The 115,735-nt window shown below is 28.9% G+C and overlaps 13 protein-coding genes across 22 annotated transcripts; 6 read left to right on the top strand and 7 right to left on the bottom strand.

Annotated features, from left to right (window-relative positions):
* Positions 1 to 8,418: 8,418 nt before the first annotated feature.
* Positions 8,419 to 9,497, top strand: LOC132941454 (mitochondrial import receptor subunit TOM22 homolog). The gene is made up of 4 exons (XM_061009515.1): positions 8,419 to 8,683; positions 8,764 to 8,869; positions 8,927 to 9,054; positions 9,133 to 9,497. The coding sequence occupies exons 1-4, from the start codon at positions 8,546 to 8,548 to the stop codon at positions 9,193 to 9,195; spliced, it is 435 nt and encodes a 144-aa protein (XP_060865498.1). The 5' UTR covers positions 8,419 to 8,545; the 3' UTR covers positions 9,196 to 9,497.
* A 1,980-nt stretch (positions 9,498 to 11,477) lies between these two features.
* LOC132941453 (zinc finger protein 511) lies at positions 11,478 to 13,862 on the bottom strand. 4 transcript variants are annotated; one of them, XR_009664166.1, is made up of 5 exons: positions 13,550 to 13,861; positions 13,283 to 13,487; positions 13,104 to 13,219; positions 11,825 to 13,021; positions 11,478 to 11,740 (listed from the first exon to the last, which is right to left on the bottom strand). XR_009664166.1 is itself a non-coding variant. In XM_061009514.1 (4 exons), exons 1-4 carry the CDS (start codon positions 13,699 to 13,701, stop codon positions 12,934 to 12,936), a joined length of 561 nt encoding a protein of 186 aa, XP_060865497.1. In that variant the 5' UTR covers positions 13,702 to 13,861; the 3' UTR covers positions 11,478 to 12,933. The 4 variants fall into 4 exon arrangements, 1 of the variants encoding a protein (XP_060865497.1); XR_009664165.1 differs by having other exon boundaries at positions 11,800 to 13,021; XR_009664167.1 differs by having other exon boundaries at positions 11,483 to 12,024; positions 12,867 to 13,021; positions 13,550 to 13,862.
* Positions 13,863 to 15,700: 1,838 nt separating this feature from the next.
* Positions 15,701 to 17,647, bottom strand: LOC132941494 (uncharacterized). The gene is made up of 3 exons (XM_061009580.1): positions 17,489 to 17,647; positions 16,323 to 16,410; positions 15,701 to 16,153 (listed from the first exon to the last, which is right to left on the bottom strand). The coding sequence occupies exons 1-3, from the start codon at positions 17,507 to 17,509 to the stop codon at positions 15,804 to 15,806; spliced, it is 459 nt and encodes a 152-aa protein (XP_060865563.1). The 5' UTR covers positions 17,510 to 17,647; the 3' UTR covers positions 15,701 to 15,803.
* Positions 17,648 to 19,360: 1,713 nt separating this feature from the next.
* Positions 19,361 to 26,000, top strand: LOC132941493 (acetyl-coenzyme A transporter 1-like). The gene is made up of 9 exons (XM_061009579.1): positions 19,361 to 19,659; positions 19,784 to 19,910; positions 22,274 to 22,433; positions 22,504 to 22,658; positions 23,018 to 23,208; positions 23,598 to 23,782; positions 24,184 to 24,310; positions 24,789 to 25,004; positions 25,503 to 26,000. The coding sequence occupies exons 1-9, from the start codon at positions 19,453 to 19,455 to the stop codon at positions 25,686 to 25,688; spliced, it is 1,554 nt and encodes a 517-aa protein (XP_060865562.1). The 5' UTR covers positions 19,361 to 19,452; the 3' UTR covers positions 25,689 to 26,000.
* Positions 26,001 to 29,937: 3,937 nt separating this feature from the next.
* On the top strand, positions 29,938 to 38,237 carry LOC132941370 (acetyl-coenzyme A transporter 1-like). 2 transcript variants are annotated; one of them, XM_061009403.1, is made up of 10 exons: positions 29,938 to 30,174; positions 30,231 to 30,465; positions 30,580 to 30,706; positions 34,485 to 34,644; positions 34,811 to 34,965; positions 35,789 to 35,973; positions 36,804 to 36,988; positions 37,205 to 37,325; positions 37,539 to 37,754; positions 37,934 to 38,237. In XM_061009403.1, exons 2-10 carry the CDS (start codon positions 30,238 to 30,240, stop codon positions 38,132 to 38,134), a joined length of 1,578 nt encoding a protein of 525 aa, XP_060865386.1. In that variant the 5' UTR covers positions 29,938 to 30,174; positions 30,231 to 30,237; the 3' UTR covers positions 38,135 to 38,237. The 2 variants fall into 2 exon arrangements, with proteins under 2 accessions (XP_060865386.1, XP_060865387.1); XM_061009404.1 differs by having other exon boundaries at positions 29,938 to 30,147.
* A 522-nt stretch (positions 38,238 to 38,759) lies between these two features.
* Positions 38,760 to 41,916, bottom strand: LOC132941371 (phenoloxidase-activating factor 2-like). Its single transcript, XM_061009405.1, has 6 exons — positions 41,782 to 41,916; positions 41,460 to 41,563; positions 41,272 to 41,397; positions 40,686 to 40,813; positions 39,964 to 40,411; positions 38,760 to 39,148 (listed from the first exon to the last, which is right to left on the bottom strand). The coding sequence occupies exons 1-6, from the start codon at positions 41,903 to 41,905 to the stop codon at positions 38,996 to 38,998; spliced, it is 1,083 nt and encodes a 360-aa protein (XP_060865388.1). The 5' UTR covers positions 41,906 to 41,916; the 3' UTR covers positions 38,760 to 38,995.
* A 257-nt stretch (positions 41,917 to 42,173) lies between these two features.
* Positions 42,174 to 48,880, bottom strand: LOC132941373 (cathepsin O-like). The gene is given in 10 exon segments (XM_061009406.1): positions 42,174 to 42,313; positions 44,496 to 44,755; positions 44,823 to 44,879; positions 44,944 to 45,008; positions 45,010 to 45,081; positions 45,654 to 45,698; positions 45,700 to 45,790; positions 47,529 to 47,605; positions 47,607 to 47,735; positions 48,611 to 48,880. Coding segments are annotated over 10 exon segments (1,020 nt in total). The 5' UTR covers positions 48,794 to 48,880; the 3' UTR covers positions 42,174 to 42,272.
* A 2,488-nt stretch (positions 48,881 to 51,368) lies between these two features.
* LOC132941674 (calpain-D) lies at positions 51,369 to 56,681 on the top strand. The gene is made up of 12 exons (XM_061009817.1): positions 51,369 to 51,508; positions 51,582 to 51,819; positions 51,876 to 52,159; positions 52,237 to 52,805; positions 53,515 to 53,698; positions 53,863 to 54,065; positions 54,125 to 54,624; positions 54,691 to 54,858; positions 54,929 to 55,134; positions 55,899 to 56,044; positions 56,109 to 56,287; positions 56,349 to 56,681. The coding sequence occupies exons 2-12, from the start codon at positions 51,590 to 51,592 to the stop codon at positions 56,527 to 56,529; spliced, it is 2,850 nt and encodes a 949-aa protein (XP_060865800.1). The 5' UTR covers positions 51,369 to 51,508; positions 51,582 to 51,589; the 3' UTR covers positions 56,530 to 56,681.
* An 8,243-nt stretch (positions 56,682 to 64,924) lies between these two features.
* Positions 64,925 to 69,786, top strand: LOC132941774 (hyaluronan mediated motility receptor-like). Its single transcript, XM_061009932.1, has 6 exons — positions 64,925 to 65,358; positions 66,373 to 66,482; positions 67,656 to 67,711; positions 67,866 to 68,507; positions 68,575 to 68,656; positions 68,770 to 69,786. Exons 1-6 carry the CDS (start codon positions 65,313 to 65,315, stop codon positions 68,980 to 68,982), a joined length of 1,149 nt encoding a protein of 382 aa, XP_060865915.1. The 5' UTR covers positions 64,925 to 65,312; the 3' UTR covers positions 68,983 to 69,786.
* A 1,264-nt stretch (positions 69,787 to 71,050) lies between these two features.
* LOC132940834 (histone-lysine N-methyltransferase SETD1-like) lies at positions 71,051 to 82,366 on the bottom strand. Of its 3 annotated transcripts, none has more exons than XM_061008620.1 (15): positions 82,221 to 82,366; positions 81,331 to 81,833; positions 79,861 to 79,953; positions 78,781 to 78,958; positions 78,375 to 78,711; positions 77,756 to 78,279; positions 77,320 to 77,686; positions 77,125 to 77,254; positions 76,909 to 77,064; positions 75,589 to 75,690; positions 75,297 to 75,532; positions 74,588 to 75,216; positions 72,979 to 73,103; positions 72,424 to 72,858; positions 71,051 to 71,611 (listed from the first exon to the last, which is right to left on the bottom strand). In XM_061008620.1, the coding sequence occupies exons 2-15, from the start codon at positions 81,817 to 81,819 to the stop codon at positions 71,438 to 71,440; spliced, it is 3,975 nt and encodes a 1,324-aa protein (XP_060864603.1). In that variant the 5' UTR covers positions 81,820 to 81,833; positions 82,221 to 82,366; the 3' UTR covers positions 71,051 to 71,437. The 3 variants fall into 3 exon arrangements, with proteins under 3 accessions (XP_060864603.1, XP_060864604.1, XP_060864602.1); XM_061008621.1 differs by having other exon boundaries at positions 77,756 to 78,267; positions 81,908 to 82,363; XM_061008619.1 differs by having other exon boundaries at positions 81,908 to 82,363.
* A 1,179-nt stretch (positions 82,367 to 83,545) lies between these two features.
* On the bottom strand, positions 83,546 to 87,007 carry LOC132941808 (lipoyl synthase, mitochondrial). The gene is made up of 7 exons (XM_061009989.1): positions 86,717 to 87,007; positions 86,333 to 86,653; positions 86,114 to 86,270; positions 85,986 to 86,043; positions 85,760 to 85,918; positions 84,039 to 84,154; positions 83,546 to 83,964 (listed from the first exon to the last, which is right to left on the bottom strand). The coding sequence occupies exons 1-7, from the start codon at positions 86,774 to 86,776 to the stop codon at positions 83,708 to 83,710; spliced, it is 1,128 nt and encodes a 375-aa protein (XP_060865972.1). The 5' UTR covers positions 86,777 to 87,007; the 3' UTR covers positions 83,546 to 83,707.
* Positions 87,008 to 93,817: 6,810 nt separating this feature from the next.
* On the top strand, positions 93,818 to 102,234 carry LOC132940302 (clathrin heavy chain). Its single transcript, XM_061007814.1, has 22 exons — positions 93,818 to 94,464; positions 95,496 to 95,733; positions 95,799 to 95,948; positions 96,010 to 96,128; positions 96,186 to 96,347; positions 96,421 to 97,011; positions 97,089 to 97,277; positions 97,338 to 97,526; positions 97,607 to 98,014; positions 98,085 to 98,231; positions 98,463 to 98,947; positions 99,007 to 99,387; positions 99,466 to 99,649; positions 99,713 to 99,905; positions 99,993 to 100,150; positions 100,216 to 100,488; positions 100,562 to 100,879; positions 100,953 to 101,084; positions 101,147 to 101,257; positions 101,315 to 101,485; positions 101,551 to 101,848; positions 101,917 to 102,234. Exons 1-22 carry the CDS (start codon positions 94,423 to 94,425, stop codon positions 102,078 to 102,080), a joined length of 5,103 nt encoding a protein of 1,700 aa, XP_060863797.1. The 5' UTR covers positions 93,818 to 94,422; the 3' UTR covers positions 102,081 to 102,234.
* Positions 102,235 to 102,546: 312 nt separating this feature from the next.
* On the bottom strand, positions 102,547 to 111,873 carry LOC132940303 (trichohyalin-like). Of its 4 annotated transcripts, none has more exons than XM_061007816.1 (10): positions 111,744 to 111,873; positions 111,086 to 111,164; positions 107,760 to 108,223; positions 106,104 to 106,426; positions 105,866 to 106,017; positions 105,261 to 105,580; positions 104,113 to 104,345; positions 103,715 to 104,020; positions 103,323 to 103,460; positions 102,547 to 103,255 (listed from the first exon to the last, which is right to left on the bottom strand). In XM_061007816.1, exons 1-10 carry the CDS (start codon positions 111,748 to 111,750, stop codon positions 103,088 to 103,090), a joined length of 2,190 nt encoding a protein of 729 aa, XP_060863799.1. In that variant the 5' UTR covers positions 111,751 to 111,873; the 3' UTR covers positions 102,547 to 103,087. The 4 variants fall into 4 exon arrangements, with proteins under 4 accessions (XP_060863799.1, XP_060863800.1, XP_060863798.1 ...); XM_061007817.1 differs by having other exon boundaries at positions 111,676 to 111,866; XM_061007815.1 differs by lacking the exons at positions 111,086 to 111,164; positions 111,744 to 111,873 and having other exon boundaries at positions 107,760 to 108,586.
* Positions 111,874 to 115,735: the final 3,862 nt, after the last annotated feature.

The following is a 115,735-nucleotide window of genomic DNA, read 5'->3' on the forward strand; positions in this document are numbered from 1 at the left end:
AAGATTTTTTTCACTGGACCTCATTGATTTATTATTTTAATCTTTAGGACTCCAATAGAAATTACTTGCCGACCCCTGACCTAGACAGTTAATTTTCCGATAGAGATAAATAATTTGGTGATTCAATTTCTTACCTGTCTTGAACCCTGAAACTCTTTTCTTGCTCTGCCACACACCGAAGATGAATATTCTCAGGGTTCAGGAAATGCAGAGGAAATAGAAATCGTATACTCGTAATAAAATAACACTTATTTTTATTTGATAAAAGCTTAAAAAACACACGCGTAGAAACGATTTTAGTGTGCCCACGAGTGGACACTGGAACACTCTGGGCGTGATGATATGTTTGGAGGGGCGTTTTATGCTATTTTTCAAAGGTCAAATTGTTCCTAGCGTGTTATTTTTTTATTATCTTATAATTTTACAATCGTTGTTATAATTGAAGATTATTTTAATGTAAATAGTACATCTGTGGGAAACAGTACTGTGTATTTTGTACAAAATGTTAGTGAGTATTTCTAATAATATAATTTAATGTTTAATACGATTATTTGCTTGACATTTCAAATATGTAAATATGTATAATGTACTGATAGTTCATATTATGATCAAAGATTATTTTAATGTATATAGTACATCCGTGGGAAATAGTCCTTTGTACTTGATACATAATGTTAGTGAGCATTTCTAATAATATAATTTAATGTTTAATAAGATTATTTGCTTGACATTTCAAATATATAATAATGTAAATATGTATAATGTACTGATAATTCATATTATGATAAAAGATTATTTTAATGTAAATAGTACATCCGTGGGAAATAGTACTTTGTACTTTGTACATAATGTTAGTGAGCATTTCTAATAATATAATTATTTAATTTAGGGTTGCCATACGTCCCGGTTTGGCCGGGACAGTACCGGTTTTGAGTATGACGTCCCGGTGTCCCGATAATGTGTTTCGGCCAGTTTCGGGACAGAATATTGTCCCGGAATGAGACTTTAATTAATTATAAGTGTCTTTTATTAGACATTTGATAAAAAAAAGTAACAAGTAAGATCTGAGATAATTATGAACAAATATAAAAGGTATAGTTATAAAATAACAAGTTGAATAATTGACAAAATCTATTTTTAAATTATTTTCCCAACTCTGTGACGTACGTTCGTCGTATTTCAGTTGCGTCGACCGTCACGATAAAATGTTTAGTTATCGCTAAACGGATCAACAATTTATTATTTAATATTATGTCAATTGCAGTGAATGAGTGAACTAATCAGTATCAGTTGACCATAGTCTGTGTTTGCCGTACGGTATTTCGTGAAAACAGTGCGATATGGCCCCAAAACGTCTATGTAAATTTAACGAAACACTTCAAAGTGAATTTTATTTTATTAAAAAAGTTTAAGCAGATAACGACTATGACGTTTATTGTACAATTTGTTCAAGTTCGTTTTCGGTTAGCCACGGTGGGCGATCTAACATAAATGATCATCTCAAAACAAAAAAACATAGAACATGCAAACATGTTACCAATAGCTCGGTACGTACATTTTTTACTCCATTAAAAGCAGACGAAAATGCGTTAAAACTTGCGTCTAAAGAAGTTACATTTGTTTACCATACAATTGTCCATAGTCAAAGTTTCAACTCTATGACTTGTACTTCTGAATTAATCAGAAAAATGTTTGATGAAAAAAAATTTACTGCTACCCGTACAAAAACTAGAGATATTGCAGTAAACGTTATTGCACCGTATGCTGTAAAGTTAATGAAAACCGAATTAGAAAAAGCTAAATTTGTTTCAATTCTTGTAGACGCATCAAATCATAAAGCTATTAAGTTAGTTCCTGTAATTGTTCGTTATTTTTCGACCACTGCAGGCGTAAAAAACAAAATTCTTGAATTTTCCAATTTACCTGGAGAAACTGCAGAATTAATACATAATCATATTATAAAAGTTATTAATAATTTTGATCTTAAAAACAAAATCATCAGTTTTTCTGCTGACAATACAAATACAAATTTTGGAGGAATTCTTAGACAGGGTAAAAATAACGTTTTTATCAAGTTGAAAAAATCATTAGATCGTAATATACTTGGTATGGGATGTTTTGCACACATAATTCATAACGCTATACAGATATACGCTATAGCTGCAGATTCACTCCCAATTGATGTCGAAAGCGTTGTTTGCAAAATATATGGATACTTTCATATCTATACTGTTCGTGTAGAAAGTCTAAAACGAGTTCTGTGATTTTGCAGATGTACAATATAATGCTTTGTTATCGCATTCCAAAACTAGGTGGCTTTCATTATATCCAGCTATAGACAGAATTATATCTATTTATAGTGGGTTAAAATCGTATTTTTTGTCCTAAAATACATGTCCAACTATTCTAAAATGTTTTTTTGAAAATGAAACTTCTTTTTTGTGGACTTGTGGTTCAAATTTGTATCATACCAACTTAAGACTATTACTACTTACATTAAGAAAATTGAGAGCCAACATGCGTATCAGCTATTGAAATTATGATGCTTGTTGAAAATTTATTAAATATAATTAAGAATAAAAGGGAAGAAAAATTTTTGACAACTGAAGTTGAAAACTTATTGGTAGCGATTGAAGAAGAAGGACACATAACTAAACGAGATTTTGACAGTAAATGTGATCGTTTTTATGAAATAAAATTCTGCTATAATTACATTTACAATTGGTCTGAATCGAACAATCATAATTCCGGATTAAAATACTTGTTATGGGTGACTCTCTTCAAAAACAATTGTCACATGGAGTATTGCAAAGAATTCAATACGATTTTTAACTACAACTTGTAATACGATTTGTATTGACGAAAATAATTTTTTTGATCAATTTAAAATGTTCGAAAAATATTTCAAAGAACAAAGTGAAGAATGGAATAACATATCACTCGAAGAACGTTGGTTATCAGCATTTAAACATTTTATAGAACTTAATATAGAATTTGATTTTCTATTAATAGTTGTTGAATTTTTTTTCTCATTACCTGGTCCAAATGCAGCAATGGAACGTGTATTTTCATTAATGAAAAGCACATGGGCAAAATCGCGAAATAAATTGGATACAACCACCGTTGAGGCTTCGTTAATAATTAAAACAAGTTTTGATAACATGTCTTGTTGTCAATTTTATGAGTCAATATTTGCCAACAAAACATTGCTTCAAAAAGTACATAGTTCAGCCAAGTATCAAACAACACAAACTTTTATACCGACGGAGAACACATCGGACACAGATTAAAAATTGTGTATTTTATTATGTATTCTTTAATTTTTAAAGCGGCAAATATTATTATCTATATAATGTGTATTAAAAATTATATTGTATAATCAGAAATCAATAAAAAAAAAAAAAATTGAAAAAAAGTTTGTCCCGGTTTTTGCTAAATAAAATATGGTAACCCTTATAATTTAATGTTTAATAAGATTATTTGCTTGACATTTCAAATATATAATAATGTAAATATGTATAATGTACTGATAATTCATATTATGATAAAAGATTATTTTAATGTAAATAGTACATCCGTGGGAAATAGTACTTTGTACTTTGTACATAATGTTAGTGGGTATTTCTAATAAAATAAATAATATAAGTAAATAATAAAACTGAATATCAAATAGAATAATTATTATAGTGTTGATATATTATTATCATATAATATATTGGTATCGTGACATAGCAAAATACGAATAAAAATACTAAATAATTGGATGTAGAAATCGTTGCATTCTTAATGTTTCTATAAACAGTATAATAAAATTAGCACAAAACATTAGTCAGTTGGGTGTGGGTTCAAACACCCCAAAACTACCCTGGCTATGCTACTTCATACAACAAACTAAATATAATATATTATAATATTATATTCTCTGGGTCTGCGACGACTCAACGTAAAATAATTTCATATTATCATATATTTTATTTATTTATATTTTGTATTATGATTTTGTTGTAATTTATATATTAATATATTATGATAAACTAATAACGATTAACATTTAACGGGTTAAACAAATTACAAATATATTTTACTAGATTTTTTTTTTGTTGTTATTTCAAACTGTGTTATTAGTAATAAATAAACTACTAATTGTAAATTTTCTAAGAAATATATTCTTCTCTATACTCTGTCCAGTAAGAGATGTGCAGAAGAACTGATTTTTATCGGGCTACAGCGTATTTTATTAATATTAGGACTGTATTAATATTAGGATTTTACTAACATTAGGATTTTACTAATATTAAGATTTTATTAATATAAAGATTAATTATATTAATTTTATTTTATTAATAATATTAGTATACATATTAAGTTAATTACTGACTAACAATATTTATATTAATATTAATTAAAAATGGGGGAAATGTCCATTTACCATATATGATACGTATATTATGATCCGTTTGTAAATATAATATGTACTATGTAATTTGTGATTTGTATTAGTTTTTAATTATTTTATACCTAACTATTTTGTTTAATAATTACTATTGCAATCAGCTTTAGTTTTTTGTCAAATCAATGTTCAAAAAACGTTTTAAAAAAAAAAAATCTATTAAATAGGAATGAAATAATGATAAATAAAATGGGGAGCGAATATTTTTAATTTTGCCCTAGGCGCCAAAGCTTAACGGCACGGCTCTGCCTGTATAAGCGGTATGTGTGCGTATATATATTATATAATATACATTTATGAATTATTATAATATTATGTAGACCAGAGCATAGACTTTGACCAACGCATTTCACGTACGGACTGGGGTTGTGCGATATTTTCGGCTCTACGTCCGAAAAAAATGTAGTTTTAATTTTTAAATTATATTTTACACCTGTAGTAGGTACCTATATACACTTCGTATAATTATATACGAGTATATAGACACTGTATGTTTGATGTACAGAGTAATTCTTATTAGTATATAGTTAACTATTATATTTATATACAATATTAATATATTTATAAGCCATCATTAAAATATGAAATGGAAATTTAATTTAAAATAACTGAAAAGATTTCATAAGAAAATAGATATTCCTAACGCAAATTTAATATAATATGCTTAAAATAACTAGTACTTAGCTATTTAAATTAACTATTAAAATATTTGAATTTGAAACAGTTTAGTAGTATATGTACAACAAAATATAAAAAAAAAAGTGGGTAAGTGGATGTTGCTCTGCTGTACAGTAAGTTACAAGTGGGCACTGTAATGGATGATGTTAAATTTGAATTCAATGATATAGTATCATTGTATATGAAAAACGATTCTGAGCGAAGACGGTCAGTCAGCCTATGATATTAGGTACACCAAAAACCAAAATAGATTTTGCGTAAAAATTCCTGTTGTTCCTTAATTTTTCTTTTGTTTTTCAAGGTGTTATTGAAAACTACTGTTAAGTTTTTACTTAAGTTTTTACTTTTGAGCCCTAAAGTACCAACTAGATTCACTTTCCTATCAGAAAAGATACTGTTGAAGAAAATCTAATCATTTTTACTGTCCTAAAAGGTGATGACTGACACAAAAATAAAAAAACACACATCATTGTAAAATCAATACATTCATCATTCCACTCAGAATCTAAAAGGGTAATCAATTAAAAAAAAGTGGAAGTCGCTCTGCTGTACAGTATGTTAGAACTTAGAAGTGAGTGACTGTAATGGATGGTTTTAAATTTAAATTCAATCATATAATATCATTATATTGTATATTTGTATACAAAAAACGATTTTGAGCGGATACGGTTTGTCAGATATTCCTTATTGGCAAGTGTTGTTGTCTATAACTGAAGTTATACCTAGGATCATACGTAATAAAAATAGTAATATTAGTAAAAAAAAATTACTTATATTTAATTGTATTTAATTTTTTTTTTTAATCTATTCTAGCTTATCTGTAATATATTTTCATTATACATAACATAATAAGTCATTGCATGAATCAAAAATCAATCAAGCTATGTTTTTTCTAGACTACCCAACACTCGTATTAACCCGGAATATTAATTGTATCGGATATATTTTAGATTTTAGTTTCTGAGCGGATCGATGACTGTAAGTATTTTACAATAATGTGTGTTTTTTAATTTTTTTAATTATGTTTTTGTGTGTGTAAACGATAAGTATTCGTAATAAAGATTTGCTATTCATATAATATTATATACTATAGTCTATAGGCACTCAGCATGTAATAATTTGTTTATTTTTAGTTTCATTGTATAGGTATTTAGTATATAGTAATATACGAAATTGTGTTTTCCAATAATAATTTATTGTTCGTATTAGTAGGTACCTACACCATAATAGGGAACTAAAAATTTGTAGATGTAATGCATAAATGTTGTACAAATGTATTTTTGGTTTTTTTAGGCTGCTGTAAGATAAATTTATGAGAATCCTTACATTAAATAAATTGTGAAGATTTTTTTTCATGAATAATCATTTTATATAAGTTACCTACATATAGGCTATAGGTACATCAATCAGAAACTATATATACTGAATGTAGTTAAAAGTTATTAAAATATCCAGCATTTGTATCTATTTGTTAATATTAATATTAGCATTACCTAATCTTGTTCCTTTCACAAAATGTTTTTTAATGATTCTTAATTTCATTTACATATTTTATACTTTTGGTATTTATCCCCAAACGACCTCTGAATAATTATTCAATGATGAGTTTAATAGTTATTGGCATAGAGAAGCGAAGACGGGTTTAGACTGTTCGAGCACCCGTATTTTATAGGTAGGTACATTGCGATTTTGGGTGTAAACGTATAAATGCTTCTACGTCACCCAGTTAACAGATTGTCCGTGGCAATAAATATTTAATTTAAGTCTAAAAAGTAAATGTAAATTTAAAATTATTAATAATATGAAAATAAACTTACGCGTAAACATCGATTCTTGCGGTGAAACAGCCGAAGAAACAGCTATCTTCGCATACATATTCATCTCACTCCGAAATGAAAGTTGAAAATATCAAAATATTTTATGAAAATAACGTGAATATAACGAAATGTTCGAGTTCGTGTTATAACTTACATTATAATATATACAGCTCAACGAACTGTCCGTCTATATTGATAGCTTATTATTTTTTTTGGTTCACTGAAATTATTAGAATTGTTAATCGTTGACGACGAATGTCGACAATTTTATTGGCAATTGCCATAGATGATATAAAATATATTAACTTATCATATTGTGATAAATCCATAGAACTTATATAATATACTCAGTACCTATACGGTCTACTGATGAATCGTATGTTCTACTGAAATCTTTGTGATCTGCATTGTACCTATTCTGGCTTTCTATTTCAGTTGTTGTTCGCATGCCAAATTTAACCATACAAACTAGTCCACATGTTTATATACAATATATATTCTAATTTATTCTCCCGCCGACACAGTGTTGGGGAAGTTATAATTCTTTGGTGATTAAATTACAATACGAATTATAAGTTATGTAGATACTTGACCATAACTCGAATACAGGGATCTAAATAAAAGAATGTAATATAGGTAATTAGGAAAATTGTACCTAATTGATATAAAAGAATAATTTAATAAAAATAGTTTTATTGATCCCAAACCTGATCATTTTGGTGGGCTTAAAGTTTTTTAAAAATATTTTTCGAATAAGCAAAGCCGCTTTAAAATATTAGGTAGCCTGGTAGACATATAATATGTACTCTACAGTTATACGAACATTTGTCTGCGAAAGATCTTAAGCGTGTCTGTGTGTAATTACTACCACAGTACCACTCAACGATTTTCAGCAACTATAAACTATCGGTGATTGAATAACCTAAAGTAGTGACGTATAAATTTCACTCTGAATTTCAAGTTAAATGTCTAATAGTACAAAAATGTTTAGGTGAGCCACACCGAAACTCTCATTTAATTTTCCGTAAAAAGTGAAAACTTTAACAACTATAATTGTGGACGCTGCAAACTCAGCCCAAATTACATGACATTTTCACTAAACATTTATCTTAGCATTTGCTATACACCATAAAATATTCAAAATATTTTGATTTGTTTTGAGCTGTTATGTAATACTTTTTAATTTTTAATTTTATACAACTATTACATATCAATATTACATTACATGATTAAAATATATTTAACGTCATACAGTGTGTATTCTCACAAATTATACAAGAATAATTATTATTTAAATTGTTATACTGTTTGTTGATTTGTTTAAATCACAAAATACAATGTAATAACCCGCGCGAATTCATCTCGGTCGTGTTCTCAAGGAGAATAGAGAAAGCTACACTAGTCAGGAACAGCTGATAAGAGCCTAAATTGAGTGTTTATTTGATAAGGTTATCACGCCGCGGTGCCTGAATACTGAATAGTGAATGGCCGTAGTGTGCCACAATTACTGTGCAATACATCATAATCCTTTTCCATTTCCACACATTTTCACTTCGCTCCTCCTACACTAATTGACACTGCTACCGGTCGTGTTAATCTAATGACCACTGCGGAGGACTTAGAATTGTCGGATTCGGACAAGGTTCAACCTTGGAGCACAGACAGCGGCATGGAATCGATGACCGACAGCAATAAGGATCTAACGCCAACGAGTGAAAACTTTGATGACGATGAAGAAGTTCGTTGATACATTTATATTATATAATCAACATTGTTTTATACCAGCACTCTTTAATACATATTTTTTACCATGTGCAGGATGAAACTTTGGGTGAACGTCTATGGGCGCTGACTGAGATGTTTCCAGATTCTCTAAGGAACAGCACCAAAAAGATAGTTAATACCACTGGTAAAGTCATCTTAGGTAAGATATTAGTCCTCACTCACCACAAACCGCCGACTAATTCAAAACAATTTACAGAAACTTACTTTTTTGCGTGCACTTCCACATGGTACGTCTCAACAACAGCGGCTCTGTTACTTATGCCTGTATTATTTGAAACTGAACGCATACAAATGGAAGAAGCGCAGAAAAATCATTCAAAACAAGTAAGTGTTTTAATTACATATTTATTACTAAAGAAGTATATTTTTAAGTTCAATAATACAATTTTTGTTTCGTTTTAGCTTCTTCTTGGTCCTGGTAGTGCTGGCAACTTGGGTGGTGGAACTACTATGTTGCCCAATTAATATATTTTCGTCGTATATTATATTTTTAACCTATCTACCTTAGTTTATTATTTGGCTGAAATAAATTTTTGTATTAAATTCACGTAGACTTGGAATTTTATTTTTATTACTTTTTTTTTTACTAGGGATAAGTGAATTTAATTTAAAAATATAATAAAGACACTTAAAAATAATATTTATTATGAAACTTGTTTACAAATCTGAATATCAGATAATTATGTTATTTAAACGTGTTTGAGTAGTCCTATATGTATGTCACAACTAATTTAACAAGTTTGTATTAATAAAAATGTATATTATTATTTGAAGATTTAATTCCTTTCAACTTACAGAAATAATTAATTTTATCGCGTTTTTACATACAATAATGATTTTTTTTTCTCATTGCTATTGTTTACAGGCAGCTCTATTATATAATTCTATAAGATTTTGTGTAAGTTAATTAAACAGTTTTGTAAAAGTACATTTTTCAATTATCACAAGCTTACTTATCATTTTTACATATGTGTACAATTTTAAAACGTTGGAATACTTTATAAACGCAATCATTTTTACAAGAAGCAGGTATGAGTTTAACAACACGTTGAATTACTTACCATTTACCATTGAGCCATTTCACCATTCATTTTCTCATGTACTCATGGAAAAGGAATTGTATAAGTGAAACAGCATCGGACTAGCCGTGGCCTTAAGTCATGTTTGTGTAAGAGGCTTTGAAATTTATAAAATAATTGTCGTCTAAGGTCTACTGTCTTTGGTACAGGCAATGACGTAAATTGGGTGGTGCAAATGTAGGTAGTACTTGCATCACCAGAAAATCATAAAAATTTGTTTAGGTACCTATAGTTTCTATTTTCAAAAGTTCATTAAACAAGTATCTATAAATATTTTCTTGGCGTCTGAAGTATTAGAATAAAATCATAAACATTTTAAAAGTATTTTGAGTTAGAAATTCATACACAATTTTCTATTTATATCCAAGATTTGTAAATTGTACACAAGATTCCTCATACCTTTGCCTACCTTGAACAAAAAAAAAAGTTCAACAAATTTTTTATGAGCATTTGAAGTTAAAATTTGTTGACATTGGATTTGTAGCTATATATTAAAGAATTATCATTGAACGATTATTTTATTTTGTTGCAATTCAAAAACGAATAACAGTAGATACTTGACATTTTCACCCTGTTTATTTTTTAATTTTCTAAAATTTATAATTTTTTACGGTTGACTACATTTTTGATGCAGATGATTTAATAAAGAAGAATCTTCAATAAAACGTAATAAAAATAACTCGGGTTAAAAATGTAATGATGCATATGTATCCACATTACTGTAAATTGTAATTAATTTAAATGTGAATATTTTTCAATTATAGGTGCTATTTGAAATAGTATTGATTTAATCCTTATAACAAATAGGTTGGATCCCATTTTCCCAAAAGTTTCATTGTTTTTGAGGTCAATAAAACATAACGGTGTATAATTGGCTGGATTTATTATTTATTAACAATATCAATGAGGGACTAAGATGATAATTAAATAACTAAAGGGAATAAATTGTGATAAATGTCATACATGTATTCAATGTGCAATGTGCTTTATTGATTATACAAAAACTATAAAACCACTTGTAATCAAGTATTTTTTGAACTTGAAAATGTAGAACAAAATTTTGTTTAACATTAAATGGCTACTCTATCCTATTGTCAGTCTACACAAATATTATATACTCATCATAGACATAACTAGACCTTAATATTTGAGGGGACTCCAGCCTAGCGTTTTTATAATAAGTAAATTAAGTGGGGGGGGGTTGCCTTTGCACATTACATTTATTATTATTTATTAATAAATTATCAATTAATATTTTTTTGTACTATTGTGTGCATAATATGAATCATAAAAAAGTGGAATGAGGAACATTAATGTTTTGGTTACATATTCAAGTTTTTTATTTCCTTAATATATAAGTGGAAGTTAAAAAAAATTGTATTTGTAATATAATAATAATAATACACTAGTCATTACAGTTTAAGCCCCTGCTCAATATAAACATTTTTTTTAAATAATGTCTTCTTTATTTAGAGACATTTGATAAATCTCTTTCAATATCTATAAAACACAACTTAGAGAATCGATTTGGTAACATAGTTGACCTTATAATATCAACGCATTGCTGAAAATGTTTTTTCACTATTCAGATGTGGAACTTGTTGGAACAGAAAATTATATATATACGCCCTAGTTACGTCTGATTCTCGTAAGAAGTAGATTATGTAAAAGCAATTTTAATGACGAGATAAATAATACTAAAAGTTATTATAAATAAGTAGGTAATATAATATATTAGCAACAGTGCTATTGTCGTTGTCTTGTTATATATCATGTACAAGTTACAAATATACACTATAAAATGTTGTTCTTTTAAAATATATTTAATAATTTAAAACAAAAAATTAAAATATTAATGCCATGTTCCCTATAATAAGGCATAACATGAGTCCTTTTTATTGATTCCTTTTCATCTTGTTTCAATAAGATACCTGTAATAATTAATTATATTTATAAATGTATAAAATTCTATTAGTATATGATATTATACTTTGGAAGCAAATATAGAGTTGTACCACACATATTTTTTTTTATGATTTTTAGCCTTCATAGTCCTCCACAAACCTTCTATCTTTTGAGGCATTGAGTATGTACATTAAATACAATCATTGTAATCACATGGTAGAGTGCATACAACTAGAGTCCCGTAACCATTAGTAGATCGTAATCTACGGTAGAGCATACAGGCAAGGTAGCTCATTAAACGGCATGTCACCTAAAATCATTAATGTTTGTAGAAAAATATGTGATAACTGAGAGTCAAAAATTGGTTGAAACAAAAACAAATATGAGGATAATTAATTGTTTTATTCTTCATGATACCAATATTATACACTTAATCTTATTTTATTTAACACCTATAATAAATGAGTTTTTGTAAGAAAAAGTTTTTATTATACTTTCCTACTATTTTATTTTATATCTATATATATAAAAATTAATTTTTGTCTGCCCGTTTGTCCTTAATGCATTCCTAAACAGATGAACGGATTATTATGAAATGTTTTGTGTGTTTGAGTGTTTCTCGGGATGATTTAAATTCACAATTGGACCCTGTTGGTCCAGGGAGAAGCTCAAACGGGTATTTTGAGATTTACAGTAGAAATTGTTGTTTATAATTGGTTGCCATTGGTTAATCGGGCAATCAGGTGTAAGCATGCATCAAATCTAATGTTGAGTTACACTTACTGCAGCAAGTTAACCCCAAAAGGAGTTGAACAATCACAATTTATTAAATTATTTCATTTTTTACGGGCAACAAAGCACAATAATAAAATAAAAAATGTTTACAAAATTGATTGATTTATGTTTAAAATAAAATAAATAGATTATATTTTGATTAGTTTTTTCAAGGCTATTATACTTTTTTAAGTATGGAGCCTCTTAAAAAATGTTCTAGGGGCTATTGGTGTGCCAGGTTAACACTGGAGTAAAATATAATAACAATTTGTTCAAATCATTTACTTAATTTATTGATTAGTAATTAGTAGGTATAATGTAATAACCCATAAAACAATATTTTAAGTGATTTAGTTGATTTCAGACAGTAATTCATACTTAGTTTTCCAAAAGATTTAAATAGACTGTTGTCTATACATTGTTAGTAAATTAACTTTTTTTTAAATTAATTTATAACCATGCTTGATTCTACCATTGATTCTAAATTTGGTGGTGCAGTATATTTAATTTTCTTGTTATTTTTCTGATTTTTTCTAAAGTACAAAAATAAAAATATATTTTAGTTTGACAGTAATTATATAAAATAAATAAATAAATAATTATTTGTATTATTACTTATTTCCATAATGCTGCAAGAAACCCTTTGACATATTATGAATTTCTCTACAGTGAATATTTCGTTCTTCGGAATTCCAAAACTGTGTTTGACATGTTTCAATGAAACATTTGAACTAGAATTTAATATAAAAAAAATCAAAATATTTTAATTAAATATTAATACTTTTAAGTAATACCATTGGTTTTTTAACAGAGGAGACTTTAAAAAAGTTATCATGTGTTTCGCTCAAATGTAAATCCAAGAGATGTGCAGATTGTAATAGTTTACGACAGTAAATGCAAGTGTAACGATGATTTGAATTATAATGTGAATCGTAATCAGCCATTGATGTGAAACTTGAAGTACAACCATCTACATTGCATTGAAAATTATCAGTGCATCTGAAAGTTATTTTAGTTATTCCCAAATTTAAAATTCTATGCAATAGAATAAAATTGTTTACCTTTGTTCATCGGATTGATCAATAATTTCAAAAACTCCTACTCGTCTATAAACTTTTAACGAATCGTCAACTGTTTTGAAAAGGTCATCGACTAAATTCTTATGCCCTGTGCCACGAGCAAGTAATAGTTGAAGTTTCTCCATGCTCGTCATAATTTATATGATTAGAAGTACAGCGATATTAGTTATTTCTTATATTATTAATTATTAGAAAATACAAATTACAATAATATTAAAAACCGGTGTTTTTTTTTTCATAGCATAAACAATAATTTAACAAAATTGAAAATATACAATATTATCACGGTTATCGGGTTATCTACAACCACGGTCTTAGAAGATAAGGTTGGACAACTATACATTATCAGCATTCCGCTTAGTGAGGCAAATCCATTTCAAAATTTGGCCGCTGTACAATTAATAATTGAGCATTGCACTGAGACTTTTTTTAAGGTTATGGCATTATAGTATTATACAAGTTTAAAATAACCTTCGAAAATAATATAATAATATAGTCCATAAAAATAACCCCGAATTCCATATAAATATTGTTTTTAACCTCAAAATAAGTCTAGCCGGCAGCAATTATGCAGCATTCTATGCTAGCAGCCAGTGGTTGTGCACCACAGAACTAGTACCACAGAATAACCAGAAGGAAGCTGAGCGCTGAGCTCTCAAAAATCTGTTTAGTTTGTTGGAATATCAGTGAATCCATGTATATAACAAAAATGTAAAATTTTTTCTGTCTGGTCATACTGATTTGCTAATGTTTACATGCATTTGCAAGTTGCAACTTTACTTTACAACTTACAAGCACGATTTAACTGATTTAAGATAGACTATTACATTTAAGACAGTCTCGTAACAAACAAAGAATAATGGAAATATCTTTCTAGACTTCTAGTACCACCACAAAACAATATTATCATGGACCATGATTGAAATAATGAAACCATAGACCTATAACAGCGCATTGCCGCATTCCACTCCGCCCTGCCATCAATGTACGGGAATCGTATAAGTGAAAGAAAGAAGAAAGAAGAAAGAACATAAAGTGGGGTAATCATAGACCTATGAAACTAATACTGTATTTCCCCTCCTCTTTTACTCTATATCGTACCCCTGACCTCTCTCTAAGCGCTGTCCATTAGTTAATAGGTCTAAGGTTGAAATCGTAGAGTAAATAATACTACTAATGGTTGAAATATAAATATAATTTAATAACTTCTCTAACTTCAACCACTAGGAAAACAATTAAGATACCTCTGGTATAATTCAGTTGGAAAATCGACGGCATATACGGTTTATTTTTTCTTATATTCCATATTTTTGGAAGATATTTTGCGTTTTATGTAGGTACTTTAACATATTAAACGCGTGTATAATAAACAACCATCCCCCGACCGGGCATAGCAGAAACTTACGGGAGCCCAATCGAAATTCTGCCAAACAAACACACACGTGTTAAAAACCTACCGTTCCAACCCCTACTACATAACCTTACAAACAAGCTAATGACCTTAGTCGCCGGGCTTAAAAAGCTCAATAAACAAAATAAATTCAAAACAAACAACCAGTTGGTATTAGAATATTTGTATAATATTATGTTGAATGTTGTATTAAAATTTTTGAAAATTATTTTTAAAAAAATGTAATTATTGATTGAGGCATATTGAATTATTTTAAATCATAAAGTTTTAACTTGAAATAATTTTACATTGTTTATAAATTATGCTTTATGACAATGCTTAAGAGGACGCCACACGGGCACTCTGACTTACAAACATCATTTACGTTCACAATAACACATTTAACATTTTTAGTGCGTAGTTTTATATTTAATTTGTTAATTTTATATATTATGTAATGTGTGCAAGCTAAGTATGTTATTGATGATACAAATTCTACAGTGAAAACACGATAAACGTTTTTTTAACGATTGGCCTGGTGGTGGGAAAAATTGGCCTCTTTGATTGTTTAAAAAACTGAAACGGCGCCCCTGTGCCTAGTGCATACAAACCACAGATATACACTATAATATTAGTATACAAACATAAACCGTAAATTGGTGTAATAATATCACATATTTATATTGTAAATAATCTGTATATGTCACAACCAGGATAGGAAGATAAATAACAACAAAATCAACTGATGGCAAAATTAATATCACGTTTTTATTGTTAAAAGTCAAATCAAAAAACTACGAGTCTGTTAAAGGAAGGTTGAGAACCATTGTGCAGGTATAGGAGCGTTCAGTAGTGGTAGGCGACCGGATATCCGGCCTTGTAGGCTGGGATGTAAGACTTTTCGTATTTGCCGGGCCAGTATTTGCCGTCATCCTCCGGGTAGCTTGGGTATCCGGCCTTGTAGGCTGGGATGTAAGACTTTTCGTATTTGCCGGGCCAGTATTTGCCGTCATCTTCGTGCAGGTAGCTCGGGTATGCGGCGGCGGCATAAGCTGTTACCGGGTGTGCTGCTGCTGGGTATGCAGCGGGTACGTGGTATGCAGCTGCTGCTACTGGGTAGTTATACGGGTAGCTGGTGTAATCAGAGTATGCGTATGAAAACGATCCTGGGGCTGAGGCTGAGTATCCCAAAACCGCTGTGGACAAAAAAAATTTTTAACGTCACTGTTATATACCTATAGGTCGAAATCGGATTTTCAATTAATTTTGATTTGGACGGGATTTCATATATTATCTATATGGATAATAATAGGCTATAAGTGCGTTATCGTGTGAAATTTATTTATATCATTTATTGGAACTCACGAGCTGGGGCAGCAGCGATGTAGGCGTGTTTCTTTGCTCTTACTCCTTCTTCGGCGGCAACGGAGTACACGGCCAAGGCGATGAATATCTGTAGGGCGGAAAACCATTATAATAATATTGCATTTGCAATTTGCATATAATTCTGATTTGATGTCATAAATAAAATATACTGTGTGCTGTGTAGAATTCTAACCACGAATCGGAATAATTTTTATTTTATTTTTCAGTACCTATTAATAATATTAAATTTTAAATTCACAATCTGCACAATACAATAAAAATGTAAAATATATTATTCATTGTGCACGGCTTGAAAGTCGTTGCTACCTTTTGTGTGTGTGTAGGTAATAGGTATATGCCTCAGTGGCTTAACGCTTAACATTTAAAACTAATACAAACTCAATAAAAAATTATAAATTTATCGTTTTTATTATGATATAAGCGGTACAGTGTAGCCGTGTACCTAAGAATTCATAAAAAACAAAAAAATACGAAAAATATATCGCAGCACGCGTATAATAATATATTGATGTTTTCCTTTACACGCGATATCAGAAGCTGGTTGATTCAAATCAGATATGTACCACGTTTTGAAAAATTGTCGACGGTTATTCGGCAACTACCTATAAATTGTATCGTATTTTTAACGATATCATATTATCGTATACTCTTATGGCTTATGGCCTCATCATTAAAATAATAGCAATCATGAAATATAGGAATTTATTATTTAATACAGATTAATTACAGAGTAATTAATAATTATTATCGTAAACAGGAAACACCCCAGAAAGCTTATTAAAATGAAATTTTGCGTATAGATAATGACTAATGGTTAAACATGTTCGGAAAACATTGAATAACGGTTATAAATATTATTAAAATATATTTCATAGGTATATAATTTTTAATTGTATTTGAAGGCCTCCACTCGTTTATACGCTGCTTGATTGAAAACGTTCGCCATTCGTTAAGGCGAAATTATATTATTCATTTATATCGATAGTCTTAAAAAAGTCAAGAATTTTTTCAAAAATATTACATCAGTATAACTTATTTGGGCATTTGCACTTTTAAAGATCGATCGAAAACCATTAAGTCGTACATTGTAACTATAGAAAAATAACATCTAATAGCCGCGATATTATGTAGTTAAAGTCACTCACCAGATACTTGAAAGAAGCCATTTCGTTTTTGTTGGTTTCTTAATGCGTTGTCTACAACGGATCTGCAAACTTCAACCTGTGGTCAATGTATGTACTTGAGATTTGAGTGGATGTAGTGTGATGCCAATTGTGGGTACCACAGTCCTTATATATAAACAGCTGGTACCTACCTAACCACTGTAATCTGAGGGGTGGGTATTCCGGCCCCTACCAAACATACAGGGCGTTGCCCGGTCGTAAGGACAAAATCCAGATCGAGTAAATTGTACATTATTATATAGGAACCTAAACTGATTACTTATTTGTTATTTATACATACCGATCAGTGGAGAGTGCACTACTAAACGGCGATTCGAGGTGACAGTGGCCTTGGACCTTGATTGTGTGGAAGGAAGACTAGAGGAGGGCTAACCAACCGCACTTAAAATAAAATCAACAATTTTTAAGCAATGAAATAAAATAATGATAATAATAAAACGCACAGACACAAAATTAGGCGTTGCCGGACATGATGACTTATACTTATTATTTCACACCCACTGCACATGTGGACACTGCACACTGCCGCATAACATTATATTATAGGTACAAATTAATATATTATCATAATGTAGAAATAATTAAATATTATCCAAAAAGTGACGTTGCTATTAGCTGTCACCGTAGAACGTGTTGATCACTTGTTTAACTATTCGATGGCTTAAAAGGCTTAAAAATCAATATTAGTAGGTAAGTTTATATGGCTATAGGTTATTGCAGCAGGATTTTAACTATCAAAAATTTAGTATGCTTGCAAATTACGTATTTGTATGCTTCTTACAAATTACAATATTATAATATACGGTTACAATTTGCGTACAACAGAATGTTGAAACTTTTTTTAAATTTTTCTGACATTTTGGGGAGGGATGCAATCCCTCTAGCCACCCATAAATACGCCACTACCTTCATCACTAATTTTTCTCAAAATTATTTAATGTTTATTGCTTAATAAAGGAGGGGATTGTAACCAACCTTAAAAAAGTTTAAGATATCTTACTTGTATGCCACTAAAAGCTCCTCTTATTGTTTTTAGTAGAGTTTAGTCTTTAAAATTAATATGACCTGTATTAATATTTAATACTGTGTAATAGCCATTAGCCAATAGGTATATTAGAACCAAAATAATATTGATAATACCTATTGGCCAAATAGGAATTTATTAAAAATTACAATTTACATTTTTTAATCAAAAATAATTTTAAAAGTTATTTATTTATTTGATAATTATATTTATTTAAAAGTTATACATGTTTCAAATCATTAGGTTACAATTCAAATGTTTTCTTTACAAAAATTATATTGCTTCAATAATAATCTAAAAACATAATAATGTGAATTAAAATATTTAACTTAAATACTCACGAATATATTTATATATTTATGACTTAGGGAGTATATTATAATATACAAGCCGGTACGTTTTTATCACAGGATAGATTATTCGCTTGTTATTGCATTTAATATTACATAATATATTAATATCCAATTTGCATAATGTTTTTTATATCTGTAGAAATGGATTAAAGATACTCTCTTAAATAAAAAATAAAACATTATCCTGCTACTGAGAATCTGCATGCAGTCTCATAATATTATTAAATTCAGTGTTTATTAATTGAATTAAAATTTTAATTTAGAAATGATGTATTTCGTATCTCTAAAATATACTTCCAATTTTGTATTTAGCGCATTAATACACAAGCACATTTAGATTAGTTTTAATAATATACATTAATTATGCGACATTATTTGTATGCGAATCAATTACTGCAATTAAGATTATACTATAGGTCATCAAATTATGATATAATAGCAATCAAAAGACTTCAATTCATTCCGTCTTTAGTATGTAAACTGTAGCGATTAGTGCAACTATGTTTTACACTGTTTAGAAAGAAACTCGCGTTTAATGGTGTTTAAAAATGCCATCGTCAAATATAGACGGAAATGAAAAGGAAAAGTCTGCAGTTGTGTACGATTCAAATTCTTCCAAGCCAAATCTTAAAGGAGATTGGTTGAATTTTTCCCTGCTGTTATTATTGTACACTATGCAAGGTTTTCCTTTGGGTCTTACTTCAGCTATACCGATACTTTTGCAAAGCCAGAATGATGTATCCTACCAGGATCAGGTAAATAATCAATACAATAAAATCCAAATCATCGATGGTATATTAGATTTGCTATTGGTTCCAAGAAATCGTACGTCAATATTATACTATATAATATCATGAGAATATTGTATTTTTTTTTCAGGCTCTATTTAGTTTAGCCGCATGGCCATTTAGCTTAAAACTGTTATGGGCGCCTTTAGTGGACGCACTCTACATACAAAGAATTGGAAGGCGAAAATCTTGGCTCATTCCAGTACAATACTTAATGGGTAACACATTTAATTTTCTTCATAACGCTTTTACGATAAACGAACATAGTTCAATTGACAGAAGTAGGTATATTAATAAAACATAAAACAATTAAATATTTAAATTTTTAGAGTAATAGTTTTTCGTCCGTTCTTATTTGGTGCTTATATAGGTAATAATATATTCGTACTAAGCTGGGTCGAAAGACATTAATCATTAATGTCATTTGATTTATATAATACAAGCAGGGCTGTGAATCTAATGCACTAAAAAAACATCAGTATGCACATGCATTTGTATGCACTAAACATCAAAAATTAACTTAATAAAATCAACTTACAGATACGTTATGTAAAGCATAGGCGGAACTACAGGGTGTGCCTTGGCACACCCTAATGTAAAAAAAAATTAATAATATTTAATAACATACATACACATTAATTGAATTTCAGTTTTTTATTAGTAAAACTTCAAGTGTTCAGAATAATTCTCTAAAATAATAATTGCATGTATTTTTACCAATTGTTATTTTACATTGTTAATGAAGCCTGGATGTTTAGACTTCAAATCACTTCAACGTATTTGTTTATCGACTATCATTATTTCTTAAATTATATTCAATGTTTTGACACGAAAACTTCGATATAATTATAGTAGTGGGCGCCAGGCGGTGATAACTATTTTATTTTCAGCGAAAAAATATTGCCTTTTCTCAGAAACCGACACCGCGCTGATATCGATGGTTAAGAAATAATACTTTGGTAGTTTCAAGTTTGGTATTTCATTTAACGTGATGTCGTGATTCGAACAACTCACAGACACCATAATTTATAGTATCGTTAACTTTGTGTAAAACAAGTAACAACCTCTATGTCGAACAGGAATTAACGGTCAATGTTGAAGCTGCTGAAGGTTATAGAAGAATTTAAAAGTTTTGTGCCATTTCAAAGGCGATTGTTATTATAAAATATAAGTTAATAAAATAAATTTGTATCATAAATACATTATTCTAGTGTTGTTTCAGTTTATTTAGTAATAAATATAAAATAATAATTTATAAATTAATATATTATAAGATTAAACAATAAATTATCATAAGTATTGCCTACTTACATATTATTACCCATAGTAATATTGTATATTATTGTATCAGCCAATAGCCATATAGATACATATTATGTTATACAATAGGTTATACATAGTATAATTGGTTAGAGTACAATGGTCGGATACTTAAAATATATTATTAACTTTAGTTTATTTTATATACCGTCCTATGGAGGACATTTATGAGCTAAAAAAAATTCATATTGGGGTTAATTTGTCTATAGTTTCAGTTCTGTATTATAAAGAAACAAGTAGAAAAAAAGGCCGGGCACACTCAAATGTAAAACTCTGGGTCCGCCTATGATGTAAAGTATATTATATGATACCAATAAATAATAAAACAATATTAGATCTCTATTCAATCAAATCTAAAAAGTATAATAAAAAAAATAGATACCTAGGTACCTATAATCATTTTTCCCAAATCATAAATATATAATATTGTGTTTTTTATAATATAAAAAAAAGTTTTATACATTTATGGACTAACATCTAATATATTCGAAAAATGCAGTATTGAGAATGGTTCTATCTTGAATTTAAATGTGTGTCTCACTTAATTTTAATTCAGGATGAAATTCAGCGATATGCAAAATAATTAAACTCACAGCCAGCATATTTAACATATATCAGTTGGAAACGTATGTATGTGTAATGTATATATATATATATTATCTCAAAATTCAAACCACCTTTCAGAATCGCAACATTTATTAAACGTTAACTTCTAAATATATTTACGAAAACAACCAATAAAATAAACCTTATGAGTTAAAATATATTTCATTTGATTTGCATTTGATGTTTGAAAAAAATATTTCAGTAACAACTGAAAAAAACTGATTTAATTTTAATTTTATAATAATTCACCAATAATTAGTAATTACTGTCAAATTAAATTCGATAACACGTAATGACGTACGCTGTAGTACACTTGACTGAAAACATGGACTTGTATAATATATATTATTCATATAATTATACAAGCAATACATACATTGTTTCACGATTATCAAAGGGTATAAACAAGGCCAACTGGATATTATACAATACATTTATGAGCAAAATGTATTCAAAGTTTACTTGTCCTACTGTCTTGATTTTAGAACTAATTTTTATTTTGTAATGGGGACCAAAAATCCTAGTTGTGGCACTATAGTATGTTATATTAGTCATTAATATAATATATTTCAATATTTGTATTGTATAATGAATATATAATAACTGCCACAATTAAGTACATTTAATTGTATTTATAATAATTTGTGTTGAATAGGAACATGCTTCCTTTATATGGCTAATGACATTGATGATTTATTACCTAACACGGGAACCCCAAATATCATGGTATTGATGTGTATGTTCTTCATCTCTAACTTTCTAGCCGCCACGCAAGATATCGTTGTAGACAGTTGGGCCCTGACAATGTTAAAAAAGTGAGTTATATTTTTCATATAGGTACTTTTGAACTATTAATTTAATTTAATACACTTTTGTCTTTTACAGGAATAATGTGGGTCATGCATCCACGTGCAATACTACTGGACAAGCAATTGGCGTGATGTTAGGTTCCGTGTTCCCGATATTGTTTGCGTCTGAAGACTTCTGTAATAAATATTTACGGGATACGCCCATTACAGGAGGATTAATGACTATGAAAAGTAATAATAGGATACATTTTAGAAATTAGATACAACATTTACTTACTAATTAATTTACTAATTTTAAAATAAAATGATTATGCAGACTCCAGAAGGATTTAGGAATTAAGTAACATATATTTTATGTCTAAAATTGCATTATTATTTTAATTACTAAAAATTAGTCTCAATATTTTTTTTTCAAATCCTTGAAATATAGATGATATAAAATAGATTTTTTGATGAATATGTATACAAGTGCTTTTAATTTTAAACTCGTAATGTGTATATTATTTGAAATTGTTGTCATATTTTTAAAATATATTTTAAATAGGTACCTACTTGATTTCCACTATAAACTAATTTAATTTATTATCTAGGTATACTATACGTTTGGGGCCTGATATTCATCTGTGTTACAACGTTAATTGCCATATTCAAAAAAGAAAAAGATTGTAGATTAGAGGTTGATTATGTGAAACTCAACGTCGTTCAAAACTATACGCTACTATGCGATATTATAAAGCTACCTAGTATCCGGATATTGGCAATAGCATTACTAACAGCAAAGGTAAATATTATTATGTTTAAGGATTTACTACATTTTCTATTTCTATGGCACTCTCGTTTGTGGACCATTTTTCTATTGTAAAAATTTATAGGAATAAATTTACATTGTAAATGTTATACGAGTTTAATTTTGGAGAAGATAACCTATAATATATTTCCTAATCGTTGAACATCCGAAAATTTAAACTGTAGTTTTATAATATTTAAATGTGTGTATATATAAATATTTTCTATTAAATACTCATTTCAATATTATGTATGGATATGATTATAAATGTATAGGAAATTGGAATAATCAAGTTGTAATTTTTTAAGTAGTTGTAATAAAATACGTATACTTACACACGGACAGCTATCGCGATTGTATTAATTTGAATTATATACATCAAGGTTGGATTTTCTGTGACGGATACTGTGACGTACTTGGAACTCGTTGATGCTGGTGTATCAATAGCCGACATTACTGTTATTAACACAGCTATATTCGTGGTGAGAATACTTATACCACTAGTAACAGCAAAGTACACTTCCGGACCAAAACCAATGAGCATATATTTAAAATCTACAGCCATAAAGTAAATAAATTCAAAATATTAAAATTATTAAACTAATAAAACTAGTGACAATTTTCATAAAAAAAATAACGTACCAACTGTACGATTTATTGTTTCGCAAAATACTGGATTGGTACATATATACTATATAGATATATACCGCTTATTGTAGGTACGGTTCATATTCAAATAAGCTGTATTTATATTTAATCATCGCATGCCACCTGGCTGCAATTCTAATTATTTCAATTGATTTGAATATTGTGCCCTTTGGTTCAATTTCAATTTATTGACATTGTTATGAATTTAACTTTAACATTTGATACCTTTTAACACTAAAATTTGCTTACACAAATCTTTAGCATTCACGTTTCTTAATCTTTAAGTGTATAGTAACACTGTAATATTTGAATGCATTTCAGATTAATCTGGAGCTCAACATTTATCTTGTTGGTTTATTTTACTCCAAAGTTGATAATGCAAGATGGGGTCATAAATATTCCGATGTATTACTATGCTACTTTAATATTAATATTATTTGTAGACGAGGTAAGTAAACAACATGCTTATAAATAATTTATACACTCACTTAAATGACTTGGTCATAATAATTAATATCACGATACCAGTTATTAAAATTGAAATAAATAACGTGATTTTTTAAACCTTATCTTATATTTAAATTTAATTGTTTTGATATTCCTGTTGTTTCTAAGTGTTATGGACTCTTAAAAAATACAGCTTAATAATTTTTTTTCACTCTCAGGGAGTTCTGATTTACATTCTACCGATCTACCAAAAATATATAGTGAATTCAGTTTAGAAATGAAAATTATTTTCCCAGTTTTGTACGTACTTCATGAAATAATTTCTTAGAAAATCCAAAAAGGATGAATCTTTTTTTAACCAATTACACAACTTAATTTTACTTGTGCTCGTGATTTAATAAAACTGTACAATTATATTATAATATTATTAAGTTTAAATTTAGCAGCAAAATATTTTTTATTTATCTTTTGTTTTGTAGATCCTATCTTACATCATGTTTGTTGCTGTGTTATCTTTTTTCTCTCGGATAAGTGACCCTCGTTTCGGCGGTACTTACATAACATTTTTAAACACAGTGACAAATTTGGGAGCTACATGGACGTCCACAGTGGCACTTGGAGTAATTGATTTATTGACATTTAAAAAATGTTCATTCGATTCTGATAATTACTGTTCTACATTAGATTATAAAAACGTAAGACAATATTATACGACTATTAAATTTACACACATAATATATTATAATTTAATTTATTAATTTGTATTGACTTGAATGGTTATATATTGGAACTGTGAAAAGTATAACTTTGAGTTTGTTTAAATTATTAGAGTAGGTAGCTAGTAGCTACTATATTATAACTTTACCTTTTATTTGGTTTGGTTTTCAAATATTGAACTAAAAACATAAGTTCATAATTTAAGTTGTTTTGTTAATCTTATAGAAAAAAAACTTTAAGTACCTATATCAATACGTAGTTTTGATATATATTATATAGTATCTATATCCTTCAAAAAGTGATAATAATGAACATATTTTTAGATTAATTTCAATATTTAATTCACATATTATAAATAAATATCAAATAATAATATTAAACACAGTATATAATATAATAATATATGTTATATATTACTGCTCATAGTAGATAATTTATAACTAATTAAAATGTTTATTGTGTTTTAAATTTTTTAGGAATGTGAAACTATCGGAGGTGATTGTGTTACAACAGTAGATGGCTTCTACTTAGGAACACTTCTAAGTGTTACATTTGGATTTGCTTGGTATGGTTTTTTTAAGAATATTATTAGGAAACTTCAAACGAAAGGATCTTCTCATTGGATGGTGAATATTAAACCACCGATTGCAGAGAATATCTAAATGTAATATACTACATTACTACCTATGACTGTATATTGTATAATCATGATAATTAATTTAATTGCCTACTATATAGATAAATGCGACTAAAATAATTATACTTTGTTATGTTTTTTATTAAGTATAATTATTTAATTAAATTAAATTTAGTAAAAATGAAATCTACTATTGTTAACTGTTAATGTTAGGTTAACTTGATAATATTATTATTTAATTAATAACTTTTTCGAGGAAAAAACCGAATAAATTGTATTCATATAAAATCAATAAGTTAGCTTTAGTATATTAAATAATAAATATTGATCTCATGTTTTTTTTTAATTAATAATTTATTTATTTTACTCTGTTAAATAAAATATTTCTAATTGCAAAATATATTGTCTTATAACTTTGTTTGGAACAAAACAAAAATGTTAGGCTTCACATCTGTAGCTTCACTTGACTAGGTATTTTGTCTTTTAAAGGATCAACATACGAATGTTTATAGGTACATTCAATCATTACAGATGTAAGTTTAGCGCTATTAATATGTATACCTAATTACATCACGTGATTTGTATGTATGTTTCTGTTTCGATAAAATCGAGAGAAGCCATTTGATATAGTGAAGCAAATCTAGTCGATTATTTCAATTAAATGTAATTCTGCATAACGCAACGAAGCATCGCGTTTACATAATATATTCTAATATTCATATTGTGTAATAGACATAATAATATAGTGTCATTATTGAGACATTACTACATAAGTGTCTCAGTGGTGTTTTTACTGGAGTGAGAATGTGGGATAGGGGGATAGATCTCCCTGTAATTTTTTTTTTCATTTTGCCACCTAAAGAAATATATTTTTATAATACAGAAAAAATACGTTGTAGTACTTGGCATACAAATGTTTTGACGATGAGTAACCTGCATATTATGCCCAAAGTTGATTTTGAACATAACAAAAATAATTGGATAAATATAAACAATATATTATGTATTATAGGGTTTATAGGTTTTATGCTATTAGCTACAATAGCTGGTACTATAAATGTATTGTAAAACCTATATTAGCTCTAGCCCAACTAACCGATCGGTTGAACATCAATATGTACAATATGAATAAAAACAATTTGACCGTTTAATCAGCAATAATAATAAAAATAATAATAATACCGAATAAACTAATAAGCCATTCAGACCTTCAGGAATTGGAACAAAGGTATTGTTTCCAACCACGGGACCTTGTAGCGACCTTCAACTCATAAAGAATTTGTACTTTAAAAAAAACAAGCTGGTGCCACACGTATAACGACCAGGCGTCCAAAAATATTGGTTATTACTTATTACGGATCATGAAGGATCCACAGGAAATAAACCCACATAAATAACATATTCGTAAACAATGCGTTAAATCGGGTGAAAAATGACGTCGAAATAACCTTTTTATCTATAAGAAATTGACTTGATGCCGGTAGTCGGGATAACGGAATTGAGACTCGTGGTTTTCAGGAAAACGTAAGAATACCAAATTACTAATTAGGTATCATTAATTTAAGTTAATTACAGATGTCCAATGTTATAATAAGAACAATAATCGCTGTATACTAATTGAGTCCCAATACATGGGCGAGCAGACTTAGGACATATAATAGACCTATGTATGTGAAAATGGGAAAAACATTTTCTGGTAAATGAAATGTATAGTAATTATTTCAATGAAAACTATAAATTAATTTACTAGACATTAGAGGACAGTATAGTAAATAAACTAGTGAACTAAATTTCATACTTAGATCATCAACATTTTAGTAAAAAAGTTCTACTAGAATCCATTAAGTAATATAGTTGTTACTATTGTTTATTATTGTTATAGTTGTAACAATTTAAGTTGATTTAGGTTCTTGGTATACAAATGCGTGCTGAAACATTTTGATGTTGCGAAAAAAAAATTGCCAGGTCAAAATAAAGAAATGCGTCTATTTACGTATTTTGAAATTCTATATTATCGATTCATAATAATCATTTAAAAAAAAATCTTGTACAACGACATAAGATACACTCTGTATATACGTATTTATTCCAGTGAAGATTACGTATCTCGTTTATTAAATAATTTATTAAAATACAATATATATTCTCTTATTATATATAATAAGTAATAACTATAGGCTTATCTATTGAATACAAAGACGCCAACAGTGCAATAATTGGACAGTGATCAAAATTAATATTCGACGTGCCTTTATATTAAATCCAGAAAAAGTATAAGTGAAAGTTTTTGTGTCAATGGTTCCTGATGACGAGAGGCTTAAAAGATTAGGTGAGCATTTATGTGATGATTATATTGACCAAACATTTAAATTTAATCCGAAAATATGGGTAGTGTCTTCAATATCAACAAACCAATCAACTAATAATAGTTGTGAATAAGTTAGTTAGATAATTGCGTTTCATTCTAAACTTAACACGCGTCACGGGATTCACTAAAGTAGGTACAACGTAATATATTTTTGTAGGGAATTGAACACAGATAAAACCAGTAAAATTAATTATTATGAATTAAAAAAAGTACCTAACGATCATTTTTGACGATTATTTAAATAAAAAAATTGATAGATTCACTTATAATATTAAACTGGCATCAAATCACTACCTAGTTTAAAATATGACAATTTAATTTAAACAAAAAATTGGCAACGTAACTTGGAAGAAAAATTAAACGACGATGGCACCGTGAAACAAACAAACTCGACGAGTAATGTGCCTCATATAGTAGCTGAAGAACAAGTGCCCGTCGGTCCTTTTTAACGAAATGGACACAGGTTACAACTCACAAAATAAATATAACATGCAAAAAAGAAAAACTTTTATTGCAATCTTGAATTTTCCTTCTACACTCGAAATTATGGAATTTTTATTAGTACGAGAGCATACTTTACATATCGAAAACTCAAAACATTGAACTCACAACCATATAGGAGGAGAATTTAAACTTGTTAAGACGTAAATGGAAGGTATAAAGGGTGAGGAATGGACAGGCTGGGATGCTATACCATCCATTGCCCTAAAATATATTTGTCTAATATTATTTATTATTTATTTAAAGACTCTATAGACACCTAACGAACTGCAATCGTTACCAACTTACGATTATTAGTAATCTATAATATTGTACAATTTTGATTGAAAGTTTGTTGTAACTCGGAACTTGTTTACGTTTATAAGGTATATTCAATATTTAATATTTTTTAAAACAAAGTAAAAGATATTAATATTTTATAAATAATCTACATGTTTTAAATTTGCACCAAAAATGTTTGTTAATTGGCCTTTAAATTGTGTAGCATCCCGTGCTCTTTTTTTACCAGTCCGCCCCTGGGAATGAGGGAGGGTATAGGTCGAGACACGGAATTTTTCATGAAACGCTCACCGCGGTCGTATTACTCGTATTCAAAATCAAGGAGTAATGACTATACTATATTATGCGATATTCCGGGTATGAAGTTTCAAACATTCCCACGCTCAACGCTAGCAACTTATGTTTAGCAGAACCAGCCCAGTGTTGTTACTTTTAATATTAGAGTGAATTAATATATTATCAAACTTTGAGTCAAGATCATTACCTATATCCCTACGTTAAATTATTTACAATATTTTAATTTACATAAAATTTATAAACATTTTTAAATTGTAATAATTTACACGCTCATAACAATTCAAATATCATAAAATAGCCAACGCAGGGACACAGCTGGCGATGTTCTCAGCTTAAAGTTTGATAATACAAGTGAATTCGCTCTAATATTAAAAGTAAAAACACAAGGTTGATTCTGTTAAACGTAAATTTGTTATGTTGGGCTCAGGTCAGAGAGAAAACAAGTAGTGCGCTGAAATCCTTTGAATAGTCTGAATATATTTATTTTTAGTTTATCCATGATAATTTTTAATCGTACAAATACCCACATAATTTCAAACCCACTCCCAAAAAAAATTACCAAACATGGCCTTAGCGTAGAAATCTTGTTTTTATAAAAAAACAGCACAAAGACAGTACCTATTCGCAGATCGCAATTACACATTTAACGGTGATGCGTCAGTGCGTCACTATGGGTCGTTAAAATCATTATTTCGCCACCGATTAAAACCCTTATCACCAATAATAATTATAATTTATAAATGTCCTAATATAATACACTGCTGATGGGTTTATAAATACATATTGTACTGCGACTGTTGTTTGCTTTAATAACACACGATTTCCTGCATCAGAATGTGATATCCTAAACTGCCAATTAACTAGTATGTCAATCAGTGTACATTTTATAAAGATAATGGTATAAAATATTATTTAATAGTTCAAAACATGGTTTGTCCGCCTCGGATCGTATCAATTGATATTTTACGAGTAGGAAAAGTTTTAACAGACCAACAGTTCCACAAAATACTTCTATTCGATATAATTTCAAAAATCGGTGGTACGGGTACCTTTTAGTTATTTAACGGTAATAATAAAATATTGTAATGTTATAATTGATATTCATAGTATTTAATTTCTTAGGTCATTAATGCAAGTTATGATGGATGATAATAATATTATGCTAAGCACTATAAGCCTTGTTCCAGTACAAAATTCGGACAACTGCGAAAAAATCACCAAGGTTCATAACTTAAACGGTGACCGATGGAATTTAGTAAAACTCTTGTTTTTATACATACTGCAAGGCGTGCCATTGGGATTCAGTGATGCATTTCCAATTTTACTAAAATCCAAAAAGTTTTCGTACTATGACCAGGTAAAGTATACAAAACGTTGATAATAGCAAACGAAAGAGTTTTAGTAATTAGTAATAATATAATATTGATGGATGGATTGATTACCTATAATGTAATGTTATTTCTTTATTTAGGCGATATTTAGTGTGAGCACGTGGCCGTTTACTTTCAAAATTTTATGGGCTCCGTTAGTCGACTCTATTTATTGCCCATCAGTGGGAAGGCGGAAAATGTGGCTCGTTCCTGTATACATACTGCTTGGTAACTTATAATAGACTGAACAGTAAACTGAATAACGAATATATAGTACACTTTAAAATATTGATCAAATATTATAATATCTATCAAATTTTCATTTTTCAATAATGACATGATTATTGCTCGTTGACAAAAATAATAATGTTTACCGAACATCACACACGAAATTATGATATGATTTTTAATTAACATTTAATTTTTATTTTAAAATCAATCAACTGCTGTCAATTTTTCGTCATAATTGATTTCGATGAAATATAATATTATATTACTCTCAACTGATTACAGAATTAGCCCATTTTAGTGTTCTATACTCCATGTATGTAGGTACCTACTATGACACTATGTAGTGTATTAGTATATGTACAACAAAACGTTTTCCCGGTCACATTAAAAGTCTTAATCATTAAACAAATAACGAGAATCGATATGTTATTACAAAATTACAATATAATTGATTAATTTAAATTTATATAATAAACACTAAACAACAACAACACTAACAACAAGGCTAGGTAATAAACTAGAGTAAGATCATACAAATGAGATACGATCGCACAATTAAATGCTATCTCATATTTTTTATTGTTTAAAAAATAGAAAGATTTACAACTTGTAACCTTATAAAATTAAATTAAACACGAATAGTGAATATATATGAGGAACGATGCATAACACAAATATGAACAATCGTAGTTTTTATTTTTTTTTTTAATTTTAAAATTGTTGTATCTGTCATAACCGTTTGGAGTAGGTATAGTAAAACTGATTCGGTTTTCTTTAACACTATCTTGATTGATGGGAAAGTGAATCTAGTTGGTACAATTGGAAGGTCAAAAAAAAAATGCAATAGTTTTTAAAAGTGCAGGGAAAAACAAAATAAAAATTTAAGAAAATCGGGAATTTTTACGCAAAATTGATTTTAGTTTTGGATGAAACAACACGATACAATTTTTAAAATATTTTGACTTATTTTGAGCTGTTTACGGACATTTTCAGTTCCCAATTTTTTTGGTTTTTTATCTATAAATATCAATACAATTTCATTCGTTAGGTCAAAAAGCTTGAAAATGTAATACAAGGCTCCTAATATGTTGTTACAATCACGGTTGAATAATATTAAAAATACAGTCTCAATTTTTTTTATCATCAATTAAAGTTCAAATTTTGACAAAATGCGTAAAAATCACGAAAATGTACAAATTATTTTGATTTAGAAATTCATAAAAAATTTTGTTTTTAAATTTAAGATTTTAAAATGCATTACAAGTAAGTGTGTCTACTTTTATTAAAAAAAAAAAAATATTTATAAGAAAGTCAAATTAAATTTTTATGATCGCTTGAAGTTCAAATTTTTACAACAATGGATATTCACTCGATTTATAATAGTGATTTTCTTATTTTGTTGTAGTTCAAAAACTAATGACCGTAGACACTTGAAATTTATCTCATATGTTTATTTTATCAATTCCAATACTTGAGAAAATATGAAAATATTTCGACTGTTTTCGACTGTTTTCGAGCTGTTTACAGACATTTTCAAATTTCAATTTTAGATTTTGAGCGGAGCGATGAATGTATTGATTTTACAACGATGTGTTTTTTTTTTATTTTAGATTTTAAGCGGAGCGATAAATGTGTTGATTTTAGAATAATGTGTGTTTTTTTTTGTTTCTGTCATTACCGTTTGAGTCTGTAAAACTGCTTCAGTTTTCTTCAACAGTATATTGTTCGATGGGAAAGTGATGGTTGGTGCATTCAGGAGGTCAAAATTTGAAATTCCCAGTAGTTTTCAAAAGCACCCGGAAAAACAAAATAAAAATTAAGAAAAAACGGTAATTTTTACACAAAATTGGTTTTTGACAAAATCGTTTTTAGTTTTTGGTTTAACACTATATAATATTATTATAATATTAAAATTAACTAGTCTCATTTTTTTTTTTTATAATCAATTAAAGTTCGAATTTTGACAAAAGGCGTAAAAATCACTAAAATGTGCAAATTATTTTGAGTTAGAAATTCCTAAAAATTTTTGTTTTTAAATCTAAGATTTTAAAATGTAATGCAAGATTCCTTATAAGGTTATCTACCTTTATCAACAAAAAAAAAAATGTGTATAAGAAGGTCAAATTAAATTTTTATGAGCGTTTGAAGTTCAATTTTTAACAATATTTATCAAATTTAAAAATTAAAAATTTTTAATAAAATGTTTAACTTTTATAGTTAAGGATTGAATTTAAAATAAGGTTCCACGTATGTAGGTTTTATTATATACAACCAAAAAATCTCAAAAATATTAAAACACAGTACCTATTTTTATAGTTATTCACTTATTTTATATTCAAATTTGGACAAAATTACATATTAAATAACCAAGAATAACGATTTCAGTTATTTTGTTCTAATTTTATAATGTAATCCAACTTACCGGCTATACCGTATTAATAATAAGTAATAACAATATAAATATAATATAAAATATCTACACTGACATACCGTCTCCGCTCAGAATCGTTTTTAATATACCTACTTTACAGTAGAGCAATATCCACTTACCCGCTTTTTATAGTTATGAATTGAACATTAAAAAAATGTTTTCTCATAAATAATTTTTTTTTTAAATATATCCTAAGTTCAAATTTGGAAAAAATGTGATAATTAAACAAAGAATAACAATTTCAGTGATTTTGTTGAATTTAAAAAAATATTATTATATTTTATACACAGAATAACATTTTCAAATGCAATGTTCTTAGAGAAAAATTAATTCAACCTACTATATTTCTAATAGTAAAATAAATTACTTTAATAGCAATAATATCATAAAATATACTTATAGTTATAGTAATGTTAAGGCTGTCTTCGCTTAGAATCGTTTTTCGTCTAGAATGATTTTAGGTAATATTTTCATTATTATTTCATATGTTTATTCATATTACGTAAATTAATAATATAGTAATATGATTTTTTTTTATTATTCAATGTTTATTAAATTTATTAGTTTAAATTTGTATACATTAAATAATGTATTTTAGTATTTATAAACCTTACAATAGAAATTAATCGTATTAAAAAACCTTTAATAATATATTTTTTTCAACATTTCATTTTTAAATGAATAATAAAAGATATAAAATATTACCTATTCTGTAGGTTGCGGAATATGTCTATAGCACTAGGTATCGTATATAGCGTCAATCCATAATGGCTACTACCATTACTGACTGTAATTTATATTATATTTGCTTCATAATTAAATGTATATCAGAATTTAAGTGTACCTATTGGATTTGATAAATATGAGTAGTGACTGCTGACTAGGAAACACTGCACTTTCTACAGTTTAAAGGGATTCGATTCCGACTGTGCTCCTGCAAAAATTGATCCATTTTAACCAGATTGTACCAACTATTTTAATGATCAGATATAATTTCCGAAAACATGTTTGAGTTTGAGTTTGCCATACATTTATGAAATTTCACTCTTAAACCATTAAAAAAAAAAAATTAATTTCGGATATTTCAAAACGTAACTAACACTTTTAACATCAATGTGAACTTTTGGGTCTTTGATCCAATACAACTAAACAAACTGTCTGCTTTCGAGAGGGCTTCCCATTTCCGCCTATTCCGTAATGATCTCTAGGTTATAACTAGGTAGGTACACACTCATTTACATGACACGCACATAGAAAAATGAATTTATTGAACTACTTAAAAACGGTCGGTTAAAATCTCTTTATAGTATTTATTATAATAAAAGTTTTAATTTTACATTTTAGGCACATGCTTACTGGTGTGTAGTTTGTATATCAATGGCTGGTTGTCGAATACCGGGGATCTAAACGTGATTCCGCTCACTGTCGTTTGGTTAATCATAAATTGCTTGGCTGCTACTCAGGATATTGTAGTTGACGGATGGGCATGCTCTATGCTACAAAAGTTTGATATATAATATTTTATACCTATTATAGAATATATTTATAAAAGTACAACAGTTTTATAAAGTTAAAGTTCTTAACAATTCTAAAATGCAATGACACAAAAAACAATTACATAAAACTGAGAATACCTGCTAATTACAGTGTAAACAACATAATATGTTTAGGCATAACATACACTACTCGTCAATGTGCAACGCGACCGGTCAATCGCTGGGATCGTTCTTAGGATATGCAGTTGTATTGTTACTCAGATCTGAAACGTTTTGCAACAAATGGCTGCGTTTTTATCCTAAATCCGGTGGTATTATCACGTTAAAAGGTAAACCTACCGGCAACCATTATGGGTATAGAGTATACGTGGTATCTAATGTTGCATGTAATTTGTGGTTAATGGTCATTTCCGACTGTTTTCAGTCTAGTAGAATATTTTCCCCTCGAACTATTGAAATATTGAATTTAATAACGTAATATTATTTATTATAATTTTTTTTTTTTAAATAAATATAAAATATATAAAATAGTTTTTACTGTCATAAATTTAATAGATTATATAAATGTATATGTTTGATCAACTGATCTACTTTCTTGAAACAATAAAAATAAAAAAAAAAATAAGTAGGTATAAAGTAAAATATAATTAATAATTAATAAAAATGGTTAAAAATTCCGACATAAAAATAATTACATTTTGTAAAAAACATTTGATTTCTGATTCTTTTGTTATTTCTTAACTTGTATTTTTAAGCCTATGTTCATATTTATTTTTTTATTTTTTGTTAAAACTGTATTAGTTTGAATATTTAACAATTTAATAATTGCTTGTGAATTTGATTCACTTAGTTCAGTTGATCAAAAATATACATCAATAATTTATTATATTTATGAAAATATTTGAAAATATTAGACAATACTACAATAGGCATAAATATATTCATATCAAATAATAATATTATATTATTAAATAGTAAACTTAAAAAAAAATGGGGGGGAATGTCCACATCAAAAATATACCGCGGGGGAAATGTCCTACTACACCGAAAACAGTCAGGGGGGAAATGTCCGCGATTCTTATTTGTATATAGGTATATAGTGTGTATATATAATAATATAAAAAAAATGTAATAGTTGGATATTTCACACAGGGTATCTATATTTTTGGGGAATCGTGTACTTTGTAGCAGCGGCATGTGTGTCCAAGTTCAAAAGCGAAATCCAACCGTCAGCCGGACAAAAAGGTCTGGGCGTATTAAATACGTACAAGCTACTTTGGGACATAATAAAATTGCCAAATGTTAAGATACTAGGCGCGATATTTCTGACTGGAAAAGTAAGCGAAGAACATTTGTTAATATATTACCCAATACTTATTTACAATAATAATAGACTCAAGTACCATTTCTAACTGGCCCTTGCTACATTTTAAATTACTTTATAAAAATATAAAATGTTAGGATTTTTCTGTATTTTATTTTATTATATTTATAAAATTATTAAAATCGATATAATGTTTATCGTAAAACGTAAATATGAATTATTAATAATATTTAACTATTTAATGTCTTAATATTATATTATTTATAAGGGACATAATTAACATAGTTTTTTTTTTCTATGTTCTCTAGCCCGCTAGATTTTTTAACTCAACAAATTGGCCCTTTAGTAGCATTGAGTTGCCCATCCCTGACCTATATAATTTAACCATATATTATTATATTATTTGAAATTTTAGATTTTTGACTCAATATTTCTATATGTGGCATCAACCTTCGTATTGTATAGGTATTCAATTACCTACACATAAGTGAATTAATTTGTTTATCAGTTGGTAGTTTTGGCATACCTGGGTAACTTTTTTGAAAAATATTGGTTCCTACCAAAATGTTATCATTTATAAAAATTACTCGAAATTCTATATTTGGGTTCTTCTTCTTACACTTAAACTTAAATCTATTAACTACTCGTATAAACTTCTACTAAACCTCCCTATCGCTATAACATACTAAATACGTTTATAAATATCTAAGCAATCATTAAGTGTAAACTGTATATAGACGTGTAGCTCACAATTTACATTTTTATTTACTGATTGGTTGTTCTATAGGTACTCAGGGTACTCTATACAAAATATAGACTACTAACGACTTATGTTATTCATAGATAGGATTCGCCACTGTCGACACAGTGACTAATATGGAATTCATGGAAGCTGGAGTATCTGAAAACAATATTGTCATAATTGGCATAATGGTGTTTTTAGTAAAATTGGTAGTTCCTATAGCTATGACTAAAACAACAAATTCAATGAAATCGATGGATGTTTACATGCAGTGTATACCATACAGGTATATTAAACATATATTTTATAAAATATACGCTTCTAGATTTATCATGATAAATCATAATGAACGTTTCAAATTTTTAATACGTTGTTACTTGTACAGGATAAATAACAATATTATAAATATCGAATCTGATATTTAATTACAATTTGAATACTACAATTTATGTAAAAAATAATTTTGAAAACGAAAAAATTTAAAAGTTTTCTAATATTACAGATTGCTGCATGGTTTAGCATTCACGTTGTTGTTGTATTACACTCCAACACTTTTGAGAACCGGCGGTATTGTCCAAACATGTTTTTACACAATGTTGGGATTCACCTATATAACACATCAAGTAAATCACGTTCATATTTATTTCGTTGCATTTTTTGTTTCATTGTATCTATGTACCTATACCAATGTTATATTTTGGTCGACATTCGCGGACTAATTCATAAACTATATAAGATACCTGAAATAAAATATGTTTTGATGTTAATAATGCGTTTTTGAACAGAAAATTATGAAAATTCCTTAGTTAATACTATATTTTATTTAATTCTTATAGATCTTTTCATTCATTATGTACGTAATTTACCTGTCATTTGTATCTAAAGTAAGTGATCCGAATTTTGGTGGAATTTACATGACATTGCTATGCACTTTTGCAAACGTTAGCTTAGCTATAACAAAGACGGGTTCACTTTGGTTGGTTGATGTTCTTACCTTCAAACAGTGTACTACCAACTCTCAAAACTATTGTGCGGCTCCTACATTGATAAAAGTAATTAATTGAAAAAAATTAATAATTTTAAACTGTTTCTGTACACTATTTAATTTTCTTTAAAACAATATTGTAATACTTTAAAAATATATCGTTTTAATATTGTATAAATGCGTGTTGTAAATCATTATTAACAACTTAATAATATAAAATAAATATACAATATTATATTATTCTAGTCTTGTCGAGCAGCAGGTGGCAAATGCAGTACCATAATCGATGGATTCTACGCCGAGATAGTTATCTCGTCTGTTTTGGGTGTATTATGGTTCTACTTAATAAAAAAACCATTAATTAACTTACACCTCAGTGATCGAAAAAATTGGCTTGTTTACAATGAAGAAAATGTAGTAAAAGTAAATGTTAATGACACTATTTAAATAATAATTTTAAGAAAAATGTGTTTAAATGAAAGTATGTATATTTGAGACTGTACAATTATAATTAAAGACAATATTTTAATTTTTTTTCAAAAACCTTTTATTCTTTGTTTTTTTTAATACCTTGTTAATATTGTAATAATAACTGATTACCTTTTTTTTTTCATGATACCGAGGACCAGGTTAGGTACTGCTGGTTGCATTACTTCTCCTCAATAAATAATTATATACCCATAATTATTTATAATAAACAAATACAATAATATTTGTAATATTATTGCAATTTTTTTTTTTTTTTTTAGCTGATGCCCGGCAACTATGGCCATTAGCTATTTTTTGTTGTTTTGTAGGGGGGGGAGGAACGGTTGGAACGGTTGTTTGAAAAACGGGTGTTTTTAGGTTTGGCAGAATTTCAAATTGGGCACCCGTAGGTTTCTGTCATGCTTGGTCGGGGGATGGCGGCCTCATTCTCTAGAGTCTAGACAGTTGCCGATGAATGTTTTTTAATTATCTACAATCAATTGTAATTACTAATTATAGTTTTTTTATGAGCAATAGGTAGTATAAGATACTTGATTTTATAGTTTATTTTTTTATTTAGATTTTATGAACTGTTATACAATTAGTTTCAACACTTCGTTAAGGTGGAAATTAAATTAACCAAGTCAATACAGGTACCGAATAAAGATATTATAAACGATTAAATTACTATATTTTTTATTTTTAAAAATATAAAGATGAAATGGCATAAACAACTTCACATCGGTCCTTGGTTAGGTTATAGGATCTAGAATTCTAGATCTTGCCTTACCGGATCAAATAAAATAAATTTATTAAAAAAAAAATTCAAATGTCTTCATTTTATAATTGTTTTTCAATCCAAGTAATATAAAGGCTGACATCAATGTAAACACCGGGTATTGAAGGAGTTCCGCATCCAATTCCCCAAGATACGAGACCAATGAGATGTGAAACAGAATCATGTTCACACACTAAAGGCGAACCTCCATCACCCTACATACAACAAATAAGAAAATAATATTTTTTTAAATAATTTTAAATATATATAATGTTATACCTATAAATTATAATATACAGTACAAAGTAGAAATTTGGTTTCCCAGAGAGCCGGAAAAAATTGGATATAAATAGAACTTATAAATTTACAATCGTCTTGAAAGTGTACTAAATAAACGTCTTGAAAACCAAGAAGTTCCATTAGCGAGGATACAGTTTTTAGTTGTTGAGGAAGCAAGAAAAATCAAACAAAATAAATGGAGAAAAAAATTAAAAAAGTCATGAATAAAGAATTTATTACCAACCCAAAGATTTATAAGTTATAATATATTATACAAATTGTCTAGTACAACTTATAATTTCTGTAATATTCAAACGTTCGTTTCCAATTTACAAAAATTTACTAACACCACGAAATGAATACCTACCGAAATTCCAAAAATATATCAAACAGTCAATTATATTTCCTAGGAAAGTAATACCTAGAATTCCTAATATGTTATTATATTTACTATTTAGAGACTAAATTTAATTTGACGAATATAATTTATATTATATATATAAATATATACAATGTAATGTTGAATCGTTGAATGTTGTATATATGTATAATGTATGTACATGAATATTGCAGATCGGTGGCGATATATATGTATATAAATGCGTAGATACATAGTTAATAATATATTAATTTCTAAAATCTGTCTAGTTTTGTATAACCTTTTTGGGAAATCATTATAATAGTGTTCTCAAAAATTCAGGTCCACCCGTATATTGTAATAATCATATTCTAATACACTGTTTTCACTCACCTTGCAGGCATCTTCATTCTCCTCACCGCCCGCGCACAAGAACCCCGCGTGCAGCTTGAACGTGGCGCCGAGTCTCGTGGTCCTCAGACTCTCGACGCACCGTTGAAGGTCCCACAGCGGTACTGGTACCTTCTTGAGCACGCCCGGGTACCGCGGCCGGTCGAAGCTCTCCGCACCCCACCCGGACACCCGGCAACCGGTCCACTGGCGACGGGGTGACACGGCATCTGGCGGCGATCTCGGCGGCAAACACACAGGGCCCACGTGATCGGTTACCGGCACCGGAGCGCCAGACAGTGTGATCACCGCGATGTCGTTGTGCATGTTGGACGGCGAATACTCGGGGTGGATCACGATGCTGGCCACGGGCCTTTCAACGTGCGGCCGGGGCTCCACGTCTCTGTAGATGTCCCAGTCGCCCAACCGTACTTTCAGCGCACTGAAGTTCCTGCAATACACACGACCGAGACGAAACGTTTTTATTTTTTTTTTCAACCGTTGAAATTGTTTTTGTGTTTTATATTTATACGCAGAAGGATCTCTCACCAAAGGGATCCAAAGGGAGGGACAAGGTACCAAGCTCCAAGGATTGAAATATGTTATAACTAATATTTTATATACAAAATTATCAAATAGTAGATACTGAAAACAGTGAAAACTAACATAATTATATTAGTAGTTGTAGGTGCTAAATAGATATAGAATATTTTGCATTAAATTACTTTGAGAAACTAGTCAAAAAGTGAGCAGTAGATAGTATATGTTTATTGTCTATCAACGCTCCATTTGACACGAATGAATTTCCATTTGTTAAAATTAAAGCTTGCCAGGGAAATTCTCCAAATTTAGCCTGTAGTTAAAATAAATCAAATTGATTACATTTTATACCTATAGTATAATACTAAAAATAATAGTGTTATCAAAATCATCATGATATTATATCAAACACATTTATTAATCTGTCAACACAAAATACAGAAAATACAACAAAAAACATACATCTAGGTACAAAAATTAATCTATGTTATCAACTATCATAAAATATTAAAATGTATTTAAAAGAAAATTTAAGTGTCAAAACGTAAAAGCTATTTTTTTAATTTTGTACTTTTGCCAAACAATAGGAAAAGTATAAGCATTTTATTTTATAGAATTTATTAGTGTGAAATGTTTGTAGTAAATTGAATGATCTGTAAAATGTACCATCGTCCGTGATATATTAATTTATGAAACATTAATTTAAATAAACTAATGAATGAATCGTAAATTATAATAAATATATTTTTCTTTAATAACCTTGTACCCTACCTGATCGGGATTGATTTTGATCCCATCAATGTTCTGCGATGTTACCTTACCACACATTATTAATGGGTTTTCCAACGATGGGTCAGAACAACAATACACTTTTCCAGTTGGGCATTTATCTGGTTTCTAAAAATGTTATCAAGAACGAAATGAATGAAATGTACTTGAACAGTATTAATGGTACTTACTGTGATTATTCTAATGTCTATGGATGCATCATTTTCATCAGATAAACATTCAGATATCATAACACATTTACATTCTTCTATCCATTCAGTTTCGTGCAATAGTTCTAAAATATTCAAATATTCACAAAAAAATATTTTAGGATTAATAAATTACAATATAAAATTTGTCATAGTATATAAAATAGACAATACGTACTTATACTATACTAGGTAGGTACTACCTATTTATGCTATTTATGTAACCTATTTTATATATTTATAAATACTAATGTTTAAGATTATGTACTTCTACTGTAAAATATAACAATAATAATATACTTACTATCTTTTTTTGTTTGCAATTCTAATCTCTCAAATGATACTGCACTAGTAGCATTATTCGGTTTAGAGAAATGTATTTTAGAAACAGTTAAAAACATTATGAAACATAGTGTTTTTAAAAACATATTTTTAGTGACTTCTCCTAATACCGATACTTAGTATAGAATGGAAAAAAATTAAATCATACACTCTATAAATATGTTTCCCTTACAACTGCACATCTTTAATTATATACGTATTGTATAATTGTATAAATAATAATAGTTGTTACCTACAATTATAGTACACCAAATTATAGTACAATAAATGAATAAAATTTATAATTTATTAAAAAATAATAATAAAGTGCAATACATTATCCAGTATAATAGTATTTAGGTTATGATGTCAATTATTAAATAGGTACTTATTTTAACTAGATAAATTATTTTAAATGAAAATAATAAAATAAATTGCATGCAAGAGTAATTATTATAACAACTGATATTATGGCTACACGACATTTGTGACCACATCAACTTCCCATCCAATTCCTGAAAATGTTTTTAATATATCAATACATTACAATATTAAATAGCTAGGTACATTAACTATTATTTATATACAATAGGTATACTTTTCAACAATTTAATATTTTTTTTAATACATATAGAAATTAATTAGGTATGACAATAGATATAACAAGTATAATAGCTTTATTTTTTTTCAATTTTATATCACTGAAATTAGAAAAACCTACGTCTTTATGTGTCAAACATGCAATGTTTTTATAGCTTTAAATTATTTTTGAAATATTAATGGAGAATGGTATAGAATATAGATATGCATAATTTGGGTGTTTCAACATTAAATGCAGATGTAATAAATGTTTAACAATTAGTATTCGAATAACAATATACTATATAGGTCTTTGTTTTGGTTTTTTTAATATAAAAATTAAAAAATGTACCTATATTATTAATGTTATCACTGGAAAATACTTTAAACGATACCATTTAAGCTACTTAGAGCAGTTATCGCTGATGTTTTATTTTATTTGTATTCCTTATTTTTATTTGTCTAAATTTAATATGTATTCTCTTACAAATAAATGTGTATATACATTGTACTTAATAGTATAAACTGTATAATGGGCAACTCACGTAGTAAGTTGTCCGCTTTATAATATTTTATTCAATAAAGTTGTTTATATATTTATTTAAAATACCTTTATCCATATATATATAATATATATGTATACAAGACTCTATTGAGTGACTGATTCATAACAACGCGGAGCTGAGCCTATTAGAGCTATCGATTTGAAATTTCAAAGGTAGATTAATATTATAATTTCACCGTGCTAAGAAAGGATTTTGCAAAATTATGATTTTAAAGGGTTAAAATCGGAAAAACCGAATGAAATAAAACCCAAAATGAGTGGAACAGTCATAATTTTAAGAGTTGCCATTTTTTTACGGGCAAGAAAGTGCACGGGATTAGCTAGTATATTTATATATAATTCTTGAGTGTATTCTATTAATGTTCGGGCTGATGGGCTCATTTTCTTTAGAAATATGTTTGTAACATTTCTAATAAGGGTTTTACAGAAAGAAAATTTGGAAGTTTCCCGGAAGAGGTGCTCAAACAAAGATTTGTAGATTTATGATGAAAATCTAAAAATTTTATTTGTTTATAAATGGTTGCCATTGATTACATCTTACAGATTATAATATTAATAATTTAATACCTAGTAGAAATTAGTACTTTTTGTATATGAATGGTTTCCATTGGTTACTCTGGGAAATTAGGTAAAAGCATGAATCAAATTGTAGCGTTTATAGCCTCAATAAATAAATAAATTATATCTTAAAACAAAAATATAAGAGTGGAATGTATGTTTGTAGCTTATATCCTACCACTTTACCGATTTTGTGAAAATTTCAAATTGTTCAGGAAAGCTTACGAGAGTAATTTAAACCATGTTCAATTTATACCATCGGTGAATTGTCCATTTCAGTCGAATTAGTTCACAAGAGATGCACAGACACAAATTTTCCCGTGAAATGAGATACGCTCATATCAAGATAGGTATTGATAATTTATTCACTGCCGAAGTCGAGTTATACAGCTAACGATAGATGTCCAAAGTTAAAAACTATTGGACCGTTTTCAATAAAAGTTACGTATATCAATAGTTTCCTAGAGATTTGATGGGTGTTTATACTTTATAGCTTATTTTTTCAATCCCTATAGGTAATCCATATAATTATAAATGGTAGCTCACACATGACATTTTTTTAAGCTCACGAAAAAAGAATATTTTTGTTGTTTATTTATATGGATATCACTGGTTAGTGGCTACATATTATCATTGATTATAAATACTAGTATTTATAATCAATAATATTATATTACTATTAAAAATTAGTAGAAATATGATGTTAAAAAAAACATATCTTTGACATGGGTAACGCTGGGCGGGAAAGATAGGTATAGCTATAACTAACCTATAGTATAATATTTAAATTCCCATATGTCAGAAATTTGGATGTTTAAACTTTTAAAGCACTATAGTTTGTATTTAATAAAGTATCACATATTATAATATATTGTATGGACTATCACAACAATGTACATATCTATATTGAACTATTTTATAACGTACTAAAATGTAAAATATTATTATAGAATTATTATTGAACTACATATTATTTAATATTTAATATGACTCACCGCATTCATTATTTCCAATTGCTACGTGGATGTATCCATCATTGCCAAAATTAGTTCCCCAAGAATTTTTCAAAATATAATATGGATTTTCACCAAGTTTGTACCCAACTATTTCTGCTGCATGATTTAACGAGGCCATACTATTATCACATTGGCTGAGTACACCACCAACATAAAACTGCCACGGCAATGCATTAAGGGCTACAGAAACTGGGCTTTTTGATAAATAGGATAACAATAAATCTTCACGATCCATCAAACTAAATCATTATACAACATGTACTTAACTGAGTCAGATTAATTGTATATATAATTATAATGGCTTACTTCAGTGTTAAAAATGATTTAATAACCATAAATAAATTGATCTTATTATATATTTTATTTACTTTTTATTATTACAAATTCTGAGTTGATAAAATACTTAATATAATATTTATATAATATTCACATTTGATCTTTATATATAGTTGGATAATTTTCTTCTTTGTACACGGTAATGTTATTTTCAACCCAACCATAAGAGCAAATATACAACACTTCCGCCAGTACATCCTTGGTTTATTCCTCCCGAACAATCTAACATCTTACATGATAAAATAGGTTTAGTTAAAATTTTTACGCGATTGAGACACAATAGTCAATAACATAGACTTATAGTTATATGTATAGCTATATAGTTGTATATTTATAAATTTATATGTTGTATCGTTTCGGTATGGAAATAAAATTAATAATTATGAGCTTATAGATTTTTTAAAACGAAAGTATTACTTAATAGACGTAATGCACTAAAAATGTTCGAAAGATGTAGGTATGTATAAATATGCAATTAAAATTACTAAATAATGTTCAGGTATATTATAGCTAAGATTATAGTAAAATTCTTAAATTTGTCGAATGTACCAAAATGTACAAAAATATGCAAAGTTAAGGCTTAATTAATAACTATACCTAATAATAATTGCATTCTTGTGTAACATAATTATTTAAAACTGCATGCTTATGTATTTACTATGTACCTCTTTATCTATATTATAATTTATAAGTTATAACAAATCTATTATACATTTTCATCGTAGCGAAATTATTTCTTTTGACCAAAACCAAAATCAATAACTGGACCGATACGGAAAACAGACATTATAAATTACCCACTTCTTGTACACTAAATGTTTGTAACAATCCTGTTTTGATGGCATAAAACAGATTCAATCAATTCTACCACACTAATTGCCCAACAAGCTCCACAATTTTTTTGATTTCGAACAGAAGTCACTACTCCTTTATCCCTCCTTTATAAAAAAAATAAAGTTACATCAATATTACTAATTTTTCAAAACAAATATTGCTTAACCGATACTAAATATTAGGTACCTAAGAAGTAAGTACTAGTGTACTGACCATAGGTACTACTATTTTTTTTGTTAACATTTTTAAGACTAGATCTAAATACAATAATATGATATTATTATAATTATATAATTACCATTATAATTTCATGACAAATTGTAATTAGATATAATTAATCAATGGCGTAGCTGATGGTGGGCGGGGGGGGGGGGGGGGGGAGAGGATCCAAGGTTTAGGACGGGTCTATTTTTATTTGTGTATATTATGTAAACGATAGTAGTAGTCAAAAAAATTATTCAATTTTTAAATTCAATAACTTTTCTGGTGGGAAATTGAATCTAATTGGTGCACACGAGACCAGAGATCAAAATTAAGGAGATTGAAATTCCTACTTGTACTCAAAAGCGTCGGGAGAAGCAAAGAAAAATTAAAGAAAAACGGAAATTTTTACACAAAATCAGTTTTTGACAAAATTGATTTTGTGTTTTGGTGTAACTCAAAAACGAATAACTCTAAAAGAAATGACAGTAGATACTCCAAATTTTAACCGAATATTTATCTTTATTAGTATTTTCTATACACCAGACAATTAAAATATTTCTCCTCTTTTTGAGCTATTTATAGCCTATAGGCATAAGACATTTTCGATTTTTATTAGTTTTTTTAATTATTTGCATTTAAAAATGTTTTACTTGGTCAAAAAAAATTGAAAATGTATAAAGACAAGTTACTTATTCTAAAACTTAACTAACCTAAAGATTTGGTGAAGGGGAGGTACCGACTAATAATAGTTTTTGAATTACAACAAAATAAGAAAATTGTTCTATGAGAATATGTTAATTTATGGGTGATTATCCAATGACCAACTTCAAACGCTTATACAAAATTAATTTGACTTTCCAGTTAACTTTTTAATACATTTTCAAATGTTAGATATAAATGGAAACATGTTTATGAATTAGGTCATAATTCTAACTTTACACGTTCATAAAAAGTTACTGTGGGCTTACGCTCAGCTTTTTCTTTAATTTCTACTAACACCAACGTATGAGGAGCTTTGTACTAAATTGTCAAGTTTTTTGACAAAGCGAAAAATATTTTATTGACAATAATTTTGAAAACACGAACAAAAATCAAAATGTTCTAATATAATTTTGAAAATGTTATGGTGTAGGTACTATACCGTATAGAAAATGCAATAACATGCAATAACATTTGGTAAAAGTTTCATGTATCTACATTTTTTATTTTTAGAATTTCATCAAAAACAAAGTGGTTTTGCGTAATAGATAATCTCTGTTTTTCCTTGATTTTTTCCTGATGCTTTTGAAGTTTTTAAACTACTGGAAATACTTCTCAAATGCACCATCTAGATTCACTTTACCAGAAAAGTTACTGAAGTTGAAAATCGGAGCATTTATTTATCATTACTTATCGTGTACACAGACACAAAAAACACACGCACACACATTATTGTGAAATACATACATTATTTGTTCCGCTCAGAATCTAAAATAATATGTTAACAATTTAAGTAATTATCGTTGTACGTGCTAAATTAAAACTGGTATTAAAAAAAAAAAAATAAATATCATGTATTTAATACATTGGACATTTTAATAGAATTTATTGTTATATTTATAACTTATAAAAATATCATATTTCTATTATAATAGGTACCAATCAATGCTTGATAAGGTTGCTGTTGTAATAGATCGCTTAGATCTCGTCATACTAAAAGTCCCTGTACGTGGTGTTCCTTAAAGTGACTGAATTAAGGTATATTTTAGTAAATTCTTCTGTTGACAAATCTGAGAATTCTGTGATTCCATAATTGGTACATCCATTACATTTCTGACTCAAAAGTTGAATAGTTTTTAACGATTTCTAAAATAATGATTGAAAATGAATAGGTTATTCAGTTATTGTATAAGTATGTTATATACAAGTATAAGACAGTTAATGAAAAATGTAGTTGTTTTAAAATACTATCTTGTAATTTGTAAATACAGACATACAGTCTCTTCTCTCTCATCCAAAATAATATATCATTAAGAGGACTACGCCACACTCGCATATGTTGTCTCCGTCTTACAAACGCGTAACATACCAAAATTTTACGCTCAGAAATTCACGTTTTATGCCGTAAGCTTAAAAATTAGAGTGAATTGACTTATTATATAACTCGGTGGTAGTAACATTATCTGTGTTTTGCTGGAAGTTTTTTTACGATAATTCAGTTTTTAAGTGAGTTATGAGCATTTTTTAGTTTACATTTATTATACTCGCATAACTCACTAAAAAACTGAATTATCGTAAAAAAACTTCCATCAAAACACAGATAATGTTCTTATCATCGAGTTTTATAATAAGTCAATTCACTCTAATTTTTTAGCTAATGGCATAAAACGTGAATTTCTGATCGTAAATTTGGTATGTTACGCGTTTGTAAGACTGAAACAACACATGCGGGTGTGTGGCGTCCTCTTAAACATAATATAGCCTTATAGGTATTTCAGTAGTTGTATTTCAGTAGTTGTATAATAATAAATCCTATAATATTTATAATATATAGACAAAGTTAAGGTCAACTAATACAGCTGTGATACTTACTACATGTACCTGCTTTTTTAAATAAAATTATTTTATTAATGTTAGTTTAAAGTGGTAGTTTTAGGTAGATATTAAAGTCGTATATGTTCCATTGTTTGTAAACTATAAGTAATACTTGTATGATGTATACATTACATATACTGTCTCACCTTAAAGTGTTCAAACCTTATATTATGTTCCGTCCCGTTCGTGTAACTCTTATTGTACATTTTAATGAATTTATTGAATTTATCTTGGTCTCGGTTTAACTGTGTGATTGACATAATAAAAAACAAAATTAATACTACACAACTGACTACAAGCGATGCTTTTAATATGTTTGCAACGACCATTATTTTAATTTATTTTTTCTGCATAATAATAGAGTAAAAAATAAATTTGAACACTTGTGAGTTATGAAATTGAAATCAATATGAATAACGAAATAGAAACGGGAAATATGTAGGACGTAGGTATATAGTAGATATATGGCTTCGTTAGGTGAATACAATTATATAAGACACCCGATAGGTATATGTAACTTTTGTATATTTGAACGCCATCATGTCGCCATCTATACAATTAATTAAATGTTAACTTAAAGAATAAAGTAGTATGTTAAATTATGATTGTATATTTATATAAGCCGATTTTCTTTTTAGTTTTTACTAGAAACGCTATTATCGCTTTTCAACAATTAATATATTATACTATTATTGTGGGTATAGGTATACAACTTATAATATTCTAATAATCTAATATATAAAAAAAGCGGGTAAGTGGATGTCGCTCTGCCGTACAGTAGATTACAAGTGGGTCAATGTTTAATGGATTGTATTAAGCTTGAATTCAATGATATAATATACTTGTATAAGAAAAACGATTCTGAACGGAGACGGTTTGTCAGTATGGATATTTTATATTGTTGTTATTTATTATAGCCTGTAAGTTGAATTAATATTTAATATTATAATATTATTTTTTTTTATTCATTTCTATGATGATAACTGATAAACAAAGCGTTAGAAATTAAAATCCCTTTTTTAGCGGTTTTTTGTGATTCGTCGGTGGTTTTTACTTTTTACCGTGGCATTAAATAACTATTGAGAACATCGAAAAATGACCTCTCTAAAATACCATCTTGATCCAATTTGCTAAAAGTTAAAGTACATTGTGTTGAAATCAAACTTCTGCTTCTGGTAGATATTAATTTTTATACAGGATAAAAAAAAAATTAATATTTAACACCATTCGTGGGTCTGGTTTGAAAGGTTCTAAATCGCATTTTTTTCAAAAGTCACTTTTTAACTAAAATGGTTTTAGAATGCAAAGGCACATGTTTTAAGCTAACGTTTATGATTATACGATCATTAATGACGATTTTTTTTAAAGTAAAAGGTTCTAAATCTCTAAAAATTAAATTATAAACACAATTTAATCAAATTGAAAACGCTCGGTTTATGGAACTTAACAATACGTTATAGTATGAAAAGGATCTAATTAAATTAATCACTACTAATAGTACCTAATAATATTACTACATTTATCCAAATTCAACATAATTTGACGATCGAGATACAGATTTCGATGTTTCATAATTATTACCTACATTATTTTGTGTTAGAAGATTGATAGCAATGAGAAAGCATTATTCTGAAAAGGATTCAGCCAACAATAATAAAAATAATATATCAGCCCCCCCCCCCCCCCCCCCCAAAGTTTCGCCAATGCAGTAGTTTCCTTGTATTGGACTCCTCTATGGACTCGAAAACTACCGGACCCCGCGGTTTTCTAAAAAAGTTTTATCAATAAATTCCATAAGACTCGGGGAGGGGTTTTAGCTTTGTTTTTCAACCCATTTATGATGATCCACACGTCATGAATTTTAATTCCGTTGACGAAAATCGAATTTTTGTTGTTTATATTTACTATTTAGTGTTGCCATTAGTTACAGATAATAGAATAATGATTACATTTCCACGGTAAAAATGTCTGAAATTAAGAATGTCCGCGGTGAAAACCAAGAATTTTCACGATAAAATTGTCCAAAATCAAAAAAATTAGAGTTTTGAAATAGAATAAAATAAGAAGACCCTGTAACATTATTTATCCTTGTCAAACACTGTAAAACCCCTTGTATCTATATTGTCTACTGTGAGTCGGCGAATACCTGTATTCTACATGTAGATAGTTATATCTAATTAGTAATTTGTCTAATATTGATATCCTGATACAGTTATTGCGATAAGATTATCGAGACTGTTTTATTACATTACAACCTACATAATTAACTTTTTCAGTTGAAACATTTAAATGTGCGTGTTACCTGTATTATTTTATTTCATTAAATAGATTGAAATTGCATACATTATTAAATTGAATACAAATAATAATAAATTTTGGTCAAATATATATATTGTATATGCATATACACCTATGCTAAGAACTTAAATTCGTTGTCATTATGACACTAATTTTCTAAATTAATCAATTGTAAAAAGGTCCGGAAAAAAATATCAGAAACCAAAATTTTAGGTTTGACAATAGTATTCAATAAAAGTGAAGTATTTGTTAATAATGATTGACGAAAATCGGAAACCTAATATTGAACTGATACATGTTTTGAGTAATATTGGTACAATGGTACGTATTCAGTGGCTTACTGTGGTGGTATACTGGACTGGCAATAATCTATTCTGTAAAAATAAATGAATGAGTGGTTAAATTTTTCCATTTAGAAATTTCTTATAACATAAAAGTCGTAAAACACGCAAAGCGCGGGAGAAAATAGTTTGCAAAACTTATCAGTCACTGTTTACACAATAATTTTCATTCAAAATTTGGTTGCACTGCAGAAATCGCGCGCATATTTGATAATATCAAATATCAATAAATAAAGACCATACACAGCTGTTTTGATAATGGCTACGAGTTTTAAAAATGTAATGATTTATTTTGTACTAACTACTGTTCATCTAATTTAAAAAATGGAACATCACAATTTTACTCAAAACTTTGACTCATAGAACGGAATTGTTCTACCAATGTATTTAAGTGTGATGTTTATAGTGAGTTAAAATACGATGTCTAATTTATTATTTGAATGCCTGTGTTAAAATTTGTTTTGTTATTATTTTATAGTTGCTGACATGGGATCGATTGCTTCGGTCCTCCAATGGCATTGCAGTTCTTGTTCGCTGATAAATCCCACAGATCGATTAACTTGTATTCGATGTAATGTACATAGAAGTTATGAGTGTAACAAAAAGTTTGAACAACTCAAAACACGGACCATTCATGGATGCCCGACCCCTTATGTCACCGATATTCTGTGCGCTGAGGCAGAAATTGCTGCAGGAGCTTTAAGACTTGATGATGCGTAAGAGAATTACCATGTTGTATAATTTAAAATTTATATTCTATTCAATTTTGCAGAGACCCAACTAATATTGACCATAGACCAAGTGTAGTTAAGCTTCAATTTAAGTCTGTTATTTTACAACGGCGTAAATCGTGGAATGGATTTGAGGATCATTTACAAGCGTCCATCAGGCCATCCAAAAGTTCAACACTACTTGCCACGGAAAATGATTCTTGGTTATGTAATACCTGTAGAATTAGAAACTCTTCAACTCAGCAATGTCAAAACTGTGATTCATTTAGAAGATCTAAAGGACGACAAAATGAAACTATCCCTATTACCATTAATATGCCAAACGGTAAGTGTGTAATAAACAATATCGTCAAATTTTGTTCCAATCAATAATAGTGTGTAATATAATATCATTTGTACTAGACTTTGAGAAAAAATCTACAAGCAATTGGACTTGTGAAAAATGTTCTTTTACTTTAAATCCATTTTGGTCAGACTCCTGTGAATCATGTGGCTGGAATGCTATAACAATGATGCGTGACTGTGTACGCTACACGCCTCCCAAGAAAAAATGGGCATGTAAACGTTGTACCCTACTTAATGATCCTAATACAACAGTTTGCAATGCTTGTGGTGGATCAAAAGCTAAAAGTCTTTGCCCTGATGACGGAACATTACGGGAATTTTGGACATGTGATAAGTGTACATTGAAAAATAGAATATCAGCACTAGTATGTAAAGCCTGTAAAACAGACAAACGTGCAAATAAAAAAAGACGGTCAGATAGTCAATGTCCAACTTGTACTTTTGATAATGAACCAAATGCTAAACGGTGTGCTATGTGTCACAAACACCTTGAACCAGAATATTATTCTTCTATATTAATATCGAATCATCCTAAAAAACAAAGTGAATTAATGGAAAATTTAAGACGAATTGAAGAGCAAGAAGCACGAGAAAAATGGAATGAAATAGTGCTGTTTTGTATCCAAGTAAGTAGTTATTTTTTTTTTGCTATATTCTAATCAAATATATTGTATACTAAATGATATTGCTTTTTAAAATTTTAAAATCAATTTTAAGCTGTAAAAAAAGTAATATTTTTTTTAAAACATTTAAAGTTAACATTTTGATAAAAGTTCATCAAATTCATAGAAATTTGCAAATTATTTAATTTTTAATTTTTACAGGTAAGAGTCGAAAATTTAAAACAAGGTTTCTCATAAGTAGTTCATACAGTAACCAAAAAAAAAAAAGACATACTGTATTAGTTAAAGTAAAATAGATTATTTTAATTGCAATAGCTTAATATCATAAAATATACTTAGTAATATAGGTTGACAGATGGTCTTCCCTCAGAATCGTTTTACGTATAGAATGATGTTATATCTTTGATTTAAAATTTAACACATCCATTATAGTGACCCATCTGACATCTAATCTAAAGTCTGTACCTAAAGTACCCACTTTCCCCCATTTTTATTATTAAATAACACAAATATTTTTAGTCTCTGTTAAGGTTAGTTAATGTTTTATAGTAGTTAGCAAATTAAACAGTTTAACAGCAGTTTATCCATATAGAATATAGATGTATTAAAAAATTATATTATATGCCTACTACATATTATAAGAAACTATATGATAACATAACATCAATAACATCAATTTAAATACATTATAAATTTATTTTTAATACTATAGAACAGTCAAGAATTTGTTGATGATTCATTTCCTCCAGCTGCAAAGTCTTTATATTATACAGAAAAACACGAAAGCTGCCGAGTAACACAATGGTTAAGACCCGAATCAATTATTTGTTCAGAATTAGATAAAGAATCATGCTGGACTGTATTTAGAAAACCAAAACCTTCAGATATAATTCAAGGTAAATAAAGAAAAATAAATTATTTTAAAGTATTATCTTTAAAATTATTTTTACTCTTTTTAAAAATTAAAAAATATATTACTTAATATGCTTGGAAATATTAGTAAAATAAACATTTTGTATTCTTATTACTTAATGTTAATCCTAAAATTTTATTAATTCAGGTGTTTTGGGTAATTGTTGGTTGTTGAGTGCTTTAACTGTCTTGGCAGAACGTGAAGACTTAGTTAGACATGTTATGGTTACCAAAGATTATTGTCAACAAGGTGCATACCAAGTTCGTCTTTGTAAAGATGGTAAATGGACCACAGTTCTTGTTGATGATTTATTACCATGCGACCACAGGGGAAATCTAGTGTATAGTCAGGTTTGTATATTTTGTCTTATTACTTTTCTGTGTTGAAATATTAATTAATTATTCAACAGGCAAAACGTAAGCAATTATGGGTTCCCTTAATAGAGAAAGCAATAGCTAAACTCCATGGTTGCTATGAAGCACTTGTTTCCGGTAGAGCAATTGAAGGACTTGCTACATTAACAGGCGCACCTTGTGAAAGTGTGCCATTGCAACCATCATCAGTTCCAACAGAAGATGAACTAGATCGTGATCTGATATGGGCGCAGTTATTAAGTTCACGCCTTGCTGGTTTTTTAATGGGAGCATCTTGTGGAGGCGGTAATATGAAAGTAGATGAAGACGCTTACCAAAATAAAGGACTAAGACCAAGACATGCCTATTCTGTATTGGATGTTCGAGATATTGATAGTCATCGATTGTTGAAGCTTAGAAATCCTTGGGGACACTTCTCGTGGAATGGTGATTGGTCTGATGATTCAGACATGTGGTCAGAGAAATTAAAAATAATGTTGATGCCAGATGGATGTTGTGAAGGAGTGTTTTGGATATCATATGATGATGTTTTAAAGTAATAATAAAAAATAATATAGTTGTTTTTTTTTTTTTTTTTTACTAAAATATGTTGATAATTTAGGTACTTTGATTGCATTGATATCTGTAAAGTAAGAAATAATATGTGGAATGAAGTAAGACTTAAAGGATATTTGCCACCGTTATCTTCAACTGATCATTTATCATGTGTTGTCCTCACTGTCTCAGAACCAACTGAAGCAGAATTTACACTTTTTCAAGAAGGACAAAGGCAAATTGATTTATTGATTTTTGTTTAAATCAAAAATATTAATTAATTTTTTCATGCATATTGTTTTTAGGAAATCGGAAAAGTGTAACAGAAGTCAACTCGATTTGTGTGTAGCAGTAATGAGAAGTAGAGAAGTAACATCTGAAAAACCTATTTGCATTGGTCGTCTTGTTGAACACAGCAAACGTCAAGTCCGTGGATTTGTTAGCTCACACAAGATGTTGGAACCTGATGTTTATGTTGTTGTTTGTTTGGCATTTAATCATTGGCATACAGGTTTGTTTTAATTTTCAATTGATTTTTCTATTAATTATATAGGTGCGCTAAAATATATACAGTGAAACCTCGATCGCTCAAATTTCTATAATTTGAATTTTTCTTAACTTGAAGGAATATCTTCGCCCCTGAATTTCAATAAGTATACACAATTTTATCTATAACTCTAATTTTTTTTTCGCCCTTAACAGATTCGACTAGATACGGTTTCACTGTATAAGATTCACCAAGTAAGCCAACTCTTGTATCCATTAATAATGCATACGCATTTCTGATTTTTGGAATTTTCAAGTATATTAGGTCCATAATATTTAGGCAGTGTCCTGTGGCATGTATTATAATGTATGAAATAATGAAAATAGTTCTTAATAATGATTTTACTTCAATTATAAAAAATACATAATATTTAGTCCAACAAATATTAATTATTTATAACCCTATTACTTTTCACCTCAAATTACATGGTGATGCAGGGTACTAAAATTGTGCCAGAGTTCTATTTTTTTACATTCTTATTATTGGCCGTAATAATACACATAAGACAACAAACATTATTTTATTATTATAGTCATGATGATAGGGTAAAATATGTGTGTGCCGCCTACTGTTAACTACGTGAGACGCCACTGGTCTAAAGCCTAAAATAAAAATTCCAAAAATCAGAAAGCCTCTTGGTGAATTACTTTGTATGATACACAAATAAAATAAACTTAGTTACAACTTGTACATTTTAAAACATATATGTGTCTATATTATATTTATAGATTTGGTAGATCCTTCAGTTTATCCTGAGTTTGTTTTGGCGATTCATAGTTCTAAACGATTATTAGTAGAACAAGTGTCACCACCATCCTTTGTTCTGGCTGACACAATTATTAACTTGACTTTAGCAAAAGGAAAAAGACATGAAGTAAGTCTTTCTAGTTTAATTAGATACTATTATTAACTATAATTTACTATAAATAATATTATAGGGCCGAGAAGGAATGACTGCTTACTATTTAACCAAAGGATGGGCTGGACTTGTTGTTGTAGTAGAAAATCGTCACGCAAATCGTTGGATACATGTGAAATGTGATTGTCAAGAAAGTTATAATGTTATGTCAACTAGAGGATTACTCAAAACTATTGACTCTGTTCCACCTTTGCATAGGTAATTAATAAGACCATATTAATTGTTTTCATTTAAAAATCATTTATACAACTTTTTTTAGACAAGTTATAATTGTATTGACTCAATTAGAAGGAAGTGGAGGGTTTTCAATTGCTCACAAATTGACTCATAGATTGGCAAATCAAGCTGGACTTCATGATTGGGGACCACCAGGATGTTCTCATTTGCCACAAATACAAAAATCTATTGAAGGACTACACTCTCCTAGACTGATTACTTAGTATTATAAGGCTAAAAGTACAGTTAATATAAATTTCTGTGATTTTCATTTTTTTTTTACTTTCTATAGTGTGAGTACAAATAATTAAATTAGGAAAACCAAAACTATTGTAAATAGGTTGCAAATAAAAAATTATATGATTTTGAAACTGTATGTATTCAACTTTGCATTTATTTAGTTCACCTATATTAGATTCTTAGAAACAAAAATTATTGATTTATAAATCTCATATTTTTTATTAATTTATAATTTATTTAGTTGTTTACAACACAATAATTTTCAAAAATTATAAAAATAATAAGAATTTATTAGATTTGCTTACCAAAAAAGCCTGATCATTTATTGTTCTCTGTGATTTATCCACAGATTATAGTTTTATATAATCTGTAATTTATCTTTGGTTTTGTGTATATGAAGCATAGCTGTGTTTATAGTTTATATGATAGCGTGAAAGCGGTTTGAAATCCATAGATACTTGCTTTCTTACAGATAGTTATTACTTATTAGTTTGATTTATTTTGTCTAATTATTTATTTTTCCATATTGGTGGATCTAAAATAATTTCAACACCATACAATCATACTTATTGGTGGTAGTAACCCAATTAAATTATATTTTTAGCTCAGAAAAATTCTTTATATTATTATTTTTGCGCTATAAGGCCTACAAAATGCAAACTATTTAAGAAATATGGTTTTTTTACTAAAACAAATAACCTTTGCGAAAAAATCTAATTAAGTTATATTATAGTAGGTAAAGGGACAATTAAAATTATTTTTATAGGTTTATACACTTATTCAGAGGCCAGCGGATGAAAAAGAAACATCTATACTTAAATTCATGAAGAAAAAAAAGGTGGGTAAGTGGATGTCGCTCTGCTGTACAGTAGGTTACAAGTGGATCTTTGTAATGGATGGTGTTAAATTTGAATTCAATGATATAATATAAGAAAAACGATTCTGAGCGAAAACGGTCAGTCAGCCTACGATATTACCAAATATATTTGATGATATTATTGTGAATAAAGTAATTTATATATTATAACCTATTTACGTGGAGCCTTGTTTTAAATTTTCAATCCTTAGTTATAAAAGTTGAACATTTTATACATTTTTAACTACAAAATAATTATTAAATTATAAATTTGATAAATTTTGTCAAAATTTGAACTTTAAATGCTTATAAAAAAAAATTGTGCCTATGTATTTTTAATATTTTTCAACTGCTATTAGAATGATATATCAGAAGCCTTATATTAAATTTTCACTCTTTTTTACTCAACAAATAAAATTTTATTGATATTTATAGAAAAAAAACTAAAAAAATTGAAAACTGACAATGTCCGTAAACAGCTCAAAATGTCAAAATATTTTCAAAATTGTATGGTGTATAGAAAATGCTAATATTAACATTCAGTGAAATTTTCAAGTATCTGCAGTCATTTGTTTTTTAATTACAATAAAATAAGAAAATTGTTACATAAGAAATCGAGTGAATATCAAATGTTGTAAAAATATAAATTTCAGACGCTCATAAAAATTTAATTTAAGTTTCTTGTAGACATTTTTTTTTTTGATAAAAGTAGACAAACTTATGAGTAATCTTATATTACATTTTAAAATCTTAGATTTAAAAAGAAAAATTTTTATGAATTCTCAACTCAAAATAATTTGATAATTTCGTGATTTTTCCGTATTTTGTCAAAATTTGATGAAAACTGTGGCTAAGAATTTTTAATTTTTTTCATCTGTCTTTGAAACAATAACCTAGGAGCCTTTTATTAAATTTTCAAGTTTTTTTACTCAAGAGGTAAAATTTTATTGATATTTATTGAAAAAAAAATGGAAATTTACAATGTCCGTAAACAGCTCAAAATAAGTCAAAATATTTGGAAAATGTTATGGTGTATAGGAAATGCAGTTATAAACATTCAGTCAAAATTTCATGTCCCTACGGTCATTTGTTTTAGAGTTACACCAAAAACCAAAAGATTTTCTCAAAAACAGATTTTGCGTAAAAATTTCCGTTTTTCCTTAATTTTTCTTTTGTTTTTTGCGTCGCTTTTGAAAACTACTGGGCAATTTTTACTTTTGACCCCCCAAAGTACCAACTAGATTCACTTTCCTATCAGAAAAGTTACTGTTGAAGAAAATCCAAGCACTTTTACTGTCCTGATGACAGACACAAAAAAAAAATATAAAAAAAAACACATCATTGTAAAATCAATACATTCATCGCTTCGCTCAGGATCTAAAAATGTAACGGTTGTAAGGAGGAGTATCAATATATATGAGGCGAGTATGAAGTGCAAAACCCCTCCACGTCTTTGCTTCCTCTAAAATATCTTGGGTGCTTAGCTCCCTTCGTACATTTGGGTTATAAACCTGTGTCCTAAACTCAAGTCTTATAGGTAAAAAAAAATGTGTAAAATAAATAAATTATAATATTATGTATAATTCAGTTTGTTAAAACTTAAAATATAATAGGAAGTAGGTACCTAATATGTTGGTATTATTGTTGGTCTTATTGGTACAGCATCAACAACTTAGATTAATAGCTTACAACAATAATAATATTAGCTACATATGAATGAGTACATTGAATTTCCTAGATTGAACTAATCATTCTAAGGTCCAATAAGTTTGTTATAAATAATTTGTTGCCTGAAGTTTTGAATTTGAAGTTGCTTATATTGGCTATTGGCCGAAAGTAGAAATCATTCACAATTCGAGCCTTTCATGATTTTGAGACTAATGCAGATTTTCCAAATATAGAAACAATAATAGTTGGTTTGGTATTATTTTGAATGGAACTGAAATAAAGATAATTTATATTAATAAACAAGTAACGGATGATTAATTAAACAAAGATATGTACCATTTTTTGTAAAGTTCTATTACCATATTTATGCATACAGTGACTATCAAAATTTATTAGATTATTATAAAATGTAATTGATAAATATTCTTAAAGGCGTTTATAATTTTCTGTCTATGTCGTCTAACACTAACACACATGAAACATAGGAATTTAGACGTGTTTTCATTCCAACTTACCGAATGATCTAGTGAAGCGATAATAATTCTATAAACAAATCTGAATTTGTCATCAAGGCTACTTAATATTGAGATTGAATTTCCCAGATTTTTAATTTGTTGATTATTACTTCTCCAAAAATTTTAATATTCCATTTCATTTTTAAATACGATTTTTTTTAAAACTTAGAGCGATAAAATCCAAAATTTGGCAAATTCGATCTCAAATAGATATGACGACAAAATCATATCACTTCACTAGATTAATCAGTACGTTGGAATAAAAATACGTCTAAATTCCCATGTTCAGTATGTATTAGACAAAATAAGAAAACCACCGCTTCCAATCCCCTTCATCATATTTTTAAATAAAAATTAAATTCTCGGAAAGTTTTCAAATAAGAAAAATAACTATATAGGTACCTAGTTTAGTTTTTGTTAAAAAATTGATATTAAAAAAAATACAACTATTTTAAAGATTACCAAAATAATATTGATTTGATAAAAATCAACAACAATATTAGTAAGTATGATTCCACGTCATTATTATTTATTTTATGTAATTTATATTTTGAAAATTATATTTATGTATCTTAATGGCATATTTTATGAATAGAAATGTATAAATAATTAAAGCAATATTTCTATAGACAAACTAATAATAATTATAACTTATAAGTAATAATAAAATCAGTAGAAATATCAAGTTAAACCATTATTAATTAATAATTTGTTTTAATATGCATATTAAATACTTTACACATTTTTTACCTGATAAAAAGTTCGTCAAAAGGCAAAGATATATTTTCTTATATTTCATTTTATACAAAAATCTCACAATTTACAAGTTACAGTTCTAATACTAAAAAAATGTTCAAAATAAATCACATATGACAGAAAAAAGTAAATTAAATAAGTTTTGGTAGTTACTAATTTGGAATTATAGACAAGTCATCCGTGTACTGTGTAGGAGAAGCAAATACTAAATATTGTTTATTGTATTGGCTTATTATTATTTATTTTTTTATTTAATGCAATTATTAGAATCGTTAATTGTCTCTGACAAATGTCGACAATAATTGTCGATTTCCATAGATAATTTAAATATATTATAATATGATAAATGCATTGACCTTATATACTAGGGTTGCTATCAAGCAATTGACTATTGACACATTATTTTATACACCCATTTTACCATGCAAAAAAATTGTATCGAAAATTGTATTTATTGTTTAATAAATTATAAATTATAAATTATAAAATGATTAGGTACTCTTTTTAACTATCAAAAATATTATGTTTCAAATTCATTTCTACTTCTTTTTATAAAACTCCAAGTTTCAGAAAACTCGTCACGAAAATGTTATTTTTTTTTATACGGTCCATAATGACTAAAAGTTAACTAATGTAACGTTCCCCAGTCAATAGGATTGAAGGATGATGGAATAAATGTAAATCTCGAGTGTTTAGTATAATATGTTTGATTTTATTTAACTTTTCAACTGTGATAGATTATGTAAAAATTACTCTAAGTCCAAATATACGAAAGAAGCTAGCGAGATGTGACAATAGTTCTGATGACTGCTCCTAAGCTCGTCGGTTGTTCGTCTGATGAACGCTTGTCCCTGAGCTCTCCTCGATGGGTCTGTCCCTGTCCCTACTTATTCTGGATAACCGTATATGGTCATCTGTGGCCTCGGCACGCGCTCGCACCCGGCAGGAAGTTGAACATATATATATGCTATTATTGTACACGCGCGGTGCTTTATTCCATAATACTCACGATTTTATATGGACATTTTATGCGAGTTATTTATATAAGTAGTCATATATAGATTGACGCACGCCGTTCATGGTCGCGCGCTCGTTATATTCGTTTGTACTACTACACGCAGCGCATCTGCTATTACTATTACTATTAATGTTAGGCGGCGCGTACTATAATATACGATTATGTATACGCATTTACACCGCCTAAATTAGTGTTATATTTTAGGTAATACGGCAGCGCATCTGCTAGTTTTATTATTAACGTAATTATTACGCGGTTCTTACTATATATGATTACTTTGATCTACCGCCCTTTTAGGTTTTATTTTTAGATAAATAGTTAAAATGTCACAGCTCGCTACACCTCACCGCCCTTTCAAAGGTTTTTGTAGGGCTACAATTTGTAGAACTACAAATTTTACATAGATTATACAATTTACATAGATAATGTTTACAATTTGTTTACATTATACATAGTTACATAATTCAATAGTATATAGATAAAATGGTTAATTATTGTCTTATTATGACAATTTACATGATAATAATTATTAGTTACATTATTTTTTTTTTATTATTACTCGAATAGAGTATTACAATTGATTAGATTTATATTTTTGTTAGTTAACATAATATATTATTTAAATACAATAAAAATTGTTATTAGTAATTTGATTAAAATAATATGAATAATTTTTATAATTGATAAAATGAATAAATGATTATTAAAATAATAGTACAATGATTATACAATTACAATATAATAAATTATGTTAGTATACATAAATATATTTGATTACAATAAATTAATAGTTAGTATTTAAAATCTCCATTGGTATATATGGGACCAGTATATATTTTAATTTGTTTATATTGGATTATATTATATTATTAATTATCTTTCGTAAAATAGTAAATCTTTTGCACTAGGTACAATATTAATATATCTGGCCAAATCCAAACAAACTGGATTTGCCAAATCTCTTTCCACAACCATATCTGTCATGAAACGTTTTACACATTTATTTATTTCTAAAATTTTCCTATTTACTGTCATATCATATAAAAATTGTGCTATATTCTTAGTATATTCTTTTAATTTGGATCTCGAGAATGGTTCAGTTACATTATGATTTGCTATGCTTATATGTTTTATTAAACATTTGGGTAATTCATCTGGGCGTAATATGCTAAAATGGTGGGTTTCACTTCCGATAGCCCGTTCTAATTCCAACAGGAAATTCTTCTGCTTTTCCCTAAAATTTAAAATATGTTTCTTATCACCTACGTTATTTACTCAATAATTTACAACTATATCTATCTTAGTTATCTTATTTAATTCTCTAACTGGAACTTTCATGATATTTCTTCACATCATTTCTATGTACCGTGACCTATATAGATTAGTCATATACGAACAACACACAATATACGAAAATCAGTTCTTTAGATGGACTTAACTAAATTAATATTTAAAACAAAATTAAACAAATCAGTTCTTTAGATAGACTTAACTAAACATAATCTTTTAGATACTTTGGTGGTTTTCTTTGACGTTTAACAGTTTCTTCCACCCTTGGCAGATCAGCATTTGATTTGTTATTCTCTTCATCTTCATCTGCTGATGACCCACTTCCTTATTCTTTTTTAGATTGGTAGGGGTAACAACATTGATGCTATGATCAAATCATCGACTAACGTGACAAAGAAGAAGCTGGAAGAATTAAAAAAGAAATACAACCTTGTTAACTCGGGAAAGAAATCTCGGTTTGCCATGACATTACCCAGAATAGCATTAGTGTTTCCACACATAACCTGCTCATATGCTCAAATTTCTCCTGATGCTACAGTCAGTTATGACAGGATGAACCAGATATCCGCCAGCTACCCAAAAGCTATGATGTGCTCTGCATTTGCTGGGCTTATTCCTTCTTCTGCTGATGCCATTGCTGTTTTCTTAAAAAATGCTTTCATGTTGTGGCAATTTGAGTTTGATTCAATCATTAATACAAAAGTTTATGCCAAGTCCAAGCCCAAGAAGTCTGACATAATTGCGGAGCTGTCTAAATACCTAGAGGCTGCTATTTCAGGATCTTTAGTCCCTTTGGGTGATAAATTAGAGCATCTGAAAAAACTAGGCATTTTGACTGAAGCAGTTGGAAAGATGGGAATTTATCAGAAATTGAAACATGCATCTGACGCCTGGATTAAACAAATCAGTTCTTTAGATAGACTTAACTAAACATAATCTTTTAGATACTTTGGTGGTTTTCTTTGACGTTTAACAGTTTCTTCCACCCTTGGCAGATCAGCATTTGATTTGTTATTCTCTTCATCTTCATCTGCTGATGACCCACTTCCTTATTCCTCAAACACACACATAGACCTCTTCAACAAAAAAACCAAATAGTACCATTACAATTATACCACCTCACTAGCAGCATCTTCTTGAATACAATCCATTAGCCATTTAATTGTGAATTAGTAGATAACAGTTTGACTTTATCATGTCTAAAGAACTCATTGCGACTGTTTCTAAGCTGAGGGAAGACCAATTGGTTGTTCTAGTATCCAAGGCTTTTGAACTGGAACCCTTTGACATCGACTTCAAGGCAGGAGATTATGATGGAAAAGCATTTGTTACTGAAATGAGATACCAGGGATTTGACCCAAAAACTATTATTGCTATGGTGTTGTCAACTGATAAGTATAAGGAAGATGATGTCTATCTCATGATTCAGCTGTGCATTGGTAGGGGTAACAACATTGATGCTATGATCAAATCATCGACTAACGTGACAAAGAAGAAGCTGGAAGAATTAAAAAAGAAATAATCCTAACCTAACCAAACCGTACTAAATTCCGACGAATAAAAAAACCAAATTTAACATTTTTTAAATTAGCCCATCTTCTTCCAGAGATCTGCACACAGACATTAATTTATATATAATATAGTTTATAGCTGATCCTGCGTACTTTGTGGCCCGTAAAAATGACAAATCTTAAACAAATTGTGATTGTTCAACTCCTTTTTGGTGTAACTCACTGCAGTAAGTGCAACAACTCAGCCACCCTGGTAGGCAATGTGTGAAAATTCGATTTGATGCATGCTTGTACCTGATCTGCCCGATTAACCAATAGCAACCAATAATAAATAAATATTTCCATCGTAAATCTCAAAATCCCTGTTTGAGCACTTCTATTAATTGATCGTAGCGTGATGTTATTTAGCCTTCCTCGATGAATGGACTATCCGACAAAAAAATAATTTTTCAATTCGAACCAGTATAGCCCCTTACAGCTCTTTTTTTAGTATTGAAAAGTAGCCTATGTTTTTTCTCAGTGTCTAAACTATCTATGTACCAAATTTCATTTAAATCGGTTCTGTAGTTTCGGAGCCTATTCAATACAAACAATCAAAATATTTTTCCTCTTTATAATATTAGTATGGAAGACAGTATGGAAGTATAGATAATTTATTCTGTGGCTTTATGAACGTCTTTGGTCCTGGGCACTGATAACTATTATCTCGACCTAGGAAAAACCGTTATTTTATTCTTCAACGGTTTTCTTTTATTTACAACATTATTTCCATGGTTAAATAATATTATCCCCACTCCCCGTCCACAGGGCCCAGACCAACAAAGGACAAAGTTACGAACCCCAACGGCCAATTCACCCAACAGCTGCCCTTCGGAGTAGACCCCTTTTTCGTTTCCGTTTTTGGCGCTCATTTTAGACCGTATTTTGGTTATGGTCTCGTAGAGTGTAGACCGGTAATACGTTATTCAGATAAATTCTTCTGTACCATTGCAAAACAGGCGGTTAATTTTATTGTAATAATTTTTTTTTAATTTCATATTAGCTAACAAGTGTGTATTTTTATTTCATTCTTTTTTTAAACTTGTTAGCCGGTTTATTCTTCTATATTTATTTTATTTATATCTAATATACCTAATACCGAGCCAATTCAATTATGTCGTTTGTAAAGAGCAAAATCAAGCGGTTTAACGAAGTCTCGAGTAAGTAACAAAGTTATTACTGTACGCCACTAGTCAGTCGTCAGTACCTATAACAATCACTTATAATTACCTAATAATAATAATCACTAAAAAGCTTATGCAAATTTACAGCAATATACTGATGTCAGTCACCTACCTATTATAGCTATATTTTGTGTTGGAATTGCTTTTAATTTTTAAATTATGTATAGGTAGTATCTATTTATTAAAATTATTAATAAAGTTAGTCTTAGTTAGCCTACCTATAAAATATATGTTATGAGCTACCTATTAGATTTCTGTTTATAAAAATGTGTTTGCATAGGTATATTTAATGATAATTGTTCTATTTTAATTAGCAATAAGAACTAACATCTCAATGGAACATTTAATTCAAAAGGATTTCCACACTATTCAACTGTTGCATCCTATAAAATTCAGGTCTATGAATGGAGGGGGGTGTGGGAGGAAAAGCCTCCCATTGACCACTTTAGTCGACATAATACTAGCACCCCCATAAATTTAACCCAAATTGCGCCTATGATTGCGCCTTTTTATTGTACCATATATTTTGTTACGGTATTTATTTTATATTTTAATATAAGTAGTTAAAACATATTATATCGTTTCAACAAATGTATTCTATTTTTTTTTCTACCTCAATTGTTAAATATTTTATTGTTTCCTTTAAAGGCAAATACAAATAAAAAATCTAAGTAATAGTTAATAGTTTAGACCAATGTATTTGCTCCACAATATTGCAGTCCACATTGTTCAAAATTTTACTTTTAAGGTTACAACACATGTAAATTGTGATATTCTTATATTATTAACCATAGTACCAATTACATTCCTTATATTAACCTAGCATCGTATGGTATGGTATCCTTTTGTATTAAATATGCTCAAATAACACAACAGGAGAATACCTACTTGATAAACAATATAGAAATACTGTAAATAAATTTAGGTACCTTTTATTAAAATAAATCAACTCCCAAATTTATATTTATAATATTTGTTTTCTATTATTAGGTTGTGCACCACCACCTGGAACATATGATCCAAAAAGTCCATGTCCAAAACTTATTAAAGGTTCTAAATTTGACAAAGCGGAGAGATTTAAAGAACCTTCTGTCCCACAAGTAAGTACAATTTATTAATTTTGTATTATTAGGTGTTAGTTGGATATTACGTAAATAATAAATATTGGAGATTGATCCAATGTGTGATCCACCGAGTACCTTTTTATCTATACTACTTAAAATAGTAATGTATTTATTGAAATATTAAATATATTGAAGTGTATACTGATATTTGATTTTTGTATTGGGTGGTGACATGATCATTATTATTTTTTTATTTGACTGTCAAACATTGGAGAGGCCCCATTAACTGTTTATGTTGTATTTGGTCTTAAATAACTTCCACAATGATTCTATTGTTTGAATATGAACTCCAATATTTGGATCCACAAAATATTTAGTATGATTCACAGTCTGGTAAATAAATCTATAGATTTCAAAGTTCTGTGATATTCTTGCCACTGAATGCTGTAAATTATTGTACCAATATCTACCTCTCTATCTATAAATGAGAAGAACGTTTGTTAATCTCTTTTTTTCTACAATGAAAAAAACAAATTTGTGGTCATTGTAAAAATTGCTGACGCAATCATCATTAACATATTCTATTAAAAACAAATAAATATTAATAATTATAATAATATAATGTATATAATATTTATTTCTCTAATCGGTTTTTCAATTAACGTTATCATACATTTTCCCCGTGTATTTAATCACAAACTGCATTGTATACGGTTAACCGTACCATCACAGCAGACCCGGTAGATCACATGCTTTACCAATGCAAAAATTTAAATTAACTAAATATTTACTTTTATCATTTTTAGTTAACTAAAATTATAATAAACATATTTTGTTGATTACAGTTCTTTAATTTTAATATATTTTTGAGTATGAATACAGTAGAATCTGCTTAATGGGGACTCCACTTAAAGGGAACACCCACTTAATGAGGACATTAATGACAGTTCAAAATGAATATATTGTATGTAAAATTATTCGGTTAATCGGGACAGTCTGATAATGGGGACAAACAAATCACCGCCGATGTGTCCCAATTAAGCGGATTTGACTGTATAGCATAATATGCATATAGCTAAATATGTATCTATACATAGATAAATGTACAATTATTTTAAAAGAAAAATATATGTATAGGTAGTATAGTTAATACTTTATTGCATAACTGTTTATATAATTAAATTAATATTTGTTATATTTATATTTTAGACTGCCAAAAAAACTGTTAAAGTTCATTCAACATTTAAAATTGGATCTAATTTCAGGTATGGTAGTATAATAATATATTCGTTTTATTATATATATATTTTTACTGTAAAACAATTTGTGTATCTACTATAAATTATTCTAAGCATAACTAATACATGTATTTTATATTTTTTTATTATTATTTAAACTTTGTTTTTATTTTGATTATAGTTCGCAAAGTTCAGTTTACACAGAATGTTCTAAAAAATCTAACAAAACCGTAGAATCTGATTCAACAAGAATTGGTTCGACAAAAATAAGAGCTAAACGTCTTTTGGAATTGAAAAAATTAGATTCTAACCTCACTAAAGCTCTTGTTGACATTGAAAAACTAGATGATTCTAAAAGTACTACTGACACGTGTAAAGACTACATTAATACATGTCGCAGTGCTTGCTCAGAGGCATTGGAAAACCGTGTGTGTAGAATGGTCATAGAAAACTCTCAAGCTGCTTTATATGCAGTTTGCCATCGTTTACGCGAAACATGCAAACATTATGAAAATTTACAGAATGAAACTGCACGTTTGCGAGAAGAAATTGGTGAAAAAAAATCCTTTGAAAAATTGGCCGCTGATCAAATTGCCATTGTTGAACATAAACTTACTGAAAAAGTTAATGATTATATGAAGATTTCTGAGGCAGTTAAAGATAAATGGTTAGCTAAAATGAGATATATTTTGGTTGCTCTGGATGAATTAGAATCTATGGTTGATGGTGAAGCAAAAGAAATTATTCAAAAACTTAAATTGGACATTGAAAATACAGATCCAGAAGGTCCAAACTACAAACAACTTTTAGAGAAATATGAGAAGTAAACATTTCATTTTGTTTTAAATTAATTAAATATGTAAAAATATATTATTATTCCATCTTCTTAGGACACTTGCCAGAAATATTCAACTTGAAGAAATTGCTAAAAAACATGACGATTTGGAAAGAAAAATAATTGATTTGACAAATGTAAGTTTGAAGTCTATATTTAAAATTGATCTTAAGAGGAATTGTAATTTTTAAACTAATAATTAAAATGAAAAAGATACACAATGTAATTTCAATATAAAAAATGTTTACAGGAAAAGAATGCAATGGCAGCTAAATTACAAATGAATAAAGTAAAGACAACTGGTTTATCGAAGAACCGTTTAGATGCTTTGGCCACACCTCGCAGACGTGTTGATGCCGAGAATATTGCCCCCAAAAATAAAACTTATGTACTTAAAAATAATACTTTTAACACTGTGAAACCAGTTGCTCAGTCTTCTCCATTGAGAGAAATGAACTGGTAGTTTAGGTTTAAATGTGTTATTTTGTATTAAATATTAATTGTATCTTTCTTTTTTATTCTATTGATTTTTTTCCGCCAAATAATTTATGTTACTCAATTACTTAATTTATTTTAAGTTTTTATGTACCTATATTTTTTTTACACTTAGTATAGAATTAATGTTTGATATTTGACTGATTATAAGTAAATTGATTAAATGACATTCTAGTTCCAATATAAATATTACAACTTTTATACTTTACAACAAATGTTCAAAATTTTACTCATTTAAATATTGATCCTTTTAAGTTTTAATAGTGAATTATGGATATTCTTTATTTCAAAATATTAACTTTATTTAAAGATTTTTGAAATAATGTATGTTAGTTAAAATTCTGTAAACTTATTAATGACAATCTATATTTTAAATTGTTTAATCTTTTGTACTGACCAGTGACCACTCTTACAATTTTTCGAAATCCTTATTATTTTTGTTAAATATATGTGGTAATCTATTTTATGTGTAAACTTAAAATAACTATTATTATTATTAAATATAATCTTTGTGAAATAAAACCGTGCAGGTACCGCCATTCGACTGGTTAAACGACGATAATACCAATTACTGATAAATGCTGGTCCGGGCGATCGACGCGACACTGCACGATTTTATTAAGTAGTGTTGCAATTGCAGACCGAATTATATGACGTGGGTGAGCCGGTCTAACGGCACGTTCTAAATAATAATTGTAATTTGATGTATGTGCACCTTCTCCGTGGCCCGGAGAATAAATGACTGTTAAATAAATTCGTAATAAGCATTTTATTTTCTCTCTTTCTTTTTATTCACTCTGGATCGTAAACTATTTGCCTAGATCCACATATTATAGTAGATCCAATTATATAAAACATTTTATAAGCATAAAAAGTTTGAGTTTTGACATTTATCAAATTAAAAAATGATTTTGTTGCTAAATTTTTTTAAAATGTTCAACTTTTAAAACTAAGGATTTAAAATTTTAAATAATGTCCCACGTAAATAGGTTATTCTGTAACCAAAAAATATTTAAAGTATATAAAACAGTTTTTATAGTTATTTTGTTATATTTTAAAAATATTGTTCATTGGTACTTGAAACTTTTAAGGCAACCTATATGGCTATATTTTTATATTTTATACTTAAATAACCCACCTTTTTAATTAATCTTTCCAGGTAGTTAAAAATGATTTCTTACCAATTCATAGTATAAATAGTTTAAGGGGTCTGTTATACGTATATGTTGTATTCCAGGAATAAATCAGAAATTAATTAATTTTATGTTGTTTATGTCTGTTACTCAGTTCATCCGAATTTTCTACAATCAGCTTCTTATTATTTTTCTTGAAAACTAATTTATTAATCTATAGGTCCATATTAATAATAGTATAACATATTATATCAAACAGTATTATATAGTTTCATTTAGTGCAGACAAAACAATTTTATCAATAGCGGTTCGTCTTGAACGACATAAAACGTTTGAGTTTAAATTGTAACCCACCGTGAAGGTAGTGACTATAGTGAGTAAATCTTCATATTTGAATTATCCATGTTTATATTACGGGTATCATTATTTTTACACTTATATATTATTTACTTATTTTTATTAAAATACTATATGAATTACCCGACGTTGCTCGAAAAATAATTCTAATTGATCAACATCTTTTGGCTTATGACTCATTTTTCGTTACATCGTGCCGGAAATGTGATTGTTGAGGTGAGACATACGTCATATGGTGTCCAACCATGCCAGAAAGAGTTAATTTTTCAGGTATTCCTGTTACACCCTGGCGGCCTGGCCTTGAATATTATGTATATGAATTACCAAAAAAATAATATAATATTATAATGACAACTGAAGTCAAAACTTGTCAAAATTCATCCATTTTTCGTGATTCATTTCGATCAATTTAAACACTAAACTTATATAGTGGAATTAATTAATATTTTTATGAAAAATTATTATGTATAAATTATTTTTTTTTCTATATCCTTGTATATATTCACATAATACCAATATTTAATCTATATAAAACAAACACAACACTTAAATCACAACAACATTTATTTATTTATACAATTTACAATTTTTCTTTGATCTGACCTGAGACTGAATTATTAACATTCAAAAGCTATTTTGACTTTTCTACTATTATTTTTTGTTTAAAATACATTTGGAAATAAAATAATATTTTCTTTTAAATTCAATAAACAAAACATGGAACTGTTATTACATTAATAATACACATTTAATAACTTTACAATATTATATACATATAGAAAAAGAAAAAAAGCAATCGCTTCATATTGATAAAGCGATTCAAAACAATAACTTGTACATCAGTCACATTCATTTAAATCAAATTAGCAAAAGTTTTATGGAAGAGTTGTCAAACAATTAACATTTACAAACTATTTAATAAGAATTCTTCAACTAGTTGAGCGTTCCACGGCAACAATGGGTACCACAAAGACATGGTATTTTGTTATCTTCGAGTGGGAATTTATAATCATAAGTTATTTCCTCATTTACTCCGATTGGCTGCTTACTATATATGACTATTTTTTTTTGCCCATCGATTTGAATTATCTTGGCATAGCAATTAGGCTGCAATTAAAAAATATATTACTGAAAGACATTCAAGGTCATATTTGGTTTTAATTTTGTAATACTCTATGATTACAAAGAATATTTTAAGAATATTGTTTTGTTGAAATGATAGGAAGGTGTCAGCGCACATTATTCCATATCTTTTTGAAAAACACGCAACTTAGCAAATTTGTGTTCAGCGGTACCAATCTAGTGTTAACATTAATATTGCAGAGAATTTACCTATTATCAATCTATAAGTCTAAGAGGTGGGTAACATATAAATAGCCTAGATTCTTACCTTTAAGATTGATAATAGTTCAATTCACTTTTATATTAAAGCGAACAACACAAAATCCGTTCTGCTGAACACTAAATTTTAAGAATTTCATAAATTGGGGAATAATTTACTTAAAGACAAAAATTGAGAAAACGCCACAAAAATCTAAGCATTTTTACTGCTCCAAAAAAAAATAACAACAAACAACACACGTTATTGTAAAATCAACATTCTTCGCTCAAAATCTAAAATTATGTTTGAAAGTTTATCTACTAGTAATCTATAAAACATGATAAATTATATGATAATGAGTAATGACTTAGAAAAATAGAAAGTTAAATATTTTAATTAAATTATTGAAATAATTATAAAAAGGATTTGATATAACTGTAAACTGTTAAGACACAATATCATTTAATTGGTTTCAAACTTTGTACTTAAATTGCATATTATTTTTACTAATTTTATAATTTTCCTAGAAAGGCAAAACTAATTTTATGTTTCTAATTAACTAAAATATTTTTGTTTGTATAATGTACAAAATACTTACATTACAACTATGATTAATGAATCTTGCCAGATTACCACATTTGGTAGCATCAATAATGGTATCCAAATCTATTCTGAATAGATACGAACTACCTATTCCAGTAGCTTCATATTGTCTTTCACGTAGATCAGCAACTACAGGGCGAACCATTTGCCCTACATACTCAATAACCATTTCATCAGCTGCAATAGACTCCATAGCAAACAAACCCCAATCGTGTATAGCAGACTTTCCAAATTTCAATTGTTTCTTACGGAACTTTAACACATTGAATTTGAGCAAATCACTGTCTGACGTAGCCCCAAACGCTGTTAATAACCTTCTCTGGTTACTCCGTGCTTCACGAGAAAGAGCTAACATTTTGCCAGTAGATTCTTTTACACGTTTAAGCTCTGTGATACGGTTTAATTGAGCAATTGTATGTCCAAAATGATACTAAAATAAAAAAATTAATTTATGTTATAGGTAAAGCATAAAATGTTCATTAATTCAATAATTATATTCTTGGTGCATGTACCATTGTTTAAAATAAATTTAGGTAAAAGCAATATTTACCTTATGGTTGGCTTTTTGTTTACTGTCCACTTTATAATAACCTTCAGTTCTACCACATCCCGTATCATGAACTTTCCATTCATCTTTTTTCTTTTTGCGTGGAATCTGATTTGATACTGCTGTCAGTGTTTATAAATTAAGGAAGATTTTAACTTTGTTGATAAAATAACTACTAACAAAATTAAATTAATTCCTGTTTACTTCATTTACAGTTTATACCCATTTGTTCATCTTCTTTAACTTATAAAAAGCTAAAAAAACTCTGAACTATACTCTGTCCAACAAAAGAACACATCTCAATCCTACCAAAATCAGTTCTGCATATCACCACATGAAACCTGCCAAAGGAGAACTAGTTTCGATAGCAGGGTGAAACTTGGAGGATGCGCAGTTCTCTCGCTTGACAGACTAAACATAAATTATTTAATTGAGAGTAATTTCTAGTTTAAATATTAATAAGATTTAAATATTATTTTACTAAATCATAATTGATACTGTTTTTTCCTTTATATAAATTAAAGGTATCAAAACACAAAAATAATTTTTTAAAAGTTTTTAATTTTAATAATGGTTTGTTATTATAGTGAAAATAATAAAAAAACAATATTTAAGAAAGAATCCAAAGTTGAAAAAATGATTATTCAAAAAATATTCTCTTGAAATCATAGAGCTGATAAGTTTCACCTGCCTAAGTTTTACGTGTAAAAGTTTGCTCGATTAACATAATGATTTCAATAAGTTTTACAATAGTATTTTAAGATTTTGTTTTTTTAATCTTGCGTACGTTTATGTATAAAATTAATTTTAAATTGAGTATTATATCTTGTTATTGTATTTTTAATGTTACATACATTTTGATGCATTCCCACCCCAGCACATCACAGACACAAACATAATTTTAAGAAATGTACTCTGAATAGTTCTAAATACTATGAAAAGCTAGAAAGTATACTAAAATTAAAATCAAACCAGTTTCATAAACACACTAGATTAAATTAAGAAGACGCTACATCTGCATGTATTGTCTCTATCTTACAAATTTTTTTTTAGTTCTGATATCGAAAAAGTTATAACAATGTTGCATAGTAAATGTTTTCCTATTTATAGCGTGAAATTAGGTTGCTTAGCTTGGACCATAGCCTAAGTGGTTCTTAACCACACAAAACAGTTTTTGCTATGTTTTACATTTGTAAGACGGAAACAACACATGAGGGTGTAGTTTCCTCTAAAATTTTTAGCTATTGACATTGTTGTATTAATATAGTTGTATATAATATTAATATACTTTTACACGTACAACATAAGCTGTTCAAACTTCCGCTCTATGATGCCACAGTGCCAAACGCATATTTCAAAATTGTTTGAATCTCATTGAATAATTGTTTAAATGTGGGACCCACATCATATTTTTTAGATAATAATTTATAACATACTCTAAATCTAAGCAAACTTGTTTTTAGTGTTGTGATGCCCTTTAATGTTTGTAGTAAAACGTAATCCAATAAAATGTATGCACCTCCTAGTATCAGCCATATATATAAAATTATAAAAGACAGTACATATCATCGCTAATTAAAAATAATAATAATAAACATCATTAAAAGGATATCTGGGTGGCTGACCCAATGAGTTTCATTCATCCAGTAATGTACAGTATCATTGGACAACAGCAAATCATAGCTTTGTTTTAAATAGTTAATATCTTCCACATCTATACCCTTAGTAAGGAATTCAAATAATACAGTTGCTTCTTGTACCATATCTCGTTTGTTGAAATATTTAGGTTTAACTTGGTTATCACGATGTTTTTGTACAATTAACTGATCCGTGTTTTCTATTTTATTGTTATCTCTGACAGTTAAGGGCTGTTTTATTTTTTTGGGGAAAACTTCTGGTATTTTCTGTTCATTTATTTCTGGTTGGATTATTACATTCTTAGACTTATCATTTATGTCGACATCAGTTTCCCAATCAGATATAGGAGGAGGACTGTATACCTGTTGAGGCATACAATATGAATGATCTGAAAATACTCCACTTGGGGTTTCTTCAGTGGGGGTTTTTTCTCCATTAAGTAAACGTTTTTTAGGTTCAACTTCTTTATCTAAATGTTCATCTTCAATCTTTCGTTTCACAGCTTTATCATCACGTTTATACTTCACAAATGATCCTTCTTCATCAGAACTTGGTAAAGTATCTATTTCTACAGGAGTTTCATTTCCAGTAGGTGTGAGCTCCCTAAAAACAAATATATTTAAGGCTCATAAAGCATATTTTACATATTAAATTCGACTTTTTAATTATTGAAATTAGCCTACCTGACCCTATCAAAATCATCCATTGTCATAGTTTTACATAATTTTTTCAGTTTATTTTGCCAGACAAATCCGTCTAATGAACCCTCATTACTAGAGCTATCATTACTAGACTCTTCCTCAGAAGAACTATGAACTGACAGTTCAGAAGTAGAAGAATTACTATCACTGTCAAACAGGTCTCTTCCCAAACGTTTTCGTTCCGCAAATGTAGGTCTAGTCACTTCATCATCATCAATCTTAAAATAAATAAATAAATTAACTAACACGTTTTTAATAAATAAATTAAACGTACATCTTTGGCTTCATTGTCTGACGTTATAACCATTTCTTCTTGATCACTTCCGTAATCATCTTGTTCATTTGTTTTCTTGGGTGATGGTTCCTTCTTTTTTCTCTGAAAATTGTAATCAAATAATATTTTATTAATAAGGATATATTGGCAATTTAAGTATTCAAACTAACATTTTGTATTTTGGAGACAGTCTGTTAGTCTACTGTGTCCACTAAAACAAGGTACACTATATAATTAAATTACCCGTATTATTCAGTACCCTATACATATTTTTGAATTCTGTTTGCGGGACATGAAACTAGACTAATTGATCATTAATCTCTCAGACAGAATTTAAAAATATGAATAGGGTACTGAAAAATGTAGGTAATTGAGTTATTGAATGTATCCAGTTTTTGCGGACACATAGTTTATGTTTACAAATAAGTCAAAATTTAAACGATCATAGAAAATTTGTATTGTATTGAATTACCAAGTTTTTTTTACAGAGCATACAAATATTTAATTTTACACATCTATTAAATCAAAATATTTTTTTAATTAAATTATGAATAGAAAATGGTATTTTTGGTCAAAATTTAGTTTTGCATAAATATTTAAATTTTTTTCCCCACTAATAATCTCTATCTAAGTAGAAGATTAAAGCATTTTCTCCTCTTAAAAATGTCTCCAGACTGAATAAAAAATCATATTGTACAACAAATACAGTGGATCCACCTAATGTAGGCAGCCGCGTAATATGGGGAAAATGTTCTGGTTTTAATTCCAATATACACTGTCTAACTAATTTCAGTTTATACGGCCAACCGCTTAATGTGGGCAAATAAGTTTAATCTCGACGTGTCCACATTAATCCACTGTACTTTCATATGCATCGCTTTTATTTGAATCTAAAATATCCCTCTAATTGAAACTGCCTAACTTAAGATATTCTCTGTTCAACCATATTTCTTTTAACAACACAATTCTTCTATAAAAACACTGATTCGTCCCAAAATGAGTTAATAAAATCAAATTTTGGGATCAACTTAAAGATCATATCTAAATTTGTTTCAAATACTCAATCAACCTATGATTATAAACTAAAACACTATGGCACCAACCTTTATACCTCACAACAACCTTAAACCATCAACAATCAAGCTGAAATAATATCACATGACTCTCTTATTCATAACATATCATCCAGTTTTATTTTAATCCTACAATAAGTTTACCCATTGTTTTTAATTTTATATATTTTAAATCATCTTGTTTAGTATATATATTTGTTAATAATAATAAAAAAAGTATATACATATATAAGATAAGTTAACTTACACGGAATGATGGCATTTTAGGAATAGCTGCTCGGAACCCTAAACCTAATCCACTTAGAGCCAACGTTTCTAAGCCTTCTGTACCAGCTTCCAAGATACTATTAAGGTTAGGAGCTGGATGTGCAGATTTAGGCTCTTCGTTATTCACACTAGTAGACTATAAATATTTTTAAAAATGTCAATAACTTCAAAACAAATTCAAGTAGATAAAATTTACTTTTGACTGCCTTTCAGCTTCTTCCCACCACTGATCCAGAGCATTAAAAGCCACAGCTGTTCCCATTTTCTTCATAAGGTCGCGTTTAATAATAACTCTTAACTCATATAACACTGCATTCATTAAATTTCTAAAATAAAAATATTTAATATTAATATTACAAATGAAACTGTTTTTGAAATTAGTAACACATACTTTCTAAGTTCCGCCGGGAAATTTTTATTTTCAGGTCTATCACGTGGTAGTTCTGGTTCATAAAACCCAGCTCTAGGTAACGGAGGACCGTATGGATAATTAGGAGGGTATGGAAAATATTGATAGCCATAATGATTGTTAAATTGTGGTGGATAATAATATCCTTGAGGGGGATAATTTGGCAATGGTGGATATTGAGGTGGTATATTAGGATCATTTTCAACAATTTTCTCATCGCGGGATGACAAACTAGATAAACTCATTGCATCATCAGGAGTATTTCCTTTAGGACTTGATCCTAACATGAATTCGTCATCACTGGAGCTGATATCACTGTGCAAAGAATCGTGCATATTCTTATTAATTACTAAAACCAAATAAAAATATTTATTAATTTTTTGTAACAAATAATAGTCTAATGTTTTTATGATATTACCATTTCTTATAGTATTATTTAAGAAGCTTTTTGCTTCCAATTTCTCTTTTTCTCTAGTAATTTTTAACTGTTCGGCTGCAGTTTCAAAACACTTAATATAAACATCTTTTGACAAGAAAGGTGACGGAGGATTAGAAAGTGGAGGTAACGTTTCTTCATCGTTGCTAATCTTTTCTTCATCTAAATCAGATTGATTGTCATTATCTCCGGGTGGTGGAGGAAGATTCAGACTAACATCATCATCAATGGTATCTTCCACAATATCAGAAACATCATCAGTATCTTTTTTAACAATAGATAAAAATGCAGGTTCTACACTAGCGCCTTGAGAAGACATGCCACTAAGCAGCATTTCAATTCTTGTATCTAAATCCAATTTTGATTGTGCTTCAGAATCTAACTTGGAGGCTGGTGCTGGTGCAGGTACTGTTATTGGTGCTGGTGCTGAAGGTAAAGGTGGGAGTATAGGACTAGATTCTCCCCACCAATGGTTATTTGGTACTGGAGGAACACTGCAAGGATATCTTAAAATAAAAAGTAATAACAATAAACACCATTTAAAAATAACTTATAATATTATAACAATAATAATAAATAAATTACAGTTTATCATTTATACCTATTAAAGGAATAGGGAGGATAAGTCCCATTGTATGCAGGAGTACCACCCATACTGTTATATCCACTGCTATAACTTTGCTCTGATGGAAGGTCACTAGTGGCTGGAGAAGGAGTGGTATAGTCATAACTATAATTTTTGTAATTATCTGTTTTGGGTGGCAGTGTTGGTTTCTCTTCTGTCTGAGGTTTAACAGAAGGTTCTTCTTTGGATTTACAAATTTTAACTGAACGTCGATCTCGATTAGAAATAGGAAGTGGTTTACTTTTAGGTACTTCCAACAAAGGTTTTGGTTTTTCTTCAGTCATCTTACCAAACATTGATTTACATTCTGAAGCTGTACAATGTATATATAATTTAGTTATAAAAATGTCCCAAAATTTAAAATAATAAAATATATTTTTACCAAAAGGGTCCAAAAATACACTGACAACTTTTCCCATCACAGATGTATCATTTAACCTTTGAACACAGTGTCTAGCTGATGATGCCTCTTCAAAAATAATTTTGGCTAAACCCAAATGTTTTTTAGTGACTGGGTGGTAGAATATTTGTAACAATTCTATTTTTCCAAATTTCACTACCTACAAATAGTAAAAAAGATCATATAATGCAATAATAGAAAATTTAAGCAATAAAATTGTTTTAATTATTTTCACTACTTCCTTGACATAATAATAATAAAAATATAAAATAGTTACAATTTTGTCAGTGAGTATTGATAATTTAATTATTTTGTTTTAATGCATAAGCTAAAATCTTTTTTAAATGTTATGGGAAAGAAATAAGAACATTTTAAGAGGACCCTACACAGATATTTGTACATACCAAATTTACGCTCAGTAGATCACATTTAACTCCGTTAGTTTAAAAATTAGAGTGAATCGACCTATAATAAAACCTGATGGTAAGAACATTTTCTGTGTTTGTATGTGGGTCTTATGATAATTCAGTTTTGAAGTGAGTTATAAGAATTTTTAATTTACACTATATTATATACGCATAACTTGCTGAACAATTGAACAATTGTAAAAAACCCACATACAAACACAGATAATATTCTTACCATCAAGTTTCATAACAGGTCAATTCACTCTAATTTTTAAACTAACGGAGATAAATGTGATCTTCTGCTGAGTGTAAAATTCGCTAAAATTTGTACTTATAAGACGGAGACAACACATTTCACTATAACGTCCCCTTAAAAGCGATGGTAAGATTTTTTAATTTTATTTTTGTTGAATTTTATAAACCCGTCATTATTGACAATTTTCACTGTTTGAAATATATAGTAAAATATACTAAATTACTAAATAAAAAAAAATTCCCCCTTAATTTAACTAAAAATAATTTGATGTTTAAACACAAAAATATACTTTTACTAATAATAATCAAGTAATTATAATGCTGAATAAAGCATCATAATTACTTTTTATATGACATATTTTACTATCTAACTTTTATTAATTTGAGTAAATTCACTCACCAAGTCAGTCAGAAACACTTTATCAATATTATCGTTTAAATTAGAAAAAGTTACTTCTACTTCAGGACGTTGGCCAATGTAGTTTCTGTCAAGCTAAAAAAAATAATTTTTAGTTTAAAACTTAATATTATTTCTGTTCTTGTTTTCTAGTACAATTTAACCTATATTTCTATATATACAACCCGATAGGAGACAAATTTCTATTATTAAAATATTATTATAATTGTTCTTGAAAAAACTCCATAATCATTGTTTATTTAAAAAATTATGTTTACTACCAATAACAAATGTATTGATTACTTATTTTAACAATAATTAAAATTTGTTTTAATTTCTTCAATAATTTGATTGAAATTGAATCTACGTTATCTAAAAATAAATCTAATATTTAATGAAATAATATTAAACTGAAAAAAGAAAATCTGTATATAATTAACAAATTTACTTGTGATTCTGATTTTTCATTGTAATTAATAAAATCAATTCAATATAATAAAAAAAATTTAAAATTTGGTATAAAATAGAGAATAATATTTTCAGACCAAACTACCTACCTACTTCTCTACATAAATGTGTTATTTAATAAGTAGTTAAAAATATTTAAATTTATAATAATAATGTGTATATATTATATTATTATGCTTCTGTATTCATAATATACATTCTTTAAAATATAAATTTTAAAAGCAGTATATAAAATAAATAATTGTATTTATGTAAAATTATCAATATATGATAAATAAAATCTACACAAACATCAATATAAGCAAATAGCAATGTATTATTAAATGATGTGTAAAGCCAATAATATTATTATTATACATATTACATATTACATATTGTGGTAAATGGTTATCAAACTATTCTAACCTTTCTTTATCATGTTACACTTTCCACTCAATTTCATTAATTAAAAATAAAAAACATGTGTTTATCTGATAAAAGAAATTGTAGAATAAGAATTTTAACATTGTAAAGATTGTTTAATGGTTTTATCAAGTTTTCTTTACTCTTTTACATTAAAAATAATAAATGTATTTATTCAGTCCCTTAATTGATGACTTCATATATTTGTTAAAAACATTTGTTGTACCTATCACAAAACTAATCAAATATTTTTATATATTTTTAGCCATTTTCTTCCATTCAAAATGTATTAGAAGACTGTACACAGGTATAATATAATATAATAGGTAGATGGATGATTTTGGAAAAATAAATGTTTTTAAATCAAATTTTTCGTTCATAAATCATAAATTTGATCATAATAGGTAGGTGGTACATATAAATGTATCATTCACCATTATATTTTAGGACGGATTTTACATTTAGTTTATAGTATGAATTTTGAAGTATTTATTACCTATACCGTTTTAAAAAAATAAACACAAAAATAAAAATATTAAATATTACTGACTAAGTTTTTGAAAATCTAATAGGTAGATTAAACTGATAATCTAAAATACATACCTTAAATTTAGGTACTGGCAATTCAATGGGCAAAGTAATAGTTTTAAATGTTTTTCGTGGATCGTCATTGGGCATTTCAGGTAACGAGGGATCTAAAACACCATCGTAGCGATATATTTTAGTGACTGCTTTACTGAGAAATGGATCGGCCAAAAGTTTCCAATTGCGTTCTTTTGGCTTTTCGATAATTGATACTGTTTGCGGTGGCGGTGGTGGTGGCGGCGGAGGCGGCGGAGTAGTTGGCCTTCGAGTAGGTTGATGATACATCGGTGAAGGAGGTTTCTCAACCCTTGTAGATGGATTTCTGTTATACTCATATTCACTATCTTCATCACTGCTTCTGTGGTTGTGATGTCGCTGGTGAACACGATGCGATTCATACTCCTCTTCATCATATCTATAGTGATGGTGGCGATGTCGATGTTTGTGGTGCTTGTTGTGGTGACGGGAGTCATGATGTCTCGAACTATATTTACGGTACGATTCCATTTCATTTTGCCGATCTAAATAATAAAAAATTTACAATGAGCTAATATTTTTAAAAGATTGTTGTACGCTTGACAGAAAACAAACACACATCATATTATTCATGATAATCAAATTTCTATTGAAATTTAACTACTATTGATTCGGAATGGCGCATACAATATTATAAATCCTGGATTGTGACTATAATTGAGTATAATTTTAAACGTATAATAAACAAGTTTAATGCTGCTTTAATATCTGATAAAAATATTTATAAAACAAATTTAGAGTATTATAATATCGTAGCAGTCGACGGAATGGATTTTAAGAATCGACTACGTAGTAGTAGTGAATACGCGTTGAATCAAATAATTAAAATGAAAAAGTAGCGACTTGTAGGTATATAGGTATGTATGAATTACCTAAATTGTACAAAGTATCGAGAGTTGAAAGAAACTATAAAATAATAGAATATTAGAATCAGAACTAAATATCAGTCAGACTCAGAGTTCCGACGACCGACAACAATTACATACATGTATGTAGTACATACTACAACTAAATACATGTCTAATCAAAAATCTACAAAGGTATCGAAAACGAAAAGAATAAACATTGGCTGTGCCGAATTCTTATCGCAGGACCGAACTGTCCCCATCGCGGACACGAAACAATAATTTTGTTTTGTTGCACGCACTGTGGTCATTCTATTCTTTAACCAGTGTTGCCGTACGTACGGTCCCGGTTTTGTGGAAGGGCGGCATACGGTAATTTTGGCAAGTAATTTTGTTGCGGTCCCAGAACAATACAGGCTGCAGAGCAAGGTGGATCCAATTTAAATCCACCTTGATGGCTTGATGCAGTCTTAGAAGACCGTGGTGCAGACCATAGACGTATTATTATAATATGATATGTTTATGCTGCGGACCACGCAGATATCTTCTATAATATATCGTGTTGCGGAATGCGGACGTACGATTAAAATATGTCAGAGTTAAACAATCCATTAAAAAAACAATAATTAAATAATTTGATTGTTATCACGCCAATCCTGACTTCCAAAATTCCCTCTTAAATTCAAAAATGTTGGTCATAAGCATAACATTGTTTAAAGTTATCCCCTAAAATAGGTGACCTATGAGTTAAAGTTAAATATACTACATATATGGAATTTTGACTGTGTTTATTTTATGTTTTAACAGTTATTATCTGTGTTGTGCTTGTGCATCATATTTTTGTTTTTTAAGTGTGTTATATTTTTTGAGCAAAATAAATTATTTCTGGACTTCTGGTAATCAATAATTTTTGATATTTAAAGTAGGCTTAAAATATCAAAATGAGTAGCAAATTAGCTTTGGTAAAGCGTGTTTGTGTGATCTACATGGAAAACAGTAAATAATTAGTGAAATAAAAATTATAATTATCTAAATATAGGTTAAAAAAACAATAATTATCTGTTACATTTATATTAAACACTAAGGGCTTAAGATAACTCTAAAGGGCTAAGTGATGAGTAAAGAAGATGAGAGGTAGCCAAAATAACACTTCTACTTATAAAAAATATTATATAGCTTACAAAAACTGCCAACTACCAATCAACAAAACTAGGAAAATGCCTGTAATATGTTACCAATATATTATAATGTTTTTATTATAATCAAAAATAAAGATAATTCATTGAAACATCCATTTTTGCATATTTTGTAAATATTGTATGCGTTTATGCTTACATACTTGAACGATCACATTAAATTTCAAAATACTATGTAATAAATAAAATATTTTCATAACTATTTAAACTTTTAAGGCTATTTTTTACAAGATTTTCATAACAATATAAGAAATTATATTTTATATTTTAATAATAACACAATATAAAATATAATTAACAACAATAACAACAATACATTTAAGTGGTGTCAGATATTTTAGACTCTTGTACTTCTTTACGTTTTTTTAATACATTTCCAATAAAGAATTCACCAGCTTTGTATGAACTCCTTACAAGTGGACCACTTGCTGTATACATAAATCCCATCTTATCGCCAACCTCTTGCCAATGTTTAAACTTCTCAGGAGTGACATATTCTACAACTTTTAAATGTCGTTTTGTAGGTTGCATATATTGTCCAAGTGTAACACAATCCACTAGTGATTCTTTTAAATCTAAAAAAAATATGTTTTTAAGTAGCAAACAAAAGAAGAATGAATATTCCATATTTGCAATATGTAATAATTACCTTTAAATGTTTGTTCGATTTGCTCATCAGTTTCGCCAAGACCCAGCATTATCGATGATTTAGTTATGAGTTGTGGATTAAATTCTTTGGCCTTATGTAACACTGACATAGTTTGTCTATAATTTAATGGATTAAAGATTAATTTTATAATAAGTATAATAGATATATAGATATGTAATATATGACTTAACAACTTAACCTGGTATCTATATTAATATCATTATGGAAATACTAAAATCTTTTTTTTAATCAATGAAGGATGTTATTTTATTTAGTAATTTTAAACAGCATAATACATTAATATTATATACTATTATATTGTTATAGAAATAATTTAAATTTTAAAAGTTTTAACATTTCACAAGGGAACAAATTTTGGAGCCCCCAAAATACTGGCACCTAGGGCAGTTGTAGCTAATGCCCCCTCCCCCCTTTAAATGCGGAATAAAGTGAATTGTCCTACAATCTAATTTCAAAATACTCCAAGGAAAGAGTAATGCAGTGCGAGAATTTAACCTATAACATTATAAATCTTATGGTATACAGGTATCACACTGACATATTATAACCACTGAATCATGACCAAGTTATTAATTTAGCTCCTATGTGGATCAATTATCAATGCGAATGTAGTACAGTTGTTGAGAAAATATTATCATAATAGATTTATTTAAAAGTTTTATTAGAGTTAAACTATATAAGTGATTAATTTAATAATTTTTTAAGAGGACGGTACACAAACATTAGTTGTCTGCGTCTTACAACTGCGTAATATAACAATTGTTACGCTCAGCAGAATACATTTAGCTCCGTTAATTTAAAAATTAGAGTGAATTGACCTCTAATAAAATTTAAAGGTAAGATCATTATCTAGGGCATTTCATAAGCTTTTTTTTGTATTTTAATTTTAGAGCAACTTATGAGTATTTTAAAATTGTAAATTGTTTGTACATCTTAAAATATTCATAACTCGCTTTAAAATTAAAATATAATAAAAAGCCTATGATATGCCCTATATCAGCCTTTCACAAAGTGGGGGATAGCGCCCCCTTGAGGGCGTTCGTCGCCTCTAGAGGGGTGGTATAAGACCTGAAGACATTTTAGGGGGGATTGAAAAGAACTAGAGGGGCGATAAGTGACTAAAAAAAAGAGAAAAAATATGTTCTTTTTAAACTTAAAATTAAAATTAAATACCTACTATATGTCCACATAATTCCACTTGCGTCTGTTTTTAAGTAAATTCAAGCCTGATATTAACAATCTTGTTAAAGAGTATCAGGTTTATCCTTCACATTAGAAACATTTTTATTTAATTTTAATAAAAATTCTTTTAAATTTGATTCAGATAAGTAATTAATGTTTGAACTTAAAAAATATAATTTTAAATATGATCAAGTACCTATGTGTTTTCATTATATTTGTATTTTTCTCATTTATATTTAAATATAACAATTAAAATAACCAGGTACTGTTTTTAAGATGCACTACAGATGGTATGCTTAAAAAAATTTGAGGGGCTTTAGAAAATCATTGATTCTGAAAGCGGGCAGTGGATTAAATAAGTTTGAGAACCTGTGCCTTAGATAATCCACTCTAGTTTTTAAACTAAGGGAGCTAAACGTGATCTGCTGAGCATACAATTTCCTATGTAAGGTGGAGACAACAAATATCTTTGTAGCGTCCTCAAGTATTAATAAAAATAATGATTTAATTATATTTACCTATAATTTGCTCTCCGATCTCTAACAAATGGTGTCAGCTTTTCAACAGTTTCAATATTATGAGCAAAAACATCTAAACCGGAATCTACAATAGTTTTAACATTATCAGCTGATCCACGGAAATCTGGTACCAAACACTCAATCATTATATTAGGATTACTAAAAAAAAAAAATTATAGCTATGTAACAATAGTACAAGTTTACTATCATCTATATTTTAACGAACCGCTGTTTTATTTCAACTACAGTCTCGGCAAAATGAGCAGACCCACCATCTTCCAAATCTAAAGAATAAGTTCAGTACATCAATTATTCATCAATCAATAGATGTAACTTTCTCTTTATTTTATTTACCATCACGATCAACTGATGTTAACACAATATAATCAAGTCCCCATGATGCAATAGCTTTTGCTGTATTCACTGGTTCATTGGGATCAGGAGGTGGTGGGGCTCTTGATGTTTTGACAGAACAAAATCGACATCCCCTAGTACACGTGTCACCCAATAACTACAGAATATTTAATCAATAAAAGTAAAATTGCATACAAAATTTCTTTTTTTAAATGTTACCATTATTGTTGCAGTAGCCGTGCCGTGTTTACCTCCACCCCAACATTCACCAATGTTTGGGCATCGAGCTTCCTCACAAACAGTATGCAAGTTTAAGTCGCGTAACTGTTCTTTTATTTTTGAAAAGTTTTCCCCGGTTGGTATTTTAGTCTTAAGCCAAGGAGGTAAACGCAATCTATCTTCTTCACCCTTTGCACGTCTCAATTTACCACTATAGTTTTCTGATGTTACTGGTGTTTCATTTATAAAATCTGATAAGTCTGGTCCACTTTGAACTATCTCACGGAATTTATCTCTAACGGTTGACTTAGGCCTACAAGTCTGAAAACATTTAAAAAATGTATTATGGTTTGTTAATTTTGCATAACGATTTTCAAAATTTACCTTGAATAATAGATGGTTTGGTTTCCAGTTTGATCCGAATTTATTAAATAAACATGACATTATAAGTAAATATGTTAACTAATTTGGTTAGCCACAAATCACAACAGCTTATAAGCTAAAGTGTATGCGGTGTTAACACCGTTAATTAAAATTGTTGAATGATGAAATTATTAAAAAATTATTCATTATTTGATATTTTCACATATTTATAATATAGTTGTTGTATATATATCTATGTATTTTCATAATATTACATTATTCTTCTATGATAATATTGTTCTGTAATCTGTGATAATAATAATTTAAATATAAATATAATAATGATATTGAGTAAGTTCATGACCTCTGTCTTGTAAAAAAAAAAAATAAGGACCGTGATAAGAACACAGAAAAGATTAAATTTAATCTATTCTGTGATAAGACCGTGGTCATCATAGATATTATAGTATTTATTATTTAATACATATTAATTATAGATAATTTACTATAATTCATTATAATTGTATTAAATAAAACAGCAAAAAATTAACAATAAGTAATAAAGCTCTTAAGGAGATTCGATACCACGATTTTCTGTTTTTGTCTATAACACACGTTCTACGGGTTTTTTGCCAAACATACCAATTGATCTAATAAAGCTACAAGATTTCTAAAAACAGGTTTGAATTTGTCGTCAAGTCTACTCGAAATCGACTTTCCAACAATTTTGATTTTTTGATTTTAATTTCTCCAAAAATTGAAATACGACAATTTATAAATGCTCTTTTTTTAATATGACATTTTTAGAAATTCGGGGAATAATACTGTTAAATGTTTTAAAAAATACCATCAACAAAAAATCTTGGAAATTTAAAAAAAAAAATTGTCTAAATAAAATTGTTGATAATTTTAATTTTTGGAAAAAAAAAACGAATATTATGCTATTCAATCAGAATTTCCATACTTATGACTGTAAAATATATTGATTTTTCTGGGACATACTTATATAGCTTCCCACCCGCGGCGTTGCACGTGCCAAAGATTTGTTTTTTTATAAATATATTTGTAAAAAAATGTATGTATATGGCAATATATAAATATATTTCTACTAATTTGAATAGAAAATAGAAACATAAGTACTATGTAACCAATGGCAACCATTACATAATAAACAAAAACAATAATATTTTTTTTCGTGAGTTTAAAAAAAATGTATGCGTGAGCAGCTACGTAAGCATAGGTTAAAAAAATAAGCTATATAAACACCCTCCTGCAAGTCTCAAGGAATTTTATATATTTTAATTTGAATATATTGATATCTATAATTTTTATTGAAAACGGTCCATTAGTTGTTAAGTCTAAACTAGGGTGACCATTTTTAAAAAAAAAAAATACAGGACAAAATTAATAATAATTTAATTTTTTTTTATTAATACTTAATATATATATTTTATAATTTAAACATAATTTTTAATAACACTGTATAAGATTAAATTCATGTACTTTACTTTTTAAAAAAAACTTATTAATTAATTTTGATGACGATTGTTCAGAGATGTTTTCACTATTTGATTTTTCATATTTTTCTGAAAAAGTAATTATCATTAGTAAATTTTTATATGCAAAAAGACCCTCTTCTGCCGTATTACGTTTGCTTTCATTTGTTGACTGTACATTAGTGAAAAAATTCGTTACCTTATTTGAAGAACTGCTTGATACGGCCAATAAATGTTTCTTTTGTTTAACATGTTGTGTAATATCTGAACGACTACCGTTTTCTATTGAAAAAACTGATTTACATACAATACATAAAACTTTTCCGATTTCATCTCTTAAAAATGGAAATTCAACTTTCAAGCTGGGAGTAAATACGCACCTTCGCTTAGGCATTTTAATAGATTACTTTCCTAAAATTGTAAAATATTATATTAACGATTATCAACAAGTCGACAACACTCAACGATTGTTGGAACCCAACTAATAGATATTCGCTATTCGCCGTATTCACAAAACGTATTTTCAGTGATATAAATATAATAATAGATAGAATCGAAAGCATAGTCAGATAACGGTAAATCCGATAACTCCGATAAGCTCCTATAACTCGTAGACATATCGTCATACCCCATACTGATAAATTCAGACAATTACAAGATTACAATTATAAACATTATTCATTACTTTCGTAAGTTTCGTTTTCAAATTCATTCATTTTGTTTGATCAAAAAAACAGGACAAAAAGCGTCCTGAAAGAAGTTTGTCAGGACAACAGGACACAACGCTGAAATAAAGGACAATCCTGTAAAAAACAGGACGTATGGTCACCCTAGTCTAAACCAACATCCATCTTTAGATATTAGATAAGTGTATTACCCATACTTCCTCAGTGAAAAGATATAGTACTATATTGTATAGGTGTATATCTTGGTTTTAGTGTACCTATAAGTTCACGGGAAAATCGGTGTCAGTTCATCTTTTGGGAATAATTCGACCGTATAATGGACAAAGGGTTAGCACTTAGTATAAATCGAACGTATTTCAAAATACTCTCTAAACTTTTCTGATTTCTCTAAAATCAATTTTTAATTGCCTATTGTCACAAAATCAGTCGAGTAGTTTTTGAGTTTATAAGCTACAAACATACATTCAACTCTTATTATGTTTGTTTTACTTTTAAGATATAACTAACTAATCTTTGTTCGAGGCCATAAATACGACGATTTGATCCATGGCAGCCATTTATATACAAAAAAATATTATATAATTTCTACAGATTCTACTAATTATTTCTATAACAATATTTTGTTGATTTCCATTGTAAATCTCATAATCCTTGTGTAAGTTTCGGGCAACTTACACAATTTTTTTACCGTAAAAACCTTATTCGGACTATTACGATCATAAAAAAAATAAATGAGCTAAATCGTTCAAACTGTTTTAAAGTGATGTGATAACCAACGAACAACATTTCATTTTTATTTATATATAGATTATACGTAGCCACGTAACCTATATGTTGCCGCGTCCTACCTATATGTTTAATGAATAATAGATAGGTATACAAGTATCTATTACAAAAACATTTGTTCCCAACACGGCCTAAGAAGATTCAAGATATTATATTATACTAGCTGAACCTGTGCACTTCATCGTAGCCCGTTAAAAATCTTACCTCTTATATATTTTATTAAACTGTGTGTTGATTGCTGACCATATTATGTCATGAATGTACTCCGTGTCTCCGTAGAGTAATATAATACTCAAGGATGTACTCTTGTTCAAATTGAATTTGCTTCAATGGGCAATGAATATATTATTTTAATCCAAAAGCTGATTGGAACAAATGTCTATCGCAAGCCCGGATTAAGGATCAATTGGGCCCCGGGACACCATACACTTAGTGGGCCCCCTTTCAACTGTAACTTCAAAATAATTGTATCATTACATATTAACGACTATATATTATTGTATAATTTTTTACTATATAAAAAATATTATACAGGACATATCTCATGTCATTGCACGCGGCTTTTTTTTAACAATTTATTATATAGATCGATGATATGGAATTTCGTTAAAACAAAAAAAAGACGTGTTTCTCTATTTTTAACAGGTAATTTTTTTATAACATTTTCAAAATTTTTAAACACGCAGTTGTACCAATAATAAAATCAACTTTATTTTTTCAAATGGTAACCACCATATTTTTTATGGTTTCTGGTAAAGCTTTTTTTCTGAACATTTTGACAGTAAAATGATCAATTTTGGTTCACTAGGTTATTGCTAGCATATTATATAACTATGGTCCTCTAAATTTTAGTATAATATGCATTAATACTTTTAACTGAAATACCTAATTTACAAGGGATAAATATTTATTTCTTATAACTACCTTTTCATATACTTAAATAATTAAATCGGTAACCTAAAATTCTCAAAAAAAAAAAATCACACAAACAAAATTATTGGCAAACATAGTTGATTATTTATAGTAATTTTTCGTGATATAAAGTTGAGAACATATTATTTTATAATTATTAATAATAATTTATCTACATACCTACCTACTTACATAATTTTATTTTTAAATTGTATTGGACGCGTTAAAAAAATATATTTTGGGGATAAATATGGGCCCCAAAAATCAATGGGCCCTGGGACCATGTTCCCCTCCCCCCCCTTAATCCAGGCTTGACGAACTACTGTGATTGTAACAAATAATTGTGGAACATGACATACAGTCCAACTGTGTCACTGTGATAATCCTCAAAATAATATTAAATTTCCTTATTAGATACATTAATACCATCACAATTATAAAGACTCATAATTGTTACCTATTAATACAAAGGTATATCAACTGTCAATACACCTATTTTTATTTTTTATATTACAAATTATAATCATTTTTTTTTAATTCGGATGCAGCCTTTTAATATTGTGTTTACAACATAGATAATATTATACTAAATTATACTATATGGATTGATAATCAGCTGGGTTTAAAACGTAATTATTGACCTCTTTAATTGAACAAAACAACAGCCTATTTACTAAACCCAACAAAACTTCGATTAAATAACAAAATAATAAAATTGATAGTTGGTAATAAATACTTATCACCACCTTCTATTTATTTTTTATTGTTTACATTTTCATAATTAATATTCAACTACGTGTGAACAGTCAACAGCAGACTACACATAACATTGTGTCATCAAATTACATGATGCCACGGCATCAGTGTCATCATTTGAAGTTCACTATGAACTAGGCTTTAATCGACAATCGTACATAATAATATTATGACCACAGAACAATATCATGACAAAATATATTACAAAATATTAAATAGGTATATATATTTGTAATTGTATTGTCATGAACAATGTGATGACGACCGTCGTGTATGGTCTATGCGACTATGCCCCATGGAACAGACAACGGTTGAACAGTGGAAACTGAAAAGTGCCAAAGTGGATTGTGATTTGTGATAACTAATTTGCGGTTGTGTCATGTGGAACCAAATACTTAAACAAGCCACAACACACTTTATAAACATACCTATAATGTTTATTTTCTAATCTCTATAGTAGTAAGTCTACTCTAAATTCTAATTTGAATTTGTATGTGACGACTGCGGAGTGTTGGGGGCGTGGTCTGACGAATGACGACTAGAGAGCCTATATAACGTTTATATAGGCTCTTTAGTGACGAACTGACGACCATAGACCTAGTTATGACTTAGTTTATAGGTCTGGTGCAGGCGACTGACCAGAGTATTGTCCAGTAATCAGTGTACTTATCTCAAGGTGTACCACTAGTCCATGCGAATGACCCAGAACGTCGAAACGTCGAGTGTCGCACAGTAAATATATACATATCGGCTATCATGGTGCCATGATAAATTAATTGTACGGTGCTATGGACTATGGAGCAGGGGCGTATATAGGATTTTCTTGAGGAGGGGGATATCAAAATTTTTTAGTGTTGATGCAACCTTTTGTTAGTTACTCCATGTAAGGCTAACAATAAAAACAATAATATTGATTTTAATTTTACTCTGTTTTATTAATTTATAAAATAAACTCTAGTTTTCTGTTTTTTAAGCACAACTCATCAATTACTTCATCTGTTGTAATTTCGACCTCTCTGTGACAAGAAAGCATAGCCAACCCATTAAGTCTAGTCTATAATCACAAAACACATACATTTTTTAATATTTATTTTAAAATTTACGAATTCCTTATCGTTTTCTGTTCGCTGTCGCAATTAGTTTCGTGTTCTACGTATATAACAGTATAATAGGTTAGGTACTAGCGGGTTTTACCCGACTTCTCTCGAATATAGTCCTATTTTAATTTTGTTGTTATTGTTGGGTAATATCACTCGCAGCCCACAGGATAACAAAATTATAAAATATAAATAGCAACAGTACTGCAGCTTAAACTTTATACCTAAACTAAAAAAAAAAGGTCAAGGGAGGGGATCTATCCCCCATATCCCCCCCCATAAATACGTCACTGCTATGGAGTATGGAGTGCCGAGCGCTAGACCGTCCGAGTAGGAGATCGGAATACCGGACTGTCCGGACCATAACTAAATAAATAAACAGGCATGTCAGCTCGATAACACCATAGAATACATGAAATTATTTATAAATTATTTTATTATAATTAGGTATTTCATATATTCTGTGGTATTATCTAAATCGTGGTCATAATAATAATCTACTTTATCCATTTTATATTATTATTTTTATGTCTGGCCGTCTGGGGAACATGCGCGACGATAGCGAAAATACAATTTTAGCCGACGTGCCTATTTATTTAGTCATGGTCACGAATTAAGATATACAGCGTGTATATTAGCTTAAATAGTGGTCCGGACTACCGGAGTCTTAGATAATAAATACCATAACAAATTAAATAGGTATTATTTGTCATGATAAATACTGGATCGAGCTATGATTTAAAATTTTGAAACCGATTTGGTCGGCCCCAAATGTCACCACTGAGCATGCGCAAAACCACGACTGCACTTGCGCAAAACATTACCGCAATTATGTTACACCGCCCGCGCAACCTTTTTCATTCCTGACCCATGCGCAATAAATTTATCGGGGCCGACCAAATCGGCTTCAAGCGCAGAGAACGAGTGATATACGCATAGCTCTATCCTGCATATATTATATTATTAATTAATATCAAAGACCGGAGTGCTCCGAGTACTCGGAGACGTCTGAGTAGACACACTAGACACAGAGGCACTGTCTACTAGTCAAACGAGTAGACAAGTAATTGGAGTGGAGATGTATTCATAGACAATACTATTAATACTATTAAAGTTGGTTGTATTGTTGTATGATGTATGGTTGCAGCCACGATTTAAGATATACTTAAATATTATCTTAAATCGTATATTATCTTAAAATTTAAATCGTGGTTGTAGTGGACCAACATCGACATTCGACACCGCCCACCGGCACCAGTGCACCGCCACGCACTTGACTAATCGAAGACGGTTGTAGGGGAATTTCAAGTCGTCCACTAACGGCACACTGTTCAGTCTGTTTATGTGGCAGTGGCACTCCCTCCCTTCTACCCTGCTTGAACAGTTGAACCCTTTAGACACATTATTTTTTTCCGCTCGCCTGCGTGATTCCCGATATGAACCGTGGACCGAACTTGCGACGATACGAATGTTGTCCCATTTTTATAATTTATCAAAATACAATACACGGTGCATCAAAGTCCGCCCCTGACGCCGACAGCAATAAGTAGTGAATAGTGATCGCTTTTTATATTTTGTTAATCGTTGTTGCCTTACGTTTCGTCACCACTGAATCCGATAATCATCGTATTTTTAGTACCGCAGTCACGTTAATGTCGGCCGATCGTGCCGCCCGCTGAAAGTGTTCTTCAGTCGAATTATTATACCAGCGCGCGCATACGCGGCTTCGACCACGTTAAATAAAAACCGTCGACCCAGTGTGAGTGTTTTTTTCAGTGTTGCTTCCAAATCCCAATACACACACACACACACACACACACACTCGCACACCAGTATACATATACATCGTCATTATCAGCGAGTGCACCTCCTCCCACATTAGTGAGCTTTTGGAAAGCGCCGGACCGTCGTTCGTTCTCCCGTCTACGCAACCGGGGCAGCGACAACTCCGCCATTTGTGAATAACTAGCACGCGGACCGGACGTGATATCGAAATGGCGCAGATACTACCTATCAAGTTCCAGGAACACCTACAGGTAAACTATTAAAACTGAGTAGTGAATCGTGTACACCGTGCGTTGTACTCGTGTAGGGGCACTTGTCGTCTGTGCAGGCAGCAGCAGCAGGGCCCATTGTGCACGGTTGGCCCGGCGGGGTTGAGGCCGGGCGCCGGATGGTTGTTTCGTGACTTCGTGTATTTTTAATGCAACCCAAACGATCGTGCCGGTAAAACCCAAACGTTTCTGCGCCGCCGACCCTATCGCGGCCGATCCGCCCGCCGCCTATTAATAGGCTACATAATTTATAACGTCGTTTGCGAGTTACAGCAACGCAGTAACAAATATTTTATCGGCGATCGTCTTTTACATCTCAATTATTACCAATAATAATAAAGTAATAGGATAGATATTTAAGTAATGATACCGTGGGTTCAACCGTTCAACGGGTTTTCCCACACACCTCTCAACTTTTAGCTTTTGTTCTGTCCGTTTTTTATCTTGGAAAAATATGATCTTTAATGACAGCTTAATATTTATGCTTATCACCTGCCAGATGTTGGGTTTACATGTTGATTCGCCATCACGGGCGTTTATTGTATTTTAGAAGTGTATTATCCATAGTCACCGTAGCTGCGATGTGTCTCTGTCAAAGTTATTATGTTAAACATTTTAATCCAATTAAATGTGGGTCAAGGGGAATTTCATGATATAATATGGTACAATATTATCTCTACATTATTGTGGTTTTGTAGGTATGATATCAGATGGAATTATAATAAGTGATTCATAATACTCAACAGTTATTAGTACCTATAATTATTATGTTTGAACTTTAACATTAATTTCTTGTGTACCTACCTCATTGGCATAAATAGTGTTTGAAATTTGGGGAGGGGGCTGAAGCTCTCAAACTCTTGTGATGCTTTCAAATTATAGTAGTGAAATCATTAGTTTTTGGGGAAACTCTAAGGGATACTAAAGCCCCCCAGCCCCCTCCTATTTGCGCCTATGACCTACCTATATAATACATTTAAAAAAAAAAATTTATTTCATAATTTTTTCTATAGCTTACAAATGTGGGCATTAATCAGTCAAACATCAGTTTTAATACACTCACCATGGAATCAGATAAATATATCTGTGTGCGTGAAAAGACTGGCGATGTTGCACAAGTTGTTATTGTTGATATGGCTGATCCCCAAAATCCAATAAGGCGTCCAATATCCGCAGATTCAGCCATAATGAATCCAGCCAGCAAAGTAATTGCATTGAAAGGAAAAGCTGGTACTGAAGGAACAGCTGCATGTAAGAATTGCATTGCCTTTGATTTTTTAACATTTTTACAAAAAATATAATTATTTTTATTTTAGCTCAAAAGACCTTACAGATTTTTAATATTGAGATGAAGAGTAAAATGAAAGCTCACATTATGCAAGATGATGTAGTTTTTTGGAAATGGATTTCTCCAAATACATTAGCTCTTGTTACAGAAACATCGGTTTTCCATTGGAGTATGGAAGGTAAGTTTTTTTTTACATCTGAAACGCATTACCTATATTTTTAAATTGTATTAAATTTCAGGAGACTCTACACCTGTTAAAATGTTTGATCGTCATTCTACATTGAATGGGTGTCAAATTATTAATTATAGAACGGATCATAAACAACAATGGTTATTACTCATAGGAATTTCAGCTCAAGTACTATTTTTGTTTATACCTTTTTGAAGAGGATTATAATTATTTTCTTGCTTTTAGCAAAATCGTGTTGTTGGAGCTATGCAATTATATTCGGTAGAGAAAAGTTGTTCACAGCCTATTGAAGGCCATGCTGCATCATTTGCAAGATTCCAAATGGAAGGAAATAGAGAAATGTCAACGTTGTTTTGTTTTGCTGCACGTACAGCTGCAGGAGGAAAGGTAATAAAAGTTATTCTGAAACCTATTTTCCAAATTTAAAAATTTATTTTTGATTTACTAATTTGAATTTTAGTTGCACATTGTTGAAGTGGTACAAACACCAAGAGGCAATCAACCATTTCCAAAAAAACAAGTGGAAGTTTTCTTTCCTCCAGAAGCACAAAACGATTTTCCAGTTGCAATGCAAGTTAGCTCTAAATTCGATGTAATATATCTTATTACTAAGTATGGCTATATTCATCTATATGACATTGAAACAGCTACTTGCATCTATATGAACCGCATTAGTGGAGATACAATTTTTGTAACTGCGCCACATGATGCCACTGGAGGTATAATTGGGGTTAATCGTAAAGGACAAGTATTATCTGTCAGTGTTGAAGAAGACAACATAATACCGTACATTAATACAGTACTCCAACATCCAGAACTCGCTTTACGTATGGCTGTACGAAATAATTTGTCAGGTGCAGAAGAACTTTTTGTACGCAAGTTTAACATGCTCTTCCAAAGTGCACAATATGCAGATGCTGCTAAAGTAGCAGCTAATGCACCTAAAGGCATTCTTAGGACACCTTCTACCATACAAAAATTTCAACAGGTTCCTACTGTTGCAAATCAATCATCCCCTCTACTTCAGTACTTTGGAATATTACTGGATCAGGTATGCTATTGCAGTTTTAAATATTACATTTTGTACAAATAATCAATCCTCTTAAATATTTATTTGAATATTTTTAGGGCAAGTTGAATAAATATGAATCTCTGGAATTATGTCGTCCAGTTCTTGCACAAGATAAAAGGCAATTATTAGAAAAGTGGCTAAAAGAAGATAAATTGGAGTGCTCTGAAGAATTAGGAGATTTAGTCAAAACCGCAGACATTTCTTTAGCATTGTCAGTTTATCTGCGTGCAAACATTCCACCAAAAGTACTTATCAATTAATTTTTAACTATTTAATTAACATACTCATTAAATGGTTTTCTATAGGTTGTTCAATGTTTTGCTGAGACTGGCCAGTATCAGAAAATTATATTGTATTCCCAAAAAATAAGTTATGTACCAGATTATATACATTTATTCAGGAATGTAGTCTTACGTACTACTCCTGATCATGCTGTTGAATTTGCCCAAATGTTACTGTCTGATGACGCTGAACCTCTTGCTAATATTAATCAAGTATGTAATTAATAGTTTTTATAATTTCTTGTTTATTTTTATTTATGGACAAAAATTTATTTTAACAATTTAAAATGTAGATTGTGGATATATTTATCGAACAAAGCATGGTTCAACAATGCACTAAATTCCTTCTAGAAGCATTGAAACATAACCGTGAAGCTGAAGGCCCGTTACAAACACGTTTGCTTGAAATGAATTTAATATCTGCTCCACAAGTTGCTGACGCTATTCTCGGTAACCAAATGTTTACTCATTACGATCGTGCTCATGTTGCCCAATTGTGCGAAAAAGCTGGACTTTTACAAAGAGCTCTGGAACATTATACAGACTTATATGATATAAAAAGAGCAGTTGTACATACACAATTATTAAATCCTGAATGGTTAATTGGTTACTTTGGATCCTTGAGTGTTGAAGATTCTTTGGAATGTTTAAAAGCCATGCTAACTAATAACATAAGGCAAAACCTTCAAATTTGTGTTAAGGTAATTACCAACAATTAATGAAAATATTTTACCTAAACTTATTATCTTTTTAATATTTGTGTTAAACTAGATTGCAACTAAATACCATGAACAATTGACAACTAAGGCATTGATAGATTTATTTGAGTCATTTAAAAGTTATGAAGGATTATTTTACTTCTTGGGATCCATTGTTAACTTCAGTCAAGATCCAGAAGTTCATTTTAAGTACATTTCAGTAAGTCATAAGATAAAAATATTTGAGTTTATAATGTGTGTATTTTAGTTTGCTGATTTTCTACTCATAATTTAGTACGTTTTTTGTTCAGTTAGTTATTTTATTATCTTTTGTATGTACTTAAAATCTGAAATAACTAATAAAATATTTCATTATTAACGCTAATTTAGTGCATGAATATAAATGTATTATGAGTTAATATTTTGTTAAATAGTTAATGTATGTTTATAGGCAGCTTGCAAAACTGGACAAATTAAAGAAGTGGAGCGGATATGTCGTGAATCTACTTGTTACAATGCAGAAAGAGTTAAGAATTTCTTGAAAGAAGCAAAGCTTACTGATCAATTACCACTAATCATTGTGTGTGATCGATTTAATTTCGTGCACGATCTTGTGTTATATTTATATAGAAATAATTTGCAAAAATATATTGAGATTTATGTACAAAAAGTGAACCCTTCACGTCTACCAGTTGTAGTCGGTGGACTCCTTGATGTAGATTGTTCAGAAGATATAATCAAAAATCTTATACAAGTTGTGAAAGGAGAATTTTCTACAGATGAATTGGTAGAAGAAGTAGAGAAGCGTAACCGACTTAAACTATTGTCATCTTGGCTAGAATTACGTGTTCATGATGGTAGTGAAGAGCCTGCAACTCATAATGCTCTTGCTAAGATTTATATTGACAGCAACAATAATCCAGAAAGATATTTGAAGTATGCAGCTTACCATTTTTTAAATAACAATACCAATTACTATCTTTTTTTTTTTTTAGAGAGAACAAGTTTTATGATAGCCGCGTGGTTGGCAAGTATTGTGAAAAGCGTGATCCACATTTAGCATGCGTTGCTTATGAACGGGGAAAATGTGATTTGGAATTGATAAATGTTTGTAATGAGAATAGTCTTTTCAAATCTGAAGCTAGATATTTGGTGAGACGTCGTAACCCAGAGTTGTGGCTGGAAGTTTTGAATGAAAACAATGTCTATCGTCGTCCACTCATTGATCAAGTTGTGCAAACAGCTTTATCTGAAACTCAAGATCCTGAAGACATATCAGTAACTGTAAAAGCTTTTATGACTGCTGATTTGCCCAATGAACTGATTGAATTATTAGAAAAAATTGTATTTGATAACTCATTATTCAGCTCTCATAGGTAACTTTGAAATACCAATACATTTTTTTTGAATTCCAAATACAACAATAATTTTTTCTTCTTTTCATATGAATTTAGAAACTTGCAAAATCTATTGATTTTGACAGCGGTTAAAGCTGACCGAACTCGTGTTATGGATTATATTAATCGTTTGGACAACTATGATGCTCCTGATATTGCATCCATCGCTATTAACAATGAATTATTTGAAGAAGCTTTTGCAATATTTAAGAAGTTTAACGTTAATCAATCTGCTATTCAAGTAAGATCTTGTTAATATAACTTTGGTTTGGAAAAATTTAATAATTTGTGTTTATTTATTTAGGTACTTATTGATAATGTTAAAAATCTTGATCGCGCCTATGAATTCGCTGAACGTTGTAATGAACCAGGTGTTTGGAGCTTATTGGCAAAATCCCAACTGCAAAGTATGTTTGTCAAAGAAGCTATTGACTCGTTCATTAAAGCTGATGATCCAAGTGCATACATGGATGTTGTTCAGACTGCACACAAAACAGGTATATGTTGAATTTTATATTATTTACGTATAAATAATTTACTGGTTGTATGAATTATTCATTCATATATTTTTTTCTTGATTATAGGAAGTTGGGAAGATCTTGTACGTTATTTGCAAATGTCGCGCAAGAAGGCTCGTGAATCCTATATTGAAAGCGAATTAATCTACGCTTATGCCAAAACAAATCGTCTTGCAGATCTTGAAGAATTTATTTCTGGACCAAATCACGCTGATATTCAAAAGGTAATTTTTTTGTTGTCTCATTGTATAGAATATTATATTAAATTATGTATTAATTAATTTTACAGATCGGTGATAGGTGTTTTGAAGACAAAATGTATGAACCAGCTAAGCTGTTGTATAACAATGTCTCAAACTTTGCACGATTAGCTATTACTCTTGTACATCTTAAAGAATATCAGGGTGCTGTCGACAGTGCCCGTAAAGCAAATAGCACAAGAACATGGAAAGAAGTGTGTTTTGCATGTGTTGATAATAATGAGTTCAGGTTAGCTCAAATGTGTGGTCTCCACATAGTTGTTCATGCTGATGAATTAGAAGACTTGATTAACTACTACCAAGTAATATAAATAATTAATTTTGTTAAATTGTTCCGATAATATAACAACATGCTTTATTTTTTTATCCATTTAGGATCGTGGTTATTTTGAAGAACTTATTAATCTTCTAGAAGCAGCATTAGGATTGGAACGTGCACATATGGGAATGTTTACAGAATTGGCTATTTTATACTCCAAATATAAGCCGGCTAAGATGAAGGAGCATTTAGAACTCTTCTGGTCTCGTGTTAATATCCCTAAGGTGTTAAGAGCGGCTGAACAAGCACATTTGTGGTCAGAGTTAGTATTTTTATATGATAAATATGAAGAGTATGATAATGCGGTATTAGCCATGATGAATCATCCAACTGAAGCCTGGCGAGAGAGTCATTTTAAAGACATTATTACAAAGGTATGAAAAGAAATTGTGTTTAGGTATTCATGTTTGTTTTTTCTTAACTAATAATTATTGATTTATTTTTTAGGTTGCTAATTTAGAATTATATTACAAAGCAATACAATTCTATCTTGATTATAAACCGCTTCTGCTCAATGACTTATTGTTGGTGTTGACACCACGAATGGACCACACTAGAGGTGTTGCCTATTTCACTAAGGTATACTGTAGTCTCAACGTATTATTGATTGTAGTTTAATACAACTTTTTTTTTTAATTTAGACAAATCATTTGCAATTAGTCAAAACCTACCTGCGTTCCGTGCAATCTTTGAATAATAAAGCTATAAATGAAGCACTAAATAATTTACTGATCGATGAGGAAGACTACCAAGTAATTTTTTTAGCCATTATTTGTGTTTCCCATGGTTGATTATTTTTGTTTTTATAGGGTCTACGAACGTCCATTGATGCATTTGATAATTTTGATACTATTGCACTTGCCCAAAAACTTGAAAAACATGAACTTACGGAGTTTAGGCGCATAGCTGCTTACTTGTACAAGGGAAATAATAGGTGGAAGCAGAGTGTTGAATTGTGCAAGAAAGACAGATTATATAAAGTATTATTAATATTTGTTGTTAGTATTACCTTTACTTTATTGTAATTATGTAATTAATGTATTAGGATGCAATGGAATATGCGGCAGAATCCAAAAATTCAGAAGTAGCTGAAGAATTGGTTACGTGGTTCTTAGAGCGTGGAAACTATGATTGTTTTGCTGCCGCTTTGTTTCAATGTTATGATCTTGTGCACCCAGACATTGTATTGGAACTAGCGTGGAGGCATAAAATCATGGACTTCGCTATGCCTTACCTTATTCAAGTCACTAGAGAATATGTTGCCAAGGTAGATAAATTAGAAGAAGCCGAATCCAAGCGATTGGAAGAACACAAAGAAGAAGATATCAAACCAATGATGATACGTAAGTGTTATTGAAATACATATTTATTAATGTTCAGTTTTGATATTTTATTTATTGTGTTTATATAGCTGAACCACAACTAATGTTGACAGCTGGTCCATCGGTTATGGGTAACATGTACTCGCCGTCCTATCAAGGAACTGTAGCCCCTTCACAACAACCTTATGTACCCCCAAGCGGAGCCCCATATGCAACTTCAAATACTTTACCCTATCAGGGCTATGGCATGTAATGTACCTATTATATACCCCTTTCCTTTATAGCAGTATTTTATAAGAAAACAATGATGGGCTTTGCTATATTCTGATAGAAAATTTACTACCCAGGTATAAAATATTTATATTTTATAAATAATCAATTAAAAACCATTCCAAAAAAAAAAAAAATTAACTATATAGGCTTTTGAAAATATATTCTCATCATTGTTAGATAATATTGAATAGTTAATGTTAATACTTGTTAAAAATATTACTTGTTTAAATTATTCAACCTCACTTCGTAACTTATGATTTATTTGCGTATACATTTTTAATATTGATTTCACGTTAATTTTTATAATTTATTTTATTTATAATCGTATTATTATTATTATTATTATTATTACTATAAAACATTATTATTATTATTATTATTATTATACATTTTTTTTGTAAATTATTATCTACAATTTATATAGAAATATAAAAACAAATTATAATGATAAATGTCTGAGTCGTTTTGTATGTATAACAACACTTAATATTGCTAAAATATTGAAAAACCAAATGTAGACTGTAGGATTCTAATATGTACATAATTTTTAAAGCTATGGAATATATAATTCAAAAATCTGTAACATTGATTTAAATGTGAATTAAATGGTAAGTGAAAATATTTTAAGGTTCTGTTGAATTTGACAAGTATAACTAATTCCGTTAATTCCAAGTTACTTATAGTAATACCACTTACTTTTTTACATTGCTTTAAAATTAGAAATAAATACTTAATTCATAAAAAAATAATAGATTATAAGTAATAACATTTATTTACGCAGCAGCTTGTGTACAAATTACAGAGAATAACTGGAGATAACAAACAATACTGTAAAACCATAGACTTATATAGGTCTATGAGTGAAACCATGTATATATATTATATATCTTAATATATTGTATATTACAAGTAAAACCAAATGTAACCAGAAACTATATTTTATAGTCAAATATGTAACAAAAAGATTGGATAGTACAAAGCTTACTATTAGTATAATTGAGTTGTCTTGAAGTATACTTCTTTTTCAGCTTCATGTTTATTCAGCTTAGGATTTAAAAAACGCATTTCATCTCCAGACAATTGAGGTAGAACCAAATCAAGTTTTTTTCGTAATTTGCTAAACGCATCCTTTTCTTTGGCTATTTTAGTTTCTTCCTACAAATTTAGTAAGGTGTCTTAAATTATGCAACTTAAATTATGTAGTTATGAGCACAATACTCACAATAACAATATTTTCTTCACGTTTTATAACGTCCAACAGTCGATTCTGAATATCTTTACCTTTTTTATCAAACTTATTTTGAATATCTTTAGCATTCTCCAAAGCCTTTAGGCCTTCTTCTTGTTTTGAAAGTGCCATCTATTTTAAAAATAATTAAGGATTATTAATGATAGTGTATATCATGTTACAAACCTGATATATTAATATTTAATGTTTAATAAAACATATTTAATTAGTCTTGAATTTTTGACTTGGGAAATATTAATAATTACAATAAATGCACATGCATTTTAACAAACTTACGAAATACTATTTATAATTAGGAGTTCAGGGCTGTGGTCTGTTGGTGTAAATTCCAAGAACATATTAATATATACATGTCGTTTATTCACCTTAAACATTTTTTCAGCACGAATTGACTTCATTTTAATTTGGTCGTCTAGTTCTTGCAATCCATTTTTTTCATCAGCTAAACGTTTTTCCAGTTCTTTTGTATGTTCCAATCGTTTGTCTAATTCTTTTTCTTTTCTTTTTAGCTCCTTAAAATTCTCTTTCACTTCCACTTTAGCTTGTATCAAATCGGTCCCTGTACCAGCATCTAATTTCAGCATGGTTTCAAGTCTGTATCGTTCAGAAGCCACTTCGAACCTTTCTTCTGCTAACTTGCGCTGTTCTTCAATGACCGACGAACGAACATCCTGTACAAATTGAAAAATACAAACTATAAGTCTTATACTCTTATCCTAGGTAGTACACACCTACTACCCACACCATGTGTCTTATGACTTACCTCTAACTCTTGTTTGCGACTTTCAATATATTGTGTTTCTGATTTTTTTTCACGTTCCCATATTTTACGACCATCCTCAAACGCCTTCATAGATCGTTTTAGCTCTTTATTAAAGAGTTCCAGTTCATTTCGTTCCCGTTGATTTCTCGATTGAAATTCTTCGGTTTTCATTTGAAGAGCTGATCTTTCTCCTTCCAACATGGCCATCTGCTTATCTACTTCTTCCTGTAAATCTATATCCATCACGCATATAAGTGGGCATATTAAACAAAATGAATTAATTATTTTGAATCTAGGTGTTGACATAAGAACTACCTACGTTGTAAGTTAATAGTTCCTTTCTGGCAATACTTTACAACCCTCAAATTTTAAAGTAAGTATATGGAAAATACTAATTTAACTAATTTGGTTAAAATAAATAATTTTAAATGTCTAAATAAATAATTTTGTTTAATTTTAATCATTATATACCAATAGTATATCAACTTGAAATAATAAAATAATATAATTATAATAATACATTTTTTTTTAAATGTACAGACTTCTGTTAACATTTATTGTTTTATCAAGAAACATTGAGTCGTTCATTTTTTTATTCATTTTGATTTTAGCATACTTAAATTACAAATTTTAAATAGGTTATTAATTTTAACTTAATTATTTTTCAATTTAACTGTGAAAACTGAAAAGCTAAATTATTACAAATACTTATGCTGGGTTGCATAAACAATTTATTAAATTTAATGGTTCACTAAAAATTTAATGTACCAATCACCACTAGCTCACTATTCATTCATTAAATGTTTTGTGCAATCCGGCATTACAATGTTAAATTAAACTAATTATGTTGGTGAATCAAATGATATGTTTATGAATTAAAACAAATTAAGTTTTTGAATTATTAATGCATCTTGACCATTGTTGATACCAATCATATGAGATGGTGAATTTATAAATTTAATAGGTAATTAATAACTGATAGGTAGGTAACAAATCAATTTAAAAAATAGTCTAAACTTATTTTAATTTTGTTATAAGGTGACTGGTTTGCCCAATAAAATTATAGCTCTTATACTATAATAATAAATTGTACTTTAACTTCAGATACCTATAGTATTATAAATTATTGCACCCTACGACCTACCTACCTTTAAGTTGTTTGTTTTGGGCAGTAATAGAAATCTCTCTAGCGGTCATCTCTTCGCTGGTCAAACGCTTTGGCTTTGAATCACGTAAGCAGGATTCGACTTCTTCCAAATGGTTCATTTTAATCCTTTGAACTTCGGTAGTTTGTTTTAGATCTATTAAATGACTCTCGTGCATCACACGTAATCTTTCCTCATACATGTCTTTTAAGCGCTTTTCATTTTCTTTCCGTTCCGTCATATCGGCTTTTCGTTCTTCTTCCAGCTCATTTACTCGCTCCTCATAACGATCTAGCTTTTCATGCAACACATTTTGCTGTAATCTATTTATATTTATATATATAAAATTATGTGAGTTTCAAATAATTTAAAGATGAAAATTCAATTATTGCATATAGTATAAATATTAAATACGTTGTCCAATGTATTATAAAATTGGATGATTACCTACCTAGGTAATAATTATGTATAAATAGTTATATAAAGCATCATAATTATAAAAAATTTATCAACAAAGCAATTTAAATATTATTTTAAAAAAAATGATAATAATTAACGATGTTATACAAGCATTTTGGTATAAAGCTCAAATATCTCAGAAGCCTTACTCATATTTAGTCTTTAAGGCATCTAATTCTAATTCATGAGTTTTTGAAAGATGATCGTTCGTCAGTTGAAATTTGTGATTCTCAGACCGTAGACGTTCTAACTCTTGTGTATCGGGGTTCATTACAGAATAACTATTATCCATTAAAAACGCCTGCATACGATAATATAATATTTAATATTTTTACACAGTGTAAACAATCCGTATGAAGTATTAATTAACTATAATTTCCTTGTTACTTTAATAAGGAGGTCGCTGTTTTGTTGCTCTTGGATCAATGTGATTGCAGCCTGCTGTATGTCTTGTTTTTTTTTAGCCAGCTCTCGGATCAATTCTAACATGGATGTTTGGATACTGTCTTTTCCTCTGAGCAACGATAAAATCGTAGACGGTTTCTCTTCCGTGATTTCGTTTTCAATTCTCTCAGTTTTTTTAGGAACATCTTCGTCGACGATTTTGACAGTGGACAAATTATGATGAGTAGTAGGCGGAGGAGCAATAGTCAGGGTGGTCGTTTCGTCTGTGTTATGTATTAACCCACTTAGCCAAGAAGGCATATTTTCTGAAAAAAAACGATATAGTTTTCAAAAGGGTCGACGGATGATAAAGGGCTGGAGAAGTTAGAACATTTTCAGTTTTCAATTTTTTTTAGTTTTTTTTTTCTATAATTGTTAATAAAATTGTATTTGTTGGGTGAAAAAGCATGAAAATGTAATACAAGGATCGTGATATATTGTTTCAACAGTAGTAGAAAAATATCAAAAATACGTAGGCATCATTTTTTTTATAAACATTTAAAGTTCGAATTTTAACAACATTTATTAAATTATAAATTTTAAATTTTAAATTGATTTTGTAGTTAAAAATTTATAAAATGTTCAATTTTTTATAGCTAAGAATTGAAAATTTAAAGCAAGGTTCCACGTAATTAGGTTAATCTGTAACCAAAAAATCTCAAAAATATAACAACAAATTTTTTTTTATAGCTATTTTATGTTTACATTTGGACGAAATTACATATTTAATAACAAAAAAAAAACAATATAAGTTATTTTGTTGTAATTTTATAACTTTATTAATTCTACTTACCGACTACTGTTTTAATAATAACTAATAAGTAATAACAATATAAATTGAAATATCCACTCTGACAAACCGTTTTTCGTAGGTATACAATAATATTATATCATTGAATTTAAATTTAATACCAACCATTATACAGTGACCCACTTGTAAACTACTGTACAGCAGAGCGACATCCACTTGCCACCTTTTTTTTTGTCTTATAACTTTTTTTATCGGTTTTTATATTACAAGATCATTACCATTTGGTATAATTATTATTAATATTATTAGATTTATAATATTTTATTAAAAATATTAATTGTTTCTGGGTACTCTTCTAAAGTTATACAATGTATAAGGTCTTACGACGTCGTTATAACATTGCGTTATATAATAGTGACATAAAAACTTACCAACATTTAAATCGATATATTTTATTCATGCCAATACTTCTTTATTTACACAACATTAATAAATTGTAGCATGTCCTTTTGAGTTTTGAGGCAAATAAAACCATAATATACCTACATATTATAAAATATAAGATATTTAGTTGAAATTAGCAATTCCCAACCTTTTTTTCTTTCTTACTCCAAAGCTAAATATTTTGATAGAATATGTACCCTCGGACGTATGTCTATTATCTATCTATATACGTGATGGCATGATTCTACCCATCATTATAACTTTTTAACTTTTATCACATACCTATAGCTGTTCTTAAATATTGAATAGTATAAATAAAAATAGAACCATTGCAATATACTAATAGAACATAATTGTTTTATCATAAATTATCATTATGGTAGTTTTAATTTAAATTTAAGTACCTGAGGCTGCCGTGGTTTTCTTGGCGACCGTGACGATGGACGGTGACGTCTCTCGGCGTTTCGACAGCATCTGTGGCTCGGAAACCGTGGTCCACGTCCGGTCGGCGTCTCCATTGACCGTGGTTGGGACCGGCGAAGGCACGGCACTTACACCGGTACCACGGTACGTGCCATCGGCTAACGAGTCAAAAACATTTCGGTTGGTGGTCTTATTCTTCTTGTCGTCGTCGTCGTCGTCGTTGTCGTCGTCATCGCTGAACAACAAGCCCGCCGAACGCGACGTTCGCTGTTGCGTGCTCTGTCGCCTAAAGTCGTGTCGCCTCGACGCATTTTGACCACTACCGCCGTGTGACGATGGTTCGTACGACGTTATCTCCGCGTTGCTTTTCGGCCGCAGGCCCAGCCAATCGTCTGTCGTCGTTTTCCTTGCGGTGGTCGACGATGCCGGTCTTCGCAACTCATTCCTACCGAGGACGGACGCATAAGTCAACGCAAATAACAACATCGTTTCCGACAAGTCAAGTAAGTCAACATAATAATATGTTATATACATTTTGTTAAATTGCATTCGTTCTCGGACTTATGCGCTTAGTTGTACCTTAGTACCTAGCTTATTGCTATGAGCCTATGTCCCCTGTTTTCTAGAATTTGTTTTTACCCAATTGTGCAATGTGCCTATATATCATTAATTATTATAAAGGTATTTATAATCGTTTATAACTGACCTATATTTATCTAATATGTAATAATATACCTAGTGTTCTATAGTGGAAACTACCAATTTAAGACAATGGTATTTTTGAAATTAAGACAGTATAATATGTCTTATTTATATTTAAATGTTGTTGAGACTTGTGCTTGAGGTTAAGATCAGGGGACGCCATTTCAGTTTTTCAAAGGTTGGGGCAAAATGTTCACTGCCCAATGTTCACTTGGTGTTAGTTTATAGCAATATGAACCATATTACAAATACGTTTGCAAGTTATAACAAAAGGAATAACTTTTCAAAATGTTAGCTAAGATACAAAAATATAACATCACAATATTACACAAATATTATAATTTATGAACTTTTACCGATGTCGGGCAGTCAGTTTAGTCAGTAGTTACTACAATAATTTTAATATTTATATAATTAATTTTTTTTAAATCGATGCAATTACTCATAAAATAAACAAAAAATGTAGTACTTTATCTTTATAGCAATACTGTCTAGCCTACTGTCAAAATAAGAAGATAACGATAAAAAAATAATATAAATAGCAATAATAATAACTATAATATTAAAGTATTTAATACATATTAATACATAATTATAAAATATTATAATATTATTAAATAAAACAGCAAAACATGAATAATAAGTAATAAAGCTCTTCAAGGATATTTACGTGAATCGCGATCGTAACAAATATATCAATCAGCTATAAGTATCACTTAAAAAAATATACTTCGCTATGGTGTACTTTAAGTTTTTTAAAAATAACATCGATTTACGATTATGCCAACCGTTATTACTAAGGCCAACAATTATATGCCCTAAAAATCTATAAAATATGTATGCAGTTATACCCTAAAAATTACCAAAATATGCTCTAAAAAAAAAAATGTTACTGTAAAAAATGATTAAATGATTAATTCTTTTTTATTTATTATATAATTTATACTATAATACAATGATATTATTGCCAATGAATAATGATTTACAAAAATGTGTGGTATTAAAAATATGAAAAAATTAAAATTAAAGTTATCATTAATGAATAATAAGTTAAATAAAAACATGAGAGATGTAACTATTGATACGGCTAGTGTTAGAAGTTTTCACTTTTACTTTTTTTCATAAATGATTTGAAATACCCATGATAAGGTATATGAGTGGACCAAATTAATATTTTGTAATTCCCGATTTTTTAATATCTTAAATATGCTCCAAAAATATACTAAATGCTAAAATATTCCCTAAAAATGCAAAAATATGCAAAACTAAATTTTGTATACAGCATCGTTAGGTTATAAAACAAATTTTGGTATAAACTAGCTATTTTTTTGACCAACCAATAAAATTATGCAAATGCATACAAGTGTTGGCCCTAGTTTTTAATAAGTACCTATGCTTGATAATATTATTATTAATAAAGTAATTTATTTACCTATTTACTCGGAACCTTGTTTTAAATTTTCAACCCTTAGCTATAAGAATTGAACATTTTATACATTTTTAAATTTTAAATTTTATACATTTTGTCAAAAGTTGAACTAAAAAAAATAGAAAATTGAAAATATCCGTAAAGAGCTCAAAACGAGTCAAAATATTTTGCAAATTTTATCAAGTATAAACTACTCGTCCTAAATTCGATTTTTATGTATCAAAATACTTGGAAAAATATTCTGCTTTGAAAAATGAAATTAAAACTCTATGTTGTCATTCAAAAAAGTAAAAAAAATTATAAGGATAAAAAATATAATTTTTTAATAAAAACGTTGTATTTTTAACACCTAGGAAACTATGTAAAAAAATATTTTCAAAAATATAAATACTTTTTGAGATAATAAGTGTTTTACGCTTAGTAAATCACCCTGTATATCGGGAGTCTTGTATTCATTTTTTAAAGTTATTTGACCCAACAAATAAAATGTTAGAAAAAAAACTAAAAAAAGTTGGAAACTGAAAATGTCCGTCGTAAACAGCTCAAAACAAAACAAAATTTTATCTTGTATAGAAAAAGCTAATATAAATAATCAGTGAAAATGTCATGTATATACGGTTATTTTTTTTAGAGTTACATCAAAAGCCAAAATCTAATTTGTCAAAAACTGTTTTTGAGTAAAATTTCCTATTTTCCCTTAATTTTCTTGTTTTTCCCGGCGCTTTTGAAAACTAATGAGAATTTAAAATATTGACTTGCTCAGCGCACCAATTAGATTTACATTCCCATCGAACAAGATAGGTACTGAAGGTGAAAGATGAAAGTTAAAGCATTATTTTGATCGTGAACACAGTCACAAATAATAATACAAATTTAAAAAATGAACACACATTATCATTGTAAAATCAATACATTCATCGCTTCGCTCAGAATCTAAAATTAAATAAAAATTAATAAAGTGCTCAATTAATTAACAATGAAATAAAAAAAAAATATTTAATAAATAAATTCTGTAGCTGTGGGCCAGAAAGTTCGTCCATAGGCTGCTATTTTGTAACCTTCTGCAATAGTTTCCCCACCACAAGTCACAACTAACATAATTATTATACCAACAACGTTAGAGTGGGAAATACTCCCCTCCATGGCTCTATTAGTTATTACTATGTATTTTCATACATTTTGTCTTGATTTTTTCGTTTGGCTTCATCTTTAGTGATCAAATCGTCTAATACGTCCCAATTGTCGACTGATGACCCTGCAAGAAATAAATCACAATATTATCACTATAGGTACAACAGGAAATGTATTGTTGAACACTTGAACTGTACACACGCCTAAACGTCCTTTAACAGACTATAACATAAGTATTATTATAAACGTGTTTGACTAATCTCGATCAGTTATCATTTGTAAGTATCGTAACTATACTTGTAAGCCAGAGTTGGTGTACGTATTTTTCATTTTTGAAAAAAACCAAAAAAAATGTATTTTTTGTTTAAAACATAATTTTGGAAAAAACAGTCTAAGACAAAAAATACAGTTTTTTTAAAAAAAAATATTCACTTGGATTTTACTCTGTTTAAATAAGTTTTAAACCTTTGTTTTCTTTGTTTTAAACAATTTACAGAAATACAGAATATCTAAAACAAATGTTTCAAATTTATGTTATAAATATGTTTAAAAAAAGTTGTTTAAAACATTGTGTTTTAAATATGACAACCCTGCTATTGTAACACGTAGATATAATTATTAAATTATGTACCTACCTATTTGGATAAAATATAGATTCGGCCTGTATAAATAATGCTTTACATACTAGTGATTTTAAACTAACCTGTCATCTTACACTTATTATATTACATATATTATCGGTATTTTATTACAGTATTCGTTTTGAATTAAAAATAATATATTATACTGATTAAGATTATAGCACTTTATAATTTGTTGCTCTTGCATCTTATAATATGGTCAACTGAGTAATCATGTTCCTGCACGAGTTGAATAATATTCAAATGTCTGATGTTTGCGTCCATTGTTTCCAGGACAACGTTTTGTGTGAGGGGTGTAATATTTAGGATTGACCAGGTAAAAGACTAGTAGTACAACGTTTGATACATTATTTTTGGATATTAAGCTGGGAGGGGGGGATTTAACAATTATTATCATTATTAAATATTAACCATTCATTTTTTTTTAACCATTTATAAATCAAAGTAGGTATGTTTCTATATCTGCTAAAATTTACTGACTTTATACTAAATTGTGTTACACATGTATTACATACATGTTTACTTAAACTATATAGTTAATAGTTTTAATATTAATAAATAATAATGCTTATGTTTATATAGGTATTAGGTATTGTACTATTATGCACGATACAACATTATAAAATATAAATTATAATACTTAACAAGAGTACATAGTTTATGGATTAATGGCTATTTAGATATAACACATTAATGAACAAAGACATTTTCAGTCAAACCGAATATATTTTTACATTTTTTTGGGATTATTTATCGTTGAATTTTCGAAAAAAAGGTGTGCGAGGTAAAAAATTCAAATGATTAACACGTTTATGGCGTATCATTTGATTATAATATGATCGAGTATTATGGGCACAAGTGCCGAATCTAAGTGGAACCATAATGTATTCAAATTAGTGATGATCAAAATTGGTCTTGGTCTTGCGGTCTCGCAAGACTCTTGCTGCAAGACTAAGACCAAGATGGTACTAGTCTAGCAAGACCAAGACCAAGATTAGGTTTGCAAGAACGAGACCATACCAATACCAAAGCTACAAGACCAAGACCAAAACATGGCCATCACTGCGAGACTCTTGCAGTCTTGAAAATTTTTTTCCCCCGAAAACACATTAATGTATCTAGATTTCATTAACTAATAATTCATAACGAAAATAATAAGAAATTATTTGTACCTATTGTTATTAAATTTAATCAGTATCGAGGAAATGGTGAATTCGGAATTATTGAAAAAAGATTAGAAATACGCCTAATTGGAATTAATATTACAAAATAACATGGTTGTTTTATAGTAATTAGCAATTACTGAAAATGATTTTATTTTCCCAAAATCGATATGATGGTTTATTGCCAATATATTATATTAAAAGAAACTTAAACATTTAGTACTACTGTACTGGACACTGGTGAATAAAAGTTTAATTATAAATAATAAATATTATCATTACCTAAACAAATATAATTATTATGCAATTTAATATTTGAAACAAACCATATACATTTTTTAAATATTACTATTTGTTAAAGTGAACATTAAAAAACCAACAATTTAATTTTTATAAATATTATATTGGTCAATAAATAGTAATTAGTAATAATCTATTGATATTTATTATAAATGTAATAAGAACTTACAAAGTTAATTATGCTGATAAATTGATTCATCAAATACAAACACAAGTAAAATAATATAAGCATAACTTAAAATGCAAAGTTTTAAACGATAGTATAATAAAAAGTAAATTGTTTGACTTGTTTTATGTTAATGTTTGAATTGCAATATACTATATAATATATTGGACTTAAGTTTCATCTTAGAGATTCATAGTGAAAAACCTACACACAGCTATAACAGGTATTTAGTTTTTTTTTATATGTTTTATAAAAATAGCAAGAGTCTTGCAAGAGTCTTGCGCAAGACCAAGACCAATACTGAGTCTGCAAGACCAAGACCAAGACCAATATTAAGGTGTATAACCAAGACCAAGACCAAGACCAAGACCAAGACTAAGATTTTGAAAGTCTTGGTCTTGGTCTTGTATTGATCATCACTTATTAAAATGCCATGGTTTTTGATAAGAAAAATTAGTATTTAATACTAGTTGATGCCGTAAAAAGTGGCAACTCTTAAAAAAATTATGATTGTTGAACTTCTTTTAGGTGTAACTTGCTGCAGTAAGTACAATTCAGTCATCCTGGTTCAGATTGTCTCGTAAGTCAGAGAGAGTACGCGTCGCAATCGCGGACCAGAGATCTAGCGCCGAACGTTCGCAGTGCCTTGCTGGAAATAAAGACAGACGCTCGCGAGCACGGGCAAAGAAATGTAGCACCAAATGCTCGCAGCGGCTTATGGCTCAGAGAGAAAGACAACAGTCGTTGCTAACAAGTAGGACGTGGCAATAGAATTTTAGCTCATAGTAATAGATTGGCATTCTGCATTCTGCGATCCACAAATTGATTATGCTCATTAGAACAGCTTCCAAATCGGAGAAATGAATAAGTTTATTCAATCTAGATAGGTCCTAAATGTTTTGCTACAAGTGGACTGATGAAGCGAACGGTATGTGATGCGCGTCTGGAAAAGTTATTATTATTATTATATATTAATAACATATTTTATAGCCAGCACAGTATATCAATAATTTATTACGACATAGAGTTTATGTTTTTGCTTAATGTAAAAATTAAACTTCAACCATCATCATATTTAGTTGGTATACATTATACTAATATAAATATCATTCATATATTTTCTTTAATTGACATTTTTTAATACAATTTTTTTTTCGTAATTTTAAAGGCTTGAGAGATACGAAAGGCGTTGTAAATTCCACTTGAAGCCTGTAAAATTCTGACCGATTTATATCCTCAAAAATCTCGAAAATTTATTGTTTTTTGTGAGATTTAAAAGACTTATGGATTTTTTTTTTAAATGAATCACCAATCAGACCTATTGCAGTTAAAGTACTCGTAATCCTGTAAAATGATTATTGATCGTTCATTATTTAATTAATTAACAATAATAATTTAATATTGAGTAGGTACTTATGTAATGCTCTCTCCCTATCTCTCTCTCCTCTCTCTATCATCTCCAGCGATTTTTCGTCGATCATAGGTACCTACCATGTTTTGGTGTCTGTCAATCCACGTACGAATGGTTTAATCCACTTTGAATTCAAGATATGCGTTATAATTTCACAGCCAGAAGCTTCCCAGACAGCATTTTGTTATGATAATATTATTATAGTTTTATAATAACGTTATAGTAATATTATTCGTTATTACAATGTTATAATAATATTATTAATCATAAAATTGCTGTCTGGGTTTGTGATCAAAAAGTTCTTTCTGAACTGGTAATAAATAATAATAATATATAGGGACTGAGACTTTTATATTGGCTATATCGTTACCGGGTAAACGATATTGTATTTTACTATTTTGTAATTTTGTATTTTTGATGTAATATATATAGTTTATTACTTTCTTGATTTTTAATCAAGTAAGTATGGTAATTGACATGAAAAAGTCTGAATTTTTAAAACTTCAAGATTTTGTGTTAAATAGGAAAATAATAAAAATGTAACTCAGCAATGAGTAGGTTATAATATAAAATATTAATGAGAGAGATTTGATATCACAGCCAAGCGGTATAACTACTCGAATCCATAAAAACGTCGGCGTGAACAGTTCCAAAATGTCTATTTTTTAACTTTTCTCCTAAACTATGATAGCTAGAAAGTTGGTTGATAATTCATTAAAAAGGGATTATCAAGTAGATACTAAATTTCAAAATTAAAATGTTTAAAAAAAAATTATTTAATTTTTCACAGATAAAAAAAAGAGTTATTTTTCGATAGATTTTCATTTAGCGATGTAGATTTCCGAAACTGGAGAACGGATTTTGTTGTTTGGGATCTTGTTAAATTCACATTGGCTAGGAGAAGTACAGTGAAGATTTTCAGAATTTTATCTCCAATCGCTAATTCACTACAAAGCTGTAAATCTGAAAAACATTAAAAAAACGCCCAATAAAATTTGTTTTAATTTTTTTATT

Source organism: Metopolophium dirhodum, chromosome 3 (genome assembly GCF_019925205.1).
Source record: "Metopolophium dirhodum isolate CAU chromosome 3, ASM1992520v1, whole genome shotgun sequence".
NCBI lineage: Eukaryota > Metazoa > Arthropoda > Insecta > Hemiptera > Aphididae > Metopolophium > Metopolophium dirhodum.

Coding starts and splice junctions, on each gene's coding strand:
- LOC132941454 (XM_061009515.1), top strand. CDS start 8,546: ATGACCACTGCGGAGGACTTAGAATTGTCGGATTCGGACAAGGTTCAA. Junction 8,684..8,763: donor ACTTTGATGACGATGAAGAA/GTTCGTTGATAC, acceptor TACCATGTGCAG/GATGAAACTTTGGGTGAACG. Junction 9,055..9,132: donor AGAAAAATCATTCAAAACAA/GTAAGTGTTTTA, acceptor GTTTCGTTTTAG/CTTCTTCTTGGTCCTGGTAG.
- LOC132941453 (XM_061009514.1), bottom strand. CDS start 13,701: ATGACGAGCATGGAGAAACTTCAACTATTACTTGCTCGTGGCACAGGG. Junction 13,220..13,282: donor CCTCTGTTAAAAAACCAATG/GTATTACTTAAA, acceptor ATTAAATTCTAG/TTCAAATGTTTCATTGAAAC. Junction 13,022..13,103: donor TTGCAGCATTATGGAAATAA/GTAATAATACAA, acceptor TTTGTACTTTAG/AAAAAATCAGAAAAATAACA.
- LOC132941494 (XM_061009580.1), bottom strand. CDS start 17,509: ATGGCTTCTTTCAAGTATCTG. Junction 16,411..17,488: donor TGGCTTCTTTCAAGTATCTG/GTGAGTGACTTT, acceptor TCCGCCCTACAG/ATATTCATCGCCTTGGCCGT. Junction 16,154..16,322: donor CATCGCTGCTGCCCCAGCTC/GTGAGTTCCAAT, acceptor TTTTGTCCACAG/CGGTTTTGGGATACTCAGCC.
- LOC132941493 (XM_061009579.1), top strand. CDS start 19,453: ATGCCATCGTCAAATATAGACGGAAATGAAAAGGAAAAGTCTGCAGTT. Junction 19,660..19,783: donor ATGTATCCTACCAGGATCAG/GTAAATAATCAA, acceptor TTTTTTTTTCAG/GCTCTATTTAGTTTAGCCGC. Junction 25,005..25,502: donor CTACATTAGATTATAAAAAC/GTAAGACAATAT, acceptor TAAATTTTTTAG/GAATGTGAAACTATCGGAGG.
- LOC132941370 (XM_061009403.1), top strand. CDS start 30,238: ATGCAAGTTATGATGGATGATAATAATATTATGCTAAGCACTATAAGC. Junction 34,645..34,810: donor GCATGCTCTATGCTACAAAA/GTTTGATATATA, acceptor TAATATGTTTAG/GCATAACATACACTACTCGT. Junction 36,989..37,204: donor ATGCAGTGTATACCATACAG/GTATATTAAACA, acceptor CTAATATTACAG/ATTGCTGCATGGTTTAGCAT.
- LOC132941371 (XM_061009405.1), bottom strand. CDS start 41,905: ATGTTTTTAAAAACACTATGTTTCATAATGTTTTTAACTGTTTCTAAA. Junction 41,564..41,781: donor ATTGCAAACAAAAAAAGATA/GTAAGTATATTA, acceptor TGAATATTTTAG/AACTATTGCACGAAACTGAA. Junction 39,149..39,963: donor AGAATGAAGATGCCTGCAAG/GTGAGTGAAAAC, acceptor TGTTGTATGTAG/GGTGATGGAGGTTCGCCTTT.
- LOC132941674 (XM_061009817.1), top strand. CDS start 51,590: ATGGGATCGATTGCTTCGGTCCTCCAATGGCATTGCAGTTCTTGTTCG. Junction 51,820..51,875: donor GCTTTAAGACTTGATGATGC/GTAAGAGAATTA, acceptor TCAATTTTGCAG/AGACCCAACTAATATTGACC. Junction 54,625..54,690: donor TCATATGATGATGTTTTAAA/GTAATAATAAAA, acceptor TTGATAATTTAG/GTACTTTGATTGCATTGATA.
- LOC132941774 (XM_061009932.1), top strand. CDS start 65,313: ATGTCGTTTGTAAAGAGCAAAATCAAGCGGTTTAACGAAGTCTCGA. Junction 68,508..68,574: donor CTTTTAGAGAAATATGAGAA/GTAAACATTTCA, acceptor CCATCTTCTTAG/GACACTTGCCAGAAATATTC. Junction 68,657..68,769: donor AAATAATTGATTTGACAAAT/GTAAGTTTGAAG, acceptor AAATGTTTACAG/GAAAAGAATGCAATGGCAGC.
- LOC132940834 (XM_061008620.1), bottom strand. CDS start 81,819: ATGGAATCGTACCGTAAATATAGTTCGAGACATCATGACTCCCGTCAC. Junction 78,959..79,860: donor AAGTGTTTCTGACTGACTTG/GTGAGTGAATTT, acceptor TACTATTTGTAG/GTAGTGAAATTTGGAAAAAT. Junction 71,612..72,423: donor TCATTAATCATAGTTGTAAT/GTAAGTATTTTG, acceptor TTTTAATTGCAG/CCTAATTGCTATGCCAAGAT.
- LOC132941808 (XM_061009989.1), bottom strand. CDS start 86,776: ATGTCATGTTTATTTAATAAATTCGGATCAAACTGGAAACCAAACCAT. Junction 85,919..85,985: donor GTAGTTGAAATAAAACAGCG/GTTCGTTAAAAT, acceptor TTTTTTTTTTAG/TAATCCTAATATAATGATTG. Junction 83,965..84,038: donor AATCGAACAAACATTTAAAG/GTAATTATTACA, acceptor TATTTTTTTTAG/ATTTAAAAGAATCACTAGTG.
- LOC132940302 (XM_061007814.1), top strand. CDS start 94,423: ATGGCGCAGATACTACCTATCAAGTTCCAGGAACACCTACAG. Junction 96,129..96,185: donor TCATAGGAATTTCAGCTCAA/GTACTATTTTTG, acceptor TCTTGCTTTTAG/CAAAATCGTGTTGTTGGAGC. Junction 100,880..100,952: donor TTAAAGACATTATTACAAAG/GTATGAAAAGAA, acceptor TTTATTTTTTAG/GTTGCTAATTTAGAATTATA.
- LOC132940303 (XM_061007815.1), bottom strand. CDS start 108,327: ATGCAATTTAACAAAATGTATATAACATATTATTATGTTGACTTACTT. Junction 106,427..107,759: donor GAAAACCACGGCAGCCTCAG/GTACTTAAATTT, acceptor GTTTTTTTTCAG/AAAATATGCCTTCTTGGCTA. Junction 106,018..106,103: donor ACAGCGACCTCCTTATTAAA/GTAACAAGGAAA, acceptor TATCGTATGCAG/GCGTTTTTAATGGATAATAG.